This window comes from Psittacula echo (genome assembly GCF_963264785.1).
Source record: "Psittacula echo genome assembly, chromosome: 10".
Lineage (NCBI taxonomy): Eukaryota > Metazoa > Chordata > Aves > Psittaciformes > Psittacidae > Psittacula > Psittacula echo.
In genome coordinates this window covers 14,476,317-14,585,514 of record NC_137741.1, presented here as the reverse complement: position 1 = coordinate 14,585,514, position 109,198 = coordinate 14,476,317, and the positions used below count along the sequence as shown (strand labels likewise).

General features: G+C 49.2%; 4 protein-coding genes across 11 annotated transcripts; 2 read left to right on the top strand and 2 right to left on the bottom strand.

Moving 5' to 3' along the window:
- Positions 1–10,169: 10,169 nt before the first annotated feature.
- Positions 10,170–48,873, top strand: ABHD2 (abhydrolase domain containing 2, acylglycerol lipase). Of its 3 annotated transcripts, none has more exons than XM_080626812.1 (11): positions 10,170–10,226; positions 19,793–19,875; positions 20,733–20,933; positions 30,478–30,653; positions 32,170–32,337; positions 35,099–35,282; positions 38,695–38,787; positions 40,463–40,573; positions 41,817–41,886; positions 42,669–42,753; positions 43,763–48,873. In XM_080626812.1, exons 3-11 carry the CDS (start codon positions 20,740–20,742, stop codon positions 43,957–43,959), a joined length of 1,278 nt encoding a protein of 425 aa, XP_080482938.1. In that variant the 5' UTR covers positions 10,170–10,226; positions 19,793–19,875; positions 20,733–20,739; the 3' UTR covers positions 43,960–48,873. The 3 variants fall into 3 exon arrangements, with proteins under 3 accessions (XP_080482938.1, XP_080482937.1, XP_080482939.1); XM_080626811.1 differs by having other exon boundaries at positions 10,178–10,313; XM_080626813.1 differs by lacking the exon at positions 10,170–10,226 and adding an exon at positions 10,382–10,542.
- A 2,241-nt stretch (positions 48,874–51,114) lies between these two features.
- Positions 51,115–57,664, bottom strand: RLBP1 (retinaldehyde binding protein 1; the record flags this gene model as incomplete). Its single annotated transcript, XM_080626755.1, has 8 exons — positions 51,115–51,273; positions 51,361–51,471; positions 51,828–51,986; positions 52,656–52,834; positions 53,647–53,848; positions 54,058–54,186; positions 56,152–56,203; positions 57,369–57,664. The coding sequence occupies 8 exons, from the start codon at positions 57,662–57,664 to the stop codon at positions 51,115–51,117; spliced, it is 1,287 nt and encodes a 428-aa protein (XP_080482881.1).
- Positions 57,663–82,865, top strand: FANCI (FA complementation group I; the record flags this gene model as incomplete). Its single annotated transcript, XM_080626631.1, has 37 exons — positions 57,663–57,746; positions 57,845–57,917; positions 59,455–59,585; positions 59,957–60,113; positions 60,194–60,251; positions 60,698–60,739; positions 61,202–61,325; positions 62,257–62,342; positions 62,794–62,926; positions 63,152–63,244; positions 63,741–63,877; positions 64,670–64,850; positions 65,396–65,483; positions 66,637–66,767; positions 67,421–67,491; positions 68,374–68,488; positions 69,144–69,266; positions 70,379–70,447; positions 71,674–71,775; positions 72,576–72,755; positions 72,850–72,971; positions 73,331–73,495; positions 74,007–74,186; positions 75,518–75,681; positions 76,086–76,162; positions 76,620–76,736; positions 77,696–77,747; positions 78,331–78,458; positions 78,592–78,660; positions 78,790–78,877; positions 79,178–79,362; positions 79,998–80,054; positions 80,139–80,198; positions 80,870–80,956; positions 81,289–81,384; positions 81,891–82,016; positions 82,800–82,865. 37 exons carry the CDS (start codon positions 57,663–57,665, stop codon positions 82,863–82,865), a joined length of 4,017 nt encoding a protein of 1,338 aa, XP_080482757.1.
- Positions 82,482–93,975, bottom strand: POLG (DNA polymerase gamma, catalytic subunit). Of its 6 annotated transcripts, XR_013957764.1 has the most exons (24): positions 93,292–93,975; positions 92,252–92,875; positions 91,502–91,697; positions 90,925–91,119; positions 90,578–90,724; positions 89,909–89,988; positions 89,305–89,487; positions 89,019–89,188; positions 88,712–88,832; positions 88,417–88,641; positions 88,185–88,305; positions 87,933–88,004; positions 87,707–87,820; positions 87,308–87,468; positions 87,144–87,197; positions 86,929–87,046; positions 86,377–86,512; positions 86,047–86,293; positions 85,840–85,962; positions 85,391–85,562; positions 84,967–85,175; positions 84,649–84,760; positions 83,824–83,984; positions 82,482–83,279 (listed from the first exon to the last, which is right to left on the bottom strand). XR_013957764.1 is itself a non-coding variant. In XM_080626625.1 (23 exons), the coding sequence occupies exons 1-23, from the start codon at positions 93,684–93,686 to the stop codon at positions 83,218–83,220; spliced, it is 4,086 nt and encodes a 1,361-aa protein (XP_080482751.1). In that variant the 5' UTR covers positions 93,687–93,975; the 3' UTR covers positions 82,482–83,217. The 6 variants fall into 6 exon arrangements, 5 of the variants coding, with proteins under 5 accessions (XP_080482751.1, XP_080482752.1, XP_080482754.1 ...); XM_080626625.1 differs by lacking the exon at positions 84,649–84,760; XM_080626626.1 differs by lacking the exon at positions 84,649–84,760 and having other exon boundaries at positions 88,417–88,575.
- Positions 93,976–109,198: the final 15,223 nt, after the last annotated feature.

The following is a 109,198-nucleotide window of genomic DNA, read 5'->3' as shown; positions in this document are numbered from 1 at the left end:
GGGAGCTGCATTCTTTTGATTCTCCTCCCCGTCCCTCCAGAAGCGGAGGGAAGAAAGGTGGGGGGGGGGGGTAGTGGACTGCATGGTTCTGATTTACGGCCTGGGCTTGACGTGCTATCGAGACAAGTTTTCATCAGACATCTTGTACTGAAGTGAAAGCAGAGCTGTGCCTGCTCATACCAACTGAGGATTCAGCCTTTTTTAGTGAGCATAAGGATTGACTTCTGTCGTTTAGTCACCAGGACAATCCTTGCATGTAGCTGGACTCCTCTGTTTATTTTATAGAGGAAAAAAGCTTTCCTCATGCTCTGCCTTTTCCACCAAAAGGGCAACAGTTTCTTTAAACTCAGGCTTTACTTTTAGGAAACTTCAGGTCTATCTGAAGAAACCTAGATACTGAATACCCTCAGGGCATGGAAAGCCTGGTACAGCTACCAAGTGCCCTTCAGCGTACATAAAACACTGTGATTTAAAAGGAAGAAGGCAAAGGGCAGCACTGTCCCACAGTTCTGCTCCATTCCCACTGCAGATCGTGTCATAGCTCAGATGAGGTCCCAGCCAGTTTAACTTCAAGTCCTTTGCTCTAACCTCAATAAACAAGATTGTATCCAGCTTAGAGCTGGTGTGTCTGTGTAAGGTATTTAATATAAGCACCTTTATATAACCCCCTTCTGTGAACTGAAGTGCTTTGAAGTCCTTAAGGATTTATCCATGCTTATCTCCAACTGAAAAGGTGCTGCCTTCATCTCCACTTGGCAGATGGGAAACAGATGGGTTCGATGGAAGGACACGTCTCCCTTTATTTTGTCCATCTACAAGGTAGGCATCCACGCTTGGCCTCTTACACACACCTCCCCACAGCCAGTGGTACCAGCAGCATTTCCAGAGGTTATTTGTATGTGCTACAGGAGGAATCCCCCTGGGAATTGGCTGTTCCCCTGCTGAGGATGGATCAGCACCGACCACTGGACAGGACTAAACCCCTGTGTGGTGGTGGTAGTTCCTATGATGCCCATCTCAATGGACATCCCAGGCTCGCTTTGTCCCTCTCTGGGCTGTTGGCTGAAAGCACCCATTTGGCAAGAGGAGCTGACGCTGTTAGGTACACTGTGATGCACAACTGAAACTGCTTATGGATTAGCAACAGCGAGCAGCATGACCCTGCTGAGCATCAAGGAGATGCCGTAGGCAGATAAGCCCTGGCTCTTTTGTTGTTTTTCAGGAAACCCTTGGCAAGCTCCTGCCTTGACACAAAGCACTAAATTGTGTACTTGATAGCTTTATGGAGGCTCCTTTGATAACACCAGTTTCTGTGGCAAGGGATGGATCCTTGTCCTGTTATCACACACACAAGATCCCTCCTTACTCAAAGCCATCAATTTGGTGTGTGTGTTTCTGGCATACGCTTGACGGAAGGTCCTCCAGGATTTGCAGGGCTCAAGGCAAGCTTGCTTCCTGATTAAACACCAGGAGCCTGATGGTGCTAATGCTATATGAATATACAACAACACTAATAGACAGCAGTGCCACAGGGTTTGCAAGGAGCCCAGAACCTGTCTTACCAGCTGGTGAAGAAGAGGCAGTTTGCTCATGCATGCTCCCATCCCGCCCATCCATGCCAGGAAGAGGCTCTGCCCAGGCGGAGGCCTCATTAGTTCGTGAAGTTGCCTTTTGATCTCTGTATCTCGCAGCATAATGAGAAGGTTTGAGCTCTGCCTGGCCCGCCCTCCATGTGCCTCCCACTTGCTCCGATCCCCCTGAGTCAGGCAGGCAAGGGGAGATCTACCACAGCTCCGGGGTTAATTTCTTCCTAAAGAGAGGTGTATTTGGGGCCTTTAATACATGCTGTGGTAGCCACATCTATGGCTGGTAGCAGGAAAGCACTGTTCCTTCACACCTCCTTCTGTCCCGCACAAGCACACAACCAGTGGGGGCATCCAGGGTGATCACACCTCAAAGGCAGCTCCTTATTCCCTTGGTTCCTGCAGCCCAAAGCAGCTCTCGGAGGCCACCTGCAGTTGTGCCCCTGTGTGGGATGGCTGGTGACCACTGATGCAGGATGTTGGTGCTTGTAGGACCTCTGCTATGGGAGGCAGCTGCTGGCACTCGCTGCCTTCAGCAGGAGCTCCTGTGCTAGCAAAGAGCCATACACCCCACTCACCCCGAGACCCATCAGAGCCTCTCCCTTGTGATTCAACCTCTCTCCCACCCCGGATGGATCCTACACTGCTGGCACATCGGTTGAAGCTCCTTCTCTACCACTTCCTGCCCCTTGGGCTGCAGCCTCCAGAGCCGCAGCGGAAACCGCAGCAGGAGCTCGCTTGGCACCGCAATCCGTGTCCAGGAGAGCTGGCTCAGCCACTCAGTTCCTGCTCTCCATGACTCCTCCTTTCCTCAAAAGGAAATGAAAACAAGCTCCAAGCCAGGCTCCCATGTGTCCTCAATGAAACCCATCTGTGATAGCCATGGCCACAGCCTGACGGGGGCTGTAGCCTGGTCAGTGTGCACAGTCCCACCATGGAGGAGCACACGTAACCAGCCCCAGGGGCAGCACATCCCAAGGGAACAAGAGGCCAGGACAGGGACACGGGGAAGCTGTGTCCTCCCCAAGCACTCTGCCGGGGGCTGTGCTACCTCCTGTTCCAGCAGCAACAACAGCTCCCGGGAAAGAAGCCATGTGATAGCTCTGCACATCCACAGACATCTCCGTAGTTTCCATACACACTGTTTGGAGTGGTGAAAACCTCCTTAGCAGGAACAAGAGTGTCTTGGAGGGGCAGAGGTATCCACCCATCCCCTGGCTGATTCACAAGCATCCTCCAAAGGAGATTACATAGAATGGGTAGGGTTGGAACTATATTTCTATATAGTTATACTATATTTCCTTATTATATCTCTTGGAGCTTAGTTTGTGTCAGACCTTTGTAAAGTCTCCCAAGTGTTTCCCCTTCTAGCTGAAAGTTTACACTAATGTGTTTAGAAGACATATATTCTGTTAGTCATACTCCATATGTCCTCTGCAGCCACTCCTCCTTCTCACAGGGATCTCCCATCACATCAATTACCTTGTCCAACATCCGCCAGAGCCTTTATTACAGCATGAACTAATTTGCCTTCTGAAACCAAATCCCTTCCAGGCATTTCACCGTTTCCTCTCAACTTGTCCTGCCCGTCAGCCCAGTTGATACTGGAAGCAAATCCCACTGTTATGCATCCTCCCAGTGCCACTTGAAGAGTTAAAACAGACCCAGATCCAGCAGAGAGTCCCCATTGCCAAGCTGGCAATGGGCTGTTGCCCTGACAGCTCCAGCAGTAAGACCAGTAGCTCTCACTAGAGACATGCAGATTAGAAACAGTGAGCGAAAACATGTTGGTTTCATAACACCTCATAGCTCCTACAGGGGCTTTGCATCCTCACGGAGCATTCCCTTTGGTCCATGTTCTGAGCAGGATTTGTTTGTGCCTCTTGGAGATGCTCTGCAGAGACCTATGGATGCAGCCCCAGCACTTCTTTTGGCACACGTGGTGTGGCCAAGGCAGTTACTAGGGGCCTGTGTAGTAACCTGTGTCCAGCTTAGGATGCTCCCTTCCAGTCTTTGCTACCCCACTTCAGGCTATAGGTGGAAACCAGGAGCAAGGTCACCTACATCAAGACCTGATGTGGTTCATTTCCATACACAGGGCTGAATTTATGGGCACACCACACTGCATGGACCACTGTTTACCTAAAAGAATACCAGAACTATCCCATGACCCAAAGGTAGGTGAAGTCCCTTTAGGGTACTGTGAAATGGGGCTTCTTTGCAGTCCTCCCCCTTCTCTGTCACATCTGCATCTTCTCACTTTTGGTGGGCTGATTTCTGCAAGACCTAAGACTGTAAGAAAACCTCTACCTCTGCTTCCTCCTCTTCTGTCTATGCTTGCCCATTTGCCTTACGTGCTGCAGGCAGGCAGCCAGAGCAGGTTTGACAGCAGTGAGGACAGTGACCCCACAACTGCAGTTTCGGGGTGGTAGGGCTGTGTTTTGCAGCGCACGTGCAGCCTCACACAGGAGGCACGCTTGCTCTGTGGTTAGCTGGCAGGCTTTCCAGGGAGCAGGAATCTGCTCAGAGAGCTGCTTGTTTGGGAGCATGTTGTGTTTTTGCCTCGTCTTGCAGCTGCCTGTCAGGCACTGTACAAACGCAGTCCTGTCTTCCATGCCCCCCCTTGCCTGTTCTGTGTCTCTTATGCTGGGGTTTAGGATTAGCCACACCTCGGCTGGGTAAACAGGAGCTGATCGCGCCCCATCGGCACGGCCTTTTCAGCCCCAGCCACCACAACCAAGAAATGGTCCTTGATTTTTATCTCAAGCAAATCTCCCTTTTCATCATTCGGCAGGTCTGAAGCCTTTAATTTGACACAGCAGCTGATATGATCCTATGCATTGGTTTCATCTTCTATTTTCTGTCTTTGTTTTTTCTATTGTTTTTATTCTTCTTTTCACTGGTTTGGTTCCACTCTGCTTCTTTATATCCTGATCTGTTCCTCATTTTCTCACTCCTTTTTGCCACTCTTGTTTCCCTCCCCTTCTTTTTGCTGTCTCACCTGTCTCAGAAAAGCCACCTTTATGTATGTCATATGGGTGATAACTAATTCATATTAGCTGATATTTTAGTCTAAAGAAAGCCTTGCAGTGGTCAGTAACCACCACCAGCACCTCGGTCTTCACCTCAGCTCTAAGGCAGCAATTCCTGGCAATTTTTACCTGCCTGTGGAGGGATGAGGAGCAGCTGGGGAGGAGGACACCCATTCCCTGCAGCACAGCACCCTCTAGCCTCTGCTAGGGCAGCATCTCCTTGCTGATCTGGAAGAAGGACCTCCACCACCACCATTCAGCCATGATTCCTTCCAGTCCTGCAACGCTCCCTACCTGTGTAGCCCTGCAAATGTCCCACCTGCGGCCAAATCCAAGGATGGATATCATCGAAACTTCAGGAATCAGGATCTTCAAGCTGGTCTCTTCTGAGCAGACAGGTGATAAATCAGGCATCATTTCCAACAGGCTGAGACACCAGCTTTGCGAGGTGGAGCCTGCAGTGAGCTAAGGTGGTGTCAGCCCAGAGAAGGGATCATTACAGCATCAGCAGCAGTGTTTATTTCCTCCAGCCTATGCAGTGTTCACCTCAGTGGTGGTGGTACAGGCAGTGTTTCCATAGGGTAGTGCTGCTCCTGCAAAGCCAGGGGAGGTCAGCTGCAGGAGTGGTGTGGGATCAGTGATGGCAATAGCTCTGCAGTCGCTGTGTTTCCTTAGAAGGCTGCTCCAAGAAAGCATCCGGCAGACGGGGATGCTCTGGATTTGCCTTTCATCCCAGCCAGCCCACTGCTCTTCGATGCCTCCTCCCCAAAGCATATCCCCGTGGTCCACATCAGCCTCACCCACAACCACCTCCCTGTAACAGCATCAAGCCTGTTTTCCCTCACTCCTGCTTTCCTTCTACACCTCCAGGAAACAGAGCTGTGTCTCTCTGCACCCTAACACCATCACCCTTTCCCCAAAGGAAATATAACTGTTTTCTTCATACTCCCTCATCCACACACAGCTGTGTGCTCCCCACCTCCCAGACCATCCTGATTCCCACTGTTTCAGCACCAGGCAGTAGCTTTCCGCCATAAATACTGCTCTGTAGGAAAAGCCTCTTCCCCATTCCTTAGGCAATACTAACACTTGGATTCTTACAGAGGTCTGATAATCCCATTATTTGGTTCACTGAGCATTTCAGGATTGCAGCCCCTCATTCTCCTCATGCAACACTGCTTCTATGGCAGCTTTTCCAGAGAAAGCATTTCACAAGGAGCCACTGAAAAAACGGTGGCTTTAGCAGTCTCCCTCACTGGCTTTCCGAGGCTGGATAATCACAGTCCTTCCAAACTCCAACCTCAGTAACACAGTATAATGGCAAATGTCAGACAGACAACTCAGAATTAAACAGAAGACAAATAGTTTCCTTTATTCAGTATGACATCTTGGAAGCACTCCAGAAGCAGCTCATACATCCTTCTGGCTTTACTACAGTCATTGTTACAATCCATCCTGCTTTCTACCAGAGACACCTCCTCTCCCTGCTCTTGCTGCCAGATACCTGCTGCTGTCATGCAGCCTCCCCTGCATGTAACGCCCCTGCTTGTGCAGAAGGCTCTAGGAACAAGTGTCATACCAAAGCACTGCTTGGCCCCTGCAGATGTGTCCTGAGTTACAATGTGTGATAAAGGGGCAGAAATGGCTGTGAGCAAACAAGAGGTGGCATTGGAGATGGCTGCAGGGGACAGGTCTGCTCAGCCTGGCAGCTTCTGGTGCAGGAGGTAGGAATTTCACCTGACTCCCTGGAAAATCCAGGAGTGTTGTGGCACATCTTCATCTCAGGGAGATAGATACAGACCCTCCCCCTAGAGCACAGAGTCTGCTTGTGGAGCCAGGCAGTGCTGAAGTGCCACAATACTTCGAGAAGCACTGCCAGTGATGGGGAATGGTTTTCAAACCCTCTTCCTCCAGCCAGCTGTGGCTGCATGTGGGGTGAAAGGAGTGAGCTGGCTGTTAGGAATTTGTGGAGAGAAGCAGCAGAGCACAGCCTGGTAAAGTGCTCAGCTCAGTGGCATTTCTGGTTTAAAGAATTTGGGAATGCAGTTACCCATCTGCTCTGAACTGATCACTGAAGGTCCCTGTGTCAGCAGGCAGAGTCCTCTTGGGTTTGGTAGAAAAACAACAAAAAAAGAGAGATCACTAGCAACTACCTTCAGCCATCAGAAGAGAGCAGAGCCTCTATTGTACAGGGACAAAAAGGTGGAGAACAGTAACCCAGGAGGGCTGAGGTTAGTCAGTTAAGTTCTATAATTAGGAAATACATAGCGTGCTAAATAAACCCAGAGCAGAAGCTGCTGAGGAGAGTGACAGAGCTGGAAGCTGGCAAGGAACAGCTGAATGGAAATGTGATGGAAAAATACTGAGCAGGTGGGCCACATGCCACCTCCTTGGCCGGTGTGTGTGATGCAGCCATTCTCCCACCCCTGGAACTTGTCTCCTGACGTTGTCAGCTCTTCAGGACAGAGGCTGCTCTATTTAGAGATCTCCAAAGTGTCCATTACGCTTTTAGACACCATTTTAAGTAAACAGAAGAGTCCAAAGAGCACTGTGCATCCCGATCCAACAGGCTCTCCGGCTCTGCAATGCCTCGCTGGCACTGCAGGGGAGGCAGAGCAGGGGAGGAGGAAAAAACATTGCCTTTATTTCCATCTGCAAAGCTTTTTTGTGCTCACATGTCACTGACAGGCACTCCGCTTACTTTCAGCTGGCAATCAAACCCTGTCATAGGAGATGTTTTCCTTTTTGCTCCTGCTGCACTGGCAGAGATCAACACCTCGTGTTTCCTCCAGCAAAAAGGTGTCTGCAGAGGTGCAAAGTCCCTCAAGAGTCCTTCAGCACATGGTGAGCTTGCTGAGCAGGAGAAAAGCTGGGCCAGGGGAAATGAGGCAGAAGAAGAGTTTGAGTTCCTTGTGGCAGCAACAGCCAAATGAGAGGGATGTGAAGAACAAAAGGTGAGTGCCAGCATGGTGTTGCATGGGGTGTCTCAGGCTGGCTCAGCACCACATCAAGCTCTCTCTGCCTGGTACCTTTCCGACTACTGGGTTTAAAAAGGTGAAATTACCACAAGCCATTTTTTGGCTTCACTGCACAGAGGTGAGTGCCTGCCCAAATCACAAGATAAAGCTGTGTTTTTTCTGTGCCTAGTTTCCAGCACACACATTTGGCCTCTTCTGCAGGAAGCACACTACTCAAAGAGGGATCCTCCTGTCTCCGAAGCATTAGGGTGTTTTGGACACCCCCATTCCACTTCTCTGCAGCAACACCAGACAGAAGCATCTGCTGGGCTGGAGCTGCCAAATCCCTCCCCAGGAGGCTGGGAATGAAGCTAAGCTCTCACCAGCACCCTTCCTTTATGGGATGGTTTGTGCTACTGCTCAGATAGCATTTCCTGAGCATGAGCTGATTGCTGTGAGTAGTACAGCCTCACTCCTCGCTTCGGGCCACAGCATTCCACCTACAGCACACAACAGCCTCCCCACACGGACCAGCACACCAGCTCCACCACAGCAACATCAGCTCCCTGCACACTCATAGGGAAGGCAGCTTCCTTTGCAAGCCATGGCTTGAAAGCCAGTTTAATAGCCCCAAGCTGGGTTTGTATTCACACAATACACTTGCTCTCTCCTGGCCATCTCTGCTCCCAGTCCAGAAGGTGCAGCTGGAAACCCCCAACATTGGTAAAACACAAACTGACTTGCACTGGTTCCTCCTTCCCTTCCTGCAGACACAGAACTTTTTCTATCACACCCCTTCTTCTTGCAATGGGCACAGCTCAGGAGTTCGGCTCCCACTGCTACAGCCACCTGCATTTGTGCTGCCACCTCCTCAGTGTTAGTCCCCTCTGGCTCTCTGCTCTCATTCTTCACTGATGTATCTGAGCACCCCCAATACCAAAGGCCATCTTATGCTTCATTTCTCAGCAAGAGGGCAGCTAAGAGTCTGGTTTGCTTTGCTTTGTGACTGTGGCTTGAGAAAGCTCTCTTCTAATAGCTGAGATTCTCTCAGGTCAGAGAAACCTCCAACAGCCTCAAGGATTTAAAATAAAAGCCTTGCCTTAAGGCTTAGCTCTGGTTTACCGTGTGTTTTCCTGCTTGGATCAATGGTGAAGAGCCAAGGTCCACTGGAATCAACTGGACTGGAATTCTCTGTAATGAAGTTCAAACACATTCCTCAAATACTTAGTTAAGAAGCTGATAAAGGAAGTTTATCCGCTAAGTCTATCTCGAAGCCTGATCACAAACACAACTCAGTTACTTCAGACATACCAAACCTCAGCCCGGCTGAGCTGCTGACAAGTTTACCATCAGCCATAAACCCCGGGTGTTTTCACAAGCGTAATTAAAAGCCGAAGATAAGGAATTCATCTCTCATTTGACAGTGGTGCAGGATCACACCTGTAGAAAGCAAGGCAGAATGCTTGCTGTAGGGCTGCTGCTGTTTCTGCTCTGCCACCATCATCTCGGCAATCCCTCCCTGTCCTTCCTCATCGCCCCCTTCTTCACCATGACTCAGGCTACAGCAGTTACTCATCTCCAGATACACAACCCTCTGGAAAATGTGACTTGCTCCTTGAGCGCTTTCTCTATGTAGCAAGTTTCAAACTCCCTGTAAACACAGGAAACAAAACATCTGAAGTGAGGGGAAGTATTTTTCCACCCAGTTATATAAAGCAACCATTACCATAGCTAGGAACAGTTGATGTTAACAGCGACGTAACACGTGGCCTATTTGGGAAGCCACAAGAAAAGCAAGTTTATAAACATCGCAGACATTTCTCGTGTTATTATTTGGTTTTCCACGTGTGGCAGGCTCTCATTTACCTGTGAACTGAGTTCTCTGTCCCTGTCATACATCCCACTGAGTGGGAGGAAACCAGGCAGGGACTGCTGGGCCTTTGAGGGGTGATGAGCACATCGCTTCTAAGACCCCAGCACCACATTTATCACACGGAGGTGGCCTGGGGGCAATAAGAAAGAGGCCTGGCCTGGCCATTGTTCACTACAGTGTAGTATTACATGGCCAGTACTCAGCACCTGAATACACTTACATGGATCACACGCACCTTGTGCCACAGTGGAGAGGTTTTTACCCCCTCTGGCCCTCAGCACCACCAAGCTCCATGTCACTGCGGGGTGACCGTGCACCTCAAACGGAGCTGCTCCCCAAGCCTCTCCCCCCCTCCCTCCCTCCCTGCGGCCGGGGTGTTGGCTCCGGCAGCAGGAAGCGGACTGCGGCGTGGCCGCTGCTTCATCACCGCGGTCATCACCACGACCCCGCTCTGTCATGGCGCCGGCAGCCGCCGCTCCCCCACAGGCGCCGCTAGCCCCGCCCGGCGCAATGCCGCCAATCAGCGCCTGACTGGCAGGGTCCCGAGCCAATGGAACAGCAGTGCCTCGCCCCGCTGCCTCTCCACCAGCCAATGGCGCCCGCGCAGCCCGGCTAGAACATGCTCTCACTCTCTGCTCTCCTTCCGGCCAATCCAAGAGCGGAGTTGGGCGGAAGCGGCCGGGCGGAGCAGCCAATGGGAGGGTGAGGGTGAGTGCTGATGGGCCGCGGGTAGTGGGGTTGCCGCAGACGGGTGCGAGCGGTGGCGGCGCCGGGCCCGCAGGTGGGGAGACAGCGGGGGCAACAACAGCGGCCCTTCGGGGCACCCTTCCTCTGGGGCTGGGCCTCCTTCCTTTCTTCCTTCTCAGCGGTACGGGGCCTTCGCTTTCTTTCTGTGTACGCTCTGCAGCAGGCTCGCCTCCCGTATGTATTGCGCGGGTGGAGGCGCGGGTTAGCGCTGTGGTGGCCGGCCCAGTTGTGGTGACCGGCGGTCCTCCCTCCTGGTGCCTCTCCTTTCGGCTCTCGCCGGCGTCGGGAGCACTGCGTGGCTGGCGGTGTGGTGACGGCCTTGCCCATCGCTTCGTGTGTGGTTGTGCAGGGTAAGAACAGCGGTGCGTGAGCAGCCCATGCTCAAAGGGGTGAAGGCTGGCGTGGGGAGCAGTTGTAAGCTGATGGGAGCTGAGTATCATCCTGAGAGGATCTATTGCATACCGGTGTTATCCTGAGGGGATGATACTGGTGTGAGATAGAGTCAGGTGAGTTCTGGCTGATGTCTGCCAGATCACCCTGCTCTTCCTAAGCAGGGCTCTTCTCGTCTTTTATTCATGATTCTCGGTCCTCACATTGCTACTAGTGTTTCATAACAGCTTTAAAGTGATGTGTACAGTATACATGCTTGTTTGCCTGTGTGACAGGACCCTGCCTGCTCATAGAATCACAGAATCATTAGGGTTGGAAGGGACCTCTGGAGATCACCGGATCCAACCCCCTTACCAAGGCAGGGTCACCTGGAGCAGGTTACACAAGGCTCCCTTATACAACTTCATGTGTAACTCTGTGTCTTACTCCAGCACAGGATGGATAGATAAATCTGGCTTAGTTGATGTATTATAGCTTGTGAAGGCCCTCACCTGATGCTAACTCTTTCGAAGAGGCATGTCAGCAGCGGTTTTATTCCCACAGTTATGGCTGGAGGGGTTGCATTCTCATGCAGTTCTTATCAGAGAATTCATAGCGGCTTCCTCCTATTATGGTACAATTGTCACTGGTATGGTAAGTACTGAAGAATCCTATCTCCTCTTAGAGGTTGCTGTTTGGCTTGCACAGCACTGGTGCCTCCTTTAACAAATGTGTGTGGCTTATTAATCATCTGTTACAGCATGTTCATCTTGCATACCGTGTTTATCAATGATTATCATGCTCAGCCACATTTGTAATGTTGCTTACGTTCATGCATTCTAGTCAGTCATTGATATGGTGTTCATAGAACACCCAGTTCAGCTGTCTGCATTAGTGATAACTTATTTTCAGACCTTATTTGGTAATGTTTATTTCCTGTGCAGGGAGTTTTGCTATGGACAACTAGTCTTGGGTTGTTGTTATCTTGGTTCATCTACTTCACTTTCTTCCTAGATGCTTGCTTAGTTCTCATGTTGCAAGTGAAGCTTAAATAAATTCTCTTGTCTCTTTTTGGATCAGTGGACATGTTGCGTTTCTTATTATTCTAGACATCACTTATTTCAGTCTTAAGAGTAAGGAGGAGGTGGCTCTAAAAAAAACCTTAAGAGCTAATGTTTGGGTTCTTCTGTTCTCCTGCCTTATTCTTAAAACCAGTTGTATTTCAGCTTTTGCATGGGAAGGCCTCTATGTTACTGAATGAACTAGCTGCACAGAGGATGAGGCTGACCTACGATTGTGCCAGACTTTTCTTCTAGGGCTGGAAAAGCCATGGAGGTTAGCTAAAATCTTCTGTCTTGCAAAACTGTTTCTGAAGAAGTTAAGCTTTAAAATTAATTTGTTCTACTCTTCTTGCAAAAGCTGTATTTTTTCTATTCAGGAAATGAACACCAGCTTAGACTTAGTGTTTCATAAAGCTGTGATATCAGACGTGTCATGTGAAAACCAAGAGATTAATACATTGAAATAGTCACTGTTCTGGGATGTGGTATTGGGAAGGAAAGGTGGCAGAATAACGTTTGTTCTCAACAACAGGCATGTGGAGAGGTTATCCAAATCTGCTAAGTTCCAGCTGTACTTCTGGATGTAATTTGATGTACTATAGAACATCAAATTCTATAGTACATGGCTTTAGAGCGTGATTTAAACCTCCTGTGGTTGTAGTCTTGCTGTCTTCTGTGTGTATCATTTAACCTCACTTGATAATGGAAATGTCCTGGGTGCTCCTGGATTCATATTGCTCTGTTACTTCCTTTTCTTGCTCTGTATCTCCAGCTTCTTCTCCCTTACTTTCATGGTGCCAGAACTTTGATTAAGTTAAGGAAGAATGGGATTTAGCAAAGTCTCTAGCAGGGGTGTATGTGCTGGGGTCTTTGGTCCTTGTAATCCTTGTTGAAAGATGCAGATGCAGACACCAGCCTGGAATTGGTTTTCTGGACTTTTCAGCAAAAGCCTAAATTATGGTAGTCAGTATATTGGGAGTCTCCATCTACACTTTTGAGTTTCTCTGGAGGATTGTATTTCATGATGTGTTTGTTATAGCTCTGAATTGCTATTCTTATTGTGTACTAGAGATCAGCTGTACTTAACAGGCAAATCTTTCCCCTTCAGCGTAAATAGCTGGTGAAGTTTAAGCTTATACGCAGTTAAAAGTCTGATCAGACTCAGCTGATTGTGGTCAATTTGATTTAATTTCAGTGTGCAAGGGCAGTCTGTCCTTCTTATGGAGAAACAAAGTCCTATTTGCCCAACATGTGGGTGACAATGATGCTAACCTAGTCAGGCAGCTATCAGACGCTTCTAGATCTAAGAAAGTTTCTGTGCCCAAGGGCTTGTCTTTTCTCCAGCTGTATCAGTTGACTTGATAATAAGGATAGTCTCTCAGTGCCAGCAGCAGGCAGCAGTAATTCAAAATGCCTTGCAAAGCAGTTCTGTGCAAACCAGGTGCTTGAAACATCTTTGTGCCTTTGCTCTGTTAGCAGTAATGGCAGCGGAAGGAAGTGTCACACTTGCAATGTGCAGAAGATACTAATCTGTATCTCTAGATTGACCAAGAAGTGCAGTTGCCTAGCACTTACTGCTGTTGAGAAATATTTGTGTTTCTCATCATCCTGGGTTTGGTCTGACTATAATAAAAGGCAGTGATGACTTCCTCTACTAATATGGACTGAGCTCTTAAAAACACAAAAACCCTCTGAAACTTGTGATGTGCTAGTTGCTAATAATTGAGCTACAGTCCTACTGAGGACATTGAGTGCTCAAATAGCAGGCTTCTCATGGCAAGGGTCAGCTAGGACAAGTGACTGCTAGCGAGTTCAGCAGTTTGTCACACTTCTAAACATATTTACATCTTCAGAATGCTTTTGCATAGAGATGCAGCTTCCAGAAGGATTATGTTGAGGTTGTTCAAGCCTGGCTCTCCCTTAACTGGAACACCCAGTTCTGTGAAATGTTGGTTGGGCATATGTGAATATGCAAGACTGTACTGAGTGAAATAACAACAGGCACTGTCATTTACAGTGAGCATCCCTGTAAGAGGTAAGAAAACCTGTAATATCCCTAACCTCCTGCTCAGGTTCAGCAGGGGAGTAGGTGATGTAGCTTCAAACATCAAGTTGCTGGTCACTACTGTAGTGCTCCCAGATCTCTGCTTTAATAGGCATTCTGGTAAAGCTTGAGTATTCTGCAGTAGTGGTTGCTCTGTGTTGGTCAGGTCTGGTCTATTTGATTGTTTTGTCCTGAAAAGTTGTTGCTTCATTTTTAATGTTATTATGTGAATTAAACTTCTCTAGCATGAGCCTTCTGTCTGTCATGGACAAACTGAGGGAATGACTCTGCAAATCTTCTGTACTGCTGTGGAGCAGAGCTGCTCGTCAGGAGAAACAAAATGAGCAAGGGTTTTGAAGACTTCAGAGTAAAGGGGCACCTCAGCTTTTGATCATATTCAGGTATAGGTGTGTTCAGACTGCTTGAGCTGGAGCAGTTTTGAATAAAGCTTCTCTGCTGTCTTAATGTGTGTGTTGATGATAGATGGTCTTTCCTTGCTGTGCAGATAATCTAGTGTGGGGCATGTTCCCCACTTTCTTGGCTGTGCACCCTTTTAGCTGAGCACACAGCTGTGATGTGCTTGGACCTTGGACTGCTCCTAGGATATGTATATCTGAGTTCTGTGGCTGTGGGCTTGGAGGTGTTGGAGTATCTTTAACAGTATGATGCGTTTCAAAATATAGTGAAGGAATAGAGCAGGGTCCTTTGGGGATGGGGGTGTTTGTCTGTAATGCAGTTTGTATTGGCTGACTTGGCCATCTTTGGCTTCATGCTAATAGCATTTCCAATCTACAGAGTATGGGTTGTCAGGTTCTCTGTATTTATTCCACTTCCTCCCTTGAGCTTAATGCTGTGTGCTGACAGTTACGTGGTAGGCAAGAGACACCTGCTAATACAGTAAGACTGTGGAAATGTGCTAGCCAGTATCTCTCTCTCAGTACCTAAAAGTAAGCTTGACCTATCATAGGATCAGCTAGGCTGGAAAAGACCTTTAAGATCATCAAGTCCAACTATTATGTCAGGACTGCTAAGACCACCACTAAACCGTATCACTGAGGGATATCACCCTTCAGCAAGGGGCTGAAGCTGTGCCCTGTGATTGCATAAGGCAGTGATTAGAGTGGGACAAAGTCCTAAGACTCTGCAGTAATCAAATAATTATGTTGGTTTAAATAATGTCTTTCCTTTAAGATAAGATACAATTAATTGATTTGTGTGGAGTCATCAGAGCCTAGTCTTAGCTTAATCTCCTGTATCAGGCATGTGCAATAAAAGCTAATGCAATGTTTTCCAATCCATCTGAAACAAGCCAGGGAACCAGATAAGGTGACATACAGGGAGCCTACATAACAACGTTCTTAGGTAATACACAAAATCTGCCTGTCGGGCAATAGAACCATTTTGATCAGTTCAGACAATATTGTGAAGAAACAAAAGCAGTTCCTGTAGCTGGAAGAAAGTGAAATCCAAGGCTCATCTGACTGTAAATTAGCCTTCTTGGGGAAGTGAAAGCCTGAAGAGTTTATGGCCCTGATGGCTAGAGAATTATTCTCAGATGCTTTCTTAATCAAGCTGTTTTATACACCCATCTTAAGTACTTGGCTTCTGTTCTGAAGGTGTAAGACCTCTCAATAAAGGAAGAAAATCTCCAGTTGAAGGCACCTGCCTTTGTGGCAGTGTGGGTGGTGCCTGATGCTATGAACTTTGTCCCTGTAACCTCACAGTACCTCTAAATTTAGTATATGAGCCAAGTATTGTATCTGATGAAAAGGTCAAATTCCACTGAAGGCTCCAGCCAAGAAATTCCTGTTGGAACATGGTGTAAACAGTACTTCCTGCTTTGTATGCTCACCAACCAGCCAAATCCTGGCCTGGGTGCTGGCTCTAGCACAAGGTGGAGGGATTTGCACCAAAGACTTCCATGTAATGTTCTTTTAAGCATCCTTGTGATGGAACGTGTCAAAGTGCCCTCTTTATTTGGAGATAAGAACCTATTGGATGTTTCTTTGACAGCAAAACTGTGGTGGACTTTGCCAAGTTCCTGGTGACTCTGGTGATAACTGCACTTTCTCTCTCCTGGCCACATCTAAATGTAGGCTTAAGTGCTTAAAGTGCTTGGCTATTTCTTAATTATTCCCTCTGTGCTTTGAGATCTGAGACTTAGTTGGTTCTTTTAAATAGCCAGAAGTAGAGTGATACATCAAGATTATCTCAGCCTTGCTTCTCTTGTGATCTACCACTGAATATAATAGGAGGTTCTGCATGAGGTAATAAGCTTGGGCTGGTTGGATGCCAGTCTCAAGTGGTGTGACGCCTTGCTTTGTGTGCCTAAGCCCATCAGGCATAGTACTGGTGTGACCTTAATATACTTGTATCCATGTAACTTTATGGAGGCCTTAAAGTAGCAGTTTAGGCTTAGTACTTTCCTATCTGCCTAGATACAGTGCTTGAAAGTGCGATGTTTTGCTTTCCTCTTGTCTAGCTGACTTGCTTAGAGTTTTATTCCCAAGGAGGCAGTACAAATAAATGAAACCAGTCCAAGATATGTTAGTCAATGAAGTCTGCTTAATCTGTCTAGAAGCAACCTCTTTGGCTCTTCTGAATCTTAGTGGGGAAGGGAGAGTATTGCACTACTTGAAAGAAGATAGGAAAGGGGATTTGTAAAGGCTTTCAATGTTGGCCAGGCATGTTCCAGTGTGTTGGTGTTCAGCTGAGCTCTGGTAGCACTAGTCAGCCAGAATGCTGACTGGTGGGTGGGCATCTAGGAGGCTTTTGTATCAAACTGCTATTCCTGGAAACAAGATTCCTTCAGGATTCTTCAGTGGCTGTAAAAAGCATAAAGTATCTTGGTAGTGGAGCTGCTTTTAAAGAGGCTGCCTTTACTCTTGTCTGTAGGCAGTTCCATCTGGCTGCATCTTTGCCTTAGCCCAAAGCATCTCTAATGCTTCAGTGAAATGTCTGCCAGGCTTTCAGTTGCTCACTAAAAGGCCTGAGGGAAGAACCCCTTGGGAGTAGCTTCCTGTAATGTCTGCTTTTTTTTAATGCTGGCTTGCCAGCATGCAGAGTCAGGCTCAGCTTTGGCTTGGGTGGAGATGCTTTAGTGCTTGGTAGCTACCAAATCCTATGTGTGCCCCACTGAGTCATGCGGTGAAGTGACTTCTGTCCCTGAAAGAGTCTCCTCTCCCTGGGAAACGTGGAACAGGAATGTGCCTAGGTCTCAGATTTGTTGTCAGTCATTAATTCACTTACAAGTATCTTGATGATGGCTTTCCCAAAACCCAGTGTCTTTGAAAGGAGACACAGAATTTGCTGCAGTTCTTCCGGCTTTTGTTGTACTGTTTCTTTTCCTGTCTGGAATAGGGAGACATGGGGCTTTTCTCATTATACTTGTAAGGGTAAGGTGCATGCTGTTAACAGTAATGCTGAAGTGTTTCCTCCTGTAACATTATTTTCAGCTTTTTCTTCTGTGATGAAAGGGCAAATGAAAAGACTTCACAAATCCAGCCCTTGCCTTCAAGTGATTGATTTTACAGTTAGTCCTCAGTCACAAATGGGGCTTAAGAACATTGCTTGAAAAGACTCTCAGTCTTTGGGGTTGTCATGCCTATAAGTGAACTATAAAAAGAATTGTACACTTAAGGTGCTTCAGAATAACGTCTTCAGTCCCAAGAGCTTCAGCTTCTTTGTGTTCCTGAATGTGGATCTTGGACCCTGTGATGGATGAAAAGGCAGGCTTAATTGCTTCCAGTGATGCACTTACTGCCTCTTGCTCGTTTTGTCTAGCCTGCTAAGAGCGAACCTAGTGTTCTGTATACAGAAATGTTTGTCTATTTGTATTAATGCTGACTAAGAGGAGATTCTAGATTAAAACCTGGCTGGCTCAGTGCTAGTTATCTGTCCTTTTTGTAAACACCAATTTATTGGGTCGATGCAAAACAGGTTTAACAAAACAGAAGCAAGGTGACCTTGCCCCTGCTTATAAATAGGGAGGGATTTGACCTATGTGATTAGAGGCAGAGCTCCCAAATCCACTTCAGTGAGCTGAACTCTTAACATTTCAGAGCAGAATGCTCTGGATCAGCCCCTACAAATCTGCCCTGGTTGAAACAGGTCGGTTTAGGTCTTCAGAAGGACCAGACTCTAGAGGAGGTACCTGAAGTGCAGCAGCTAGATCCATAGCTGACCAATCTAGTCTTCATGGACTAGATCTATTGCTTAGTGAATCAGTGTAGGCAGCTGTGCAACTGCAGGGCCAACTTTATATTAGCTGTATTGGCATTCAGACTGAACTTTTAGGTAGAGATACTGACAAATACGTGAACCTTTAACACATGTTTGAGGTGTGTAAGTGCGGTGAATGTGTATTAGACTGCCTAAAATAGAAAAACACTAGTTCAGAAGTGTTGATCCTGCTTAATAGCTGTTTTTTCTGAGTGTAGCTCCCAAAAAGTGGGCTTTTTTTAAGTAACGATAGGCTAAAATAGAAGTCTGAGAAGATGTGCTTGTAATCTGAAGGTCACTTGAGAGAGAAGACTTTCGAGAAGATACAGCTTAGTTGGATACTTTCTACTGAATAACGAGGATAAAATGCTGATGACTAATCCATGCCAGTTTTATTTTTAACAAATTCACTAATAGCATGAAAGCTGTAAACAGAGAACTGGCTTCAAACCTGGGTGGTGGGAAGGCCTTGGGTAACTTCTTGTATCTCCTAATGGAAGGAAGATGCCAGCACAGCTTATGGGAGTATCAGCTGGGGAAGATTTGATTAAGTGCCTGGTTGTAAGTTCAGGATCTTGGTCTGCTTTTCTGCCTATTGTGCTTTCCTTGGAGAAGCCATTGCTGTAGTTTGCCTGTTGTCTCATATGCAGTTGGTGGTAGTGTTGGTGAAAGTCTGAGTATGGAAGTGAGATGACATACTACAGCTGAGCATTGCACTCACACTAAGACACATGCCAGTGTAATCTCATTGGGAAAATAAATGGCTTTTTGTAGCCCACTCCTGTGTGAAGCCCAGAAACAGAAAACAAAACCTTCAGAGTTGTTCAGTATTAAATGTCTTCGCTTTCCTCACCCTCTGTTCTCCATCAGAGCAGGGAGTTGTGGTGGCAGCAACCTGCAGCTTTCCAGCATGCTGTTAATCAACAGCTGATGTCAGACTTGTTTTCTTCCAAGGGATTTCAGTGTGGCTGCTTCGAGTACAGAAAGTACTTCTGAGGCTGTGAGGGTGTTTTTGTGGCTCTAAGTAAGGCTTTGGTATGACCTGTCCTATTTGGTGTATTCTTGGTGTTGAAAGCAGCAGCCATGTAGAGAGCAGACAGTTCTGGAGCTTTTACTGGAAGCTCTGATTCCCCATTGGTTTGTGTGCCTGTAGGGAATCAGTTCTAAGTGTAAATATCACTTACATTTTTATGGTTGCAGGCTGAAAGCTCTCACTCCTTTATTGGCATCATCAAATTCCTGTAACAAGCCCCAGTGCGTTTGCACTGGTGTTAATTAGGTGGCTGTATCTGAGGCTCCTGGTGGCTCTCACCAACTTGTTGAAGTGTGATATGTTGTAATGTCTCAAAAAGCAAGTGTGGGAACAAGCAGAGACTGTTTACAAGCTTCCATCTGTAGGAGTGAGCTGCCTCCCTAAGCCTGAGTAAAAGTAGGAGGAAACTTCTTTTCAGGCTGGCTTCACACTTCAGGAACAGTGTAGATACTGCACAAAGTTAAGAACAGTAGGCTTACTTCTAGTCTTAAATAGGGAGTTGTGTAGCTTTTGTAATGGGCACAATGCCTCTGTCTTGCAAAGATGGTGACTGTGTGGTCTTCTGGAAGTTCACAGCTTGGCTTTCCTTTGGAGTTGCACTGATTTTTCACTATTGCTTTCTGTCTGTTAGCTCATGAAGGTCATTTGCATACTCCAAATGAATTAATATGCTGTAGGTGACTGATCTAGTCTGGAATCTGTCCATAGGCAGATTTTTAATGCAGATGTATCAGAGTTGAAGCAATTATGACTGAATACACAAATCAATTGAAATGTCTGTGATAGGACCTTTGTATACAATTGTTTTCTTGCCTGCCAGCTGAGATGTGGCCCTATTGTTAACAGTCAATTTGCTTTTCATCTTCTTACAGAGTAACTCAGCACGTGGATCTAGACAGTGACAGTTCTACTGAGGACTGGCAGTTCTTCCTAGTTTGAAGAAAAAGTGAAGTTGGTAAGGTTTGACTTGTCAGTACTTGTCTTACTTGGGTTAGCCATGTGACTGAGAAAAGGCCCCAAGAAAAGCCTGCCCCATCAACATGAATGAAATATCCCTATAGTAGCTGCAGCCAGTTATTTGAACCATATGTTCAAAAGAAGCTGGATCAGTTAAAGAACTTAATTTCAATCTGGAAGCATATTGTTATATTGTGGGGATTTAAATTCCCTCCCTTGGTACACTTCCTTTACCCTGAAGCCCTTGAAAGACTAAATATTAATTTAGTGGTCCTTCGGCTGCAGAGCTACAGTGAATTGAAAGCTGCACTTGCTGTTACATAAAGTGACCACCTTAAATACATGCAGGAGTCAGTACCCGTTGCAGCTCATGGAGCTGAAAAATTCAGACTGAGGAGCTAACATGGTAGTTCTTTCAAGGTCTTCTTTTCAAGCCTGGCTTGTGCATCTGGGAGGAAGCACACATCCAAAGCTGCTGATGTGCCTTTATAGCCTGGCTCTTCGCTTGGCTTCTGTTTGAGCTGTCTTGGCCAAGAGCCTGAAAGCATTGACTGGCTACTATGGACTGTGGGATTTGACATGAAACAGTTGCAATTCTAATGCAGCATTGATTAGGAATAAATCTCCTTCCCAACTGATCATCTAGTTTCTGTTTCTTGTGGTGGTCAGGGTGTTCAGAGCAGTACAAAATGAACTTCCTTTCATCCTGGAAGTTGCTAATCTGAGTTGATATGCTAGGATTCTTGTAGCAGTGGTAACTGACAAATCTAGTTGGGTAGCACAGTCTTGTGTTAATGTTCATATCCAACAGTATATTGTAAAAGGCTTTAATATTGATACTGTTTTTATCTCCAGGCTCAAGATGAGTGTGATGTTGGAAACCTCTGAGCTGCCAGCAGTGTTTGATGGGGTGAAGCTTGCTGCAGTTGCTGCTGCTCTCTATGTTATTGTTCGCTGCCTAAATTTAAAAAGCCCAACTGCCCCTCCTGAACTCATCTACCAAGACTCTGCTTTGGCACGCTTCCTACTCAAATCCTGCCCACTTCTGACCAAAGAGTAAGTAGTATGTGTGTTTGCCATGCTGGCCTATCTTGTATGAAGAAGATCTGCACTTAACCATTCTTCTGCCTAGTGTGTTTCCTAAATCTGGGTGCAAATGAATGTCAGGGTATTCTCTTGATAAAATAAACCTGTTCCAAATCAAGCATTTCACTGTTGTTAATGTCCCAGGTACCTGTGTTTAGAACCAGGCCCTGTTGAGCGGGACTGTCCATGGATGTGTAGAATGTCATCCCTGTACTCTCTGTGGTAGCTGTATGCTGATACTGTACTATACCAGCACTATATAGCCCACTGTCTGCAGAAATGGGGGAAAAATGGATGCAGTCAGCACTTGTTCCTGTGCTCTCCTTTCTGCTAGGGAAGAAATTTGTCAGGGCTCACAGGAAAGAAACACTTTCATGGTGTGTCTGTGCACTTAATGAAGGCAGGGATGGCTGTTAGTTTTAAAGTGCCTGCTCTTACTTGAAGTGCCTTAAGTTGACTAATGAAACTTATTGCTGGTAGAGCACATCATAACTAGTTTAACAAAATAATGACATACTGGCCAGCTCTAGGCCTGTTGAATCCACTTTCAATTGGCCTTATGTCAACTGCGTATTTGAGTGGGCTGATCCTTGACCTTCCGTTCTAGAACCTTCAGAATCAGTGCAGTTTCCCTTACCCTCACCAATAATATGAAGCATTTACTACAATTTCATGAGGCTTTGGAGGGACAAGGACTTTGATTACAGTATTTCTTCTGCAATCACTTTGAAAACTTGCAAGTCCTATTTAGAAGCCCTAAATACATCAATTATCTAGTAAGTGCTGAGTGCAGCTGCATGAACCTTTCTTTCGGATCTCAAAAGTCAAGCTGACTTAATGATAGTAATTTTAGGGGAGATGAGAGGCTTTTAGCAATGCTGTGTTAGGTGCCTTGATTATGTAAGGTGTAAGATCATAGGCCACAGGATCTGTAAACTCCTGGAGAAAACAAAGCATTATCCATTTTAAATTGGAGCCCAGAGAGGGTTCCCGGATGAACTCTTCAGTTTGGTAGTAACATAAGTGTGTGTTGAAGCTGAGCATTGAAATTGGATTCTTGATTATGTCTAGTGCCTTAACTGCAAAGCAGTTGCTTCCCTAAGAAATAAATTAAGAAGTCTCTAGTTACTTGGTACCTTGGACACTTGTCTCAGTGTTGGCACTGCAGATTGACATGTCCCTAGTCACTGAAAGAGCAAACATGAAGCTGTGCTGATTACAAGTCTTGAAGACTTACTGGCATTAGGCTCATCTTTGGAAACAGACTGTAAGCTAATTCAGTCTGGTTTACTCCTATTTTAGCTCTGTTCTCATGGCACAATCTCCTAGCACTACTTAGAGCAGTGTTCTTTGCTTTCAGTTGGAGAACAAACTATTCCCAAAAAAGTGAACATGTCTAAAAATCGCAGTACATCTGTTGTGCATTAATTGCAGGAGTGAAGAGCTTGCAGAATCCTGGTGTTGTGTTAAGAGTGTGCATCCAGGTTGTTTGCTTCTCTGAAAACTGGAGCAGTGATTTCCAGCACATGGTTCTTGAGCTGAACACCTTCTGAAAGGCTTGCATGACCCTGGGAAGCAAACTCAACTGAAGAAAACTAGAACAAAATATGTCCATAGCTACTTGCTCAGTCTTGTTACCTCTATATCTATGTTGAGGAAAATGGGAATAGAATAGTTCTTGGAGATTGAAAGGGTTTACTGGAAAGGCAACTCTGTAAGGTGATGCATGTGGTTTTTTCTATTCTAATGATGTCACAGACCTTTTTCAATACTGAAATGAAAAAAAAAAAAATCAAAGAAATCCTGTCTCTATCATGAAAGTCACCTGGACACTAAAGGAAAACAAATACATTTGAGTGCCTGCAATTATGCATAAAGCAGTTTGTAGGACTAATTAGCAGAAAGCTATGTGCAAACAGCTTGTGCCATGCTGCACTGCAAAATCTTGCAGGGCTTTGATTACTTGCTAATTATTCCGAGTGTTGGGAAAGCTGATTAAGCAGCTCTTTTTTCAGATTCTACCATGAAAGCAAAATAAGTAGCCCAGCAATCCTTCCCGTTATATCAGTACTGGTTTTGTCTGAGATCTGTTAAAGACCAGTTCTTCTGTACAGCTGTGAACTGGCTTTCAGACCTGGTTTGTTCAACTCCCTCATGCTTAAGGGAGGAGGAGGTGAGGGTATTGCCGGAAGGGGAGGAAGCAGAAGTGAGCAAAATTATTCCATCTGTGCAGCTGTTCAAAAATATGTGGGGGAAAAAACATTTTTAATATTATTTCCCCGTTATGGCATCATCCTCACCTATGCACTTACTCAGTACATTATAACCATAGTAAGCCAAGTGGTGGTGGATTAATAATGTAAAAACTTTGGACAGTAAAACTGCCTGAGATGGCTGTGTGCCATGTACCTTGTACTTGCAGTACAAGTGTTAGTGCTGCTTTTTACAGTCCTCTCAACTACTAGGAGCTTTCTACCTACCTGTCAAACACTGGTAAGCAAGAGACTCTGTTTTGCTAGAGCTTCATTTCCCTTTACCTTCTGCATTTTGGCTTACCAAGTGGAGTAGCATAATGAGGCTCTTTCATTCAGAGAGCTGCTGCTTGCATGGAAGCTCTGGCAAATCAGCAAAGCTATTGGTGCCCATGGGCACTTAGGCTTAAGCCCTGGCTGCAGCTGTCTCCTTTTCCTGTCTCCCAAGTTGGTATAGAGTCAGCCGTCTTACTCCTGTAGCAATGCAATGTTGGCTCTTTGATTCACGAGGACAGATTTGGCCAGTGCTTGCTGTACTGGGCTATATTCTTGGCTGTTCCCAGTTTCTCCTATCTCTCCTATGCCAAGTCGATGTGTGTCTTTACTCTTGTAGAGGTGTGGCACAAGTGTCATCCTTATAGAAAATAATTATCCTTGCTGCCTGCACACTTTTATCATTAATAAAGGCAAGCTTCTCAAAGATTGAGGCAAATGACTGTCAAGCCTGTTAGTAAACACTGTCAAAGATCCAGTCTGGATCCTTCTCATCCTTTGTTTGCACGGTAACCTATACTGGATGAGCAGGCTGCCTGGTACCAGAAGACTCTTTTGCACTGTCACTGCTTATCTCCTAGAAGCAAGGAGACAAGTAGTCAGAAAAGCTGTCTTCAAGCTTTTCAATGTTCTTTCCTTCCATCTAATAGCAAATAGTATTTGATTCCTGTCAACTCCTTCATGATTTACCCTGGGAGGAACGCTTCCAGGAGAATAATAAAGTAGAAGAACGGTCTTCCTTCAAAGCTTTGGCAGGTGAACATGTTAAGAGGTAGAGAAGAATGGCAGCTCCCTATTGGGAAGTTGAAGCATTGACCCTGGGGAGTGAAGCAGCCTTGGGAGGAATCTGAGTGCTTGCTTAGGTGCTCTGCTGTGGCATCAGCTGAAAAGTTGTGTTCTCCAGCTCTCATCACCAAAGACGACATGCTGTGATACTCATGCCCTTTACTAAATAAAAGCTGTCTAAACTGGGAAGGAGGTGATTTAACCAAGGAGACCAGTCTGTACTTTTAAATAGTTCTGACTTCATACAGGTTCAATGAGCAGCAAACACTCCACTTAGGTTAGTTTCTTTTTCAGAAGCTCAGGGAACATGGAAGCTCTGTAAGCTGCTTTAAAGTTTTGCTGTTACATATTTTCTTTGCCACTTTGAACAGCCTGACTGCACTGATGCAGAAAAAGCCACTTTCTACATATTTGGGGAGGAGGCAGTTGAACCCTGCAGACTTTTAGATGAGCTTTCTTGACTGGAATTCAAATTGCATTCCCCAGCATCAAATAAAGGACAAAGTTCAAACAAGGTTTGATTTGTAAAGCATCCTTTAAATAGCTCCAGACTGCTCTGTAAAGGCTGGGGGAAATAACCTGTCTTCCTGCTATAACGCAGGTAGTGGTTCTTGGTGTCCCCTGACATGGACAAATTGTAGGCTCTGCTTTCTTGCCATCAGCATCTGATGCACTACAGCACATCAAAGGTGATGTGAGAGTTAATGTTGAAAGTGTTAATCTCCTTGGGTGAGATGAAGTAATGCTTCAGAAATACGCCTGTTGCTGAACTTCCACTTCACGTCTTTTTGAGGACCTAAATGCTGATGCTTGCTAATAAAAATAGCACAGTTTTTACGCGCTTTGTGTGAGCTGCTTATACAGCAGCTGCTTTCCTAAATTCCTGCATGCTGGGCAATGTATGTGCTCTAAAATTATAATCTGCTGCCTGAGCACCACTAAAACCTAACCTACAATCACATGTTGGAATTGGGTTTAATATCAAAATGCTAGGAGGAAGTTTGTGAAGCACCTAGGAACTGTCTTGCTCTCAGGCATTGTTGTGGACTGCCACTTATGAAGATAGTTGTGGCTGTGCTGCGCAGCTGAAATGCAGCATTTGGAGCTAAAACATTAGGATTTGTGATCACCCTTATGTAACTGGCTGTGTATTCACTTAGCCAGTTAAGACTGAACTCTGTGCTTGTGCTGTATAAGTCAGCTTCCATAATAAGTAACTGACATCCCAAGACCTGTTCTCCTGTCTGCCCTCTGTTACAGCATCCTGTTACTGGAAGTTACAGGACTGGCTACTGGAAGCTGTAGCTGACTGCCTCAAATATTTGTCTTTACTCAGAGTGCCTGATACTTATTGCAACTGGTCAAATCAAAACAGGAAAATGAGTCAGTTAAAAGCCTTTGGGTCTGAAGCAAACAGGGAAGCTGTTCTTATTTCACAGAAATAGAAATATTTGTTTCCAGTACAATGCAACTTTGCCTTTAGCTCTTCTGTGTTATCATTGTCTGTGCTATTGTGGTACATCATCTTCATCCTATTGTGGGCATGCATATACCTCTTTGGCAAGAGGTCTTCCTGACTGCTGTTCGCAACTCTGCTTCTGTCATCTGTAAACTATAAGCAGCATTTCCATTGTTCTGCAATAAACATGGTGCTGGAAAAGGGCACCCTGAGGAATACTTAGTGAAATTTGGTGTGCTGGGATAATCTCTACAGTACACTGCTTTTCAAATCCACTTTGGTTTATAGCAGGCATTACAGAGGAGCTGGAGTCTGTCATGTCCTTGAACACTTTCCCTGTTTCTACTTAATATCAGTGCTGGAGGCAAGCCACCTGCTTTTATGAGTGGGGGGCCCTTGTTTGGAAGACATGATTAGATTTAGCAGTAGTAATAGTTTTAGCATAAAACCTAAAGGTCAATACTTAAATGCTGCTTAAACTGAATACTACATAGTTGCTCAGCATGCATGGTATCTAGCTTGTGTTTCTATGTGTTACACCCTGCTGAGCTTGCTTTGTTAAGGTAAGCCATAGGAAAAATACCCGAGTACGTACTCTTCTGCATACAGATGATTGTTCACAGGAGCATCTCTTTTTGGCTGTTTGCCATGAGGAATGTTGTTTTCACTGGCTCTTGCAATCACCACTGGATAGTTAAGGGTTTTTTCCAGCTGAGTTGAATATGACACTGTCTCTGGAACTGATTTTTACATAATAAGCTTAAATAAAATCTGATCTGTGCTTTTTCAGTGGGTGAAGACTCTTGCACAATTCCTGGCAAGCTTTTTTCCCCTCACTAGTGTGGTGTCATGCACCTTTATGACTGAAGGGTTCTTTCTATGCTCTTCAGTTTTAGTAAAAACAAGCTGAAAGTCTGCATAAACCCTGGATGCAAAGACGCCCTTCAGTCCTGTGCAGTCTTGCACTATTATGTGCAGTACTTGAATAGAAATCATTTACAGTGAGACTTTTAAAAACAGGTTTATCCGTTGCCAAAATGGAGAGTCGACAGAAATAGTCAGATCATATGCCTGATTCTACTAGAGATTATAAGGATGCTTTGCAAAGTCAGATTTGGCTTTCAGCAGAAGACAGTTTTTACTGGAATGCAATAATATAGAGCATTGCTTTGTTACTGACAAGGCTTCACAGGGGTTTCTGGTAGGTAAAGATTGGCAACTTGGTAAATTAAAGTAATATTTTTAATAGCTGTTTGCTTTTGCATCAGTCTGGTAAGAAGCGTTTCAGCTTGTCTTATTTTTTCACTGGTTATGCAAGATCTATACAATCTAGGCAACTTTTCCCCCTCTCTGTTGAAGTCTTGTGTTCAGTTTCCTGGAGGCTGGATGCTTAAGGGCTTTGAGGATATTTATCTCACCACAAGCGTATTGCTTAAAGGTTGATGGGCAGTAGCAGAAGAAAAGATAGGCAAGATAACAAGCTGCTGCTCTCACACTTGCATGTATTTCAAGACTTTAACTGCTTTATATTTAAGGGCAAAATGCAGAAATATACTAAACATGCTTAAGTTTGCCTGAGCGGGAGTAACAAACTGCCTCAGAGCACTGTCCTGTGCACATTATTCATGTTGGAACTTGAACTTTGAATACTTACCTGAAGAGTGTAGTTACATGCAGAATGACTAACACCAGCACATCTTTGCTACAGGCAATGTGATGCTTAACTGACTGGAGTTAACATAAAAACTAAGCTGAGCATTTCACTTGCTTGGTCCATAGGATGCTTGGAAACACTGGCTTGTCCACTCTGAAGGGAGCAAGGTAGTGCATGCACCCTTGTCTATAGGGTTTAAAGCAGTTCTAGCTTGGAGAGAAATGTGGAACCCATAGGTATCATTTGTCCATCATTACGGATGGAGTCACAGGGATTCCTGTTGGTTTTAGTCTTTAATGAAGAACATGCCTGTGAAACTGCATCTGCTGTTTGCTTATGTAAAAGCAGTGTAAAGCTTTGACTTACTGAAGGTCAGGACTTCACATAACTTTCAGTTGGGTTATTTGAAGGCAGACTTGAGGTGTTTTTCCTCAGAGAAGCCAGCTGTGACCCAAGGAGGCAGGAAAGTACTACACTCTTGGTAAGCAAGCAGGCTTGAAAGCCATTTGTCCTCATTTAAACACCGGCAGTAGTGGTAAGGCTTTGAAGACTTCTAATTTCCTCTCTAACAACATCCTGTGGTTTGCGCTGCTGCAGCTGCAGCATCTATTCCACTGAATGATTGCAACCTAGAGCTGGAAACGGAACTGTAAGTAAATATGAAGAAAGGATTGATGCTCGCAGAGATCCTTGATTTCTGTTTCTTCATCAAGGTGGTAGCAGTCATCAGTCACAGCTGCTGTAGCTGGAGAAATTGCTTTCCTGTTATCCTTGTGCAGTAAGACTTTGGGTTTTACCTGGAGCAATCTTTGATTTGAAAAGCACTATATAGAAGCAGAGTCACAAGAACTTTCCAATGTATGTGTTTAATCTAAGATTAGAAACTATGCAACAACATTGACATTTGTGTCTCTTAAGAGCTGCAAATTCTTAGTATAGGTTGTATTTGACAGCTCCCCACAGGCTGCTAACAAAACCCGCTGCAAAGGACTTCCGTGAAGGAGACAAAAAGCCAGTCAAGCACTATCCAGTGTGGGGTATGGCTACTGACCTGAACTGGTTGTGAAGTACATGGCTGGGGTGCAGCTAGCTGCTGCTTCTTGGTTTAGAAGAGAATTGCCTTTTCCATCTGGCAGAATAGTTGCTGTTCAAAACCCTATGCAGTGAGCTGTGACTTGAGCAGAACCATCTGTAGTCCTTGTGCAGCCTTGTTTACACTGACTGCAATCCCAATGGATATATACTTTGAATTGTGAGCGTGTATCCCCTGACTACTTTCTGTCTCTACCAGCAATTCCAGAAGTCCCCATCATTGCTGGGAGGTTCTGCATGTCTGGCATGCTGCATTTCAGTGCATGCCTCCCAGTGATGCTGCACTGATCACCCAGAGATGCTGGGCTGATAGAAGATAGTGCTACTAGCCTCACATAGATTCTTTGGAAAGCTTTATAGTTAAGTGATCAAATCCGGGATGAACTGAGGGCTAATTTACAAGGTTACAAGCATCAGTTGGCAGCTTTTGCAGCCTTTTTTGAAGTGGTATCTGCTTCTGTGGCAATCTATTTTGGGTCTGTTTGGGAAGTACACTTGCAAAAACAGGCTGTACAATGAACTATTGTGTTGCTTGGACTGTAAGAAGCCTCCCTCATAGATGATAGAATAAAACAGGGAGAAAGAGCAGACTGCTCCTCTTGGCTTGCTAAATAAGCCTAGATAGTTCGTATTTCTACAGAAAGGGTTTTTTTGAGGAGTGTGTAGGGGGAACAGGGAGTTGTTGGTATGACACACAAGAGCTGGCATGGGAAGAAGGTCCAGCTCTGTGAGTAGGTAGTGTCAGAGCACAAAGGCAAGGTCTCTGTCACATTCGAGTGGATTACAGGCTTAAGTAGCGCATCTGAGTTCTGAGCTACCTAGTCCCCTGCGAACAGGGAAGAGCACAATCTTTGCTTTGTGTGGTCTCAAGAAGTCAAAGGAAATAATTGCAGGAAGCTGTAAAAAACACAACAGGGAAGAAGTTGCTGATCTCTTGGGATCCAAGGTGGTGTCAGCAGCTCTCAGGTTTCTTCTGGGTACCTGCTCTGTGTAGCAGAGACTGCAGCTCCTTAATTGGAAGCATGTCCCCTGGGACTGCTGTTCTCCTACACGATAAATCATTCATGCTTTCCTGTTCAGAGCTGATGTAACTGTCTTTTTCAAGGCCCTGGCTCAGTCTCTCCTTCACTGAGTGGCTGGGTGACCGGCCTGCCACCCCCAATGGAATGTGTCCTGTTACCACTTACAGCTCAGCTTGTACTAAAAAACCCTGATAACTGAGCCTTTAATGCCTTCAGCTGATATTGGTGTTTACTCCATGTCTTTTTTAAGCCAGGAAAAGAAAGACAATTTGCTTTGTCATCTGGCTTTAATATGCACTTGATAAGCGTAATTGGTAGGCTCACCCCTCTTCTGTTGAAAGGGGTTTATTATGGAGTTTGGCCAATTCTGAGAGCTCCTTTTAAAGCTGGCGCAGCTTTACCTAACTCTGCTTGAGAGGCAAAATCACCCTGTACCATGCTCTTCCTTAACTGAGAAAAGCAGCTCTGTGTGAAATCATCCCAGCCAGCAAGTCTTGGGGCTTTCAGTCTTCTAGCACTTGCTGTGAACCCTGTTGTTTCTGCCACTGGCTTGTACAGTCAAGTGCTTACATGAGTTCATGTGGCTCAACCCAGCAGGCTTCAGTGTTTCAATTAAAACAGATTTACAACGCTTTCCAGGTTCTGGAGGTCGGTGTGGTTGGCTAGCAACGTGCTTTCCCAGTGTCACTGTGGCACAAGGCCTCTGTGTATTTGGTAAGAAGCATTTGTGCGTGTAACACTTCAATATAGAAGAATGTCTCAGGTTTGGCTTCTGTAAGTGCTGAATTGTCAGCTTTGAGAGCATAGCTGTCTCTCCTTGTGGAAAGCTGCGAAGGTCAGTGCTGCCAGTTCAGTCGTAGCAAAAACCATGTCGTATTTGTTGCTATTTTTGGCGATCTGTTATGGGAGTGCTTATCTGTTCTCAAAGGCTCATAAACACGTCAGGAATAAGCCATTAAATTACTGCCTCTTTCAGGTATGTTCCACCCCTGATTTGGGGAAAGAGTGGACACATCCAGACAGCCCTTTACGGAAAAATGGGAAGAGTGAGATCACCGCATCCGTACGGACTTCGCAAGTACCTCACGATGCCAGATGGAGCAACAGCCACCTTTGATCTCTTTGAGCCGCAATCTGAGCACTGCATTGGAGGTCAGTTGAACAGCTGCTGGCTGCATCTAGCTGCTGACCTTGATCCTGTGCTCTGGGGGATGGATGAGGTTACTGCTACTTGATGTATCAGAAAGGATAGATGTTACAGCTGGTGGTGGAAGGGGAGCTGCTAAGCAATACTAACCCATGTGTGGAGGGTATGACGCCATCTTTCTGTATACCTGTAGTCAGACATCAGGAGAGACCCTACTAGACTAATTATTTGTGGCAAGGGATGGGGAGTTAAGGAACAGAAGTGTTCTTTAACCTGTGCCTTGAGTGAGAGGCTGGCAAAGAGAATCTGGTGGTAAGCCTTGACTGGAGTGCCCTTTGCCAGTTAAGGCTGTGGGATCATAGAACAGAGGCTAGCTGTGTAATGCCCTTCAAGTAACTAGACTTCTATTTCCCCCCTTAGAAATAGAGTCTTGATAGTCTTTACTAACAGTATGTGCTTGAAGTTCTGCATGAAAACAAACTCCATGTGCAAAGGGTATGATGGAGTCCAGACATGAAGAGAGCTCCATGAAAAAGTATAAAATCTTGGGAATTCCTTACAACACTACATATTTATATTCAGAGTGAATGTCAGCTTTAAACTCACTGTTACTGCTAGTAACAGCAGTACTTAAAACTGAGTTACTGTGGCTTGACTTCAGAAATACAATTTACTGCTGCAGTAGCTGATGTCATGACTCCCATTTGGCCTTCAGAAAAAGCGGAGTTCTTAACTGTCAGTATGGAGATCCTCATGGTATAATGCTGCACTAGAACAGACTTTACCACTGAACAGAATCTGAGCAGTGCTTTCTTAATGAGGCAAAAATTCAGTGGCTAGAGCTGCTCATGTTGGAGCTTTTCACAAGTCTGAGAGCTAATCTGAAGTACATACTTTAATCTTGAATGTAATTTATCATGCTTACTTGAATTACAAGAAGTACTTTCTTAGTTGATGAAATGATATCTTGTTAAACTAGTGAACAGTGTCAGCACATCAAATACAATTACATTAGCCACAAAGAAGATGATGGCTCATGTCAGCCAATCAGAATGTCTGTGCTTAGCAAAGCTTCACTTTGAAGATTGTTACACTCAATTCTGGAAGAGAAATGAGGGAAAAATAGCATAGCCATCCTACTTGGTGCATGAATGAGCAGTGGGCTCCAGAGCTTCCACTCACTTAGTCATTGCAGGCTGTCACAAGGCAGAACATGTGTAATGTCAAAAACATCATTCAAAGGGAAGAATTTGCTCTTAGTTTCTAGGCAGTGTCTGTAGAACTGTTCAGGCAGCTTTCCCTGGGGTTACAGGACTGTTCATCTACTGCAACATGAATTACTTGCTCACATCTGTAGCACTAGAGCTGCTCATCTCCTGTCCCATAATGGGTTTTTGGCAGGCTAGTAGGGTTTTTAGCTTGCTTCTGGTAGGTGGTTTCCCATGGATCTCAGTTGGAACCCTTCTGACTCTCAATTTGCATGAAATGACATTTACTTAACTTCCCTCTTTCTGTGCACAGAGGACGTCACGATGGTGATCTGCCCTGGGATTGCTAACCACAGTGAAAAGCAGTACATTCGCACTTTTGTTGACTATGCCCAAAAGAATGGGTACAGATGTGCTGTCCTGAATCACTTGGGAGCCCTACCAAACATTGAGCTCACTTCTCCACGGATGTTCACATATGGTAGGTACTTCATGGCACCTGGGGACTTATTTCCAAACTTGCAGAATTTTTAGGGCTTCATCCTTCAGCATAACACAACTGCTGTATCTGAGTGAGGATAATTTTGTATTGTTTCTTAGGAACTAAGCTGAACTTACACATGAGGAAGATACTGGGATTCACTTTTCCTTGTCTCTTCTCCTAGCTCTTACATGGGTATCCTAATCAAGGAGGCAGGTTTTTGGAAAGAAAACTCTTTTTTTTTGGGAAAACCCATACTCTTGTGGCTAAGAGCATGCTCCAGTGATTTTAGAGGTGCCAAAACGTCAGCTTAGTGGAATGTGGAACAAAACTGGCTCTGAAAAATAAACACTGCTTCTGAGGCTTTAAAATGTAATATGAGAGGATTTTGTACCAGCCTATCCAGAAAGTACATTTCTGTCCTAAGAGGGACACATGAGGATTGGTGCCTGGATGTCACACAGATGCCAAGGAACAGCAACAGTTCCACAGTGTAACAGTAGAGCTACAAAAGTTAGTGCTTAACTGCCATGATTTTGGGATTTCATCTTAAGTATAAGGAAATCTTAACCTGGAAATTAAAAGGAACTGTGTTAAGGGTGACTCCAGCTATTCTTAACTGCCTTGCTAGTGAGTAACATGATCTTTGTAGAATGTGGTCTTCTTGCCTGCCACCCAATCTGCTTGTTCCTGCGCTTTCTTGAGCCCTCATGTCCTGCAAACATCTTTATGGACATTATGTCAGGAATCAGTTGTGGGTTTAGCACATTGGTGTTGGGTTTCTTGTTCTTTAAAGATGACTAACTCACTGCTAAGAGTTTGGATTAGCAGTTTGAATGTTTATCTTGCACAGTTGAACTGCCAAAATAGCAATATAGTGCTTTGAGATTCTGAGTCTGGCAGGCAAATGGTCTCTAATGCTTTGTTGATTGTTTTATAGTCATTAAATCTGCTTGGTAGAAAAGACTTGAGGAATACCAAGTACCTCAACTTGTGTTGAGTCTCTAGGCTGTTAATAGCTTTAAGCCTACCATGTCCTGGGAACTAAGCTTGGCCTCCTTGAAGCATTTGCTTTTTTGATCAAAGTTGACAGCTTTCTTCCATGGACCTTTGCTTTAGACCATAGGGAGTTACTCTGTAGTGCATCTCTTGAGACATACCTTTCTGAGTCTTTTATAGCCTCAGAAAAGGAAAGGAATGCCTAGCACTTCCTTTGAGTAAGACAGTAAATCACTTGGCAGAGTTGCTTGTTAAGTGGAGTGCCAGTAAGACCATGAGCAGCCTTTCCTCTGCCTCCAACCCAAATATCCCAGTGTCTTTCCAGCTTTTGCTGGATTCCTGATGTATTTGTTGAGGAGCAAGTAACCTGAACGTGGAATTTGCTGAATCCTCCGGCCTTGACATCAAGCTTGACCTGGTGCTATTCTGAAATATTTATCAGTTGCCCTCAAATCATGAAGGTCAAACACCGAAGTATTTTGACTTCTGCTTCTTCCAGAGAAAACTAAAGCAATGCAGCATTTGTGATCTTGATGGAAATTGCTCATCAGGAATGTTGACAAGGAAGTGCCTAAGCCCTGCTGAAACACTCAGCCAGAAGCTGTTTCACTGAAGTAAACACAAACCCTGGTGCTCAGTTTAGAGCTAGCTAAAACCTTAGTCTGATGGCTAGTAAGGATGCTACAGTTAGGGTGGGGGCACAGTGGAGCAGTGTTAGGTTGGCACATGGTAGAATCCCAGCTCCTGGGATTTATCTCCCTGGACAAGTTCTACAGGATAAAGCTGAGTTCCTGACTCTAGACAGAAATAAACAGCCATTGCTCATGTGGTGCCTCGTGTGTGGTTTTCAGTCTTAAACCCAGTGGGAAGCTTAACAGTGCATAAATGGTTGAAAGCACTGTCCTGATGCCATCCGTTTTGCAGCTCCATTTCTTCATGTCTCCTTTTCCCAAACTACAACGCAGAAGAAACAGCTGTAGGTGGTGGTGGTGCATGTGTGCAAGTTCTCATGCCTTTCAAACCATCTGAGGTCCCCAGTGCTGCCAGAAACTGGACCCCTCTTTGCCTGCAGCCTGTGGGATGCAAGTGGGTGTCAGCTAAGAGCAGAACAGGCCTGTATAGAAGCGCTTACCTCTTTCGAAGAGGGGATACCTCTGTCTTCTAGAAAGCATCAGTATCTTTACTTCCTCAGTGGTTAGAAAGGGCTAGCTGCCTCTGCTTGAACCCTTCTCTCTGATTCCAGAGAGCACCTGCTTAGTCAGGCTCTGCATCAGTCCCCTGAGCTTTGTCCTGACAAACCAACTCTGCATTTCCATCCCCTCCCTGCATGAGCATGGATTTAAGGATCCATGGCAGTCTTATTAAAAGCAAAGGAGCAAGCTGCTTTTCAGACACCTCACTTAAGTTCAGAAGTGGCAAACTGGCTCAGGAAGGTAACAATGTGTGCTGTTCTTGGATAGTAATGTCAAGGCCAGAGTTACTTGACTCTGCTTTAGAAAGGAGGAGTTGAGATTGTCGCATTAGCTATTGCCATAAATTTTAAGCAAGTTAATTTCATCTTACTTTGGCAGTCTGTCAGAACTAAGCATGAGCTAAGGTCTCATAAAACAGATACATGAACACATGTGTGAATCAGAGCTCTTAAAACCTTAAGGTTAGTGAAAAGTCAGGGTAATAAGCTGAACTTAAAGCACACAACTGAAACTCAAAGTGGGATTATAGGTTTTCAGAAGATGATTCTTGACTTTACCTTTATTTTCAGGTTGCACCTGGGAATTTAGTGCCATGGTTAATTACATCAAGAAGACCTACCCTCAGACTCAGCTGGTTGTTGTGGGCTTCAGCCTGGGTGGAAACATAGTGTGCAAGTACCTGGGAGAGAGCCAGGCCAACCAGGAGCGAGTCCTGTGCTGTGTCAGTGTGTGCCAGGGCTACAGTGCACTGAGGTAGGTCTAGAGGATTCTCCATGCTTTCTGTTAACAGTAAAAGTAAGTTTCCTGTAGCTGGCCGGGAGTATGCTGGTAGCTCCTGGTCTGTGTGAGCTGGCCTAACTCTGTCTCATTACTATAGCATCCGAAGAGGAGACATTCCCGGTTTAGTGTCCTGGTGTAACTAACCTGGCAGGCTGGGCAGCATGACAAACTGCTGAGATGATGCCAGGCTCGCAAGCCACAGTTTACACACGCTCATCGCTCTGAGGAGTATCCCTTGGTTCATAATGGCTTGTTTGGCTTCAGTGTCACAGTTTCATTTGGCAGCTCTTAGCTGAGGAGACTGAAAATAGACACAGCACAGAGGCTGTCAGTCCGTGCTCCCTTCTGAGTGTGTGTCATTGAAACAGTGCTGTGGGCTGCTGAGGAGATGGAGAGGCACTTTGCAATTATGTTGTACAACTTGGGAAGGTGGGGAGGAAAAGGATTACAGCCCCTAAAGTCCGCCTAAAACGTTAACCTGTGGTTCCCTGCCTGGAAGCCCAGGCTGTAACATCTCAGGAGCTGTAACGGCTCCACCTAGTGCTAACACTGATGGAGCATCTGGGTACAGCGATGCTGCTTGAAAACTGGTGGCTTAACTAATGTGCAGTAACTTTCCGTGTACGTAGTTAATGAAGGTTAAAACAGTTGTAACTGGCTAAGCTGCTGCTTTCAGTCTTTACTTTTTGTACATGCAAATAACTACTGAGGTGTAGCTGACTTTAATTAAACTGCACTTTTGAGCCCTGAAACTATTTACAAGATAAAAGGGGCTGTTGAGGCTCTAGGGTATTTGGGTCAAGATCTTTTGGGCAGATAATGGTGAAACTTGCTATGGAATTTGGCCTCCTAGCCTGGTCAAGATAGCTGGAACTTTCTTGATGCTGTGATGCTTTGCCTGTATGGAGACCAGATACGCAGCAGTCTGAAGAAGACACCTTTTATAAGCTAAGCTCTTATAGGTGAAATGGAAGCTTTTATGGAAGCATTAAGATGTGACTAAAAGCTTGATGTGCATATCAGTAATATTCCAGTATATCGAATTCTGTGTGAGAGCAGATGTGACTACAGCTAAAAATGCATAATTTACTGCTAGGTCCACATGAGTTCAGAGCCTTAAAATCTGGATAGATGCTTTCAGGCACAGCATTTCTGTTTTGTTTCAACTGAAATGCTCTTGGATGTCTTGGGGTTCTGGCATGGAGCACAGAGCATACTTTTGAAGCCAGCTCCTCAATTGCAGCCCTCAGCCAGGGTTTGCAGGGTTCACATCTGGCTGCAGTCTACTTGGTTCATCTTCTGCAATTACACACTTGTATTTCTGGTGTCCAAAATGATGTTGCAAGTAATGCTGTTCCCTAGGCCGATTTCTGTAGCAGTGTGTCATGGTGTGCTGGTAGAACAGCAGGACAAGGGCAACCTGTTTAACAATACTCGGATGTTCCTGTGGAAGAGTTCCAGCTGCTTGTCTGAACTTAATGCAAGTCATCAGTGGGTTGTGTGGATTACTGAGCTCTGAACTCCACCTGCTGGGTAAACATCTACTAGCAGATCTCCAGTCTCAAAGCATCTGCTATGTGTTACTGGGCAGTCAGCAGGAAGGCTTTTCAGATCTGCTGTCTCCCTACCTCATGTCTACTTCTGCTTTAATTGCTGATTATCTGGAAAGCTGTGGGAAAGCAACATCAGTAAATAACTACTAAGCAAAACACAGGAGAGGGAGGGCCTTGTGCACTGGTTGTAGAAGTGGGAGGGAGGAGGTACAAAGCACCTCAAGGTGGAATGTTAAGCCTTAGCCTTCCTGGGCTTGATGTGGTAGGGTAAAATAACTGGCCTCATCCCTCTAGGCTACATGAATGTGGATAATCCTGTTATGCATGACCAGTTAGTTTACAATTCCATTTTCTTTTTATATTAGCTTGTACAGCCTTTATTCCTCAGATAACTTTAGGAAGTGAAGGAAAATCTGGTGGTGAGCAAGGTGAGCCAGGGATCTGAAATATGAAAGCCTTTCCGGAGCATTAAGCATGAGTCCCATAGCTGGGCATAATAAAATAGCAGGAATAGTAGGATCTGCCAGAAGAATGAAAGACTCTTAGTTTAATGAATTAACAGAATCTGGGGAATGTGTTCCTTGAGGCTAAATGGGGACACATCTCCTTATTCCTTAATCCCTGCCTGCACAGGCTTGATTCTGCTTCTTGATCTTGTGGAATGCATCTTCACCATAGCTACGACTGTGGGGAGAGACCTCAGCTTTTGAAACCTGTGCAGTCCTCAACATACTGGGAGTTGCTTTTTCTTCCAGTACTTGCAGCTCTCCGTATTAGGAATGCCACTGTACACCACAGGAACTCCAGGGGAATTCTAGTAGTTTTAACTTCAAAAGTCTTGTAATAACTTAATGATTTGCTTGGAAAATCTTTTGTAAAGAAAGAAATGTGCATCTTCCTGTCTGGCTTCATTCCCCTGCCCTGGTATAAACATGATAGGAAAAGTCTGGCTAGACAAATAAAGATATGGAATATGTATACGGATATAGCTTGCTTTTGTCCTTGTAGGGAGCTTGCAGGTTGTGGCTTGGGAGGTCCTGCTAAATCTGCTGTAGCTCTCATGGTACGTTAATGTTTAAATGGTAGGAGTACTTGAATAGGTGAAACTGCTCTCAGCATTCTTAAGTTGCTCAGTAAATGATAGTGTGTTTCCTCAGTAACAGCAAACCCTGCTAAGTGTAAAGCTATAACCTGCCTGTGACCCTGCATAGCAAAGGAGTGGTGGTATCTGGCAGAGCTCACGTGTCTGGATCACTTTAATTCTGTTCTAACAACAGATAAGCTGTGAAGTGCTATTCTGCTTTGAGAGTAGGTAAAGACTTCAACTCAGATGCCACTTGCAGCTGCAACACATATTTATTCCTACAGCTCCTGCCAACGAAGCTAGAACAATAAGTGTTTGCACATATTGGAAACATCTGCACAAATTGTTTCCTCTGCAGAGCTATCTACACAACAGACAACACTTTGTTCAGCAACAGGTTTTAGTCCTTTCCTTGGTAGTACCATTAAATAAATTACATTCAGCTTGTGCAAAGGGATACCAAAATCCTGTTGTCAGTGCTGCAGATCTTGACTGATGCCTCTTAAATGCTCTGATGCAGACTGCTAATTGCATTGTGCAAAATGAGACCGTGGATCTGTTTTCTGATGCTAACAAACTTCTTCAAAGCAGGAGTCATTTCCTGGCAAAGGTTAAGCTGTGGCAGGGAAGGCCTGGAGGTTTGTTTACACACCCTCTAGGCTGCCGTAAGATGCTACACTGGATTAATCTGATCTTTCAAGATCTCCATTAACAGCTTTGATTGTTCTGCAATGTGTATTTTTTGTAGGGCACAGGAAACCTTCATGCAGTGGGATCAGTGCAGAAGATTTTATAACTTCCTCATGGCAGACAACATGAAGAAGATCATCCTTTCTCACAGGTACTGCAGTACATCACTTAGGGTCAGTTGCTATATTACATATATCATCTTACTCCTTTAAAAATAGAGCTTCTGAAAGTTTATGCACCAGTTCCTTGTTTGGTAGTCTTTAGATCAATCAGCAGAGAAGGGGAACCCATATCAATCTCATTCCTATACTGTAAAATGTACAAATAAGCTTTGATGATCTTGTTAGAAGAAAGCAGGCTTTGTCTTTTTGCCTTCTGAGGAAACTTGCTTAATGAATCAACAAGATATGCACTGGAAAACTTTGCAATTAAACTTCAAAGAGGAGCGTTCTGCATCTGTTTCACTTCTAGCCAAAGAATTCCCTATTCAAGGAGCTTCTTTTTCTGCCACCTACTTGAGGTAGGACTAACCTTCAAGATCTGCTGTTTATCAAATAAGCAAATAGACAAATTGTAGCTCTAGCTTCTAGCTGTTCCTCTAGAAAGAGCATGTAGCCAGCAAAGTACTTGGTGTTGCTGTTCCTGGAGTGCAAGTGCTCTTGTAGGATCCCTGTGCTGCTGTTGCGGTCTGTGGCTCTCAACATAAAGGAATGTGTGTGTTAAATAGGTGATATGCTCAATGTTGTTGTCTCCTCCGTCAAAAGTTGTTCTTTCAGAAGAACTTTCATCAGAAGGTACTTCTTTCTAGGGCCATAAATGTGTAAGTATTTCATCTGTGTATATTTGAAGTTGCCTAACTCGAGGGGAATAGCAAAGACCCATTCCAATTAAGAGCATGTGTCACTTGCAAACTTTTGTTTCACTATTTACACTCCTGTGCAGTATAAAACACTTGTAGAAGGACTTAGGGCAGCTGACAAGTAGGATGAGCCACATAATTCCTTCCAGATTGACAAATATTTAGACAACTTGATCAAGTTTAACATTTGAAGTTAGGTAAGCCCCCATTAAAAGTACTTAAATTCATAACCCAGAAAAAGCTAGTGCTGGCTTGGAGGCAAGTCTGTTAAGTAAGCTTTTTTTCCACAATCTCTTCTGCTGTAAGGCAACTCCCCCAAATCAAACCTAGCCTCCGTCCTGCTCTGCCCTGCAGCTGCCTCTGAAAGGGAATAAAACCTCTTTCCAACTTGTGGCTTTTGTTCTATGTTAGGGGAGCAGTTTGTTCTGGTAAAGAAACACATCCTCTCCTGAGAGCAATAACTAATTATGACAAGTGCCCATAGTAAATAGCTTTCTACTAAGGTAATGCCCCAAGTAGTTTCTGTTGTGTGAGCTAACCTAATATCTGTGCTTGGGAGACTTCAAGGCCAGATGGTGAAGGAGGTGCTATGCCCATAACTCCTAGTGACATCCAAGCCACCCACAGGTTTGGTGTGAAGCCAAAGGACCCTCCCTCTAACATGCAGCCTCTGTTTCAAATGCCCCAGTGCTGTCTGTTCTGCGAAGATTCTTTTTAAAGGCCCCTTGTGCAGTTTTTCAGTGTAACAGGAAAACATTTTTCTGTGAAGAGGCTGTTAGGGTGTCTGTTATGCCTTGCTGCAAAGAGAGTAGGACAAATAAGCTGTGCTTGTTCCTAAGAAAGCCTCGTGTATGTAGCCCACTTCTAGTCTTGTCACACTTGGTAAGCTCACTTGTCCTTGAATGGGTCATGGGTTTCCTGCCCTTGTCATGTTATTTAGATGTTTTTCTTGATGTTACTCTTTCAGGCAAGTTCTTTTTGGAGATAATGTGAAGAAGCCACAGAGTCTGTCAGATGCTGATCTGAGCAAAATCTATACAGCAACATCCCTTATGCAGATTGATGACAATGTTATGAGGTATGAAGGGTGATTCTCTGATCCTTTGTAGAATTCTGAAAGCACCTTCTCTTTCAAGTGTTGCTCTTGCGTGCCCCTTGCTGTGCCTGTAGGAATCTGCTGAAACACAATGCTGACAACCTCAATTCTTCCTTGCCTTCACACTGAATAAAACTTGCCACAAAAAAGCTTGCTATTGACAGTCACAGCTTCTGAAAAATCCTCCAGGAGGCATTTAGTTATCAGCAACATCTGAACCTGCAGCCTTCAGTAATGTAGGAAGAGGCCAGCTCTGCCTGCAAGCCCTAGCAAAAACCAGTGCAGAATATGGAAAGCAGCTCGGAACTGTTCATTAATGCCCTTAGCCCTGCTTCAACCTTAAAAACAAACCCTTCTCCCCAAAAACCAGCACTGCCTTCTCAGTAAGTATTAGGGTTAGCTGAGATAATGCAGCTTTTTCTACTTGTCATTCTAACACCTTGCTTTATAAAGCAGTAGCTTGTTACTGCCTGTGTCCTTGAAAATAACATAGCACTTCAGTGGCAGTGTTCATACCATGGCATGTTCTGTATCAGGCATTTGACACCTTTCCAGGATGAAGCTGTAAACTGTCAGCTATATGGCTATAACACTTTTGGCAGACTGGGAGCGTTGCTGGCTGCTTTGTAAAAGCTATTCCTAGGAAAGCCTCCTCTCTTATTCCCTCATCCCTGAGGCCTTTTTAGTTAGGAGACAACACAGCTGTTAGCCCAATGTCAACAAAAAGCCCCCAAAAGCACAAAACTAAAAGCACCACCACAAAAATTTGAATATAGGTTTACTGAATTTTTGTGTTGGGATGGAGTGCAAAGGATTTGGCGAAGGACTGGAACTACATTGAATGCTGGGTGGCTTATAGGCAGGCCTTTTTGTCTGGTATGTTTAAGGTTCATAAACTGGTGGGTTTGTATTTGAACAGGCTTTTGGGTAAAGATGTAACTCTTGCTTCCATATGTACAAATAAGCTTGATACTTTAAAAGAAATGCCCTGAAGACTGCTAGGTTTCAACCTGCATCTTTAACTTGCTCATGCTAACAGAATGTCTGAATAAGCACAGAAAGTATAAAGGCATGTGCTGCCAAAGGAGCAGAGACACTGGGTGGTAAAAAAACATTGTCTGTGAAATTGAGGCATCATTCATATCTCTGCATGTATGTCCTCACTTGGAAGTGTCAGATGGGTACCAGAAGCAAGTGTTTGCAATGACAGTCTTCTCTATTTCAGGAAGTTCCATGGCTACAGTTCCCTGAAGGAATACTATGAAGAAGAAAGCTGCCAGCATTATTTGCACAGGGTAAGCTCTTGCAGTAGAGACTGCTCTTGTGCCTTCATTTTCCTATTGGAAAGAAAGTGCTCCATGATTTCTGTTGTTGATACCTACACCCAGCTGTCTAAGCTGGGATTTTCAGAAATAAACAGGTACAGTATATTGAATTATAGAATAGAATCATAGAAGTGGGATTTCAGTTCTTGCTACCTTTAATACTGGGGCTAAATGCTCTGGGCTCATTCAGCTGAACTGCTCTGAGTGTATGAGGATAAGGTGGGAAATAGGTGGTGGCATGGAGACTGTGGCTTCAAGGAAGAAAGGCTTGTACTCTGGATACTGTGGAGGAGGCTCAGGATGCTGTCTGGCAGATGCTTAGCAGACCAAAGTTTTGCAGAAGTGGAACTGGAAGATTATGGAGACGCTCCAAGGGAGTTTCCTGGACTTTAACCAAGGTGTCCATAACAGAGCTGGCGCTAGCTGCCTGATACTCAAAGCAGTGCAGAATGGAAAAGGGTGTAGCTATTTGAATTCTGAGAGTAGAGAAGATCTGTGAGTCAATCTGTACTTGTCCTGATGCACCCCTGCTCCTTTCTTACAATTGAGTTTAAAAAGTGCTGCATTGGTGAAAAGCCACCAGTCTTAATTTCTGACTCTTTCTGCTTTTCTGATGCTTCTCCAAGGACAGAACATCTCTGAAATAAGATGTCTTAATTGAGTTAAGCTAAGGTGCTTTTATAGTAGGTAGATTGAAATTCAAATACCAATCTCTTAATGCTTTTCTTTCTCTGCTGTGTTTCTTGATGCAGATCTATGTTCCTCTTCTGTTGGTTAATGCTGCTGATGACCCTCTTGTGCATGAGAGTCTTCTGTCAATTCCAAGAGCTCTTTCAGGTATGTTGAAGCAGCCTCCTCCAGCTATGCATATGTGTGTACCTGCAGCTTCCTTATCACATCATGATCCATGATTTCAAAGCAGCTTAATGTGCCTCCTTACACCTGTAATTCTGTGAGGTGTACTAAGCCACCTTAAATTACCAGTTGTAGAACTAACAAGGCTAACCTTGATCAGGAGGAACTTGAATCCTTTCAGCTGCCTTCTGCTGGTTTGGCTGTTGTTGATAGCCAGCAGGTTATCTTCAGGTTACATTCTTGAATGGAAAAATGCTTCCTCATGTCTTTATTCCTCACTGGGATTTAGTAGAAAGGTAGGTAATTATAGTGTTATTCTTGATCAGGTATGGATGGACAGCCCCCTTTGCTGATAAATGCCGATAAATAACACATGCATGACTTATTCAGTACTGAACTTGAAAAGACTTCTGTGAGCTATTTTCAGCCAAGGAAAAAAGGGCAAATTATCTCTAGAAGCTCAGAAGAGGGAGCTGGCTGCTGCTTCATCACACAAGTAGTGCACAGGAAAGGAAGCAGGGTTCATTCTTTTCCTGGTTGAAAGCTGTGAACATAGAATTTATCCACAGCTGCTTCCAGACAGAAGCAAGCACAGGGATTTTCTCACTATACGTGGAACAAGGTGGCTGATGTACTGTCAGTGCTTAGTGCAGCTTGACATGATGTTAACAGTTCTAGTTCCACAGTACATGAGTTAAAGATGTTAATGTGTTAAAGAATGAGTATTCTTATGGAAATACGGGCATTGCGTAGACACCCTCTGTACTGACTGGGATCTGCTTCTGCAGACTGCCCTGTCCTGTGAAGCAGTAAGGTTATGTGCTTTGAACTTCAAAGTGGCTTTGACCTTTGTGCATTTCTGCTTCCTATACAATTGCTCCTTTAGTTCAGATGCTATGCCAAGGGTTGAATTGATTTATCACAACAAGACGCCTTCATTCTCAGCTCAAAAATGTTAACCTGGAATGTTCTGCCTCCTTTTGTTTTACAGAGAAAAGAGAAAATGTCATGTATGTGCTGCCCCTTCATGGAGGCCACCTGGGATTTTTTGAGGGGTCTGTACTGTTCCCTGAACCTCTCACCTGGATGGATAAGCTCGTGGTACAGTATGCCAATGCCATCTGCCAGTGGGAGAAGACAAAGTCTCACTGCTCAGACACAGAGCAGTCTGTATCTGGCCCAGAGTAATTGACTCAAAGACTCTAGATCACTTCAGTGTATCTCCCCCTTTGGGAACATCTTGTTCCCTCACTTGCTGCTTCAGGTTTCCATTCTCCTTGATATCCTATGGCTGGGGTTTGATCATAACCTTTTCTTGCAAAGTGGAGTTAAAGCAAAGGTTAATATCTGGTCAGAGCATTTTTGCATGTAGAGTCACTTGGGTTTGTAATTTACTGCTGTCTGAAAAATTAGGTTGCTGACTGTGACTTGTTACAGGGTTACTGAGCTCAAGGCTGCTTCCTTTAATATAGAAGTTTCAAACATCAAAATCTCTTCTCCTGCTGGTCAAAAACTTGATCTACAGCGTTTGTTTAGGTGTAGAGAACAGGGTAACTAAGGATGTGTTCTGTCCCCGTGTTGGAAAAACCCTGTACCAAGCCACAGGCCAGAGCATTGCTCAGTCTCTAAGCCACTAAAATACGGCTTGAAAAAACAGATGCTTGACTGCAAGTGAAGTTCCAGCCTTGCACCATCTCAAGGGGAAGCCTTTTAGTTCCTAGGAATGCACTTACACAAGTGAATCAGCTAAAAAATACTTAACTTTTTCCATGCTTCAGCTATCTGTGGATTGGGTGTCTTTATGCTGGGACTCTGAGAAAAGCTGCAGGCTGGTAATACTATGTAATATTTCTATGTAAACATGTTCTTGCACCAAGAGTAGATCAGTCACCTTTGTCTCCTTTTAAATGTAATCATCTTTTTAGTACTGGGGTTTTTTTTTGACCCAGGACTTTTTGAAGCTGGCTCTGGCTTCCAAATGGAAACCAGTGATCAAGAATCTGGAGGATCTTTCTGTGAGCTCAATCTCTCATTAAGAATATTTCATAGAGAATTAAGGACTCTCAAGTGGTTTTTGGACAAATGACTTGCCTTACAGTTGATGAGGAACTGGTTTTCTCTAGCCCTGTGCAACTAGAATGGTATCTCTGCATGCCTAACTATTTCCATATCTATGTGTGTATATATATATATACACACATATCTATATATATATACACACATATCTCTCTATATATACATATATATATATACACATATCTATGATATGTAAAGGCTATAGGATTGCTGGCTCCAGTGAGACATTGGGCTCTTCCTCACTTGATTCCTTTTTCACAACCAGACATCCTCCTCTGGTTTTAATGTGTGAAGCGTTAAAGCTGTTGGCAGGAAAGATGCCTACTCACTTGCGCTTTTCCCCTCAAATGGTGTTATAGTCTGTGCCAAGATGGCTATTAATGACTGTAGTCTATCCCCCGGAAGGAAAGTTGTCCCATGACAATCTGGAGACTGAAACCTTGTGGTAAAGATCTCTTTTATTGTTTGTTCTGTCAATATTGTAGTCTCATTAATCCATCCTTAGCACTGCTTTATCACAGTGTCAGTAAAGTTCTTCTCCTGTCTCACTTCCCACATCAGTTAGCATGTTATTGCTTCAGCCTTGGTGTATGTTCCAGGCACTTTAGTTTATAGATTAAGGGTGAAACAAGCTGCAAGACTTCAGTCTGGTAATGTAGGGGAGCAAGCTTTCTGGATTGCCCTGACCCTGAACTCCAGTAGGTTGGAGAGGTGAGGTTTGTTTTAATAAAGCAATAATGAACTATTGTAGCAAAGGTGCATTATCGTATCAGGAAATTCCTTTAATTTGCCTTAGGCCAGACACCTTGGCCTGTTACAATGAACTGTGGATATCTGCACATTCTCCTTGTTTGCAAATTGGGTTTCCTTTTTGATTCAAAGAAAAAATGTGGCCAAGTAAAGCTCTAGGCAAGACTTGCCCTTTCTTGTGGCTATTCCTTAAGAACTATTTTAGGGCATCAGTTAGCAAGGATGTTCTTAGCTGATGGATATCTGGTCTCTGTGTTGTTATCCTCTTATTCATACTGCATCTGTGTATCGCTAAAATCTGTCATAAGGCGCTTCAGGTTTTTGCTTAAGTAGCTGTTCATGTAATATTTATTGGATAGGACTTAAATCTTGCTTCAACAGAAGTGGAGTGTAAACAACGCTTGTACGCATCAAATAGATACAGCATAAATTTAGGTGTGTAGAGGGATGTGATTGTTATCTGCAGTGGCTTACAACTTAAGAAGTGTTTAACTCTCATCATATACTACAGCTGTAGTTTATGCAGGTTGTGGCGATCTGCCTTGAGGAAAAAAACTGCCCTCCCCATGCTTCATACGTCCTTCCCCAATCCAGCTTTACTGTGCTAAGTATCAACCTGGGACAGTTCTAGAGGAGGAGTCCTTAGTACTGATACTGCTGTTGAGGTGAAGAGCTCATCATATAACCCAACATGTGGATACCTATGAAAGGTCAATGTGCATCTGAGCTCCTCTGAGAGCAGATCTGCTGTCCTCAACTTGAGAGCCTTGTCAAAAGAAGGGGTGCTCTGCTCAGCTCCCCAAGTGGCTGAAGCTCTGCCTTACTCCCCAGGACCTCAGACTGGCAGAACAGTTCAGCTGACTGGCCCAGAACATGCAAGTCAGCAGGGTGAGAACTGACTGGGAAGGTTAATGCTAAGGTAAAGCAAGTGTTTTGCCTCTGCTTTTTGGCCAAGTCCCTCTTACAGAACACAAGGTACTTTACTTGCAGCTTCCAATACGTCAGATTTGCCAGCATTTTTAATGGTCCCTTGGTTAGCTTCTAAACTGGGAGTGTTTTCAGATGGGTCTGGCAGTGGTGGTGTTGCACTGTAAAGATAAATATGAACTTCCCTGCAGTTTTCTTCCCGAGTGTTTTCCTGCAGTTCGTGTTTATGAAGATACAGGTTACAAAGGGCATTAAGCAAAAATGTTGGGAACTATTAGCTACAGTACTGAATTTAGCCAATATACCTGTGTGTCATCTGTCCTGGGTCTGTCACAAGTCCCTAGACCCCAGCCCTTTGACATGCAGTGCCTTGCCCTTTCCTTCCTCCCTTGACATCAGCATATCTAGAGACTTCAGTAACAGCTCTCTCAGAGCTTTGGGAGCTTTGCTTTTTAGTAGTAAATGAATTTTCAGACACTAACTTGTGAGACACCTCTGGCCATGTGCACTGTACAAGTGAGTCTTGACTTAAAGGACCTTTGTGGGCAGCCTACGACTAGCTACAGTCTATTTGAAGACTTAAAATAACAATGTCTATAGGTAGTGGATCACTTTCAGCTCTCTGCTCCTCGAGCAGTAGGGAGTGAGTCATAGAAGAAGGGATTGCTTTGCTTTACATGTGATTTGCTGCTTTACAATCCCAAAGTTCTTGTGTCTATTAACTCTCCAGCAGCGTAGCTGAAGGTAGGTTGCCTAAGTGACTGCTTCAAAAGAGCAGAGAGTAGCTACTTGAGGATTTAATTGCCAGTTTAGTCACCTGGATTCCTTCCAGGTTTTGCTAGAAATATTATGCCTGCCTGGAGCTTATTGAAATTCTTCTCAGCCTTTTTCCAGGTGACCAGAAAAGGCCCATGCCTTGTGCTGCATGTGTAAGTCATTTGTTGTGAAGAGCATCATCATGTTTCTGGCTTGAGTCATGCTCTGTGTGTCTGTATTCATTAGGTGGGTCTGCCTGTTGGGTAAGCCCCAGAGCCACAATGACTCAAAGCAGTATGTAGAAGAAGAGCAAACAACCCCTCTTGGTGTGAGGACCTTCTGGAGGTTTCAAATGCCTCAGAGCAACAGTAGCCCAAGGGAGGGATGCCTTGTGACTGTACCCCTTTGTCACTGGGAATGTGGGTTACACTGGCCTGGATTTCCTCAGCTGTTGGGGGAGTTTAAGTATATGTGCCATCAATGAATCAAAGCAGATGCCAGCTTTCCACGATGTGGTGGAAGAGTTTCTAGGGTTATCCTGAACTGTTGTGTTCTGAACATCTCTACTCTTGGGTTTGCTGGTTAATCAATGGACACAAACACTGCAATCCAGGGCAGCATTTGTCAGGTTGGCTCTGCTGGTTGAACAGCCCTTTTCAAGTCTCTCTTAACTCTCTCCAGAAGCTCCCACCCCACATCACTTGAGGATAAAGGCTTTTTTCTTCTCCTCACCCAATAGCATTGCCTAACCCAGGTAGTTTTTATGCCAGTAGGGAGCACTATCCCATAAGGTGGCTCTGCACAAAGCCCTTTTGCTTCTGTTTGAATGACAAGCTCTCATTGTCTATCTCTGGTCATGCAAGAGCTTTGATTAGATACAGAACTTTCTCCTAGGGTCTCTGCTATAGTTCTTCTGGGATGTTGACCCTTCCCATGGCTCCTGCCAACTGGGAAGTCTTTAAAAGGCCAAACAAATCCCACTTGTATTTGATATAACCAAACCCTACTGCTTAGCCCAAGTCAGCAGCTTCCCAAAAGAGCGTGTTTTCTCATTGTGTAACTTGTCAGCTTGACCATAATTCCCATAATTCTCCCTTTTGAGAAAGCAAAACCACTTCCTCCAAAACTCCTAAGCCAAAGAGGTGTGGAAAGAGCTGAGGAACAACAGACTTGTGCCCTTGTTGTGCCCATGCAGCTGTGTTAGAACAGCCGAGTGGCTTCTGATGTTCTTGGTGAGCAGTTTGCTATCAAAATACTTTCCAATTGGCAAAACTCTAGTCTGCGACCATCCCTAAATGCTGCCCTGAAACAGCTTCGTATCCTGAGACACCCTCTCTGCTGCCATGTTCTGAGTCGGATTCTCTGGGGCTGATGGCTGCAGAGGAGATGATTTGCAACTAGCAATGCAATTTTTCTAAATCTGCTGATGTTTACCTTTCAAATGATATATATAAATATATATAAAACAATGTCTGATTTTTCTCTTTTTGTTCTTCTGTGTGGTAAAATGGAGATCGTTGCAAAGCAAAATGTAATTTTGTTATCTTTTGATTCAGTGGGGTTTTTTTATTTAAAAATAAAGGACTTATTGAAGCCAGTGCTACAGGTAGTGACTGTGTGCAGTGTTACTGGGTGATGACGTCTCTCACTTTTAGGCCATGCCTTCTTACTTTGCTCCCTTTGCAGTGAGGAGAGGATCATTTGATGGGGGAATACATGGTGATTAAAATGAGTGTGTTACCTCAGTTATGAGCTCTGATTTAGCGAAAGGAGGAACAAGAGGAATCCTTTAGCCCAGCCATTCTTGCAGTGCACAGAAAGGCATCTCCTCTGGGATGACAGCTTCCTTGGAGGAAGCTGTGGGCTCATGTTTCTGCAGAAATCACCATGTGTTGTTTTTCCCTATTTGAGAGAGGGTGGATTTCCTGATCCTTCAGCTGCTGGCAGAAGAAACACACAACAGCAACAATGCCATCTCTGAGCCCAAGGCAGAGAGAAACCCTGCCAAAAGCATCTCTTGACTGACAATAAGAGCTCACCATGTTTTTACCTACAGACCAAGTAAGACAGATGTGGAGGGTAACTGGGACTGCTGTTGGGGTGGCTGGGCTGGACCAGGACCATTGCTGCTCCTCCCCTGTAATGAGAACTGCTCTGTGGGAGGCAGTGCTTTGTGCTCCATCTCTAGTTTATTGGCCATTGTAATTTAGCTGTTAGATCTGCTTCAGAACTTGGTCAGAGTCACTGGGTGGGGGGGAAGCTGAGGCATGCATGGATGATGCTTACTTCTCTGCTAGCCTATTCTGCATCCCCATCAAAGCAAGCTCCTGGCTCACAACGTGTCCCAGAAGTGTTAAGCAGCCACAGTGACCTCCCAAGAGCTATGCCTGTCCCAGTCCCAATCCCAGAGGCAGCAGTGTGCTGTTGTGTCTGTTTTTACAAGCGAGCTGCAGTTCTCTGTCTCCCAAGCAAGCTGTGCTGTTGTGTTTGCTCTGGCCTGACGGTTGTAGGGCTGTCACGCGTGCTTTCCTTGGGGTGGCTCCAGCTGCTTCCCGGCCCTGCACAGTGCAGAGCCAAATGCAGCAGAGAGGTGCCTTTCGCACACATTTGATCCCATTGCCTCTGCCCAGACGTGCCCCATCCTCCCCACAGCTTCGGGGCCCGTGTCCTGTTTGGTTTGAGCCAGAGCCAGTGCCCTGATGAATGTGGCTCTTGTCAGCACCCAACGCCCCAGCTGCCTTTGGGTCTGGGCTTTTGCTGGTGCAAGGTGCCCGTGTGTAGCTGGGAGGGAGGAAAGGGGACAGGAGCAGGGTGACAGAGAAGATAACCTGGGCAGAGACCAGCAACTTGCTCCTCTCCAAGACCCACTGCTGGCCAAGGGAGGAGAGGATGGTTTGGAACAGGAGATGCCTGGCTCATGAACCAGCACAGACTGCCTTGCCTGGGACACAGCTACTTCTGCCTCCCTCCCCAGACCAGTGCTGCTGACTCCACATGAGCAAGAATTAATTAGCTTTAGCATCAGCACAACTCATTTTCCAGGCAAGGACCCTCTGTCCTCTATGGTGGCTTTTGGTAGGGCTCCCTCCCACAGCACAGTACTAGGAGAAACAGCTTCTGAAGGATGCAGGAGGGTCCCTCCCTCTCCTACGGATAAATCCATCTCCTAGTCTTAGCAGCTGCTGCAGCCTCTGTTCCTCCTCCCTGTCTGCCTGGGCAGGAGTTGCACAGAGCCTGGGGCACTGGTTGGGTTCCTGCATCTTTTGGGCTGTTTTCTCTTTCCTGGTTAGAGCAGATGACTGAGAATTGGGGGTCCTTGTGCAGGTAGGGGTGATGCTCACATTGGGATGCAGGGAGGATGGAGACCACTGGTGCCTTGGCCCCTGTGCCAAAGGACAGTCAGTGATGGGGGGAGGACAGAGGTCTGCTACCGAGCACTGACACTGCTGGCCTCCTCAGAACCAGGAGCACAGCCAGTGTTCCTGCCCCCAAAAGGAACCCCTGTTCCTTGCCACATGCCATAAGCAACCCCAGAGCTCTGCTGTTCAACACCACTTTATTTCTGCCTCGCTGCAGCCCTCCCTTCCCAGAGCAGACGCTCCCCTGTCCCCCCACCGCAGCCCGAGGGCTGTTCTCCTTCTTCCTGTGCTGGCTCCTGAGAGAAAGATGCTCTGCCTGTGGGGGACAGAGCTGCCGGGCAGCCCGCTGCCTGGTGTGGGGAGGCAAGAGGAGGGACAGGCATGGAAGAACCCCATCACGAACAGTTATCCAACCAATGCTACGGTAAGGGAGTGGCTGGGGTTAGGGGGCCACCACTGATCCTACTGTGCTGGGTTAGAGAGCTGTGTCTTCAGCCTCAATGCGCGGCCCAAAGAGCTTCTCTGCAGTAGCTTTGCCATCGTACTTGGGCAGGGTGCCACCAAAGTCTGCCGGCAGGATGTCAGCATCGATCTCCTGATAGAAGGACTCCAGCTCCTCCCCGTGCACAAACACCTGGAGGGAGATGGGAGAGATCAGGGCAGCACTTCCCATGTGCTGCTTCACCCAGAGACATGCCCCAGGTCCCTTTCGTGCACTCACCCTCTCCAGCAGTTTGCTCTTCAGGAACGGTTTGACCACGTTGTAGGTGGTGGTGAAGTACCAGGGCTGGTGGATGAAGTGGACGGCCTTGAACCGCGCTGGGAAGGAGTCCTAGGACGCCAGATACAGATGGTTACAGATGGTGCTGCCCACACACAGCTGGGTAGGCAGCAGTGGACGCCCTGGCACTGTCATGGTTCTCCTCACCCCATCTCCCCTTCTCTCCTTGATGGCCTCTTTTTGTTCTGACCCAGAAGATCAGCAGTCCCAGCCCCAGGGGAGCTAAAGAGCCTTCCATAGGGTTCATAGCTTCTGCTCCATGAGCATGGCCACGTCTCTGCTGTCCTCCCTCCCTGGGGAGAGCCGAGTGTCTTCAGCCTCTGGTCCAAACCCTGCCAGCCCTGCCACTTCCCTTCCCTGAGCTCTCTGCTCCCCCAGGGCCCTTGTTTGGTGGGCACAGGCCCCACCTGCAGCATGTCCACCATCTTCTTGAGCTCGGAGGGTTTGATCCCTGATGCCTGCTGCATGGTGAAGCCCTTGAAGTTCTCAATGATGCAGAACCCATTGATCTGGGTCTCTTCATTTTCCAATAGCTTCTCCAAGATAATGCAATAGGCACGAAGGATCTGATGGAGAGGAGACAGCAGGGTCTGGTGTTAGGTCTCACTTCCTTGTAGACTCCAGGAGGTTCCCAGGATATGTTCCATGGAGCATTAGCCTGGGTCTGCCTGACTCCAGCCTGCTTGTGCAGCCAGCCCCAGGGCTTCACAGCAGGGAGGGCATTGCAGGGGATGCTCAACAACCACCATGTTCCCCTTTCAAGTCAGATCTGGTGTCAGTGATTATCTTGTGATCAAATTCAGAGCTGAGCAGAAAACACAGCTAGAAGAAGCTCTGAGTTACATCCCTGGATACCTCTATGCCAAGAGGCCCTTTCTGTGCCTTGTGCCTCAGTTTCCTCCTTTGCCTGCTGGTCCCTCCTTTCTAAAGAGCCTTGATTTAATGGTGTGGTGCCTTTCTTCACTCTGTGTTACCTGGGTTGGGGAATGCATCCCCTAAATTTGATCTGCATCTTGCACCACATCAGGGGGAAGGAAGGGAACCCTTTGGGATGGGACATATAAGGAACCCTTTGGAATGGACCATTCTCTCATGCTTCCTCAAAGCATAAATTCAGAGGGTTACAGATTTGCTTCAACCTGGGCTGCTCGAGGCTGTGTGTGGACATGTGTCCATAGGGATGCTGTGCTCAGGTGTGCCAAGGGGCAGGAGTGGGCCCGCTCTGCTGAGCTGACCTCATCGAAGGTGATCTCCTCGTAGTCCCAGTTCTCGATGTTGAAGAGCATCACGACCCGGCCGTGCTTGTCCCTGCTGGCCAGGATGCCGGGGTATCCAGCCTCGATGGTGCTGCGCACGGCCTCGGGGCTCAGGTTGTCGAAGAGCTCCGGGTACTGCTGGCGGAAGCTCACGTAGCCTGGAGAGAGGCAGGAATCAGGAGGACAACATGGCTGGGGAGCCACTGGAGCACTGGTGATGGGGAGACACCCATCCTGAGCCCCGTGCCTGGGGTCCCTACAGGTCAGGAGCGCACCAGCCCCAGTGTGCTCAGTGTTACTCTCCCCATGTTATCCCGCATCAGCCTCCTCTCCAACACCTCAACAAGCACATTTCCCCCCTCATTTCCCTTTACCGTTGCTCCCTGTTACGGTGGCACCACCCAGCCCCCTTCCCTTGGCTCCCTGTGGGCACAAAGTAAGGAATCTCCTCCTGGGAAACAAAGCAGCTCCAATGGGAGCCAGTGCTGATAATTACAGCTCATTATCCCCCCAAACTGACACAAAGAGAGGAGCCAAGCAGGTCCCTGCAGGCAGCCACCTCCCCGGGCTGCCCTTCCATCCCTATGGGTCATTCCCAGTGTGGGGAAAGGGTGCCAAAGCGCCTCAACCTGCCCTCAGCCCTCGAGGGATTCCAGGGGTGCTGAGCCCATCAGGCACCATGCACAGAAGCATCAGGATGGGTGCAGGACCAGCTACTTACAGGGGTACAAAGGGGCATGTATAGGAAGGACATGGGCATCTCCAGGGGACGCAGCCCAAAGCAGCTGGGTTTGCTGCACAAACGAAACACCAAAAAATGCTTTTTTTCTCCCCTATTTTGTCCAATAAATCGACAAGGAATGGGACTGTTCTGGCGTTGTGGGATGCCTGGTATCACCCTCATTTATTTCCCTCCCCGTCCCAACTCTTTCCCTGCATCCCAGCCTCCCAGCCCAGCACCTCTCCCAACCTTTCAGCAGGTCGTAGGCCCTGTGGACATCGAACTTGCGGGCGCGAATGAAGCGAAGGAGGAAGGAGTCATCCTTGTCCTGCACCTTCTCTGCCACCGCCTGGCACACCTCCTCACCGCCCGCCCGCTCCCGCACCAGCTCCCGCAGCGCCTTCACCGCCACCTCCCTCTGCTCCTCTGTCTCATTCAGCTCATCCTTTGCCTGGAAGCACACCCCAAAACACCCCATTTATGTACCAAAAGCTGGGGGATGCAGTGATGCTCTTGCAGCATCCTAGTGCAGGGAGTGCAGGGTCACCCGACTTGGGTGTAAGTGCATCCCACTCAATGCAAGAGGGTCTCCTCCAGCCCCCCAGAAGGAGCAGGAGCCCCAGGCTGCGCCTGCCCCCCATTCCCCATACCCACCCTCACCTTCTGCAGGGTGTGCGGGGGGATCTTCTCGCACCTCCCAAAGACAGGGCCGTGGTCCTTGGTGGTGAGACGCTCCAGCTTGGAGCGCAGGGCCTGCTCCTCCTCCGAGACAATGCGGAAGGTGCCCGTCTGGGGGTGAGAAGAACATATGGGGCTCCCCAACCAGCCCCCCTGCTCCCTACCCCGCTGCAGGTCTCCTGGGGTAGGGAGCTATAGGGGGTGCAATGGGATGGGGATGGGCTGTGTGCTGAGAGCAGCCAGGGGGTAAAGGGTGCATGGGGTGCACCCCACCCCAGCACTGCAGGGAGGGGATGCTCAGAGCCCAGCAGATAGGGCAGCACAAGGGCAGTACTCACAACTGCAGACATGTTGTCCTCTGTCCTCTGTCAGCTGCAGGACACTGGGAGAGGGAAGGAGCAATCAGCAGTGCAGGGGATCCTGATGATTTCTGTATCCCCCCTATGCCCCATCCCTGCTCCTCTTGCTCAGGCAAGAGTGGAGGTGGGTACCCAGAGGACACCCCCAACCCTCCTCAGTTCCATCATGTACTGCCTGCATCTCTGCCTGTCAGCAGCCTTGAGAAGCACCAGGGATATTTGCAACAGCAGCTTAAAGATGTGGGTATTGATCATCTGACACCTTCATCCTTTTTCTGGCTCTGGGGACATGTCATAAGGACCTCCAGCCCCATGAGCTCACCCAGCGCTGTTTGTCTCAGACCACCTTCACATGTGCAGAAGTGGGCACCCAGCTTTGGCCAGGCAGCCAGCCAAGTGCTTTTATTGCCTTTTATTTCTATTACCCTGCTATCCCCAGCGTTCCCCAAATCCTCAAGCCCCACTGCTCCAGCCCAGAGCCCATCACCGGCTGCAAGGCTGGACCATGATCCTAGCAGCATCTTTCCATTGCAGTCTGGGTGAAAGACCTTGTTCTCACTCCCTGCGAGGAGGAGGAGGGCTGCCTTCATCCTGCCTCCAGCACTCATCCCTGCTTCTGCCTCTTGCCTTCCAAGCCCAGGCAGTGCAAGGGATGCTTGGCTCCAGCTCAGCCACTTCCACCAGCTCCCAGGGAACGGATGAGCATCCCCTTTTGCCAGGCACTACAACCAATCCCAACCCCAGCAGTGCCATGTTAAGGGATGTATGAGTCTCCAATGCAGTTATCTCAGGTGGGAAAAGCCCTGGATACTCACCAGGGATAGAAAAGCTGAACTGAGGGTCAGTGCACAGGGACCGAGACGGACACACGGACTGCAAGGCCGGAGTGGAGCAGGCAGATAGCGGGGCAAAAGCTTTGTAGAGTCACCGGGTTGGGATTAGACCGTCACAAGGCATCAACTCACTGCAGCTTTGCAATTAAGGCAGCACAGCCCCGGCAAGAAACCCCATTCCAGCATTACAAAAGGCAGCTGATGGACGGGAAGGAGGGAGCTGGGGCTGCGCGGGCCAGTCCGAGCGTGCATGGAGGGGCGAGCCGGGATGCCGGACCCGATTAACCAAGTATAAAAGCTTCTTGTTGTGTAACTCGCTCATTAGCACGGGGCAGGGGCAGGCGGGGGCTGGCTGGCATCCCTGCCTGCTCCCCTGGGTAGAGCAGGTCAGGGCTGTTCCATAGCTTCTGCATCAAAAAGCATGGCAAGGTCCAGCTGCAGGGACAGATCCATGGCAAAGGATGCTCCCAGGGCTGGTCCATCCTAGGGCTCTCCAGCTCCTCCCAAACCAGCATCCATATGGGTCCCTTTTCAGCTTTTTGAATGAAAACGCCTGAGCAGATCGTTGTTTTTATAATGTCCCACGTGATGGTTTCCTGCTTGGAGCTTCGGGAACTGGAACCCAGTCCATCCCTGGGGTGAAGTCATGAGGGAGGGGGGCCCGGGATGTGACAGGAATGGTGCTGAGCACATGTATGGGTGCAGAGGGAAAAACAAGTGTGTTGGAGCTGTCCCAGCATGACGATACCACTTGGGGCAGGGGAGCGTTTGCAGCCTTAACTCTTGGGGTCCATGCTTATGGAGCTGGGTGAGGACACGTTGAGGACGGGGCTGTGCACGGCTCTTTTCCCAAGCCCAGGACTGGAGCTCAGCCAGGCTCTTACCACAACAGGGATTTTGGGGAGGCGGTAGGGCCAGGCTGAGCGCCGGGCAGGGCTGAAGGGGGTTACACAAGGCACGTTTTGTAATGCCACCGGGATTTACGGATTCGGTTTCCACGGGGCTGCCCTGCAAACAGAGCTGAGACCCCGCTGCGAGGGAGGAGGAGGAAGGCACAAGACTCCTGATGAAGGGCAATGGGGAGCGGGGAGGGAAAACTCAAACCTGTGCCAAGACCCCAAGCAGTGCTGCCATGGCCAGAGGCATCACACACTGAGACCCCCAATCTCCTTGTCCCATTCCTATGCCAGCCCTAGTGTAAGGCTCAGCTTCCTCCTAAAGCTTGTACCTTTGTCTGCAGAGCAAGATGGTGTGTGATGGGGGGATATCATCCTGAATAACCCCAATAGCCCTGCATGGGGATGGCAGAGGGGACCACAGGAGCATCCTGGCCATCACGCTCATCACAGATGGAATACTTCAGCAGAGTCATGTGTAGCCCCTGGCATCATGGTGCTTTGTCCTGGGAAAAGGGGTCTAGGATGGTTGGCAGCCCCAAGGACAGCCCATCCCCAAGTACTGTGGCCACAGCCTTTCAGACATCTCTCAACCAGGTTCAGTTATCCCACTCCCCATGGCCCTTGGCCCCAGGTGAACCCGCTCCCTGTGAGCACAGGGCTTGCGAAAGCTCCCACGCTGTGCTGGCACCAGATCCCCTGGATAAATCCCGCTGCTTAAACACGGGCTAAACCTCCTCGTGTGCCCAAGGCCACCCCTCATCCCCCTGGAATTAAGGGGTTTACTTGGAGCTACCCATGCAGGTGGCTCTCAAAGGGGCTGGGTGCTGCTGCTGCTGTGGGTGGCCCTGAATCACAGAATAGGTTGGGTTGGAAGGGACCTTAAATCTCAGCTCATCCCAACCCCCTTGACACCTTCCACTAGAGCAGGTTGCTTGAAGCCCTGTCCAAACTGGCCTTGAATGTTAATGGGGATCTCCAGATTTCCTGTAGCTCCCCTTTAAACACTGGGAGCTGCTCTAACGTCTCCTGAGAACTTTCTTTTCTCCAGGCTGAATAAGCCCAGCTCTTGTCCTGTCTCCGTAAGACAGAAAAGTCTGCTTCATCAGAGAAGTCTTAAGAGATGACACTACTGGATGCTGAAATGAGGGCTGAGCAGATCATAGAATCATAGAACTGATGTTTCAGCCCAGTTTTGGGGTTACATTAACATGACAGTACCTGCTTTCAGGCTCTGAACGTGGTGACCAAGCAAACTGATCACATTTGATAATGGGCACTTTATGCTGAGTGCCCCAGTACCCGCCATGTGCCGCACCCCGCGGGACTCGAACCCGTGACCTCCGGTGCTGCAAGGGCAGGGGCGCTGAGCCGCCGGCGGGGACGGGAAGTGAGCGCTGCGGGCGGGACAGTTGCCCGGGTGACGGCAGGGCGCTTCCGGGCGGGAATTTCGCGGCGGCTGGGCTGGCTCCGGGGCGCCGCGCCCGTGTCCCGGCACCATGGCCCAGCGCATCCTGGCGCTGGCGGCCGAGGAGGCTCCCGAGCGGCTCCAGGAGGCCCTGCAGAGCCTGGGGGAGAGCGAGGTGCGCGGGTACCCCGCGGCCGGGCCCGGTGTGCGGGGCGGGGGGCGGGTGCGCGCTGTTGGGTGCAGCGCAGCTCACGGCGTCCCCTTCCCTTGCAGCTGGGCGATATGGTGACGAGGCAGGCCCTGAACGGCAGGGAGACGGCAGCTTTGATAAGAGGCATCTTCAAAGGTGGGTGAGCACTGAGGTGCGCTGGGTGGGGGTGAGGGGTAAGTGGTCACGGGCACCAGGAAGTGTCACCTTTGGTCGAAACAAACATAAGGACATGGAGCTGTTGGAGCAAGTCCAGAGGAGGCCACGAGGATGATCAGGGAGCTGGAGCACCTCCCGTATGGAGATAGGCTGAGAAAGTTGGGGCTGTTCAGCCTGGAGAAGGGAAGGCTGCGTGGAGACCTCGTAGCAGCCTTCCGATATCTGAAGGGGGCCTACAAGGATGCTGGGGAGGGACTATTCATTAGGGACTGTAGTGACAGGACAAGGGGTAACGGGTTCAAACTTAAACAGGGGAAGTTCAGGTTAGATATAAGGAAGAAGTTCTTTACTGTAAGAGTGGTGAGGTGCTGGCACAGGGTGCCCAGAGAAGCTGTGGCTGCCCCATCTCTGGCAGTGTTCAAGGCCAGGTTGGAGCAACCTGCTGTAGTGGAAGGTGTCCCTGCCCGTGGCAGAGGGTTGGAACTGGGTGATCTTAAGGTCCCTTCCAACCCAACCCACCCTGTGATTCTATGAAAATCAGCTGGTCAGGGCTGCCACAGGGAAATGTGACATCCAAAAACAGGTACAGGGAAATAGGAGACTGGATAGACACATCTTTAATGAGCCTGTTGTAAGTGGGTTTTACTTTTGCCAGCCCTTAGGTGATATATTTTACATTGGCTGTTGCTAGTCATAGTTACTGTGTGTATTAGGATCTTGAACCTGGGTCAAGAAATGTTCATTAACAATAAGGAATTAATGAGTAAAACCAGGACCTGGTTCTGTTTAAAACATCAAAGGAGAGCATCTGGGATTGAGGATGTTATTCCCAGCTTGGGAAAGTGACTGTCCAATTAACCAACTTGGCAATCAAACTGAAGTTTGATTCTGAAGTTTGATTCATTCTAAAGTGAACTGCCTTTATTATAATACTAATAATCACACCCAGAGATCAAAAAGACCTTGACCCAGGTGAAGACCCTTCCTCTGAGCATGCAGTTGAATGAATATGTAGTCATATGTTAACTAATAACCAGTCAGCATGAAATCTATGATTTTTGTGTATAAAAGAGCCCTGAAACTTGCTGTTGATGTGCATGACTTGTGCAACAGCCTGCCCAGACCTGACTAAATACATCTCCTGAGCGTGTGGATTTGTTATATGGTGGGTACAAATCCACTTTTGGGACAACACAGGCACCTTGGAGTAGAGCAGAGCCAGCTGAGGCTTAATTGCCAACCTGATTCTTCTCAGCATTTTGACACTTCCTGATCTTTGGCAGCAGTTTGAGTGAAGCACGGGGTGTGATAGTAGGGTTGAGTGCTTCAGCTGCTTTATCCAAGAGATTCTCATTTCCTGTGCTCTGTTTTATTTATCTGTTGTGTCAGATAGATAAAGAAGGGAGTTGCAGTCAGGTGATAGTTCAGCCCTGCTAATTTCCTGTTGTTTAGCAACATGTTGTTACTTGCATAACTTTTTGTCCATTCTTTGTTTTCTTTATTTCCTCCTTATAAGGCTCCCCCTGTTCCCAGCAGAGTGGTGTTCTCAGGAGGCTTCAGGTTTACAAGCACTGCATCCCGCTGGTGGAGTCAGGAGACCTGCATCTGGCCAAGGTGTCTGAAGTCATAGGACTGCTCATGCTGGAGGTAGAGATTCCTTTGGCTTTCCTGGGTATCACTTTGTATGTAAATTGGGATACTTCACTCAGCCACTGAGGAAGATGAGTTGTGTCCTTTCCATGGATCCACCCTGGACTAAGTTAGCTGGTGTTGGAATTTGCTGTGCATGTAAATGTGATTATCTTTAATTTAGACTTGAAACTCCAAACCTATAATTACGTCATCTTGATACACTGCTCTGTTCTATACAAAATAGAGATCTCAGGGCCAATTCCCCTTTTAAGGGAACATTTCCCAATAGGAATGTTGTTGTTTGCTGGTTTTTGGTGATGGTTTGGATGTATATGTGGACTTCTGTGCAGTGCCTCAGGCTTCTCAAAAGTTGTATGTTCTCCCAGGCTCGCCAGCTGCCAGGCCCTGCCTTGGCTGAACTTGCCACCCTGTTTGTGGATGTTATCAAAGGTGGCAGCCTGTCTAATGGGAAATCCTTGGAGTTGTTTTCCACTGTTCTCACTGCACTGGCCAGTTCGAAGGAGAGCCTGGCTTATGGGAAAGGTAATCCCTCTCAGTTCCTTCTCTACAGCCTGTCCTCCCTTCCTCTGGAATCAGCTCCTCAAAGACTTTTGCTTTTTCAGGTGAACTGAGTGGGGAAGAATTTAAAAAACAGCTGATCAATACCCTCTGCTCCAGCAAGTACGTACATCCCTGCTAGCTCTTAGTTACATGGCAAAACAGCTTCATGTTGTGCTTTGAGAAAGGCATCAACATGAGCTGGATGTCACCACCTGTGTCCTGTTCTATAATCCTTGAATCTGTGCTGTCCCTGACAGTGTCTTGTCTGGCTGGGATAGCCAGGGAACACCCTGCTACCAGATCTTGTAATAGTGTTGCATGAACTGGTCTTGGGAAGTACTTGTTTTCATTCCTCTCTTGGTATTTGTTATTCTGGGGGCTGGGGCAGCTCACAACCATTACCAGTCTGGGGGGTGGTGGTGATTTCTGGTGGAAACCTGGCTTCTTATCTTAATAAGAGAAAATAACAGGGAAATGGTGACATTGAGTAATTGTGTATGAGGAGGGAAGGGCTAAGTGGTAATTCTGCTTGCTCTCCATTTGCTGACATAGTTTTGTTGTACCAGGTGGGATCCTCAGAGTGTGATACATCTTGCCAACATGTTCAGGTAATTCTTTTCCCTTCAGCATCAACACTTCTATGTGCTGTTGTCGTGTCTGTGCCCTATTTCAAATGTAGGTTGGGGCAAGTACAAATAGGTCTGACTATACCAGGCACAGCCACATGAATGGTTGGTCAATGAACATCCATGTTGTATCCATTTGGACACAAAACACAGCTTTGGGAAGGCATGGCATCATTGTTTCTATTCCACGTGTGAGCAAGCTTTGGCAAGTTAATAATACATTAATGAACATCATGTGGAGGAGATCTAAGCACAGAAAGAAGAGTATCTTGGAACAGAGGTAGGGATTTGAGGAATCTTTGGCAACTGCTTCTGGTGAAGACTTTGAGAACACTTGCTGCCTGTCTGTACATTAGAATCTTTTGTCTGGTTATGGGCTGAATCTGCTGTGGGATTCTGAAGGAAATCAGTGGAAATGATTAGGCTGCATCTTTGATTCAACAGGGATATTCCACTGTCAGGAGAGGAGCTGCAGTTTGTGGTAGAAAAGGTCCTCAGGATGTTCTCCAAATTAGAGCTGCAGGAAATTCCACCTCTGGTCTATCAGCTGCTGCTGCTTTCTGCAAAGGTAAGAGCTCATGTGAGCCTCCCCCTAAGTATGTACCATGAGAAAAAAAAGATGTACAGACTGAGCTGTAGGCTGGATTTTGGCAGGAATTCTGATTGTTCCAAACTGTGTTGTGAGGAGCAGGACGCAGCAGGACATCAGTAGGTTTATTTCTCCAGCTGCCTGTAGCCTGAAGAAGCTGACTGCTCAGAGATGGATACAATCTTTATATTCTTTGTGGGGAAGGAAGGAAACCTTTGGGAAATAAGGGGTGAGCACAGACCTAGGAGACAGCAGAGAGAATTGGTTTTTCTCAGTGTCCTTAAGTGTGGTTTTCCTCACTCTGTGGTCTGCACGCTATAATAATAGCTCATGCAGTATAACTGTGTTCTGGGTTGTAGTCTGATTTGTGCTGCAAACATGTCATTCCCTGGGCTCTTCCTGCAAGCAGAGGCTGCCAAGAACATCTCTGCCCTTTGACAGGGTGATCTGACTCTTGGGCTTCATTTGTGACTGAGTCAATTCCAAAAGTGATGCTGTCAAAGACAAATGATATGTGTGTTTTAAGAGGTTTTCCTGGTTTCCACCTGGTTTCAGGTCCACTGGCCAAATATCTGTGTATATATATAGATTGAAGGCTAGGAGTTTGAAAGCCTTCCCAATTGATTATAACATAAAGCCTTCTCAATTAATTATAACATAAAGGATCCTTTCTAATTAGTAACAACTTAAAGAAACCCTGAGAACATCTGAAAGATTCAGCTTCTTCCAACTCTTTATTAAAGAGTCAAAAGAAATACACAAACTAAACCAGATGACTTAATTTGGAAATGACCTGCGTGGGAGCCCTCCCCACCTCAGGAATTGATGAAGGGAAAAGAAGGATACCATGACATTTGTAATTGATGGGTACAAGGCCTGTAGTGGCTCAATGTGATGTCCTCCCTTGCAGGGCAGTAAGAAGGCTGTTTTAGAAGGAATCATCAGTTTTTTTAATCAGTTGGATAAGAGACAAAAGGAAGAACAGAAGGTTCCACAGTAAGTTCTTTCTCTGTCATCCCCTTTTCTTACTACCTGGGTAAAGGCACAGGAGGTGGCTGGTTTCTTCTCCTGAGTAACAAGCGATACGACAAGAGGAAATGGCCTCAAGCTGCACCAGGGGAGGTTTATACTGGATATTAGGAGAATATCCACCAAAAGTGTGGTCAGGAATTGGAACAGGCAGCCCAGGAAAGTTCAAAAGCCATTTAGATGAAACCCTTAGTGACGTGGTTTAGTGGCAGCCTTGGCAGTGCTGGACTTGATGTTGGACTTGATGATCTTAAAGATCTTTTCCAACCTAGCTGATTCTATGATTCTAATTGTAGTCACCCTGGTCCTAGCCAGAACTCCTCAAATTCAAGTTGTTAAACCTTGTACAAGTACATCCTCCTTGATGCATAAGAAATTATTCATGGCTTTGGATGGCTTGGTTTTGAAACTTTTACAGATCAGGGGACCTTGAGGTAGCCACAATGCCCCTGGACCAACTCCGCCACGTGCAAGGCACCGTTATTCTCCATATTGTTTCTGTTATCAACCTGGATCAGGACCTTGGCGAGGAACTAATCAAACATCTAAAGGTAGGACACAGATGGAGCAGGCTGTGCTGCTGAAGGTGCTGAAGCAGGGGTTTTAAATTTAACTGGTTATCTGTAGAAAGGATTTAACAGCTTTTGTGTTTGCAGTCATGTTCACATGTAAAAGTGCTGTGATATGTTTGAAGGCAGATGTGCCTTGCAGCTTCCCTGAGCTAGTGGGATGCTGCAGTTGAAGATAACAACTGACTGTTGCTTGCCGTTTTCTAGACTGAGCAGCAGAAGGACCCTGCTAGAGCCCTGTGTCCCTTCAGTGTGGCTCTTTTGCTATCGGTTGCAGTAAAACACAGACAGCAAGAGCAGGTATGTGGGCGATCAGCTTGCAGAGAACTTCCATAGGCATGTACACTGCACTTCTTGGAAGGGAAAGGAAGCATAGTTAGGTCATAGTCCCATCAGAGCTAGTCTTAAAATGGTTTCAGGATGCTTGTGGGGAGGCAGTTAGGTCATTGGTACCCTGTAATTTACTGAACACTATAAAAGACCCCAGAGCAATATCAGAATTTTCCAGAGTTGTGATTCCTGGGGGTTGGTGTAACAGGATGAGAAGAAAAGCAATGTCTTTTTGTAATGCTTTGGCTCTGTGGTGGCCACCTGAAGAGCATCTGGCAGCAGGTTGCCCTCCTTGAGGCACTTAATGAGGTTGGTGTATTTGTCCTGAGACATAAGTGAGTTCAGACTTTTGGCAGGCTCTACTGGAACTTGTGCTCTGGCTGATGCTCTTACTGGAACGTACCCAAGACTATACAGGTCTCATTTCAAAGATCATTTCCTCTCACTCAATGATTTTATGTTCCAGATATTTGATTTCTTGAAAACATCAATCACAAGAAGCTGCAAGGACCTGCAGTTCCTTCAGGCCTCCAGGTTTCTGCAGGATTTGTTTCCTCAACAATATGATGTAACTGCTGTCATTCTCGAAGTGGTGGAAAACAGGTGAGTTGTTGCCACATGCTGCAGAACACTTTTTTTTTTTTTTTGAAGGGGAATGGTCTGGGATGCTAAATACTGCTGGCCAAGGAACAGTGTCAAAATCCAAAGTTTTTATCCTAGTTTTATATTGGTGACCTGAAAAAAAGGCAACAAAATGCAGCTGTGTAAATCTGCCCTCCCTCCCTCAAATCCCAGCGTCTGGTGGTACAAAGGGCTAAACTGATCAGGACCCTCTATCTGCTTCTTGCTGGTGAAGCTCAATATGAGTTGATGATCAGTATGATCATATGAGTCATGCTGCTGGCTGTAGTTTGTGTTCTGATCAAGGAATGAGTGATAGGTCCACTGTTTTCTTCTCCCACATGGTTAGTCCTTTAAACATCCTGTGGGAGGATAGCTCTGATCTGTCACCAGCTGTCCTTCAGTTTGATGAGAGGCATTCCTCTTCTCTCTTCCTTTCTGACTTGGAGATCTCAAGATCAGTAGGATATTTGTGCATCCCAGCTATAGCCTTCTGTCGCATTCAAATCAGACCTGAGTGCACATCGTTCCCCACAGTGAGGAAACCTTTGGAAGAGAAGTCTGGACTGCAAGATGTGTTGTGCTGAATGCCTGTCCTTCAGCCTAGAGACAGTCATGGGCTTGTGAGGGATATTCCCTGGTGTGATCAAGCATCTCCCATTGCTGCTTTGGACCCTGGAATGACTGCAGAAAATTTTACTTTAAACTGTTCTAATCTAAACCTTTTCTATGACTAAGTTGTTTCTTTCCTGATCTGCTTAATGCTTTCCTCAGTGCCTTTGGCTGGGACCATGTTACACAGGGCCTGGTGGATCTTGGCTTCAGCCTAATGGAATCATATGAACCAAAAAAGCCCTTTGGAGGAAAAGCTGCTGATGCCAGTTACGGCCTTTCAAAAATGCCAGCTCAGCAGGCTTGCAGACTGGGAGCAAGCATCCTGCTGGAAACATTTAAGGTACTGTGTGTTTTGGAGAGGGTTTTTTTTTGGTGGGGGAGAGAACTCTCTTGGTAAATGGTGTCAGAACTCTGCCTGCTGTATCCATCATGAGTGTTTTACAAACAGTACCAGATTCAGTCTCTTCTATTTGCCCCTGTCCAACTGGAAGAGACCATCCTCATGAAGACCTAATCCTAATCTGTTCCAGCTACCATGATACTTGTATAATCCCTATTACACTTTCCAAGAAACTGCAAAGAAGGTAGAGAAATTCAGAGGGACAAAGGAGATCTGTCAGGGGTGGGATTGAAACCATCATCTCCACCGAAGCGGTAAATTTGCATACCACCACTGATGTCACCCAGTATTTTTCAAGCATGTGCCTCTGCTGTGCTGGTTCTGCTTGGCCTGGGATGGAATCTGAATCAACCTGTGTGAATTTAGCTGAAAGGGGAGTTCAGGCAGCCAGTCTCAGCTTACCTGTCAGATCTGGATTTGCTTTGTGCTGCATGATGCTTCTGCTGTGAGGCATCGTTTTTATTTGTTGTTCTTTCTCATTTCAGGTTCATGAGCCCATCAGAAGCGATATTCTTGAGCAGGTCCTGAACAGAGTCCTCACAAAAGCAGGGTCTCCTGTCAGCCACTTCATAGGTAACAGGAAAGAGAGAGAAATGTGTCCTGCCCTGTGGACACTCGGAACATAGCTTCTTGAAACAAGTTAATAGGTTCATAGGATAGTTTTGGTTGGGAGGGACCTTTAAAAATCATGAAGTCCAATCCCCCTGCAATGAGAATGGACATCTTCCACTAGATCAGGTTGCTCAGAGCCCCGTCCAACCTGACCTTGAGTCTCTCCAGGGCTGGGGCATCTCCCACCTCTCTGGGCAACCTGTGCCAGTATTTTACTACTTACACTAAAAACTCCCTTATATCTAGTCTAGATCTACTTTCTTTTAGTTTAAAACCATCACCCCTTGTCTTACTGCAACAGGCCCTACTAAAAAGTTTATTCCCATCTTTCTTATAAGCCCCCTTTAAGTGTTGAAAGGCTGCAATAAGGTCTCCTCAGAGTCTTCTCCAGGCTGAACAACCCCAACTCTCTCAGCCTTTCCTCTTAGGAGAGGTGCTGCATCCTCTGGTCATTTCTGTGGTCTTCCTCTGGACCTGCTCTGGCAGGTCAATGTCTTTCCTGTGCTGAGGACTCCAGAGCTGGAAGCAGTGCTCCAGGTGGGGTCTCACCAGAGCAGAGGGGAAAAATCCCCTCCCTTGACCTGCTGGCCATGGTTCTTTGGATGCAGTCCAGCATACAGTTGGCTTTCTGAAGTTCCTGCTGAAGTGACCTGAAGCCAAGAAAATCACTTGTTCCTTCCCCTCTTACTGAGGTGTCAGCTGCCTCAGATTATTGTGTATTCACCATAGGTAAAGTATACGGTTTCAGGCAGTTGCCATGGCACAGATGACGCACAGAAAGTTGGTATCCATCAGTCAGCAATTTGTTCCGTGTTCCTTAGCCTTGCCTTCCTCCTCGTCCTTGGGCAGGTGCTTGGGAGTCACTGGGGCTGCCAAAATGCCTCTGCTGCAGCCTCTTCTCTTATACCTCAGTGCCCTCTGGTGGGATGAGGCCCTTCAGCTGGGTTGTGAGCATTTTACACATTGCCTGCAGCAGAGCTGAGACTTTCAATGCTTATCCTGTCCTGTATGATGGAAGGGCTTTGATTATTCTGTAATTGTTAGCTCTATAGACATCTTTTATTCAGACTTTTCTTACCCATTTTCTTATCCCGTTTGTCCTTTTGTTTTTCAGACTTGCTATCCAGTATTGTTGTGTCTGCTCCTCTTGTGCTTCAGTCTTCATCCTCCAAAGTCACAGAGACCTTTGACAATTTGTCCTTTCTGCCCATTGACACAGTGCAAGGGCTCCTGCGGGCAGTACAGGTAAAACTTTGCATTTCTTCATGAATATCCTTACTAGTTTAGTTCCAGTGACAGCACTAGGCCACAATTATATGCATGATCTGTTAAACCTCCGTGTAAAATAAACCTTCATGCTCTGCTGTAGGTTGTTTGGTGTAGCATGGAACTGTTCTTCAAGCATGGATTTGCATGTGCCCTCTAACAAAAAGCATATGGTGTGGTCTGGCATGGTACCAAAGCCGCTCTGTGCTGACCTTTCATATGGAAGATGCCCAGATGCTGCACACTGTACAAAACTAAGTATATAGTGTTTAAATGAACAGCTGGAGCTGTCATGTTGATTTTTCTCCTTCCAGGCTCTATGTCAGTGTTTCTCTTTGTCTGGGCTGAGATACTGCCCTAGTATTAAATTTTTATCTGCTTTGTCCAATCTGGGGATAACTGTTCTTTTCCCAAACCCTTGCACCGTGTCCTCACTAACCTGTGAGGTGTCTCACTGCAACAGCTCTCTGGGTTTAATTTTATACTGGCTTAAAATAGTTTGGTTTTCCTACTGTACTGATGACAGTATTGGAAACGCAGGGCCAGATGGGCCTAAGGAAGATGAGCTCATATGCCCCAAGGGCTTGGCATGCCTTAGTGCTTTTCTTTCCAAAGTCTATTTTCCTTTCCAGCCTCTGCTCAAAGTCAGCATGTCAGTGAGGGACTCCCTGATACTTGTTCTCCAGAAAGCTATCTTTTCCAGGTAAGCTGGGAAGGGATTCATTGAAAAGATTTCCACAACTCATCTATGATTTTGGAGTGGAAGTATGTTTTGTTTGGTTTGGATGAGTCTCTTCTCACTATGTTCTTCCCATAACTGGATGGTGACATCTCCTAACCCTTTAACCTAGCACTTGAATACAGTCACAGCTTACTGAACTGAGACACAAATCCCAAACCCCAGCTAACTGGGCTTTGGGAATTCAGAAAGCTGTTGGGAACGCCAAATAAGTAGGCAAAACTAAAACCAATTCCAACATGTGTCTACACTGCTGAGTACATCCAGATGCTAGGGAGAGTCTGGAATGCTGAGCTACCACTTTCCCTCTGATCCCTTACAGGGTGGTGGAGAAGCAGGCTTGTTGTCTTGGTAATGCTTTGTGCAAACCATCCTGCTGTCTTCGTAATGCTGTGAGCATAAACTGGATTTTGTTGGGCAGTAGCTGCCTGGTTATGAGTATAGAATTCGTAATTTAAGATTATTATTCAAGGCAAGGGACTTGCTCTTGGGAAAGACCTAGTTTCCATGAGCAAAGCAAAACACCAGCTTTTTGTGAGCAATTTTCCAACTCTGAGACTCTCCCATTCCAGTTTTCAGGGGAGATTTAATGCTCTGGTCCTTCCCTCTGCTAAGACAGGAAGGAACTTGAATGTTGTGAGAGTGTAGAGCAAAGGAGTTCTCAGCAAACTGCCAACCTCTCAACTCCTTGGGACAGTGCTGCCCTCTTGGGGAGTGCAGTTCCATTGGGCCCAGTCACTCTGTATTTGTGGACTCTTTTTTCGTTGCTGAGTTGGTCTTGTGTTTACCTCTGAGCTTCTTGCTTCAGTTTTTCCTTATGCTTCTCTTTTCTCTCCTGCCTCACAGGCAGCTCGATGCTCGGAAAGCTGCAGTTGCTGGCTTTTTGCTTCTGTTAAGAAACTTTAAGATCCTGGGCAGCCTGGCCTCTTCCCAGTGCAGCCAGGCCTTTGGTGCCACTCAGGTAAGTGCTGTTCTGCAGTCCCTGGGGTGGAGAGATGAAAGAGTCTCATGTCTAATACCATAGAATCATAGAATAGTTAGGGTTGGAAAGGACCTTAAGATCACCCAGTTCCAGCTCTGCCATGGGCAGGAACACCTCACGTTAGACCATGTTGCCCAAGGCTCTGTCCAACCTGGCCTTGAACACTACCAGGGGTGGAGCATTTACCACTTCTCTGGGCACCCTGTGCCAGGGCCTCACTACTCTCAGAGGGAAGAACTTCTTCCTTATATCTAATCTGAACGTCCCCTGTTTGAACCCATTCCCCCTTGTCCTGTCACTACACTCCCTGATGAAGAGTCCCTGTTTGAAACAATTCAAGAGTAGAGTGTTTCCCAAAAATGGAAATAAAACTTCAGTAAGGATTAGTCCTAGAAGGAAGGCTTTGGGAAATGCCACGAGAAGCTGGCCTACGTATGTTGCTTCTCATTCTCTCTTACAGCACCAGTGTTCTAGGGAGCATTCACACAGCTCCATGATGATGATAAAGAGCCTGGCAGCATGCGAAGGCCTGTTTCAGTGATTGTTTAGGGGCCAGGCCCCTTATCACCTTGCTTATGTGTTGTGATGATTTGAGAACTGTAACCACTATAACGTGACTAATATCCTCTCCCAGGTCCAGGCAGATGTTCATGCCTGCTATAATTCTGCTGCTAATGAGGCCTTCTGCCTTGAAATCCTGGGCAGCCTGAGGCGGTGTCTGAGCCAGCAGGCGGATGTTCGGCTCATGTTATATGAGGTAAACGTGGTTCCTTCAATCTCCTTTTAAACAGCCACTGTCTCTTCTGTAGTCTGGTTCTAGTGTAGCCCCAGGTAAGTAATGATCGCATTATTGTGGAAAACAACCTACCATCTTGGTTATGTTCTTCATGGGACACGTGTACCAGGGACTATATTTATTTTTCCAGTCCTTCTGCTTCTTTTTATTTTGGATCACTATAATCCCAAAGACACATTGACATATCGTCCTCATCTCCTGCACTGCTTAAGAGGAAAAATGCATCAACGTCTCTTTCCGTAGTGTGGCCTAGGAAATGGGAAGCATGTTTGATGCCCAGTGAGGAGGAGTGTTGTAACGGGCATCGGATAGACACAGAGTTGCTGTGAGTTAATGACGAGCTCCAAAGAAAACCCTGATTGGAGAATATGGGGCAACTTCCTTAAAGACTGCAGCAGGGATCAGTCTTTTCTCCTTTTCCTTTTGCAAGCTTCTATAGAGGCTTGTCTGTCCTTTACATTTCTTGTGAAAAGTGGCCTAATATAAAGAGCCGTTTGTGGGTGTGTATCTCGGCGCTTGAGGTAAGCATGGGGTACCATCCTGAGAAAAAACCTATTCAGGTCAAAGAGATTTTGTTTCTTTCTTTACTTGGTTGGACTGACCTTTGGTGAGTTGCAAGTTTTGGGTGTGTTCGTCACTTGCTGTAAGACTTGTGCTTGCTTTATCCACCACTGAGTTTTCTCAGTCTGAAGGATTTTTTTGCCTCCTACAGTTTCCCCACTGGCTTGTTTTGCCTTTGAAGCAGGATTTCACAGTTTGAAGTTGGATCTAGTGCTAGTGTTAAATAGCAGTGAAAGTCACTCTGGGCTTGATGCCACCGCTGCTAGGGAGATACAGCTTGTAGGAGGGCCCCTGCGAGGAAATTCAAACTCTTTCTGATTCATACCTTCTTTCTGTGGTGCCTTTGCTTTGCCAGGTATGGGGTTTTACACTGAGCACATTGTTACTTCCTCACGGTTCCTTGCAGTGCCAAATGGTCACTGGTGTCTTGTGACACCAACTTATTGTTGGTTTATATCTGGTCCATTTTCTTTGTCATGTAAAGCCAACTTGTCCTTCCTTCCTGTCTCCAGGGTTTTTATGACGTCCTTCGCAGGAACTCCCAGCTGGCCAGCTCTATAATGGAAACACTCTTGTCCCAGGTAAAGCAGTGCTGTGTGCTGTGGCTGTAGAGACTAAGAATTCTGCACTACAACCACTATAGCAAACAATTCAGGTTAAATATTGGGAAAATAGCTCTCCCTTAGACTGGAAACATGTTTAAGTGTGTGGCACTTCTCTAAGGAGGTGTTCAGATCCCTGCTATGTTGAGAGAGCAGACTGGGGAAACGTCTGGAGACCGGTTCATATCCTCTCACAGGATGGTAGAGAAAGGATCTCTTGGAGTCCTTTCCAACCCTTTGGTTCTGAAGTGCTGTGAGAAATATGAGCCTAGAGAAGTGCAGTTACCCTCCCATACTTCCCCAAGGATGTGTGCTGACAGAGTAATTATTATTGCTGTCCTCCCATCAGGAGAATACCCAAGTCCGTGTAGGATCTGGGAGGATTAACTCATCCCCCAACAGTGTTGCTCATGGCAACAAGACAATCACATTTCCTCAGTCCATTGGACAGGCTGTGCTTTCTTTTGAGACAAGTAATTTTCTTCCCTTTAATCATCCATAGAGTTCATGCTGACTAATTCCAGCTTTCCCATGACAGTAGAGGGTTTGAGAAAGGAACATGAACAGAGACAAGGCAGCTTTTGGGTTGCAGAGGGCACTTAAGGGGAAGTTGGTGTAAATGTATAGAGTTTTATAGCATCTTTGTATATATAACTTTCCCTATTTGGTTCTGATCCTATATCAGTACTTGGAGGATATCTCCTTCCTGTCGTGTGCCAAAGGAAGGGGATATCCTCCAAGTATTGATATAGGATATCAGTACTTGGATATAGACAGGAATTGATGCAAGCATGATCTCTGATGGATTTGTTCTAGTGCCAAGTGTAGCCTCCATAACTGCCTGCACCCTTAGGCCAGGAAGCTGGATGCCATAACAGGGCCAAGCATTCAGTGCAGGTGACAGGCAGCAGGTTAAAGGATGAGTAGCACTGCAGGTGAAGCGCAAGTGGTGTTGCATGTGGAGGCAACACAACAGCAAGTGGTCAGGTAAACTTGTTTTAGGGATGAGAGGTACATAAGCAACTCAAGAGGGCTTTTTAATCACTAATGGATGATGTGGCTCACGTAGATGTATAGTCCCTTTATTACAGTGCCAGTTTTTGCTCTGTGAAATGGAGTGTGAAGATTATCTGCTGTTTCCAAACAACCTGAGAGGCTCAGTTACCAAGTAACTGGTTATTTTTATTTCTTGTTTTCTGTGACAGATAAAGCAATATTACTTGCCCCAGCCAGACCTCCTGCCTCCATTGAAACTTGAAGGATGTATTATGGCTCAAGGAGATCAAATCTTTCTGCAAGAACCACTGGTAAGAGCTACAGGCCACAGCTGCAAGCTCGTCTGTTCCATAGCATTTTAGTTGTGCTGCTACATGAGCTGAATACCTTGTGTTTCTTCAGCGTTTTCTAGCCTGGAGCAATTCTTTTAATGGCAATAGAGCTGGGCATCTCACCCCTGCCTCAGGCTATCTATTAGAGCTCCACTTGCACAGTGGTTTAGGTGACCTGTGTGAAAAATGCTCTAGGAATAGTGTAGCTCTTTTACACTCTCTTGAACTCACCCTAGGCTTTTTGTCTCTCCTTTAACTTAATTCCACATACAATAGTCCTGCAGTGTGTATGTGTAATAGGGGGAAGAATCTGCCCTTTGGTTTTGCTCCTTTGAAATTGTTGGAGATGAGACCTCAACAATTCCTTGGATTTCCAAGGGAACAAATTCAAATTAGTCACTGTGTTTTCCGCTAAGGCAGCTTCTGTGCTGTGCTGCAGTAGCACACCCAGGAAGAGAGCACACACCTCAGCTAGATTGAGAGCCCTTTTGGAGTTCCCTTTCCATCTCCTTCAGCAGATGAGGTGGGTTGAGGGAGCAGTGGGATTTAAGTCTTTGCATCCTGTATAGCCAGGCTCAGGCAGACATTGAAGCTAGGGCAGGGTAGTTGTGTGTAGGATTACGCATCCCCATGTTTCCAGAATAAGGCATGTTCGTGGGACTCACATGAACCCCTGAAGGCATCTTTTTGCCTCCAACTATGATATTCTGGCCTGTATCCCCTCATGGCAGTGACCTCCAGCTAGAAGGCTTAGTGTGATGTGTGGCTGCTTCCTTCAGGCCCATCTGCTCTGCTGTATCCAACACTGTCTTGCCTGGTATAAGAGCACCATGCATCTCTGCCAAAGAGCTGAAGATGACGATGAGGAGGAGGATGTGGGATTTGAGCAAAACTTTGAAGAGATGTTAGAATCTGTCACACGACGAATGATCAAGAGCGAGTTGGAAGACTTTGAACTGGTAAATCAGATTCTCAGCTTGGCTCAGTGGAAGAAGACACTGAGTTCTTGTCAGATTTTGAGAAGATTTTTCACTTGTTTCCTTTACCTCTTAGGATAAATCGGCAGATTTTTCTCTGTCTTCTGGTGTCGGTGTAAAGAATAACATTTATGCCATTCAGGTGATGGGAATTTGTGAGGTCCTGATTGAATACAATTTCAACATAGGGAATTTCAGGTAAAACATCAAATCTTGCCCTCCAGCGCTAGCTGTGCCTGCTCTTCAGAGTACATCCTCATTGCAAGCACAGGGTAATAGTGCCAGCACAGATTTAGCAGGGTGTTTTCTGAGTGTGAGTGGCTCAGACGTTCACAGAACATTGAGGAGTGGCTTGTGTTGTGGGATGTGACATTTTGTAGAGGAGCAGGTTAAGGAGGAATGGATGAGGTATACTCTGTTAGGGAGGTGGGGAGATGCCACATGTTATACTTTTATCATTTAGAAAGTGCCATTGTGTAATTTGGTAACTGAAGCTTCAAATGGGAAACTATAAGACTGGATTTTGTCCTTTAATGCTTTCTACTACGGTTTTGCAGCAAGAACAAGTTTGAGGATGTCCTAGGCCTGTTTATGTGTTACAACAAGCTCTCTGAAATCCTGAAGGAGAAAGCTGGAAAGAACAAATCTAACTTAGGCAACAAAACTCCACGGAGCTTCCTGTCCATGGGTTTTGTATCTACTCTGCTCACAGCTCTGTTCAGGTGAGAAGCAGTCACATCTGGAGTAGCTTTAAGGCCTATTCACACACTGCTTTTGTGTTGTCTGCATGCTGGCTGTCTTGCGCACTGCATACAGGGTACAGACACTGGATTTCTGTACAAAGCATGCATGTAACAGCACTTGTCTGGAGAGCATCGTAGTCCAGGCAGGAACCAGAGCTGGTCTTGACAAAGCAGCTTGCTTGGACCTTGCTTGAGACTTGCAAGACTTCAGAGAGTCTCCGCTCTTCCAGTCCTGGGCTGTTCCCCAGACAACAAACTCCAGTTTGAGCTATATGGAACAGAGCCAGGCATCAATTGAAACCACGTCAGTGTATTTGGAAAGGCTGGTGGAACCCTATCCTCCGAGTATTCACTACAAGCTACCAAAACAAAGGGTCTTTTCCACCCTGAGTCCAGCTATGGTTTTATTTGTTAATACATATTTAGGTTTTGAATCTCTGTGCTTTTTGAGTGCATGCTCAGTTCTCTGACAGTGCTCTTGATTCTTCAGGGACAATGCCCAAAGTCATGAGGAGAGCCTAGCAGTCCTGCGCTCCAGCACGGAGTTCCTGCGCTATGCTGTCAGTGTAGCTCTGCAGAAGGTGCAGCAGCTGGAGGAGACAGGACAAACAGATGGACCAGACGGACAGAATCCTGACAAGATGTTTCAGAACCTCTGCAAAGTCACGCAGTGAGTCGCTGTGGCACGTGGAGACAGCAGCACTGAAAAGCAGCAATGCATTTTGAGGATTTCTGATTCTCAAGTAGGGTTTTGAAAGAAGAATGCAGTCTGTAACTATTTCAAACAGTTATTATTACTGGGTTGAGATCATTGCCTTTCTTTGCTCCTGAGAAATCAAGTGGAGGCAGTACAGTTGCTGTGCCAGAGTGAGTGATACAGCTCTAATAATGGTACTTGGCCTGGAAGAACCAAACACCATCAAACTCTCATTTTCAGCCTCTTTGTGACTTTTGGTTCATCGCTCACTGTCACAGAGGAGGTAGGATTGTTACAGGCTGGATTCTTGAGGCCTCTGGGATGCAATAAAGTTAAAATTCACTTCTAGCTAAAGTATAAAACAGATGTAAGAGAGACACAAGCTTTAGAAAACGTTTCTTTAGGACTTTTGCAAGATGCTTGAAGACAATCCTGCATCTAATCCTTTGGAAAGCCAAGAATGTTAACCATGTAAATGTCTTTTGGGATCTAGGTCATATCTGCATGGGGTCTTTTCAGATCCCAGTCAGCAGAGAGCACAAAATGCAAATTACCCCTGCCATGAATAATGCCTGTTTTGTGTCTTGCCCCAAATAATAGAGGCTATTTTTGTTGCAGTCATTAGGACTACATGTGAGCTACATGTTTTGTGTGATTGGACGTTGAAATAGAATAAGATAATCTGTGCAGGAGACAGAACTAATGAGAAGAAAGGAGAGGGAACAAAAAAGGGAAGAAGTGGGCTTAGGGGAGCAGAAAAAAAGATGTTTGCCTACAAATAGAAAAGTCTCCTTTGGGCCAAACAATTTTGCTTTCTTCAAAGCTTTTCACTTTGCTTTCCCTGCCTTTACCTTTCTGGTGTTATTACTAGAGAGCCTTATAGTGATATCTGACATTTCACAAGACTCAAACTGCCAGGAGAAAAGCTTTTTGTCACTGCCAGATTTGACACCAGTGGTCAGTGTGGGGGTAGTTGGAGACAGAAGGAAAAGCCAGGTGGAAGAAATGAGTGTATAAAGATGGATTTGAAATGGGATTGGAAGGTCCCTTGGCACCTGGAAAGAATTAAATTATTTAGCTGTGCAGGAAGAAAGCTGTAGCTGTTTTGCTGACATTGAAACAAAATCTTCTTAAAAATTGATTTCTTCTCCCTCCACTTTCCTATAGGAAAAAGACATTCCAATTTAGTCATAGTTAAAATACAATCCAAAGAGTAGAATCTGTGATTAGCCCTATTCTAGCTCGTGCACTGTGCAGCCAGCTTTACTGGAGCATGTGATGCTAACTCATCTCCCATTGTGTAGGGTTCTGCTTTGGAGGTACACTTCAATTCCCACTGTTGTTGAAGAGTCAGGGAAGAAGAAGGGCAAAAGCATTTCGCTTCTGTGCTTGGAAGGTTTGCTGCGGATCTTCAACACAGTGCAGCAGCTGTACTCTGCCAGGATCCCCCAGTTTCTACAAGCCCTGGGTAGGCACATGGTACAACTCTGTTCTCGTTTCTGGCCTTTGTGTTCCAGCCCATGTGTAGGTAGGTGGGGACCCTTTATCCATAACTAGAGAGAGAAGGGTCTGCTCCTTGTCTCTCAGTAACAAGGTGGGTTTAGTAGCGTTGATTTTCACACCAGAGGCAAGTTCCAGACATCTCTTTACCTGCTTTTAGAGAGCTCTCAGTCGGCAGAGGATAGCTGGGTTCTGATATAGCACTGGTCTATTTGAAGTTTGCCTTTAACACATTTCTGTGCTCAGCACGGTTCTGCAGTCTGTATTCCTCCCCTAGCTGTGAGCACTTGCAGTCTTTGCCACTTTTGGAAATAAATCCTGTATTCTGCTCTTGGCATTTAGCTTTTTTCTGCACCTTTCTGTCTCTGCCAGATATTACTGATGGTGACGCAGAAGAAACGGATATTAATGTCACAGAGAAAGCTGCCTTCCAGATCCGACAGTTTCAGGTGAGTACCACTGTGCTGTGAGTGTTCCAAAGCACTGGTGATCCTGGCAGAAAACGCTGCTTGCTCTCTGCTGCTTGACCACAGGCTTGAGTGTGTGATAGCAAATGTGACACTGATTCATTCTCAGTTCAAAAGTTTCCCATCCCTAAGGAAGGCTTCTTCAGGGTGCTGTGCAGAGCTGGATTGAAGTGCACATGTATTTAAAGGGTCCTTCAGCGCAGCATAAACGCACCTGAGTATTGTACAGGTCACACTGAGTCATATGCAGGCCTCTGTGTAAAAACTCATAAAACCCAGTACTTGCTCTTTAGAAGAGTCCTCTTTTTACATTCATTCTTTGTCATTCTCCTTGTTGCTGATTCTTTTATCTGCTGCAGCTTCTGGTTATTTGCTTCTTAAAATGGCACTGCAACAAGCATGCAGGCTCAGGGCCTCTGCTTTTCCTTCCCATGATCAGAGATCCCTGGTGAACCAGCTCAGCAGTTCTGAAGATGACTTCAACTCCAAGGAAACACAGTCACTCATCACAGTTCTCTCTACTTTGTCCAAACTCCTGGATCCAACCTCTCAGCAGGTACTTGACAGCCTTCCTGGCGTGGCAGGGATGGATGTCATGGCCATGAGAAGATGATCAGATTGGTCTGACATCTGAGGGCTCTGACATGTGTGCGTGTTCTGCCTTCTCCTGCAGATCACACCATGGCAAAGGGACAGTTTTGTTATGTTGCCAAGCATTTAAGACATTAGGAAGAAATTCTTTACTATGAGGGTGCTGAGGCGCTGGCACAGGGTGCCCAGAGAAGCTGTGGCTGCCCCATCCCTGTCAGCGTTCAAGGCCTGGTTGGACAGGGCTTGGAGCAACCTGCTATAATGGAAAGTGTCCCTGCCCGTGGCAGGGGGTTGGAACTGGATGAGCTTTAAGGTCCCTTCAACCCAAACCAGTCTGGGATCCTATGATTCTCCTGTCACACACCCGCACAGTTAAGAACACTTTGTTTTCCCATCCCACTCCTGCACATTCTGATTTTGTCTTTGGGCTCCTGGAGTCTGAATGACTTGTTTGCTTGAGCAAGGACTGCTAACAGAGCCTGGCTTTGGCACAGCTTCCGTGTGGGAATAGAGGCAAACAAGGCCAGCAGAGCTGTGACGAGTCCAAATTGGCTGGGTGCCTCATGCCTTCCATGCAAGGAGGCATTTTCCAAATATGCCCCAATTTTACAAGATAGGAACTGCACTAAAAGTGTGCCAGAAGTCTGGAGTCATCATTTACCTTAAATTAAATAGAGCTGTTACTCTGTCCAAGGGAACGTATAGCCATTCCCCTGTCCTGGATCTCAGCTTTTCACTTGTTAGCAGGTTAAGTGTCCCTTGTGGAACTTCACAGGGCATGCCTGGGTGCCTTTCTGCTAGGAGGAGTCTCTTCCCATCTTCATTTGCTGTGATTCATTGTTTTGCTTTGTTATTAGTAGTAGTATTAGTTTTGTGCTTTGAATTCTGTTTCAAAGCCATGATCTGTTTTCTCCCTTTCTGCAGTTCCTTCAGTTCCTGACTTGGACAGTCAAAGTTTGCAAAGAAAATGCTCTTGGTAAGTAAGCTTGGGGAAGCATGTTTAGATGTGATGTGTCAGATATTAGACCCTTAGATGTTCTGCTGTTGTCTGTCCTGTTTTTACCTCTTTGTTACAGATACATTCAGGTCTCATTCTGTGGCAGATTGCCATGACACTGTGGTTATTAGCACAAGTATTGAGGAAGAAACTCTATAATCTCTATAAATAGTGTTGCTGAAGAAAGAGAAGCCACTTACTTGAGTTTTCTTTCTTGTTATTTAGCACTTCTGTTGCTCAAATCAACAGACTTATACTCTGAGAAGATACTACTCTTGCCAGAGTTTGTATTGTGCTTCTGGTCATCTTTTTTCCTATGAGCTGAGGGTTCCAGTGTGCCATACTTCCCTTTGCAGTGTTATATGGGATGCCCAATGTTGTAAACTGTGCTTTTCTAACTATGGTGTTTTGATGGGATTTTCACCTCCTGAGTGTTCTTTCTGGGAATGCAGACTGTTAAATTCACTCTGAATCCGAGGCGTTCCCTCGCTGGATGTCTGATGTTCCTAAATAGCTAAGGGAGCTCTGCACCTGGTAATGGGCTGTGTTCCCTTTCCCACAGAGGATATCTCTTGCTGCAAGGGTTTGCTGTCTCTGCTCTTCAGCCTCCATGTTCAGTACAAGAGTCCTGTTGGTCTGCTGCGTGAGCTTGCACAAGACATCCACGCTTGCCTGGGAGACATAGATCAGGTATGATGCAGAAGCAGCCTAACTCCTCATCACTTTCTGCTGTCAGGGCAAAACTGAGTGCATCTCTGGTGCAAACTGTGTGACAGCAACTAAAGCTTTACTCACCAGAATTTGTTTTCTCTCCTCCAACCAGGACATAGAACTGGAGAGTCTTTCCCACTTTGCCGTAGTGAATCCCAAGACTGCAGCCCCTACTGTCTGTGTGAGTGAAAACAGTGTGTATGGATCAACCCGTAATGTCCAGGGCTGCTCTGCTACAAGTGGTTTGTAGATGCCTGTTGTGCCATACTCCTCCAAAAACCTGTTTTGTTATTGGTGTTCCTGTGTTTAGCTGCTGGTTCTGGGTCAGGCGGATAAAGTCCTTGAAGAGGTGGATTGGCTTATCAAGAAACTCACCAGTCTGGGATCAGACACATCAGGTAATACAAGTGTTTCTCTTCTTAATGTTACACCTCTATTAAAAACAGATGAAGATAGAGAGCAAAAAGATGTGGAGATTTTGAGGTAGCATCATCTGAGGGCAGGTTAAACTCTCCCTTGAGCTGGTTCCACATGAACAATGTAAGACAGTGTTGTCACAAAGTCGCTCAAGTGATTACTTTTCCTGTTCCACACTGGCGCTTTGTGCACCAGACACAAAGGTGGTCTTTTGTGCATCCCATCTGCATAACTGGATTCACTAGACACACATTCACGAGGTATTCATCTCTTTCTTCTAGAAGAGTCTTCTCAAGCATCAAACCAAATCCAGGCTCTGGAGAAAGGTGTAATTCTGCAGCTGGGAACTCTGCTGACAGTTTATCATGAGCTGGTACAAACAGCACTGCCTGCAGGGAGCTGTGTGGACACGCTGCTGAGAAGCCTCAGCAAGACATATGCAATTCTCACCTCCCTCATCAAACATGTGAGTGCTGCTGTGCTGACAGTGGGCTGGCTGGGATCTAAAAACTTCTTCCCTTTCTGTTGCAGCAAGCTCAGAGTGACCCCTGGCAGTAGCTATGCTCAGGACTGAGCTGTTGATCTCTTCCAGGAGTTGAATCCCTATTCCATTGGCTTTCATGCCCTCAATTTCATGACCTTTCTGAGCAGCAATAATTGTGTTGGTGGAGGTAAAGGAGAGCTTCTCTCCAGCTGAATTTGGCTGTGCATGGCTTGGAGTGGTTCTTCCCAGTGTACCTTGTAGGTTCCTCTGCAGGCAGCTGTGTGCCACACTGAGGGCACTCGTGGTGTTCTTACAGTGCTCAGCAATTCTGCCGCTGCCTCTCATTCCCATCTAAGGCTCGAAGCATTGGACGCGAGCGAACTGGGCCACAAGAACAGGCCAATGGAGCTGGTTTGAGACAAGGTGGTGAATGCCATAGAGCTCTGGAATGCAGACGTGGCATTTGGGTTATAGCAGCCATTGGGGAGGATAGTTCTTGCAAATCCTGCCTTCCCCACTGTGCCATTGGGTGAGCTTCTTTGAGCCCTGCCTGGAAATACAGGCTGCAGGATGGGAACAGCATCCCTAGAAGAAACTCTCTCATGTTTTTCTTGCAGTATATCCAAGCTTGCCGGAACACCTCGAATACGATTCCAGGAAGGCTGGAAAAGCTGGTGAGTGTGAGCCAATTGCTGGAGGAAATGGCTCATTGCCTTGAGTTAGGAGTAACACCAACCTCTCTGCTTCCTTCTTTGCAGGTGAAGCTCTCAGGTTCCCATTTGACCCCACAATGTTACTCATTCATTACTTATGTACAGGTAAGGCCTAATTAACAAGCAAAACCACAGTCAGTCTGATGCTGAGTGGTGTATCAGCTGCACTGCATGGGCACCTTTGGGGATTATTAATCTTCTTGACATGACTTGAGTTTCTTATAGTTCAAGCTTTACTGTGTCAAATAATAGTATAAGGCATTTCAGCACCATTGGGACTGAGAGTGCTGATTTCTGCTTGAGCAGGGAAGGAAGAGTGTTTGAAGAGCTGAGGTTTAGTTTGGTGGGAGTTTTTTTGATGAGATTAATACTGCTTTTAACCACAATGGCAAATAAAGGTCAAGAACACTGCAGTCATCACAGTGTAAAGTGATGTGGGTGCCAAAGACTGCAGTGCTGAAGACTGGATTTAGCTGCTTGAAGAGGAATTGGGTATGTGAGTGAGGAGCACAGGAACTGCACAACAGGCGTGTTGGGGAAGCTGTATCTTCTCACACACATTTCTGAATGTATAGGTCACGAAATCAGCTTTTCTTTCCTTCTTTTGAGATTCCATTTTGAGATTCCTAATTACATCTTTCTTGTATCACCACCTTTCTCTCATCAAGCTGGTAATGCTGTTAGCTAGTCAGAGCAAAGACTTCTCTGGCCTTACTTAGCTGGCCTTTCTTCCCTGCTTACCTTCTAATACCACATCTTTTGGTATCCTCCCTCAGAACATCCACAGTGAGAGTTTAAGCTTTGCAGAAGAAAAGAAAAAGAAGAAGAAAGAGGCTGAATCTGCTGCAATCTCCACAGTCATGGTAAGATGGACTTACTCTCCATTAGCACATGGGCTGCAGTTAAACTTGGCATCATACCTCAAGGTGTGTGTCACTTGATGTGGCTTCTTATAGATCACCAATGACAAATCGTCATTTGGTCCTTTAAGTAAAAATCAAATTGAATCTGCCTTAACTTCAGAGAGAAGTCTAAGAGAACCCAAGCAAACGTTATAAAAACCAACCACACAATAACAACAACAAACCCACCTTCACTAAATACAGCCTAAAAGCTCATAGACATGAAACAAAGGTCAACCCTGTCATGTTCATTGTTCTCAATCTGATCTATCCCACTTCGTTCTGCATTTCAGGCTAAGGTGCTTCGGGAGACCAAGCCCATCCCAAACCTGATTTTTGCAATAGAGCAATACGAGAAGTTCCTTATCCATCTCTCCAAGAAATCAAAGGTAAGGTAAAACAGAGCTCTTCTGTGACCAGAACTCAGTGGGATCAGTGGCAGGATAGAGGTTATGGCTGAGCCGCCTTTTAAAGTCTCTATTAGTGCTCAAGGATCTCACACTTCTTGCAGCCCTTGCCCAAGCTCCTGGCCCACTGAATTGCTACCACACTGGTACCAGCAGGTGTCAATGGCAATAGTGCCTGTGACCTGACCTCAGATGGTTTCTGGTTGAGCAGAAACTTCCCCAGCCTGTCTATAAGCAGGAGAGAAATGTACCACGATGAGGTACGACATAAGAGTAACTGGTAATCACTTGGCTTTTAGGAAAACAAATGGGCCACTGTATCACATGGGGGCAGGTGGGTTTTCACCTACCTTTTGCTTCAACCCTGTGTTATTGCTGTGATGGACGCAGTCCCAGTGCTGCGCAAAGGACTAGGCAGGGTGGAAAACTAAACAAAGATGCTGCTGGCATAATGTCCTCTCTCCCTGGTTTCACCTTGGTTTCTGCAGGTGAACTTGATGCAATATATGAAGCTAAGCACCTCCAGGGACTTCCGCATCAATGCATCCATGCTAAACAGCACGCTGCAGGAGCACAGCACAGAGGATGCTGAAAACGAGCCCAACAACGACCAGGTCAGAACTCATTTAGCTGCTTTTACCAACAGCTTTACCCCTCTTCTGAGGCCAACTGTCTGCAGGTACATGTGAAATCAGGAAATCTGTATCAGCTTAGTATCAGCAAGAGCTAACCCAGGGAAGACAAAGGAGTGAACAGTCTGGCTATGATCCCCAACACTCCAGCCCCCTGCCTTGAGTGACCTTTATTTCCATGCACCAGTTGTCTGTATCTCTGGGCTTAGGGAAGTGAGACTGTCCTCAGCAAGCAGAGAGGTGTCAGTGTTACCTCTGAAGACCTCCTGCCTGCCCAGGATCAAATGTGCGTGCATGATGCAAAGTGGTTTTGCATCCAGGTTGACTTCTGTAGATAAGCAGCTGGCAGGACAAACACTGCAAAGCATCATAATCCTCAGACCCATCTCTACTAGATAGTTTTGGTGAAGGTAACACAACCTGTGCTGGATAAAAGCAAATAAGCAATTTACTTAACTGATTGTCCAGGTTTTTATTGGTGGTTTTGTCTGTACTTTCCTGAGTGTTTCAACAAACCAAAACACAGCACAAGCAGTCCCTGTCCTGTGCCACTGATAACTGGTCTAAGTTCCAGTATGAATTGAGAAAAGTCCACAGGGAAAGTCTCAGTGGGTGAGAGGAGTCCCATATTCAGGCCATATTGTTAGGAGGAAGAAGAGCTAAATCCCGTTCTGCACATCCAGTTTCTTGCTTTAGGTAAACTTTCCCTAATCTATCACACACAAACAATCACAGTCTGTACTTCTTTCTCCCTCCCCTCTCCAGAGCAGCACAGCAGAGCAGACAGATGAGAACCAGGAACCCAAAAAGAAGAGACAGCGAAGAAAATGAAGCTTGGGGTTGCTGCTGCTGCCTCCTTCCACAGCGCCTGGTCTGGTCTTGGAGAACTGCTTGCATGGAGAGGATGAGTTATTGTTTCTCTTGCCAAATACTTAACCACTTCTTCCTTCACAGCTGTGCAAGCATGACTGGCCCCTGTCTCAGGTTTTATAGCTGGCTGCCGCTCTTAGAAGCACCTCTACTCTTTCAGTGTGCTGCTATCACCATCCTACCCAGGAGCATCCCTTCTTACAGCAAAAAAGAAACAAGGTGACCAGGATCAGTTCCTGCCAAACATCTCCTGAAGGCCAGCCGGGCTCTGGCACGCAGGCTGGACACTTGTCATTGTAGCTCTCTGGCGTCATCACTTCTTCTCCAGCGAACCTTTGGTTATTTCAATTAGCTGATAGATATCCAGAGCTTCTCCTGGAAGACAACGGGACAGTCAGTTCCCTGCATGCTGCAGTACACTCAGAGCCTGTGTAACATGACAGCGACCGTCACGATGTACTTTAGTTCAGTGCGTGTAGCACAAAAAGCTCTCAATTTATTCCAACTTGTTTTGGGTGGTGGTGTGAAAGCAGGAACCAGCACCAGTAGGAAGCTGGAATCATGAACAGTTCTGCTTTAGAGTGGAAACTGCTGCTGTCACCTCTCCAGGAAGCAGAGAGGAGACAGCGTCCTCAGGCAACGTGGGTTTTGCTGTTAGGTTGTTGTTGCCCCTTACGTGATGCACTTGTTTAATTTGCCTTGTTCTTGGTGAGAACAGAAGTGCCCTTTTTTTGCCCACATAACATGAATCCTGTTACCAAAAGCACCCTTTGCCTGTAAGGCTCCTAATAAAGTTTACCTAAGGTGGAGTGTCTGACGTGTCCAATGACAGAATGACTGCTTATGCCAAGTGCTCCCAGCTGAGGAGGGCTGTGCAGAGGGGATTACAGAGCGGTTGGCTCACACAAACACGACTCACCTTGCGGGATGCCATACTTCTTCTCCATCCCGGTTGGATTTGATGGCGTTGTGCAGCTCATGGTCACCTCCTTCCTTAAGCATTGGTCAATATCCACTGTGCTGAAGAAAGCTACTGACTGTGGCAGGTCCTGGAGACCCAGTTTGTAGGCAAACATGCACCTGCAAGAACAAGAGACCCAACACATCAACTCCGACCTGGCTCTGAGCAGCCACAGCTTCACTGGGCAGCTTACTGTGCACCCACACCACTCAGGAGCTGCAAAACAAGGTGCTTTCAAGCACTGGGTAGCAGGAGGGTCAAGTAGTGCTAAAGTGGATGTGGGAGGAACAGAGTCACTGCACTTTGAGCCTCCTCATAGAGCAGGAAGAGCCCAGCCCTTCGCTGCTGGCTAATCCTCCAGGCAGAGCACAGGCTGGATTTTCCCAGCAGGCAGCCCTGTGCTTGCAGGAGCCGGCACAAAGGCAGGAGTCTGGGGGTGTCTGCCCCGCTGTGCCTGCTGCACTGGCACAGGAAGGCTGTTTGCTCTATCCCTGCCTCACACAGGAGAAAACAGCCAGGCTTTGGCCAGCTCCCATATAACCAAACACCCCACAGCGCCGGGAAGGGGATTTGGCTGTGCCAGAGGTGACTGAAGAGAGCCCTTTGAGGTCAAGAGCTTATCTTTGCATGGGGCAGGGAAGCAGCAGGAACACTCCATGCTGTAGAAGAGGTATCAGCGTTGGTGCTCACAGCAGAGAGAAGCTGTTGCTTGAAGGCCACAAGGAGAGAAGGGATGGGAGTTCAGTCAAGGCCAAGGGCTGCTGCCACACAACAGCCACAGACCTGATGGGAGCAGGAGGTGATGTGCTCGCATCCCAGCAGAGCAGAATGATAGACCTCATTCATTGCAGGAGCCAAAAGCTGATGCTGTCCCCCTCCTGCCAGCACATTATCCCTGGAAAAGGAAGCTGAGTTCCATCGATAGCCACCCACATCACATATGAAGAAATTACAACCTGCAGCGCTGCCAACGTCCCTTAAGCAGAAGCAAGCTGCTTTGCACCAGCCTGCTGCAGACACAGCATCTGCTGCAGACACAGCCTCTGCTGCCACCCCAGGCCCTGTCCCACCCCGGTGCTCATCCCCAGGGTCACATCTCACCTCGTGAGGAGGTTGGTGATCTGCAGGGCCAAGGCTGCCCGGTACCGATCCTGCTGCTGCACCAGGTAGCGCACCTCGTCGTGGATGCTGATGCAGAAGCGCCCATTGATGTCGAACTCCTCGAAGAGCCACTTCATGGCGACCAGCATGAGGTGCAGGTAGTCAACAGCCGAGCTCTGCACCACCCAGTTCACTCTGCTGGTCAGAAACTGGTGAAAGGAAACACAGATGGATACTAAGACAGCACTGGGGTCCAGATAAAGGAGATCTCCTGTGAGAAGTCTGTTAAACTCTGGGTTGTTGGCTGGCATGCAGACAAAAGGGGCAATGGGTTTCCTGAATGGCTCTGAGAGCCTTCTGGGTCTCCAGCCTCTAAGAAGGGCTGAGCATAGGGTCACTCAGCAGCACAGAGCTGCATCCTTACCTCCCCCTTGGCCACGGCGGGCTCCAGGGCCCTGCTGATGTGACAGCCCAGCACCGGGGTCTGTGGGGAAGGGGATAAGGCGATGCTCTCCAGCTTGTTGAACATCTCTGACTCCGTGCCTCCAGCCCACACTCGCTGTTCCACCACGTTCCACTTCTTCTTCCTCCGGGACCTGGCAGGGCAGAGGGCAGCGGTGCTGGGAGCATGGCAGGAGGCTGCAGGCCCTGTTTGACCTCAAACACTGCCCCCAGTTTGGAGCAGCTGGATGAGCCCCTGCAGCCTCCTGCTGCTCACTGGAGAGACCGAGAGCACCAGATCAAACCTGCTCTGCCCTGGGGGAGCAGGAAGAGAGGATTAGGACTATCCAGCCCCATTTCCCTATGGGGCTGCAGCTCCCTATGCCTCACACCCCAATGCCACCAGAGCCACGCATGATCCAAACATCTCACCCCTTTGTGGCTTCTTTCTGGATGCGCTGGACATCCTCTGCCGACACCGATCCATCCTCTGCCCTGTCCACAGCCAGCTCCAGCTTATTCACCAGCCACTCCCCATCCTCAGAGAGGTGAAACCTGGAAGGGACGAGCGCTCTATGGTATCCTATGGGAACACCACCACCATCCCCATCCCTGCTCACCCCCGGGGGCAGCACCCACCTCCGGACACCCTTGGTGACCGCATACATCTGCTGAGCCTTCTCCCGCGCCTGCTGCTGCGTGAGCCGATGGTTGAACTGCATCAGCAGCCGCTCGGCGAAGGGCTGCCCGGCCCCATAGATGCGCCCGTAGTTGAAGACCTTGGCGTGCTCCCGGCTGATGCCCACCGTGGCGGCGGTTTTGCTGTGCAGGTCCGTGCCGTTGCTCTTCTTCCCCTGCAGAGTCATCCACCCGAAGGCCGTGCAGCCTGTGGGGAGCGGAGCAGGGGTTGGGCACCGAAAGGGGCCAGGCTTGGGGGTCACCCCACAGCCACCACCAGCCCGGTCTCACCGTGCATGCCCGCGAAGTGCGCCTCGCCCAGCACAGCAGCGATCCACAGCTCCTGCGAATCCACGTCTGCACCCACCAGGGAGTAGCCGGGAGGTACCTGGACCATGGCTTTGAGCTCGCTGCCCACCCGGTCAGCCTGTGGGACACAGCACCTGGCTCAGCACAACCCCTGCATGGCTCTGCCCTTCTCAGCAGCACAACAGCAAAGCCCCTTCTGCCTGATCAGCATTCCCCATGCGCCTGAATTGTGCTCCCAAAGTCAAAGCCAGGTTTAACACACGTATGAGGGGCATCACCCACTTGGTTACTCTCCCGAGCTTGTGGAAGAAGAGGTTGGGGAAAGACAGAAACCAGTGCTTTGGTGTTTTCTTCTTCTTTTACCAAGCAGTGAAGCTCTGAAGCCTCCACTGACTCCTTCCCCTCTCCCAAAGCCAGAGCGCATCGGCAAGAGAAGGGCCCCAGCACCTCAAACCCCAGCATCCAGCCCCAGCTCATTTCCCACCATTCCAACACACAGATCCCCACATCACCCCACAAGGGCCCGAGCTGTACCCGCGCGTTGCTGGCCGTCAGCCACGTGGGCTCCACTGCCCGGCGGGTGATGGTCCCTGCGGTCACCACCTGCGGCAGGATGGCTCCGTAATCATCCTCTTCATTATAGTCAGGATGCCTGGCACAGAGGTGAGGGTGAGCATCACCCTGCAACAGCCCTCCCAGAGCAGGGCAGAGGGGACCATGGTCCCAGCCAGGGCTGTTCCTCCCCATACCTGGTCACCACGCGAGGCAGATCCCCCTTCTTCAGCCACACCACCATCTGTGAACTTGGGGGGACACATGGCAGGTGAGATGCTGAGCCCCACACCACCTCCCCTGGCCACAGCGCAGCCTCCATCCACAGGGATGCTGTGATCTGGATGGAGGCAGTTCTCACCTGATCCGCTTGTGAGCGTTCCTCCAGAACGAGATCATTTTGTTGATCTCCAGGGCCCTGGTCCCGTGCACGCGGCCCACAGCAGCCCGCAGGGTGCCGTCCTCCATCTGCAGCAGGAAATCCTTGGCAAAAGGGCTGCCCACGTTGTTCTCATTCCCGTCCTTTAGCAGCAAAAGAGGAGCCGGGGCTCAGGATGCCACCAGTCCTTAACAACAAGGGTCTGTACATCCCCCTGCCCCAGCTACAGAGATGCATTTCCACCACCCAAGCCCCATGGGACAAGACCCCAGGGGTCCCAGGAGTCCTGCAGTGACAGGCAAGGGGACACGGCTGTGCCGCAGGACCAGGGGAGGTGGGGTGCAGGGTGGCTGGGAATAGCCCCAGGAGCACCCAACTTGCCTTGTGAGGCAGCTTGAAGAACCAGCACCCGGGGATGTTGACGTCATTGTAGGGACCATTGCCGTGGTGGTACGAGGGCTGGCTCCTTGGCTGCGCTGGCTCAGGCACCTCCTCCTGCAACCAGCGATGCGAGGTGTGCTGGGAACACTCCCAGGCATGGCAGGAGGGGGAAACAGAGGAAAGAGGGACCAATCCATCACTGCATCCCACAGGAAACCCCCTTTACCTGCTCCAGGCTCTGGTCTGCTCCACCCGTTTTCTCCTCCATGTCCACCTCCAGCTGGCTCAGCTCCTCTGCCTGCAGCAGACAGACCATGGAGAAGCCAAGTCAAACACCAGCACTCTGGTGATTTAACACGTATTAAAGGAAATCTACTTCCAGCCCCTGGAGCCTCACACGAGGCTGGTTTTCACATGCACGCACAGCAAGAAGGACAGCCCCACATCTCCCTCCCATTCCCTCCATCCCTTCCTTCACCTTCTGCCATATCGTGCTGTCATCCATCACCAGCAGCTCATCCTCCATAGCAGCCTCCAGCCCCTGGGGCTGTTCCTTGCCCTTCTCCAGGCAGTGCTGCCTGTACAGGCTCTCAATCACCCTGGCACGGGAGAGGGCAGAGTTTGCACACATAGAGGTCCCAAAGCCCCAGGGCAGCACCCAGGCAGCTCCCAAACCCCTCCATGGGGCAGCCCCACTACATCCCCCTTACCTGTGTGGGCAGGAAGGACCCTCTCCTTCCGAGGGGGCTGCTGGCAGGTTGTCCCGCCGCCCTGGCACCAGGTAGCCCCATCCATGCTTGTCCGAGTAATAGAGGGGGAACCCATCCCACACCAGGCGCATCAGCTTCGGGGTCACCCTCATCTGCAGGCTGATGAAGCTGGGTCCCGGCACCCACCCCGGCTCCCCCAGGCGCGGGCACAGCTTGCGGTACCAGCTGGGGAGCAGCGGGGATTGGTCAGAGCGCGCAGGGCAAGCCCTTGGGATACCCATGGCCCCCAACTCACCCCGGGTGTCCCGGCAGGTGCTGCAGCCTCTTGGGTTGCAGTGTGACCGTCTCCTTCAGGCGCTGCAGGCAGACCTGGCTCGCAGCCTTCAGCTCCTCATCCTCGTCAGGGGGACCAGGGTCTGGCAGGGCAAGGAGGAAGAGCTGGCAAAAGTCCGCTGTGCCACCCTGCTATGTGGCCCAGCACGGGGATGCAGGCGTGCGATGCTTCACATACCAGCACCGGCAAACCATGTCCCTTCATCTGGGCACCGATGGCAAGGTGGCCCTTGAGCGTCCCTGGAGCATCCCTCATCCCCTGTGCTCACCCTCCTGCCACTCCTGCATGGACCCCTCTGCACCCGTCACTGCCAGGGAGGTTTTGCTGTTGCCCTCCTGATCCTGATCCTTCTTCTTCTTCTTCTTCACCGGATTCTTCTTCTGCTTAAACTCCTGTGTGTCCCACTCAAGATCCCAGAGCCACGGGTCATCCTTGTACCTGCCGACACACCATTGTCACAGCGCAGCTCTGTTCCCATCCCCAGCGCCCACCCATATCCCCCCATGGTCTCCATCCTGTGAGCAGCAGGACCTGCACCCCCAGCCCATGGGTACCTGTCCTCATGCAGCAGCTGGCAGGCATCATTGGCCAGGTTCATCAAGGACTTCTTCATCTCCTTCTGCAGCTCCTCATAGATGCCCTGAGCATCATCCAGGTACCTCTTCCAGTTCCCATTGACCGGCAGGTAGGACACCCCCATCTCCAGCATCCCTGCAAATGTCACAGGGTGGGGGCACCTACAGCCCAAAGCAGCAAGGAATTAGATGTCTGCTGGAGGGGATTTGCCCTATGACAGACATGAACATGTCTTCACCCCACACAACCCTCGATGCTCTTCTCTTAAACCCATAAATTCCTGTATCTCCTGCCTGCCCTGCACATCAGCTGCTGCCCTAACACCCACCCTGTGCAATAACCCCAAAGCTGTATCACTCCGACGCGTCTCATTAAATCTGCTCACCTCCTCCAGCCACTCTGTGCTGCTTTTTACTCCTCCTCACCTACAGCACAGGGATCTGGAGTCCCTCCTGAAAAGGGGTTCAGGGCCTCCCCAGTCTCCTGCCACCATTCCAACGATCAGAGGAACCGTATCCCAACCCCAGAGGGATCCCCCTGCAGCCCCTTGGCCACCACCAGCCAGAGCTGGGTGGCTCTCACCTCTCCATGAAGAGCGGGAGCTGCTCCTGGAACACCTCATGGGTGGCCTGGACATCACGGGCACAGTAGGACATCAGGTCCTGCGGGCACAGGCAGCTGAGGGCAGGGAAAGCAGCCACCCCTGTGCCAGCGCAGGGCAAAGCGCTGTGGGATGGTCACAGCTCCACGCACACAAAGGGCAACAAAATGGGAATGACCCCATCAGCTCCTCCCACCCCACTCCCATCTCCGGCTCCCGCTGCCCACAAGGATGTTGGGATGGAGCACATCCTGTATGAAAACAGGCTGAGAAAGTTGGGGCTGTTCAGCCTGGAGAAGAGAAGGCTGCGTGGAGACCTCATAGCAGCTTCCCGTGGCTGAAGGGGGTGAAAAGGACACCGGAGAGGGACTCTTCATCAGGGACAAGGTGGGAATGACTTCAAACTTAAACAGGGGAAGTTCAGGTTGGATATAAGGAAGAAGTTCTTTACTGTGAAGGTGCTGAGGCGCTGGCACAGGTTGCCCAGAGAAGTGGTAACTGCTCCATCCCTGGCAGTGTTCAAGGCCAGGCTGGACAGAGCCTCGGGCAACATGGTCTAACGTGAGGTGTCCCTGCCCATGGCATTAGAACTGCATGATCTTAAGGTCCTTTCCAACCCAACCCATTCTGTGACTCTAAGGTCGCCCCACCTGGAAGTGATTCCTGATGTCAGCCATGGTCCCTTTCACAAAGAGCTCCCGCGCCTCCTTCTCCAGCGGCTCCCCGCCGACATAGAGAGCGTGCACATCTGCCAGGTTGTTGATGCTGCTGACGTGCACCCAGTCCCACGAAGTTATCTGTGCACACAGTGCAGGACAAGGACCACACGAGATCAGGCAAAGGATGCTGCTGCTGCTGCCCCATTTTAAACCAAGACCTCCTCATCCGGAACACCCTGGGAGAGCTTTACCCATCAGAGCTGCTCCAACAGCTCCCTCTTTGCCAGTACAGAAGCAACTGGTCCCATTACACGATCAAGCAGCCCCCTGCCACTCACCGCCATTGGCTCAGCTCCCTTACTGACAGCTGGCCCCTCCATTTTGCTGCGTGTTTTCTTGATGTGCTGCTTGACCTGCTGCAGTCCCTTCCTCTTGCCATGCTTGGCAGCCATCCAGAGGCTGCGCTGGAAGCCCGTCAGGCCCGAGATGGCCATGTGCATGCTCATGGTGTCCAGGAAGCGCACCCGGGAGCCCTGGGAATGCACCAGGGAGGGAAGAAAGATGGTTTGGGAGATGCTGGAAGAGAAACGTGCTGCCAAGCGTCCTGCAGCTGCCAGCAAGCACCGCTCTCTTCCTGCAAGACCCTGCTTTCATCAAGGCAAAGCTCTTTCGAGTGCCAAGAGCACCCCCAGTGCAGGCTGTCAACTGCAGAAAGGCTGCTGCCACATCCCCATCTGCACGCCTGCAGCCTCCAGCAACCTTATGGGGTGCAAGAACATCTCCCTATGAAGGGACCCCACTTCAGGCTGTTCTGCAGGACAAGGGAAGCAGAACCCTGGGGAATCTGTGCAGAACAAAACAACCCCAAAGAGCCAATGCAAAGGGTAACAAACTGCAGCTGAACATGAGGGTTACCTGGATGAGGTACTGCTCCTTGATGAATGCTCGGTCAAAGGCCACGTTGTGCCCCACCACCACTCTCTCCGGCCAGTCCTGCCTGCCAGCACAGCCAGCGCCTGCCGGGCTCTCCAGGGGAATGAGGTCGGCCAGGGTGAGGTGGCTGGACCAGGAGTAGCGCTGCTCCAGCAGCCGCCGGCTGCACCACGAGTACCTGTGGGGGACACATTGCATCCCACAGCCATAAGAAATAAAGCAGGAGCTCCCTGGACCAAAAGCACCCACTGAGAGCAGGATCCCACCCAGAGCAAGGAGGTGATCGACCCATGGACACACATCACACACCCCAGAGCCACACTCTGAGGCTTCACTATTATTCCCACAAGCCAGCAGTGGTTTGCAGGAACCATAGAATAGTTAGGATTGGAAAAGACCTTAAGATCATCCGGTTCCAACCCCCTTACCACAGGCAGGGACACTTTACACTAGACTCTGCGCAAGCTGTCCTTGAACACCGCCAGGGATGGAGCATTCACAACATCCTTGGGCAACCCGTTCCAGTGCCTCACCACCCTTACAGTAAAGAATTTCTTCCTTATATCCAATGTAAACTTCCCCTGTTTAAGTTTGAACCCATTACCTCTTGTCCTATCGCTTATAGGCCCTGGTGAAAGACCCCTCCCCAGCATCCTTGTAGCCCCCTTCAGATACTGGAAGGCTGCTCTGAGGTCTCCCCAAAGCCAGCATCACTGCTGCCCTGCATCTCACCATGCATGCGGTGAGACCGCCACAGCCAGCGTCGGGCAGTGTCCATCAGCCACGCACACCTCCACGTCCAACACCACCGCGCGCTCCTCGGGGAAGTCAACAGCTTCCACCCGCCCACCGGGGCCGTAGCGGGTCCAGCCGAGCTGCCATGCCCATTGCTCGGGCACAGGGGGCAGCTCGCACCGCAGCAGCGCGTTGGCCGCCTCCAGATAGGGCAAGCTCTGCTTTTGCGCCAGGAGGCGGAAGTGCTCGTCGATGTTGTTCCCGTACATGCGGGGCAGCCGCAGGTCCACGTCGGGCAGCGTGGAGGTCTCCTTGCCCCACAGGTCGTGGCGCTGCAGGTGCTCCACGCTCCTCTGGATGTCCGTGGATGAGTGGTGCACCTGGGCCCCGCGGAAGATCTGCTCGTGGAGGGTCCTGGACAGCATCTGGATGTTGAGGGGGTTCATGCGCCGCTGGTCCTTGCCCGGCTTCTGGCTCGGGGCCTCCTCCGGCAGCGGGCGGCGGGCAGAGGAGCTGGAGGCGCATCGCCGGGGCTTGGCGGCACAGCCCCGCACTGAGCGCCTCCACAGCAGGCGCCTCATCCTGCCCGGCCCTGGGGATGTGCCCCAGCACGGGCCGGAGCTGCAGGGAGAGCAACAGCGAAGGGTGAGCGCTGTGATGCTGGGGGGATGTCCTTCACACACACACACACCCCCCAAGGCATTCACATCGTGCAACAAGTCCCTGCATGCACACCCCTTACATAGCCGAGCACCCCCTTACACAGCCGTACCCCTCCTTACACAGCCAAGCACCCCTGTACTCAGCCGAGCACCCCTTTATACAGCCGAGCACCCCCATACTCACCCATGTGTCCCTTTACACACCTGTGCACACCCATTCCTCAGCCATGCACACCCCTTACACAGCCATAACCCCCCTTGCACAGCCGAGCACACCCATACTCGGCCATACACACCCCTTATGCAGCCGAGCACCCCCTTTACACAGCCATACCCCCCACACACAACCACGCACCCCACTCCGCACGCTCGTACCCCCTCCCGCCGCACTCTGTCCGCCACCGGGCCAGGGGGCGGATCCAAACCGCGGCGCCCGTGGGAGCTTCCGGCCGCGCTGACGTCCCGTCCCGTCCCGTCGTCCCCCCCCACTGGGCCTCGGTCATGGTACAGTCCGCCTTGCGTCGACTGAGTATGGCGAGGGGAAAAACTGACGCAGGGGCGGCCGCGTGGCCTAATGGATAAGGCGTCTGACTTCGGATCAGAAGATTGCAGGTTCGAGTCCTGCCGCGGTCGAACAAGAAGCGCAGTAAAGAGGCTGCCTGTTTTGCTCCGCCCTCCCGTGCTGTGGCCTCGGGGCGGGAGCCGACAGCGGAGCGGGGCAGCTGCTTCCCGCTACCGGGGTCACCGCACGCAGCCGTCGTGTTTTGCATCGTGTTTAACTGGAGAGGAGAAAACGCGGAGTGCGGCTGCGTGCGTGGAGCTGCAGGCCGACCGCGGTTGTGATACGAGTGGGGCGGTCACAGCCACAGCCGTGGGGATGGGCAGTGCGGGGTCCGGTCTGCGGCACACTTCAAGCTCCGAGGCCTTCACGGGTCGGTGCGAGCGGTGGGGTGCAGGGTCCCCTCGCCCGGGGTGCATGGAGACAGCAGCGGCCGTGACGCACTGGTGGGGACCACTCGGTGCGTGGCTGGAGAGTGAAAGGTGGCCGCAGGGTGCGGGTGGCAGGCCATAGGGTGCGGGGAAGGGGCTGCGGGGTGCAGTAGAGGGGACCAAGAGGACGGTGCGGGCGGTGGGTGAGGGCTCGCTGCCCTCCGCAGGGACTCCTGTGTCCGGGAAGGTGGCTCCTGGCAGAGCCCAACGTGCCCTTGGCATTGCGGGGTGCCGAGCCGTGCCAGGCCGAGCCGTACTGCGCCGGGCCGAGCCGCCAGGTGGCGCTGCGGGCCTGCCTGTGCCTGCCGGGCCGGGCCGGGCCGGGTCCCCCAGGCCGGGGCCGGGGCCGTCGGAGCGTTGGTACCGCTCCCGCTGCATCCCTCCCCGCTCTCTCCCGCTGGGCACCAGGCAGCAGGCACCGGGGCCTACGACCCCTGCCTCGACACCCCCGGTCCCTGCACAGCTCCCCTCCCTCGGGGTGCAGGGTTGGGGGGGCCGCTATACCCCCTCCTCTCCGTACTGGCAGCACCAGCACGGGAGTGGGGAGGAACGCACGCACACACCACGATGCTGTTTTTTGGGGGTTCGAATGCATTTCACAGCCCTCCGGGGCCTTCCAAAATGCCCACTGCCCGCCAGCCTGAGATTCAACTGTGGGGGCAGCGCTTCACCCTGTTTCATACAGCAGCAGAAGATATCCGCTGCCTGAGCTTTGGGGGATCCAGGCCTATGGGGTATCCCCGTGCTCAGTCCCCCATGCCGGTGGCTTGAGGTTTCCCGGTCTTGCAGCGGGAGCTGGGGATGCAGAGCCAGCTGGAAGGGGTGCTCCGGGGCTGGGGTGCTCGGGGTAGGAGAGAAAGAGCCATGAGCTGCCCTGGGAGGAAGCAAGGAAGGGTTTGGGGACGCCCTGCCCTTGGCTGGCTCTGGCGAAGGACCCGGGTGCGGGGGACTTGTTCTTCCCTTCGATACATTATGTTAACGCTGATCTCCTCTCATTTGGGGTCTTTGATCTATTTCTTTTTAGCTTGATCGCAAAACAAATTAATAATAATAATAAAAATATACACAAAGCAGCCCCGTTAAAAAATAAAATAGAAATCCCCCTTCAATTGAAAAAAAAAAAAAATAAAAAGAAAAATTAAATAATAATGCTCCCTGAAATTGTTCACGTTGACGTTGATGACAACGATCCCGTTGCCTTGTCCGCAACAGGACCGGACGGGGCTGCCTGTTCCTCACCCGAGTGCGGGCAGGGAGGTTCGGCAAGGCAAAAACCAATAAACCACCACCATACAAAAACCCGAAATAACCCCAAAAAGCCGCTGTTTCATCAGGGCTGATTGCAATGAATGAGTCGGGATGAGGTAAGGTCTTCTATTAATTTTTCTCCTAGGTTCTTTGTCTGTCTGTCTGTCTTTCTGTCGGGGACACATCCCCATCCCGGTGCGCCCCGTCGGGCTCTGGTACAAGCCGTGAGAGATGCGATATTCTCATACACACCCCCCGCCTTAGAGACCCCGTTCCCCGCCGGAGGCTCGATGCTGTCGATCGGATAATGGGGCGGTGGGACTTTGTTTAACCCCGTTGCCCTCGGGGCCAGGGGTCAAGGGCTTCCTCTTCCCCCTGGGGCACGGCGGAGAGGCCGCCGCTCGCAACGGGAGGACCGAGGCGGGGAGGGAACGGGCTGCGGCCGCTGCTCCCCTTCTCCCCACCGCGGCCCTACCGGTGCGACCAGCGTGGGACCCCGTGAACCCCCATCGCTTCTCGATAGCGAGACGCTGAGGCGGGCTCCGGGTGGTGTTTTGGGATACCGGGAGGCGGCCAAGCATCAACCCGAGGCAGGGGGGAGATGCGGAAAGCGGCCCCTGCTCTCCAGCATCCCTCAGGTCTGCCTTCTTCCCCAGATGGAGCAAGACGTTTTCAACGGGGGGCAGGTTTTAACGGGGTTTTACCCCTTCTCCGCTGGCAGAGGTATCTCAGCCGCCCGTCCGGAAGCCAAGAAACGGGAGAAACGGGCAATTTTTATAGGTGACGTACGGGCTTACGTGGGAATCCATGCCCAGCACCGCTCTTCTAGCTTTTTTTTTTCTCCTGAAATAACCCTTCCCTGCAGCTCGTAACCCCCTTTTCCCGCTTACACCCCCTTTTCCAAGCTGGGACTGTGGGAGACGAAGAAGGAAAAGGGAAAAGAAAAGCAGCTCCCAATATCCCGCTATTTTTCCTGCTCGTGAGACGAGCCCCGGAGCTCCCGAAGTGAGCGATGGAGAGGGCGAGGGGAGGCGGGCGGGCTCCGGCTCCGAAGTGGAGGGGTCGGAGGCGGGATGGAGATGGGGGGAGACATGGGGGGATCCTCCTTTTCGGGATTAAGGGAGAACCGGCGAGGGAGGGAGGCTGGTGGCACCGCGGGCATTTGAGGTAAGTCCCCCGCCGGTGGTACCGGAGCCCAGGCGATGCTGGCACGGGCGGTGCCGGCGCTGCGAGGTAGGGAGGATGCTTTTGGAGGAGAAAAGGAGCCCTACCCGTGGGCGTACCAGGCCCAGAGCCGGGTCCTGCGGGCAGTGAGGGGCCGGGGCTGCTTTGGCGGCTGCGGCTCCGGCGGAGATCGGTGCCGGTTATCGCGGGCTGGGGGGCTGAAGGCAGCCCTGCCCGCGCCCTCGGGGCTTGGCCGGGGTCCGCCTGGGGCGAGCGGCCCACGGAGACCGGTCCCGGCCCCCGGGGCTCCTCCCGTGCGTGTCTCAATTCGCTCAGGCTTGACTTGGCAATAAGCTCTCTCAATAGGGTGACAATAGAGCCCCGGTGGGACTCGAACAAAGAATTTGAAAGTAGTTAAATTGCAGGACACGTCCAGGCTGGGTGCTTGAATTAAAGAAAAAAAGGGAAAAGAAAAAAAAAAAAAAAAAAGGGAAGAAAAAAAAAGAAGAAAAAAATTCGGAGCAAAGTAAAAGGAGAGAGACTTTTCTTTGGACTGGTGAGAAAATGCTCAGGGTAAAAGTTGGTTTGGCGTCTTCATTTCAGCGACAATGGAGCAGAGCTAATTCAATAGGAAACGCGGGGATTTTATAGTGAAAAGACCGCGGGGTTACACCGAAGTTAAGCTCTTGTGAATTAATTATTAGCGCAAATAAACTGGGGGGGGGGGGGGGGGGGGCGGAGGTGGGGAGTGCTCGGGAGGGAGTGTTGCGATTTCTTAATATTCTTCTTTTCGTGTTTAACGACAATGCCATCGGGTTTGCGACTCTGGGTGAGCGAGAGGATTCCTCACCCTCCCCGCTACGAGGAGAAGACGCTGGGTTTATTCCTTTTCTTTCTTTATTATTATTAATTTTCTTTAAATGGTGTTAATCGCTTTTAAAATAAAAACCGCACGGAATTTGGCAGCGAGCTCCGGTTTGTGCTGGCGGTGGCATTCGGGGTTATGTTTCCTTCCGTGGCAAGTCGCAGATGCAAAATGGAAAATAACGGGGGAATTTAAAGGCAGGGATGTAGAGGCGAGGCGGCGTGTTCGGCTCTCGCACATCTTCCCGGCTCGATCGGTTTCTTGTTTTATTCCCTACATAGAAAACCTGTGCGGGGATCCCTGGGCGTTCATCGGGGCTGCGAGAGACTCCCCAGAGCCGCGCCGGGGCATCGGTGGAGTGAATCGGAGATAAACCACACGAGCGCGGTTAAAGGCAGGGATGAAGAGAAGGGGAGGTCGGAGAAGAAGTAAAGGTGTGCAGGAGGGGTCTGGGGGCTTTTTCAGCCCCACTGCCAAAGCTGCAGGCGATGCGATACGTGTGTGATTCTGTGAGGAAGATGAGGAAGAGGTGAGGAAGGTAGCGGCGGAGGGAGGCACCTCCGTGCCCGGGTTCCAGCGCCCTGCGGCTGTCGGGGTGAAGCTGTCTGCGGGACTCGGCCTGTCCGTCGGGGCGGGGATGGCTCGGCCCGGCTCCGGGAGGGGCCCCCACCTCCGAGGAGCAGCCGGTGTCCCGGCTCTGTTCGACAGCTGCAGGCGGGCCGGGCCGTGCCGGGAGCCGCGGGGCCCTTCAGCATTTGGACAGCGGAGCGGGGCCGGGCCGGGCAGGGCCGGGTATCACTGCGGGGAGCGGAGGGCAGGCGGCGGCTGTAGCCCGTTCCCTGCTCCTTGTGGCGGGGATGGGGATGTCCTCGAGGGAACGAGGGTTCCAGGGATGAATGGGGGGGGGGGTGTCACACCCCGGTTTTCCACCGGGAAAACCGCTGCTCGGACAGGGGTGCAGAGCGGCGGTCCCTGCGTGCGCCCAGGTGAGCGGTGGCCCCGGGGGAGCGAGTCTCCGGGGGAGGGGGGGGCGGCAAGGATGGGGACACGGCGCCTCTTCTTTTCCCCCCCCCAAAGTCCCCCCCGCAGCCCCATCCTCGGGGGGTAATTACGGGGTGAGGAGAAGGGGCTGCGCTTTCTGCTCGGCGGAGCCTGGCAGCCACCAACCCCCGCCGCCACCGCCGCCTTCCTCCCGTCCTCCTCCTCTCCCCCTCCCTCCTCCCGCCTCCTCCCCTCCCCCTCTCCCTCCTCCTCCTCCTCTCCGCCATGGTTGGAGTGAATAGGAGGCTGCCGGGCTGACGTCAGTGCGGGCAGAGCCTGCCGGCGGCGGCAGCTCCTGGACACCGACCAGAGCCGGCACCGGCAGCCGCCGGGAAGACGCGAGGAGCTCGGGCAGAGCTGCTGCCGCCGCCCCGGGGCTGGGGCCGCTGCCCGGCTGGGGCTCCCCTGCCCGCCCCGCTGCCCTCACGCCCGGTGTGTGTAGGGGATGGGGTGGCTCCCGCCGCCCGCTTCGCCCGGGAACCGCCGTCCTGCCCTCGGCACGGCAGCAAGAGTGAGTGTCGCGGCCGGGCATCGCCGCCACGGCGGGGCGGCCCCGGGGAGGCGGGAGGGCGAGGGGTGACTTGTCCCCCGCGGGGGGGATGCACAGGCTGCCGGTGGGGAGGAGGGAAGCAAGGAGGGAAAGAGGGAGGGAAGCAACGAAGAGAGGAGATGAAGTTGGGCCGGTCCCCACAGGGAAGTTGGGCTTCTCCAGGTGCCGGCACCACGCGGGACCGGGACCAGCACCGCGACCACCCCGCGCCGCACCCCGGCCCCGGCCCACCCTTCACGGGGGACGAACGAGAGACAAGGGGACTTTTGGCTGCCGGAGATGCGTTTACTCCGGCAGCCTGCCCCCGTCTGCCCGGGACGTTGCAGCTCAGCGGCGGGACATGAGGCAGGCTGAGCCCCGACGGGGTGGTGGGAACCGGACGCTACCGAATTGCTCCTGAACGACACCGGGAGAGGCGGCACTGGGCAAAACGCCTGGACGAGGCCAAGCCTCCCTGTGCACCCAGGCTTTAGGCCGCGGGAGAAATCCCGGGCTCCAGAGGAAGTTCTTCCTCCCGGTGCAGCGGGTGCTGCTGCGGGGCCCCGTTTCACGGAGGGGGATGGGGGGTCACAGGGGTGCCCCGCTCGCCTGCTCGGATTTACCGCCGAAGAGCAGCAGCAGGGAGCCGCTGCCCGTGCCCTGATCCGCCACCGGCTTCTGCTGCTGGAGGATTTCTTTTATTTTTCTCCTGCTATGTTTCTTTTATTTGGCTTTTTAAAAAAATATTATTATTATTTCATTTTATTTCATCCTTTTCCCCCTTATTTTTATTTCATTCATTTTTTTTTATTATTTTTTTCCTTTTCCATTTTATTTTTTTTTTTCCCATTCATTCTTCTCTTCTTCTTCCTTCCTTCCCGGAAACGCTTTTTTTCTTGGAATTGATTTTGTTGGGATTGGGTTTATCTTTTGGGGGTTTCTTCCTATATTTTTTTTCTTCTTCCTTTTTTTTTTTTTTTTTTTTTCTTTTTCCTTTTTTTTTTTTTTTTTTTTAATCCTCTTTAGCCTTTTTTCTTTTCCTTCCCCCGCATCTCCCTGCAAGTGAAACCCGTTTTAGGCCTCAGCCTTTAGGAAACCCGAATCATAGCAGTGCAGATGGCCCGAGACTCTGCACTTGGCTGGATCCCCTCGACGTGCCACCACCCCTGTCCCGGCCGAGCAGCCCCTGCATCCGCCGAGCCGGGACGCTCCGGGACCGGCCCCGCTTGGGTCCTGGCCCCCGACGGCAGGCGAGAAAAAAGAGCAGCGGGGGCCGGGCCGCCGCCGCCGCTTTGCCTTTTCAGCGCCGGGGCTTGCTCAGAGGCGGCTTTTAATTGCTAAACAAAGCGACGCGTTCCCTTCACGCCCGTCGGGAGCTGCCGCTTCTGTGCGAAGCCCCGATTTTGCGGGAGGAAAAGCAAAACAACCCCAACCCCAACCCCTCAAACCCCCAGAACACGCACAGCTACAGTTAAGAGAAGCTGCGGGTAGGCGCGAGGGTTACTCCAGGTTGGCTAAAAATAACTTCTCCTAATTAAAGAAAAGTGACGTCAGACGCGCAGGACGTAGAAGAGGGGAAGGCAGCGGACTCGGTACTGGGCGATCACGTTAAATAATCCCGGGGCTGCCCGGTGACCGGGCGGGAGCGGGGCCGCGGGGCTCGCCGAGGTGCGGCCGGCTCCGCTTCCCCCAGTGAGGACACGGGAAGCAGAGGCCGGGCCACCCGCGGGTGGGCGCGGATGTTCCGCGGGAGCGCCGGAGCCGGTGCAGCACCATGGCCAGAGCCGCGCCGGCACCGCCCCCCCTCCCCGTCCCGTCGGGCCGCCCGCAGCCGCGGGTCGTTTAATCTCATGGGTTCGTGCAGAGGAAGGACGGGCCCGTGTCCCTCATGCGACGCCTCCGGAGCCCGGGCAGCCCCCGCCAATCCCTCCCCGGGCTGCTCGCTGGTGCTCTGCGCAGTGCCAAGGAGCCATTTTGTACGTATTCTGCACAAATTGCGCCTAAAATAAGATTAAAAATTATCCCACCAACCCCAACCCCCCCAAAAAAAATCCAAATTAACAAAAAAAAAGAGAAAAAACCCACAAAGCCTAAAAATTACCCCCCAAATGCCCCAAGAACAAGGTGAGATTTTCTCCCAGGTGCGGGGATTCTGCCTTCACCGAGCGGGTTGGGCCGAGGGCTCCGAGCAGAACAAGGCTTTGCCGAAAAGGAGCAGGGGAAAAAAGACAATATTATGTCCATTTCTGCCAAGAAAAACGGCTCCTCTGAGCAGCAGAGAGGCGAGATCCCAGCCCCGAGCAGCCCGGCGAGATGCGGTGCTTCACCCGCAGCATCCTCATGCGAACAGCACGGCGGCCCAGGAGCTCTGTGCTGCGGGCAGCAGACCTCGCACGGCGGCAGCTGGGCAGAGCTGCGGCTCGGCGGGGCTGGCTCTGCCTGCCTGGGCCCTTCTGCTGCTGCCGCAGGGACGGTGGGGCCAGAGCGGGGCCGGGTCGCCGCCGGAGCGGCCCCGGGAGCGGGGGAAGCTGCCGGCGGTGCCCCACGCTGCTCCCCCCGGTGAGTAAAGCGGCCTCCCTCAGTCGGTGGAAGCTGAGGCCGGGCCGTAGCCCAGGCGAACCCCCCGCCTCCGCTTGGCCCCGCCGGCCAAGCACCCTCGGGCTGCCCCGTGGAGGCGGTGGGGAGAGCGGGCGCCTTCTCCTGCGCGGCCGGGGGCGTACGGGCAGGGATCACCCCAACAGCGACAGCGAGAAATTAGGAGAAAATCCAGGGCCAGCAAATGAAGGAATCCGACCAGTGGCAGGTTTTTTTTACCCCCTTTTTCAGGGGCAGATTAAAATAAACCCCAGCCAAGCGCGCTTCCGAGCAAGGCACCAGGGGGCTGAGGACGGAGCAAAGATTTCTCCTCGCCTTCCCCAGCCCCGTCGGGGCGGCAGGGGCACCCCAGGGCCCGTTTCTCGTTAGGCAGGAGGCGTCAGGGAAGCAGCGGTTCCCGGGAGCTGGGCAGCGGCCGGGCTCTCCCGGGTGGCGGGAGCAGCAGGGCTGGCAGCGCCGGTACTGCAGCTTTTAGCCTGATTGAACCGGTAGATTTTATTTATTCCATTTCTAATTTTTCCTTTAAGGATACGGCGGGAGGGGGAGGCGAGGAGAGAAAGAAATAAATAACCCGAGCGGAGCTCGCCGGGAGCCGGCGGGACCGGAGGGCTGCGCTCCGCCGCGGCTGCTCCCGCCGCGATCGCTTCGTTTCGCGGATCTCTCGTTTTGCAACCGGTCACGTTTTCCCCTCGCCTGGGATTTAAAGGGAGGCGATGGTTAGAACCAGCGAAGGGTTACAGCTCTTATTTTTGTTATTTATATTTTCTTTCTAGTGAGGAATAGGTCAGGAAGGACCCCAGATAATCATGGTCACCTCCTGGCATTTCGTTATTATTATCGTTGTTAGTATTTGTACATACCAGGTTCGCCCCTAACACGCATATGGCGTTAAGAAATTGTGCAGGAAGTAGCAGAACCTGGAGGGGAAATAATTAAAACAAGGGAGGAGAAGGCAGCAGAGAGGATCGGAGCAGGATGGCGGAGCGTTCCCAGCCCGCGGGTACGGCTCGGGACGGGCGGGCCCCGCGTCTGGCTGCGGGGAAAGGGGCTTGAAGGATTTCCCGGTGCAGAGATCGGACGGGGCGGGCGCTGCTGGGGGAGGAGAAGGTGTGAGAGGGGTGCGGTGAGTGGGGGGGGTATCACTGGGAGGGGAGGCGGGGAAAGGCTGAAGGAAAGGGGACGGGAAAAGGGAAGGAAAATGGACGGAAAGGGGAAAAGAGGAGAAAAAGGAAAGGCCGTGGAAGGGGAGAGAGGGGAGAGGGCAAAGGCAGAAGGGAGCGTCGAGGATAGGCAGAAGGAAGTTACTGCAGGTGGGTCCCCGCGCTGGGCCGTGCGGGGCTGCTGCCGCCTCTCCCCATAGCTGCCGGCCCAGCGGAGCTGCCGCGGGGGCACGGCAGGGCAGGGAGGGGGGAGGCAGAGCGCTCCGCGGCTCAGCCCCTTCGGCGCAGGCCGGGAGGGGAGGTACGGCGGGGGAGGGCCGGTCCCGAGCCGTGCAGTGCCGGCCCGCCCCGTCCAGCCGCGGCGCGACCCACCGCAATCCCGGTCGGGCCGGGGCTGGCTGGAAAGCGCGGGAAAGGGGGCGCTGATTTAAATGCGGGGTCGAGGATTGGCTGTGTGCGACGTGACGTCACTTCCCAAAGGGGGCGATTACCATGCGAGGGGAGTAGAAGTTGGACAGCGGGGCGGGAGCGCGGGCGCCGCTCGCCCGGGCCGGTACCGGGGCGGGCTTGGCACGGCTTGGCTCGGCTTAGCTCGGCTCAGCCCCGCACGGCCCGGCCCGGCTCTCCGCAGCCCGCCCCGCAGCCGGCGGTGCCGCGGCTCTGCTCCGGCTCGTCCTCTCCGCTCCTATTTATCGTTTTTTTCTCTATTTTGCCCCCTCCCCGTTTTCTCTCTGTGTGTGTGTGGTTCCCGGTGGCAGCCCCCGGCCGCCCTGCCCCGGCCGTGCCCGCACCCTGGAGCGGACTGACGGATGGACGGACGGATGGCCGGCATCCCCGACGGAGGGATGTTTCTGTCTTTGGTTATCTAGCTGTATGAGTGTTGTGGAGCCATCATAAAGCTAGATAACCGAAAGTAGAAATGACTTCCAGACCTGCTCGCCCGGGGGAAGCGGCCGCATCGGGACCGGCGGAGCAGACACGGCCCGACCCACCGCCTGCGGGGCTCCAGGTAAGGACTACGGCTCTGCGCCCGCCCCGTCGGGCCGCTCCGGGCAGCTGCAGCAAGGGGCTCCTCGGGCGGGAGGGCCGGAGACAGGGACAGGGAGGCGAGCCCTGTGCGGATGCTTTCATTGCCGGAGAAACCCGGGGGTTAACCCTGGCTTAAAAACACCTCGAATGCGCTCCTTGGCTGCGGGGTGCGCGGCTCGGGGAGGACGGAGGGAGCGAGCGCCCTCCCAGAATAAATCACCCTCCCGTTCCAGATCTCGACCTCCCCCCGGCTTTTGGATGTTTCCCCTTCCCTTCTCTCTCCATTCCTCTCTCTTTTTTTCGGCTTCGGGTTTGATCCCGGCCTCCCTGCGGAAGGTCAAGTTGATGATAATGTGATCACTTTTCCTGCGCGATGGCTCTTGCTTTTGTCCGTAGCTGGGAAGGAGAAGTGGAGGTTCTCCGGGGAGAGGGATGCAAGGGCAAGGGTCCCGCTGCTGGGTGCACCCCGCCCGACCGGGGGCTTCTTTTGGGAGCCGAGCGGTTGGCAAGGCACAAAGCTTTCCTTCACCCTCCGCTGCAAGCCCCAGAAGTTAAGATAGAAAATGTATTGCAATGTGTGGCAAATATTAAAAAAGAAAAGAAAAAGAAAAATGAAGACGGAAAGGAAGGAAAGAAAGAAAAGAAAGGGGGAAAAAAAGCAATTGGCACATCTGCATTCCGTTCCCATGGCGACACAAAGCACCGCGCTCGCCGCCAGCCTCCCCGCACGTTTCCCCGCTGGCGTGGGGCAAGCGCCCGTGACCGTGGCAGGGCTCCCCGGCCCCCCGGCACCCCTGGACAACCCGTGGGGCACCGCCGCCGGCCCCTCGTCCGGCGGTGGCAGTTCCATCCCGCAGGGATCATCCCTGCGCTGCCATGAACCCACACGGGGCCGCGACAACAGCAGAGGAAAAGCTTTCAGTGTCTGGGTCTGGAGTGGGGTGTTTGCAGGCTCTCTGCCCCCCAGGAGATGCTGCGGGAGATGGAGAGGGATGGGAGAGATGGTGCCGTGCTCCCACTGCTCTAGAAGTGGGTTGCGGGTTCCCTTTCCCAGCCTTTTCCCTGCAGCTGGGCATTCCTTGCTGAGAAATAAGGGTAGCACCTTAGGGCTGAGCTGCCCACACCCACAATGAGAGGTGGGAGTCCCGTGCCCCCCCGAGACAGGTTTTCCACCTTCCCTTGCCCGGGGGAATGGCGTCAGATGCCACGTAGGCCCGCCAAGCTAAACATGCCTATGCACCCTTCCAGGGCCAGCAAAGCATCGCCATAACCACAGTAAGGAAAAAGGATCTCAGCCTGAATTGGGCTATACCGGGTGAAAGAAAAGTTCTGAGGAGCTGTTGTTATTATATATTCTAATGAGAAGTCATTGGAGAAATTAAAAAGGGCAGAGAAAGAGGAAGACGCCAGCACTAATTCCGCAGGAAGCCTCCCAGGGAAAAGGCTGTGTGAGTGTGAACGCTGAAAAGCATGAAGGCCTGGAATTAGACTATCATTTAGAAAGCGTTACTAATCCGAAGTTACAGCAGTAATTCCATGATTTGCTGGGTCCCACACGCAGCGCCAGAATTAAAGATACGGATTTTCTAGAAATGTAACTCAACTGTGGCACCGAGTCTCGGCAAGATCCGAATGAATCATTCATTCCAAAGGCAGCGAAAGACGTGTCATTAAGAGCCAACCTCCTTCTCTCCAGCCCATCTGGAATATGTATGCTCGATGCAATCCCAGAAATTGTGGAAGAGATCGGAGGTGGGGAGGAGGGAATGTAGCCCTTTCCCTTCTTAATTATGTCGCTTATTTTTAAGGGATAATTTCCCAGTTATTTCCACCATATTGTGAGTGGCACTTCAATTCTTCTCCTATTTATTTCCCCCCCCCTTTCCCCTTCCATACGTTAGCATCGAGTCAGGTGCAAACGGTTTCAGTGGAGATGCTTTAAAACTCGACTGAACAAAGCAGGGGGGGAACTGAGCAAGGTGGTTGATGAATGCATTTATTCCGGAGTAATGATTTGATGGGGGATGGAGGAAAGAAACATTCAAATTCCTAATGAATATAATTCAGGAGGAATCATTCGACCAGCGTGTTAGAGACAATCTGTTTGGTGGGAGTGTTTCTGCACTGGCACAACCCAGGAGGTATTTCTGTCCCTGCCTTTTGTAATTGCAAAAGGTGAAAATATAAAAAGAGGATCTGAGGGGAAAAAAACCCCAACCCACACACACATATAATAAATGTCTTTGTGTGTGTGTGTATAAATACACAGATATATAATTTCACGAAATAAAATCGAAGTGTGGAAATCCGTGTCTACATGTGAACTCTTACAAAGGATCCGTGCAAGCTCTTTCACCTTGCTGTTCCATCAGCTGCTCAGGAGCACCCTTGACTCCTCTCCGTTTCTCTGCCCCAAATCACCTGGTCTGAGCTCATTTTTCAGGTGTTTTTCAGCCCATTTCTGGTCCACTCACCTCAGAGCAGATCCTCCTGAAGGGGTCTGAGGCAGGAACGGGGGCCATTTGGCCTTTAGTTTCCAAGAGAGAGTTGGATTTTTATGGGCGCGTAAATTCTTTCTTTTCACCCCCATTGTTGGTGTGAACCCGCGGTGTTGGAGGCTGGAGGTGACCCCCCCTCCATTAACAAGGGAGGTGGCAGTGAGTGATGGGTGACGGTGATACGAGCATCCCCAGCTCATGCGCGCATGGGTGGGGGGCGAGGAAGCTGATAAAGCCCCCCAGTAAATCCCTGTGTGTGCAGTACCCGCTGCAGTTGGAGGCTCCCTGGCAGCCCATTGCCAGGTCTCTGCTTTCTGTCTTAATTGTCATAGTGAAAGGAGGGCTCCCAACGGTCCATCTTTGGGCCACAGATGGATTTTGGCTTTACACGGGCCCTTTTGTGGCTTAGCTCTTTGCCCTGTTTGCGTAGCTGTTGGCTTCGGATAGATCTTTTCCCCTGCACAGCCCAAACCCACAAGGGAAGGCATCTTTTCTGGCTGTGCTGAGAGGAGAGCCCAGGTCATGGCATTCCCAACCCTTTCCAGTCACTTTCTCTTCTTGGTAGAACTGCCAGCAGAGCAATAGGATGCAGCGTAGGCCAGGCATGGGTGAGGTTTCTGGAGCTGGGCCGTGCTGTCTTTGTTCTTCAGGCAGAGCTGGGGATGGGCAGAGGGAGCCAGAAATGGAAGAATCAGTTTGTGGCATTGGAGGGATAAATGGAAAACATAATTTGTGGGTTCACCCCAGGGAGATGTTGCCCTGGGACATCGCGTGCTCTAATTCATTATTTCCCATCTTTTCCTAAAACTTGGCCACCACGCAGTGGGCTGGGTTTGAGGCACGAGATGAAGGTGGGTTTGTACCATATACCTGGGAAGCCAAACCTTCCTGGGCACAGGAGTGAGTGAAGAAGGATCTGTTCGGTCCCTGCCATTCAAAGGAGCCACCTCAGGATGACCCCTCCCTCTCAGTTATGGATGAAATCCCATCAATGGGCATTTTTGAGGAATCACCTGGCAATGGAAGGTTCAATGCTTGAGGCCAGGCTCGACCATTTCTTTTACCTGTCTTGGCTCCCACTCCCTCCCCACATCCTTGCTGGAGGCGCATGGTGCCTCCCTTTACCTGCTGCTCTGCCCTGGCTTTGTGCCACGGAGAAGGGGCAGAGCTCAGAGGCTTGGAGCATCCATCCCACCTGTGGCTGTGGATGGGTGCTGCCTGTGCACCGGGGAGGTGCTGGAAACATGCTTTCTCATGTCTGAGTGAAGGGAAAGTGCTAATTTGACACCAGTGCAGGTGATGGTGTTTCTCCTAGCTGCAAATGCCGAAGTGCTGATTCTTGGCACGTGGCTGTGCATGCACACCATTCATGCTGTGGGTGCCGTGTGTAACTAAGGGGCCTCTGGTGCTGCCACATCAAGATCCCTTGATCTCCCTAAGCTTCTGGAAGGCCTCAAGGGCTGCAAGCATAAGATGGCTGCATGGCTGCCCCATTGGCTTCCTCGCCACATGGTGCCGGGAATTGCCTTTTCTAGGTTGGGAATTTTGGTGTTTCATGCCCGTGAGCCCAAGAAGGCATTTGCCAAGATCCCAACTGGAAAAGCATCATCTCAGGCTGCTTACCCGCCTTCTCTCCATCCCTCTGGGCACAGAGCTTGTGCCGGTATGAAGCTGAGGCATCACGCTGCCCACCGCTGGGCTCTCGGCATCCGCAAGGAGTCAGGACAGGCTCTGGCTTTCAGGTTTTCAGGTGCTGTCTGATATTCATTCAGGGGCTTGGGTTTGGTTTGGAGCGTTTGCCTGGAAAGCTCAGGAGTGGGGGTAAAAGAAAGAAAATGGAAGGGAGCAAAAGAACACAATCTCCGGCAGTTAGCTGTCTCTTGGAAACTCAGCTTGCTGTTCCTATAGAGGCTTTCTCTTCTCCTTCACCCTGGTCTGGCCTTAAGTACCACTTTAAGTGGGCTTTGCTCATTCACATCCAGGCTCCTTAGAGCAATTGAGCCTGCGGGGGTTTGAAAAGAAGGGACAGTCCTTCAATGGCAGGACCTTGGGCCAGGCTAATTGGTTTTGGTTCAAGGGGATACTGGATTTGTGAAAAGCCCAAAGACATCTTTCCCACGCCAAATCCCGGCTCTTCAGAGGGGGAAGTGAGGGTTGCTGGGTGGGGAAGGGAGCTGAAAGAAAGATGGTTTAGTTGAGGAACCTACATAACGACCCAGGCACCCTCCAGCCTCAGTGGGGTGCAATGAGGGGCTGAGCCCAGGGTGGCATGGTAGCGGGAGGATGGAGTCTCTTTTCCTCAAGGCAGGTGGATGGTAGAGGCTGGCTCCCGGCTGGCAGCAGTGGCTTGGTTTCATTCAAACCAGGCTCTTTATGTCCGTGCCAGGCTCCTGTGGAGATGCTGAGAGAGAAGGAAGGATGGGACCTGGGTCCAGAAGCTGAATTGCTTCTGTGTGCTAGGCTGTGCAGCTGTGGGGGGGATTTGCTGAGGTCTCTTGTATCTCATTTTGATTTAGGGATTTATTTATTTTTCAACATTGACTCTGTCTGGCGCCATTCCAGCAGTCCCACGACCTTTACTCTCCCCAATCCATAAAAACCACTTAATTATTGGGCCGAAAATCAAGGCTTGGAAACAAAGCCAGCTTATGGGACCATCATTTCTTGACATATTTCCTAAGAGGACATATTTCTGGGCACCTTCAGAGCAGAGCATGCAGCTTGTTGGATATGAGATATCAAGGCATTATTTATTGAGGAAGTCTTCACACTCTCTCATCTGTTATAATTAACTGATGACATTTTTTTCCTTAGGTTCAAAATACGGTGAAAAAAGTATAATTAGCACGAAGCTGAGGCACTGCATTAAAATGTCTCCTATAGTTAATGTAGGGTAGTCGTGCTATTTATTATAGGAGGAGCTGGCTGTGACCTCTGTGTTGCCTAACACTTTTTATTGTAAAGATTCTTGAACTTTTTTTCCCTTTGGAGCACCTCTGACACTCCCATTGTTTGCTGCGGGCCCTTGAAATTCGGCCGGGGGAAGCTCTTCAGCTCGAGAAATGCCTATTCTTTGTCCCTTAAATTCCTTTCAGGTTTAGCTGAATTATGAATTGTTCGGAATCGTGATTTCCTTTCGCTTGCCTCTTGGGGGGAAAAGAAA

Excerpts from the sequence above, each read along its gene's own strand:
- POLG (XM_080626625.1), bottom strand. The coding sequence starts at position 93,686 with ATGCAAAACACGACGGCTGCGTGCGGTGACCCCGGTAGCGGGAAGCAG. Across the intron at positions 87,821-87,932 it reads CAGACCAGAGCCTGGAGCAG|GAGGAGGTGCCTGAGCCAGC; the intron begins GTAAAGGGGGTT and ends CGCTGGTTGCAG. Across the intron at positions 85,963-86,046 it reads GTCACCAAGGGTGTCCGGAG|GTTTCACCTCTCTGAGGATG; the intron begins GTGGGTGCTGCC and ends CGTCCCTTCCAG.
- ABHD2 (XM_080626812.1), top strand. The coding sequence starts at position 20,740 with ATGAGTGTGATGTTGGAAACCTCTGAGCTGCCAGCAGTGTTTGATGGG. Across the intron at positions 20,934-30,477 it reads TGCCCACTTCTGACCAAAGA|GTATGTTCCACCCCTGATTT; the intron begins GTAAGTAGTATG and ends TGCCTCTTTCAG. Across the intron at positions 41,887-42,668 it reads GCCAGCATTATTTGCACAGG|ATCTATGTTCCTCTTCTGTT; the intron begins GTAAGCTCTTGC and ends TTCTTGATGCAG.